The 144,179-nt window shown below is 52.0% G+C and overlaps 2 protein-coding genes across 11 annotated transcripts; one reads left to right on the top strand and one right to left on the bottom strand.

Annotated features, from left to right (window-relative positions):
- Positions 1–3,008: 3,008 nt before the first annotated feature.
- On the top strand, positions 3,009–14,385 carry C7H11orf58 (chromosome 7 C11orf58 homolog). The gene is made up of 5 exons (XM_072119161.1): positions 3,009–3,152; positions 6,391–6,474; positions 12,342–12,402; positions 12,771–12,880; positions 13,565–14,385. The coding sequence occupies exons 1-5, from the start codon at positions 3,084–3,086 to the stop codon at positions 14,105–14,107; spliced, it is 867 nt and encodes a 288-aa protein (XP_071975262.1). The 5' UTR covers positions 3,009–3,083; the 3' UTR covers positions 14,108–14,385.
- A 2,818-nt stretch (positions 14,386–17,203) lies between these two features.
- Positions 17,204–116,913, bottom strand: PLEKHA7 (pleckstrin homology domain containing A7). 10 transcript variants are annotated; one of them, XM_072119170.1, is made up of 28 exons: positions 97,413–98,017; positions 66,716–66,799; positions 61,893–62,004; positions 57,552–57,656; positions 57,402–57,474; positions 57,229–57,329; positions 56,520–56,686; positions 55,835–56,025; positions 54,505–55,774; positions 53,610–54,093; positions 53,437–53,523; positions 43,453–43,506; positions 43,184–43,264; positions 42,585–42,653; positions 41,329–41,409; positions 40,451–40,600; positions 40,218–40,319; positions 40,025–40,133; positions 39,722–39,942; positions 39,443–39,649; positions 39,251–39,365; positions 39,048–39,139; positions 38,764–38,964; positions 31,980–32,141; positions 31,312–31,445; positions 24,185–24,327; positions 19,683–19,768; positions 17,204–19,239 (listed from the first exon to the last, which is right to left on the bottom strand). In XM_072119170.1, the coding sequence occupies exons 1-27, from the start codon at positions 97,478–97,480 to the stop codon at positions 19,686–19,688; spliced, it is 4,746 nt and encodes a 1,581-aa protein (XP_071975271.1). In that variant the 5' UTR covers positions 97,481–98,017; the 3' UTR covers positions 17,204–19,239; positions 19,683–19,685. The 10 variants fall into 10 exon arrangements, with proteins under 10 accessions (XP_071975271.1, XP_071975267.1, XP_071975270.1 ...); XM_072119166.1 differs by lacking the exon at positions 97,413–98,017 and adding an exon at positions 116,830–116,913 and having other exon boundaries at positions 54,505–56,025; XM_072119169.1 differs by lacking the exon at positions 97,413–98,017 and adding an exon at positions 116,876–116,893 and having other exon boundaries at positions 54,505–56,025.
- Positions 116,914–144,179: the final 27,266 nt, after the last annotated feature.

The raw sequence follows: 144,179 nt of genomic DNA on the forward strand, positions 1-144,179 counted from the left end.
GGACTACATATAGATATAGGAGTGTCTACAGGACCAAATATAGATATAGGGGTGTCTACAGGACCACATATAGATATAGGGGTGTCTACAGGACCAAAGATATAGGGGTGTCTACAGGGCCACATATAGATAAAGGGGTGTCTACAGGACCAAATATAGATATAGGGGTGTCTACAGGACCACATATAGATATAGGGGTGTCTACAGGACCACATATAGATATAGGGGTGTCTACAGGACCACATATAGATAAAGGGGTGTCTACAGGACCACATATAGATATAGGGCTGTCTACAGGGCCATATATATATATATATATATAGGGGTGTCTACAGGACCACATATAGACATAGGGGTGTCTACAGGACCACATATAGATATAGGAGTGTCTACAGGACCACATATAGATATAGGGGTGTCTACAGGACTACATATAGATATAGGGGTGTCTACAGGACCAAATATAGATATAGGGGTGTCTACAGGACCACATATAGATATAGGGGTGTCTACAGGACCAAAGATATAGGGGTGTCTACAGGGCCACATATAGATAAAGGGGTGTCTACAGGACCAAATATAGATATAGGGGTGTCTACAGGACCACATATAGATATAGGGGTGTCTACAGGACCACATATAGATATAGGGCTGTCTACAGGACCACATATAGATAAAGGGGTGTCTACAGGACCACATATAGATATAGGGCTGTCTACAGGGCCACATATATATATATATATATAGGGGTGTCTACAGGACCACATATAGACATAGGGGTGTCTACAGGACCACATATAGATATAGGAGTGTCTACAGGACCACATATAGATATAGGGGTGTCTACAGGACCACATATAGATATAGGGGTGTCTACAGGACCACATATAGATATAGGAGTGTATACAGGGCCACCTATAGACATAGGGGTGTCTACAGGACCACATATAGATATAGGAGTGTATACAGGACCACATATAGATATAGGGGTGTCTACAGGACCACATATAGATATAGGAGTGTATACAGGGCCACATATAGACATAGGGGTGTCTACAGGACCACATATAGATATAGGAGTGTATACAGGACCACATATAGATATAGGGGTGTCTACAGGACCACATATAGATATAGGAGTGTATACAGGGCCACATATAGATATAGGGGTGTCTACAGGACCACATATAGATATAGGGGTGTCTACAGGACCACATATAGATATAGGGGTGTCTACATGGCCACATATAGATAAGGTGGTGTCTATAGGAGGAGATATAGATACTGGGGTGTTTATAGGAGGAGATATAGATATGGGGTGTCTATAGGAGGAGATATAGATATGGGAGTGTCTATAGGAGTAGATAGATATGGGGCGCTGATAGGAGGAAATATAGATACAGGGGCGTCTAAAGGAGGAGACATAGATATTGGGGCGTCTATAGGAGGAGATATAGATATGGGGGCGTCTATAGGAGGAGATATAGATATGGGGGTGTCTATAGGAGGAGCTATAGATAAGGTGGTGTCTATAGGAGGAGATATAGATATGGGGGCGTCTATAGGAGGAGAAATAGATATGGGGGTGTCTATAGGAGGAGAGATAGATATGGGGGTGTCTATAGGAGATATAGATATGGGGGCGTCTATAGGAGGAGATATAGATATGGGGGTGTCTATAGGAGGAGATATAGATATGGGGGCGTCTATAGGAGAAGATATAGATATGGGGGCGTCTATAGAAGGAGAAATAGATATGGGGGTGTCTATAGGAGAAGATATAGATATGGGGGCGTCTATAGGAGGAGAAATAGATATGGGGGTGTCTATAGGAGGAGATATAGATATGGGGCGCTGATAGGAGGAAATATAGATACAGAGGCGTCTATAGGAGGAGATATAGATATGGGGGCGTCTATAGGAGGAGAAATAGATATGGGGGCGTCTATAGGAGGAGATATAGATATGGGGGTGTCTATAGGAGGAGAAATAGATATGGGGGCGTCTATAGGAAGAGATATAGATATGGGGGCGTCTATAGGAGGAGATATAGATATGGGGGCGTCTATAGGAGGAGATATAGATATGGGGGCGTCTGTAGGAGGAGAAATAGATATGGGGGTGTCTATAGGAGGAGAAATAGATATGGGGGTGTCTATAGGAGGAGATATAGATATGGGGGTGTCTATAGGAGGAGATATAGATATGGGGGCGTCTATAGGAGGAGAAATAGATATGGGGGCGTCTATAGGAAGAGATATAGATATGGGGGCGTCTATAGGAGGAGATATAGATATGGGGGCGTCTATAGGAGGAGATATAGATATGGGGGCGTCTGTAGGAGGAGAAATAGATATGGGGGTGTCTATAGGAGGAGAAATAGATATGGGGGTGTCTATAGGAGGAGATATAGATAAGGTGGTGTCTATAGGAGGAGATATAGATAAGGTGGTGTCTATAGGAGGAGATATAGATATGGGGGCGTCTATAGGAGAAGATATAGATATGGGGGCGTCTGTAGGAGGAGAAATAGATATGGGGGTGTCTATAGGAGGAGAAATAGATATGGGGGTGTCTATAGGAGGAGAAATAGATATGGGGGCGTCTATAGGAGGAGAAATAGATATGGGGGTGTCTATAAGAGGAGATATAGATATGGGGGTGTCTATAGGAGGAGATATAGATATGGGGGCGTCTATAGGAGAAGATATAGATATGGGGGTGTCTATAGGAGGAGATATAGATATGGGGGCGTCTATAGGAGAAGATATAGATATGGGGGCGTCTATAGGAGAAGATATAGATATGGGGGTGTCTATAGGAGAAGATATAGATATGGGGGCGTCTATAGGAGAAGATATAGATATGGGGGTGTCTATAGGAGGAGATATAGATATGGGAGTGCCTGCAGAGGGATATACGGGGAGTGAGCTATAGTGAGGTATCCACGCACTGATCATGCGCGCAGAACAGAATGATGGGAAATGTAGTTCCGGCGGGGGACAGGAAACACGTGACCGCCACTGGCCGCCTTCCTGTCCCGGCATTCCTTGCGTTGGTGGCGGAACCGAAGGACGCGCGAGATGAGCCGCTACACGGAGGACGAGGAGAGGCGGGGACACAAGAGAGGAGCCCGGAACCGGGAGGAGGAGGTGACCCGGAGCGCCCGAGAGGGGGAGGAGCGGCCGCTCATGCCCCGCCCCCACTATTGTCACAACCCCCCGTCCCCCTCTGTCTGTCTGTCTGTCTCTGCTGTTGCCGGGTCATGTCCCCTCTGTCTGTCTCTTCTGTTGTCGGGTCATGTCCCCTCTGTCTGCCTGTCTCTCCTGTTGTCGGGTCATGTCCCCTCTGTCTGTCTCTCCTGTTGTCGGGTCATGTCCCCTCTGTCTGTCTGTCTGTCTCTCCTGTTGTCGGGTCAGGTTCCCTCTGTCTGTCTGTCTCTCCTGTTGTCGGGTCATGTCCCCTCTGTCTGTCTGTCTCTCCTGTTGTCGGGTCAGGTTCCCTCTGTCTGTCTGTCTGTCTCTCCTGTTGTCGGGTCATGTCCCCTCTGCCTGTCTCTGCTGTTGCCGGGTCATGTCCCCTCTGTCTGTCTCTTCTGTTGTCGGGTCATGTCCCCTCTGTCTGCCTGTCTCTCCTGTTGTCGGGTCATGTCCCCTCTGTCTGCCTGTCTCTCCTGTTGTCGGGTCATGTCCCCTCTGTCTGTCTCTCCTGTTGTCGGGTCATGTCCCCTCTGTCTGTCTGTCTCTCCTGTTGTCGGGTCAGGTTCCCTCTGTCTGTCTGTCTGTCTCTCCTGTTGTCGGGTCAGGTCCCCTCTGTCTGTCTGTCTCTCCTGTTGTCGGGTCATGTCCCCTCTGTCTGTCTGTCTGTCTCTCCTGTTGTCGGGTCATGTCCCCTCTGTCTGTCTGTCTGTCTCTCCTGTTGTCGGGTCATGTCCCCTCTGCCTGTCTCTCCTGTTGTCGGGTCATGTCCCCTCTGTCTGTCTCTCCTGTTGTCGGGTCATGTCCCCTCTGTCTGCCTGTCTCTCCTGTTGTCGGGTCATGTCCCCTCTGTCTGTCTCTCCTGTTGTCGGGTCATGTCCCCTCTGTCTGTCTGTCTCTCCTGTTGTCGGGTCAGGTTCCCTCTGTCTGTCTGTCTGTCTCTCCTGTTGTCGGGTCAGGTCCCCTCTGTCTGTCTGTCTCTCCTGTTGTCGGGTCATGTCCCCTCTGTCTGTCTGTCTGTCTCTCCTGTTGTCGGGTCATGTCCCCTCTGTCTGTCTGTCTGTCTCTCCTGTTGTCGGGTCATGTCCCCTCTGCCTGTCTCTCCTGTTGTCGGGTCATGTCCCCTCTGTCTGTCTCTCCTGTTGTCGGGTCATGTCCCCTCTGTCTGTCTGTCTGTCTCTCCTGTTGTCGGGTCATGTCCCCTCTGTCTGTCTGTCTCTCCTGTTGTCGGGTCATGTCCCCTCTGTCCGTCTGTCTGTCTCTCCTGTTGTCGGGTCATGTCCCCTCTGTCCGTCTGTCTGTCTCTCCTGTTGTCGGGTCATGTCCCCTCTGTCCGTCTGTCTGTCTCTCCTGTTGTCGGGTCATGTCCCCTCTGTCCGTCTGTCTGTCTCTCCTGTTGTCGGGTCATGTCCCCTCTGTCCGTCTGTCTGTCTCTCCTGTTGTCGGGTCATGTCCCCTCTGTCCGTCTGTCTGTCTCTCCTGTTGTCGGGTCATGTCCCCTCTGTCCGTCTGTCTGTCTCTCCTGTTGTCGGGTCATGTCCCCTCTGTCCGTCTGTCTGTCTCTCCTGTTGTCGGGTCATGTCCCCTCTGTCCGTCTGTCTGTCTCTCCTGTTGTCGGGTCATGTCCCCTCTGTCCGTCTGTCTGTCTCTCCTGTTGTCGGGTCATGTCCCCTCTGTCTGTCTGTCTCTCCTGTTGTCGGGTCATGTCCCCTCTGTCTGTCTGTCTGTCTCTCCTGTTGTCGGGTCATGTCCCCTCTGTCTGTCTGTCTCTCCTGTTGTCGGGTCATGTCTCCTCTGTCTGTCTGTCTGTCTGTCTGTCCTGTTGTCGGGTCATGTCCCCCTCTGTCTGTCTCTCCTGTTGTCGGGTCATGTCCCCTCTGTCTGTCTCTCCTGTTGTCGGGTCATGTCCCCTCTGTCTGTCTGTCTGTCTCTCCTGTTGTCGGGTCATGTCCCCTCTGTCTGTCTGTCTGTCTCTCCTGTTGTCGGGTCATGTCCCCTCTGTCTGTCTGTCTGTCTCTCCTGTTGTCGGGTCATGTCCCCTCTGTCTGTCTGTCTCTCCTGTTGTCGGGTCAGGTTCCCTCTGTCTGTCTGTCTCTCCTGTTGTCGGGTCAGGTCCCCTCTGTCTGTCTGTCTCTCCTGTTGTCGGGTCAGGTCCCCTCTGTCTGTCTGTCTCTCCTGTTGTCGGGTCAGGTCCCCTCTGTCTGTCTGTCTCTCCTGTTGTCGGGTCATGTCCCCTCTGTCTGTCTGTCTGTCTCTCCTGTTGTCGGGTCATGTCTCCTCTGTCTGTCTGTCTGTCTGTCTGTCCTGTTGTCGGGTCATGTCCCCCTCTGTCTGTCTCTCCTGTTGTCGGGTCATGTCCCCTCTGTCTGTCTCTCCTGTTGTCGGGTCATGTCCCCTCTGTCTGTCTGTCTGTCTCTCCTGTTGTCGGGTCATGTCCCCTCTGTCTGTCTGTCTGTCTCTCCTGTTGTCGGGTCATGTCCCCTCTGTCTGTCTGTCTGTCTCTCCTGTTGTCGGGTCATGTCCCCTCTGTCTGTCTGTCTCTCCTGTTGTCGGGTCAGGTTCCCTCTGTCTGTCTGTCTCTCCTGTTGTCGGGTCAGGTCCCCTCTGTCTGTCTGTCTCTCCTGTTGTCGGGTCAGGTCCCCTCTGTCTGTCTGTCTCTCCTGTTGTCGGGTCAGGTCCCCTCTGTCTGTCTCTCCTGTTGTCGGGTCAGGTCCCCTCTGTCTGTCTCTCCTGTTGTCGGGTCAGGTCCCCTCTGTCTGTCTCTCCTGTTGTCGGGTCAGGTCCCCTCTGTCTGTCTGTCTCTCCTGTTGTCGGGTCAGGTCCCCTCTGTCTGTCTGTCTCTCCTGTTGTCGGGTCAGGTCCCCTCTGTCTGTCTGTCTCTCCTGTTGTCGGGTCAGGTCCCCTCTGTCTGTCTGTCTCTCCTGTTGTCGGGTCAGGTCCCCTCTGTCTGTCTGTCTCTCCTGTTGTCGGGTCAGGTCCCCTCTGTCTGTCTGTCTCTCCTGTTGTCGGGTCAGGTCCCCTCTGTCTGTCTGTCTCTCCTGTTGTCGGGTCAGGTTCCCTCTGTCTGTCTGTCTGTCTGTCTGTCTCTCCTGTTGTCGGGTCAGGTTCCCTCTGTCTGTCTGTCTGTCTGTCTCTCCTGTTGTCGGGTCATGTCTCCTCTGTCTGCGCTCAGTGATGTTCTCTTGTCTTCCAGGTCGGGGGCAGCACTTGGGATCGGGCGGATCTGGGAAATGATGAGCGGAAGCAGAAATTCCTGAGGCTCATGGGGGCCGGAAAGGTGCGAGAAAGGGGAAAGCCGAGGCCCAGGGCCCAATCATTGTGGGAGATCAGCTCTTATAATGACAGTGCAAGGCAGAGAGTCACAGCATGAGGGTCACATAGAGGAGGAGGCAGAGAGTCTGCAGCATCCCCCCTCCTCCCTCTCACAGCATGAGGGTCACATAGAGGAGGAGGCAGAGAGTCTGCAGCATCCCCCCTCCTCCCTCTCACAGCATGAGGGTCACATAGAGGAGGAGGCAGAGAGTCTGCAGCATCCCCCCTCCTCCCTCTCACAGCATGAGGGTCACATAGAGGAGGAGGCAGAGAGTCTGCAGCATGAGGGTCACATAGAGGGGGAGGCAGAGAGTCTGCAGCATCCCCCCTCCTCCCTCTCACAGCATGAGGGTCACATAGAGGAGGAGGCAGAGAGTCTGCAGCATGAGGGTCACATAGAGGGGGAGGCAGAGAGTCTGCAGCATCCCCCCTCCTCCCTCTCACAGCATGAGGGTCACATAGAGGAGGAGGCAGAGAGTCTGCAGCATCCCCCTCCTCCCTCTCACAGCATGAGGGTCATATAGAGGAGGAGGCAGAGAGTCTGCAGCATCCCCCTCCTCCCTCCCACAGCATGAGGGTCACATAGAGGAGGAGGCAGAGAGTCTGCAGCGTCCACCTCCTCCCTCTCACAGCATGAGGGTCACATAGAGGAGGAGGCAGAGAGTCACAGCATGAGGATCACATAGAGGGGGAGGCAGAGAGTCTGCAGCATGAGGGTTACATAGAGGGGGAGGCAGAGAGTCTGCAGCGTCCCCCTCCTCCCTCTCACAGCATGAGGGTCACATAGAGGAGGAGGCAGAGAGTCTGCAGCATCCCCCTCCTCCCTCTCACAGCATGAGGGTCACATAGAGGAGGCAGAGAGTCTGCAGCATCCCCCTCCTCCCTTTCACAGCATGAGGGTCACATAGAGGAGGCAGAGAGTCTGCAGCATCCCCCTCCTCCCTCTCACAGCATGAGGGTCACATAGAGGAGGCAGAGAGTCTGCAGCATCCCCCCTCCTCCCTCTCACAGCATGAGGGTCACATAGAGGAGGAGGCAGAGAGTCTGCAGCATCCCCCTCCTCCCTTTTTACAGCATGAGGGTCACATAGAGGAGGAGGCAGAGAGTCTACAGCATCCCCCTCCTCCCTCTCACAGCTTGAGGGTCATATAGAGCGGGAGGCAGAGAGTCTGCAGCATCCCCATCCTCCCTCTCACAGCATGAGGGTCACATAGAGGAGGAGGCAGAGAGTCTGCAGCAACCCCCTCCTCCCTCTCACAGCATGAGGGTCACATAGAGGAGGAGGCAGAGAGTCTACAGCATCCCCCTCCTCCCTCTCACAGCATGAGGGTCATATAGAGAAGGAGGTAGAGAGTCTGCAGCATGAGGGTCACATAGAGGAAGAGGCAGAGAGTCTGCAGCATCCCCCTCCTCCCTCTCACAGCATGAGGGTCACATAGAGGGGGAGGCAGAGAGTCTGCAGCATGAGGGTCACATAGAGGAGGAGGCAGAGAGTCTGCAGCATCCCCCTCATCCCTCTCACAGCATGAGGGTCACATAGAGGGGGAGGCAGAGAGTCTGCAGCATCCCCCTCCTCCCTCTCACAGCATGAGGGTCACATAGAGGAGGAGGCAGAGAGTCTGCAGCATCCCCCTCCTCCCTCTCACAGCATGAGGGTCACATAGAGGGGGAGGCAGAGAGTCTGCAGCATCCCCCTCCTCCCTCTCACAACATGAGTGTCATATAGAGGAGGAGGCAGAGAGTCTCTAGCATCCCCCTCCTCCCTCTCACAGCATGAGGGTCACATAGAGGGGGAGGCAGAGAGTCTGCAGCATCCCCCTCCTCCCTCTCACAGCATGAGGGTCACATAGAGGAGGAGGCAGAGAGTCTGCAGCATCCCCCTCCTCCCTCTCACAGCATGAGGGTCACATAGAGGGGGAGGCAGAGAGTCTGCAGCATCCCCCTCCTCCCTCTCACAGCATGAGGGTCACATAGAGGGGGAGGCAGAGAGTCTGCAGCATCCCCCTCCTCCCTCTCACAACATGAGTGTCATATAGAGGGGGAGGCAGAGAGTCTGCAGCATCCCCCTCATCCCTCTCACAGCATGAGGGTCACATAGAGGGGGAGGCAGAGAGTCTGCAGCATCCCCCTCCTCCCTCTCACAGCATGAGGGTCACATAGAGGAGGAGGCAGAGAGTCTGCAGCATCCCCCTCCTCCCTCTCACAGCATGAGGGTCACATAGAGGGGGAGGCAGAGAGTCTGCAGCATCCCCCTCCTCCCTCTCACAGCATGAGGGTCACATAGAGGGGGAGGCAGAGAGTCTGCAGCATCCCCCTCCTCCCTCTTACAGCATGAGGGTTATATAGAGGAGGAGGCAGAGAGTCTCTAGCATCCCCCTCCTCCCTCTCACAGCATGAGGGTCACATAGAGGAGGAGGCAGAGAGTCTGCAGCATCCCCCTCCTCCCTCTCACAGCATGAGGGTCACATAGAGGGGGAGGCAGAGAGTCTGCAGCATCCCCCTCCTCCCTCTCACAGCATGAGGGTCACATAGAGGAGGAGGCAGAGAGTCTGCAGCATCCCCCCTCCTCCCTCTCACAGCATGAGGGTCACATAGAGGAGGAGGCAGAGAGTCTGCAGCATCCCCCTCCTCCCTCTCACAGCATGAGGGTCACATAGAGGGGGAGGCAGAGAGTCTGCAGCATCCCCCTCCTCCCTCTCACAGCATGAGGGTCACATAGAGGGGGAGGCAGAGAGTCTGCAGCATCCCCCTCCTCCCTCTCACAGCATGAGGGTCACATAGAGGAGGAGGCAGAGAGTCTGCAGCATCCCCCTCCTTCCTCTCACAGCATGAGGGTCACATAGAGGGGGAGGCAGAGAGTCTGCAGCATCTCCCTCCTCCCTCTCACAGCATGAGGGTCACATAGAGGGGGAGGCAGAGAGTCTGCAGCATCCCCCTCCTCCCTCTCACAGCATGAGGGTCACATAGAGGAGGAGGCAGAGAGTCTGCAGCATCCCCCTCCTCCCTCTCACAGCAAGAGGGTCACATAGAGGGGGAGGCAGAGAGTCTGCAGCATCCCCCTCCTCCCTCTCACAGCATGAGGGTCACATAGAGGAGGAGGCAGAGAGTCTACAGCATCCCCCTCCTCCCTCTCACAGCATGAGGGTCATATAGAGAAGGAGGTAGAGAGTCTGCAGCATGAGGGTCACATAGAGGAAGAGGCAGAGAGTCTGCAGCATCCCCCTCCTCCCTCTCACAGCATGAGGGTCACATAGAGGGGGAGGCAGAGAGTCTGCAGCATGAGGGTCACATAGAGGAGGAGGCAGAGAGTCTGCAGCATCCCCCTCATCCCTCTCACAGCATGAGGGTCACATAGAGGGGGAGGCAGAGCGTCTGCAGCATCCCCCTCCTCCCTCTCACAGCATGAGGGTCACATAGAGGAGGAGGCAGAGAGTCTGCAGCATCCCCCTCCTCCCTCTCACAGCATGAGGGTCACATAGAGGGGGAGGCAGAGAGTCTGCAGCATCCCCCTCCTCCCTCTCACAACATGAGTGTCATATAGAGGAGGAGGCAGAGAGTCTCTAGCATCCCCCTCCTCCCTCTCACAGCATGAGGGTCACATAGAGGGGGAGGCAGAGAGTCTGCAGCATCCCCCTCCTCCCTCTCACAGCATGAGGGTCACATAGAGGAGGAGGCAGAGAGTCTGCAGCATCCCCCTCCTCCCTCTCACAGCATGAGGGTCACATAGAGGGGGAGGCAGAGAGTCTGCAGCATCCCCCTCCTCCCTCTCACAGCATGAGGGTCACATAGAGGGGGAGGCAGAGAGTCTGCAGCATCCCCCTCCTCCCTCTCACAACATGAGTGTCATATAGAGGGGGAGGCAGAGAGTCTGCAGCATCCCCCTCATCCCTCTCACAGCATGAGGGTCACATAGAGGGGGAGGCAGAGAGTCTGCAGCATCCCCCTCCTCCCTCTCACAGCATGAGGGTCACATAGAGGAGGAGGCAGAGAGTCTGCAGCATCCCCCTCCTCCCTCTCACAGCATGAGGGTCACATAGAGGGGGAGGCAGAGAGTCTGCAGCATCCCCCTCCTCCCTCTCACAGCATGAGGGTCACATAGAGGGGGAGGCAGAGAGTCTGCAGCATCCCCCTCCTCCCTCTTACAGCATGAGGGTCACATAGAGGGGGAGGCAGAGAGTCTGCAGCATCCCCCTCCTCCCTCTTACAGCATGAGGGTCACATAGAGGAGGAGGCAGAGAGTCTGCAGCATCCCCCTCCTCCCTCTCACAGCATGAGGGTCACATAGAGGAGGAGGCAGAGAGTCTCTAGCATCCCCCTCCTCCCTCTCACAGCATGAGGGTCACATAGAGGAGGAGGCAGAGAGTCTGCAGCATCCCCCCTCCTCCCTCTCACAGCATGAGGGTCACATAGAGGAGGAGGCAGAGAGTCTGCAGCATCCCCCTCCTCCCTCTCACAGCATGAGGGTCACATAGAGGGGGAGGCAGAGAGTCTGCAGCATCCCCCTCCTCCCTCTCACAGCATGAGGGTCACATAGAGGGGGAGGCAGAGAGTCTGCAGCATCCCCCTCCTCCCTCTCACAGCATGAGGGTCACATAGAGGAGGAGGCAGAGAGTCTGCAGCATCCCCCTCCTTCCTCTCACAGCATGAGGGTCACATAGAGGGGGAGGCAGAGAGTCTGCAGCATCTCCCTCCTCCCTCTCACAGCATGAGGGTCACATAGAGGGGGAGGCAGAGAGTCTGCAGCATCCCCCTCCTCCCTCTCACAGCATGAGGGTCACATAGAGGAGGAGGCAGAGAGTCTGCAGCATCCCCCTCCTCCCTCTCACAGCATGAGGGTCACATAGAGGGGGAGGCAGAGAGTCTGCAGCATCCCCCTCCTCCCTCTCACAACATGAGGGTCATATAGAGGAGGAGGCAGAGAGTCTGCAGCATCCCCCTCCTCCCTCTTACAGCATGAGGGTCATATAGAGGAGGAGGCAGAGAGTCTCTAGCATCCCCCTCCTCCCTCTCACAGCATGAGGGTCACATAGAGGAGGAGGCAGAGAGTCTGCAGCATCCCCCTCCTCCCTCTCACAGCATGAGGGTCACATAGAGGGGGAAGCAGAGAGTCTGCAGCATCCCCCTCCTCCCTCTCACAGCATGAGGGTCACATAGAGGGGGAGGCAGAGAGTCTGCAGCATCCCCCTCCTCCCTCTCACAGCATGAGGGTCACATAGAGGGGGAGGCAGAGAGTCTGCAGCATCCCCCTCCTCCCTCTCACAGCATGAGGGTCACATAGAGGAGGAGGCAGAGAGTCTGCAGCACCCCCCTCCTCCCTCTCACAGCATGAGGGTCACATAGAGGGGGAGGCAGAGAGTGTGCTGCATCCCCCTCCTCCCTCTCACAGCATGAGGGTCACATAGAGGGGGAGGCAGAGAGTCTGCAGCATGAGGGTCACATAGAGGAGGAGGCAGAGAGTCTGCAGCATCCCCCTCCTCCCTCTCACAACATGAGGGTCATAAAGAGGAGGAGGCAGAGAGTCTGCAGCATCCCCCTCCTCCCTCTCACAGCATGAGGGTCACATAAAGGGGGAGGCAGAGAGTCTGCAGCATCCCCCTCCTCCCTCTCACAACATGAGGGTCACATAGAGGAGGAGGCAGAGAGTCTGCAGCATCCCCCTCCTCCCTCTCACAACATGAGGGTCACATAGAGGAGGAGGCAGAGAGTCTGCAGCATCCCCCTCCTCCCTCTCACAACATGAGGGTCATATAGAGGAGGAGGCAGAGAGTCTGCAGTATCTGAATGGGGGAATGAAGATATTGTCACATTACCTTTGACTCTTTGGATTTTTAGAAAGAACACACAGGGCGCCTCGTCATCGGAGACCACAAATCTACATCTCACTTCCGGTCAGGTAAGGATGTCTGATCGCCTGTGTGACACCCCAAATATTGTCCTCCCCTCTCTATAGTAGAGGTCTTTATGCCTCCTGCACCTCCCCCATGTCCTATATATTTCAGTCTATGGGGACCGATGCCTGCCCGCAAATAGTGCCGCCGGATATCGGTCCCCCACATGTTTGTGTGCACAGGGTCTTCTCCTGGTTCTTACCTGCCGCCCATCCGTGACGTCACCACAGCATCCCCCGGGACTCCGCAGACGGTGCTCGGAAATCTGACAAAAGCACCAATGGAATTGTCATGTAACGGCATCCTCCCCTGCCCACCAGGACCCCCGGCTGTCAGTCTCTGCCCCTCATCATTTCCATCTTCTGCTCCACAGGAGAAGAGGATCGCAAAATGAACGATGACTTGGAGCATCAGTATCAGCAGAGCATGGACAGCAGCACGTCTGGGAGGAACCGGCGCCACTGCGGCCTCGGATTCAGTGAGGTATGTGTTGGGGCGGCTCATCTCAACGCCCGTCCTCGGGAGGGTAAAGTGCTGGGTGTTTCCTCGCTGCGGGTGGACGATGGACCCGGAGGTGCCGACCCAATGTGTATGAATTATACTGGAGACATCCGGGTGTCACAACCCGTAATGTGACGGATGAAGTGCACCCATAAAGCAACGTTGATACCAGGTTCTAAACACCCATAAAGGGGCAGTGATGGCGAGGGCCGTGCACCCATAAAGGGGCAGTGATGGCGAGGGCCGTGCACCCATAAAGGGGCAGTGATGGCGAGGGCCGTGCACCCATAAAGGGGCAGTGATGGCGAGGGCCGTGCACCCATAAAGGGGCAGTGATGGCGAGGGCCGTGCACCCATAAAGGGGCAGTGATGGCGAGGGCCGTGCACCCATAAAGGGGCAGTGATGGCGAGGGCCGTGCACCCATAAAGGGGCAGTGATGGCGAGGGCCGTGCACCCATAAAGGGGCAGTGATGGCGAGGGCCGTGCACCCATAAAGGGGCAGTGATGGCGAGGGCCGTGCACCCATAAAGGGGCAGTGATGGCGAGGGCCGTGCACCCATAAAGGGGCAGTGATGGCGAGGGCCGTGCACCCATAAAGGGGCAGTGATGGCGAGGGCCGTGCACCCATAAAGGTTTCTCTCTTTTTTTTTTTTCTCTCTTTGTAGCCCACAATCGCTGAAGAGAAGCCGCCTCCTCTGGAAAGGGCTGAGAGCGAGTCAGACTCCAGTGACGGCTCCAGTGACTCCGAGATCCATCCCACAGCAGATAGCGGCAATCATAGCGCCTCCGACGGAAGGGAGGGCAGCGACCCCCGCGCCTCCGACAGAAGGGCGGGCAGCGACCCCCGCGCCTCCGACAGAAGGGCGGGCAGCGACCCCCGCGCCTCCGACAGAAGGGCGGGCAGCGACCCCCGCGCCTCCGACAGAAGGGCGGGCAGCGACCACCGCTCCTCCGACAGAAGGGCGGGCAGCGACCCCCGCTCCTCCGACAGAAGGGCGGGCAGCGACCCCCGCTCCTCCGACAGAAGGGCGGGCAGCGACCCCCGCTCCTCCGACAGAAGGGCGGGCAGCGACCCCCGCTCCTCCGACAAGAGGGCGAGCAGCGACCCCCGCGCCTCCGACAAGAGGGAGAGCAGCGACCCCCGCGCCTCCGACAAGAGAGCCAAGGCCAACTACAAGATGCAGTTTGTCAAGTCCAGCGGATCCTAACCCCCCGGTTTTGGGGGGCCGGTATGAGACATTAGAGGGCATCTCCCGGGACTGAGCCCCCAATGTGCTGTACACTGGATGAGCTACTCAGGACTTATCACCCACATCCCCCCACACTCCTGGATGATGTCGGAGTACACTGTGCAGCGCCACGGCAGTGAAGGGGTTACAGTGGGTGATCGGGGGATGGGCACCTATGCAGATTTCTTTTTTTATACATATTCTATAAAAAAAGGAGTTTTTTTTTTGCTTTTGTGGTGGAATAAACCTGGAAAGAAGCTGCGGTAATTGTCATTGAGCTGTGGGGTTAAATATCCTCTGCCCAGGTTAGGGGATTCCTGGAAAGTTGGGTGCTTGCCCTCTGCAGGTGGTAGTCATGTCATGTATTCCTGTGTTCTGTGTCCTGTAATGGGGAGTGTTTCAGCTTCCACCTCCTCTGTGCAGGGAAGATTGGGTCGGCAGTGATGATGGAGGATGATGCTTCTGCGTGTAGGGGCCGGGAGCGTCACGTGGTCGGGAGAGCCGTACGGTCGCGGATCGCCCTCCGCATATTTCTGGTCAGTACCGGACACTGCAGCAAGTGGATCCATCTATAATACACATCCATGACCAAATCCTTAGCTGGGCACCGGTCTTCCTGAGTGATGTGGGGGTGTCTCTGGGTTCTGGTCCCCCCCTGAGTGATGGGGGTGTCGCTGTGTGTATGGAGCCCCTCCCCCGTCGTCTCGCCTCTCGCACGCGCTTTATCTTACATCTTGTTTTCTACCTGGAGCCGCGGTTATCACACAGAATCCTCAACAGGCGACGATTAAAAATGCCCTTTACCACATTCCGGGCTTTGAACTGAAGAAATAAGTGAAGAAGTTTCCGTGGAAAGTTCATCGCAGTCGATTTAGTTCAGCGATGCGAATAATAGAGAGAAAATGCAAACGGGTCGGAGCCAATCAATATGCCGGTTCAAACAGAATGGCGGCCGCTGTGATGTGCGTTCATTTTCAGGCTCCTTTGTACTCAGACACTATGAAGGCGCCGCTTTCTTCTCGTATGCAAGTAAGAGAAATCATTACCGCCGCTTCAAGGCTGAGCGCCCCCTCCCGTCACCCCGTCCACAGCGCCGCGCCCCTCCCGTCACCCCGTCCGCAGCCCCCCCTCCCGTCACCCCGTCCGCAGCCCCCCCTCCCGTCACCCCGTCCGCAGCCCCCCCTCCCGTCACCCCGTCCGCAGTCCCCCACCTGTCACCTCATCCACTACTAACCAGGGTGGCCGTCACCCCGTCCACAGCCCCCCACTTGTCCGCAGCGCCCCCCACCCGTCGCCCTGTCTCCACCTGTCATCTTATCCACAACTATCCTGGGTGGCTGCACCCGCCCACAGCACCCCCACTCGTCCCCTGGTACCCAGTGGGGCAGTCACTGCGTCCATAGTGCCCCTCCTGTCACCCCGTCTACAGCGCCCCCCACCTGTCACTTCATCCACTACTACCCAGGGTGGGACGTCACCCCATCCCGTAACCTCATCCACTATTACCCAAGGTGGGGCCGTCACCCCATCCACAGCGTCCCCACCCATCACCTTGTCCACTACTACCCTGGGTGGCTGCCACCCCGTCCACAGCGCCCCCACCCACCTGCTGCTGTTAGTCCTTACCTCGGGCTTTGGTCATGTAATGGGGGTCTTGGTGGTGCTGAGGAGGGGGTTGTCTTTCTAATAATGGATTATCTGCTGCGTCGTGCTACAACCATGTCCCATCAAGCCTTGGTCTCCATGATCCTCGTGTCTTACAGTTCCTGACACCTCTACAGTGATTGGAGGGATTCCCTGCATCCCCAGGGCCAGAAAACCATGTGATGCCCAGGTAGGAATAGGACCTTATCCCATGTGGAGATACATGGAGCAGGCACCGCACGCAGGACCTTGCCTCAGCTCATGGCTAAAGAACCGGAGGCCTTTATGAGAACGTGGATTCTAGTCCTGACCCAGCGCCGGCCCATAGCCGGTGCTGCCCGGAGGGTGCGGCCGCAGAGAGACACGGGGCACAGTCTGTTTTTTCTTCCCTTATTCTGGGTTTCGATGGGTCATGTGACCTGGCATCACATTTCGTAAGCTGCTGGAAAAGGGGGCGGAGCATCAGTTTGGCAGCAAATTGAAGATTTGATGATCAGGGGGTCAGTGCCACGGGCCATGCAGCAGCTTTGTGTCCTCCTAGACATCGGGTGCTGTGACTATATGTTACATTCTCCCCATGAGGAGACGAGATCGGACTAATTGCTGCTAACGTTGCGTTTACAAGGTGGATGCCACATGTGAGCGCAGCCCCAGAAGATTAGAGACTTAGGAGCCGCCCCCTCGTTAGTGATGAGGAGGTCACCATCACCTTCTACGGGTCGTCTCGTCATTCTGCCATCACCAGAGGAGGAATATCCCAGCCCGGAGGGAGGGGAGAAGACGGGCTCTGACATACGGATTTCACCTTTGGGTCACCTCCTGGTCCAATTCCTGGGGAAGATCAGAGGCTCCACAGCAAGAAAATCCACCAAAACCAGAGGAATCCGAATTACAATTCACTGGATGGAAAACTGGGATGTACTGGACAAAACGCAGACCAAAGTGAAACTATTTGGTGACTTGGACTTAGGTGAGCGGGAGCCCCCAGTGTCGGGTCTTGTGGGCCGCATTCTGTGTGACCTCGAGTGCAGGAGCCTCCCGGAAGAGGCAGGTCCCAATCCAGGACTCGAGGGGCAGGACGGGTTCATCCGCTGTAGTCTCCTCTCCCCGAGGAGGGGCCAGGAAAATACCACAATGACTCGACAGTTGGATCTTCTGTAGATTTCCATGACGGCACCGAGTTCCCCTCTCCCAACCCAAAAACAAACCCCTCCCCCCTAAACTTTCAGACCTTGAGGGGTTTTGTGCTTGAGGGATCCTCTGTGATTCCTGTTCCTGTCATTGTCCAATCGCCTCGCTCCCAGAGGCTAGGAATCCCGTCCTGGGGACCCCATAGGGACAAGACACGACGAGGGGCCGGGACCATGCAGTGAGAGACAGGATGAGATTATCGGGGTTCTGGGGTGACCCCCGCACTTGGACACTCAGAAATATCGTCATTAAACAAATTTATTTATTTTTTTACAAAGTCAAAAATAAAGAATCTAATTTGGCAAAACTCTTATAAAGGTGATCGCGGGGGGTTAGTCAAAAATAGACACTTCTAGATAAAGATTCTGGGATAAATCGCTCTCAGATACAGAAAATAAAATCTATAATCATTAAAATCAAAAATTTAAAATCCAACCCAAAAATAAAAAAAAAAAAAAGCCAAACATAAAAACCACAGCAAATGAGCGGCGGCGTCCCCTGCTGGAGGTGTAGACACATAACATCCTGCTCAGGGTCATGTGACTATGATGACGGGGGTCCTGGAAATAACCATCATACAGTCTATAAAGAGCTGCAGATGCTGTGATGACATCCTAGGTGTGAACACGACCTCCATGTGCTGCTCCACAAGCCTGAGGGCTAAGCTGTCAGCAGGAGCTGTCCTCATGCACCACTACCCGTTTACTGTCAGGCATCCTAACACCTTCCCGCTCAGTTTTATGTTTCCATGTGTTTGTCTGGTTTGAGTGTTTTTCGTTGTTCCCTCATCACCCAGTGCGGTGGTCAGGGAGGCGGAGAGCTCAGCACTGAAGTCCAGCTCTCTATTCCTCAGAATGCTCCTTTCCCTGTAATGGACAGTTTGATTCCCGGGGATATCATATCCGGCTCTCTATGATGTCAATCACAGTAGAGGGAGGAGTTCTGAGGTGAAGAGAGCTGGACTTGTGCTGACCTCTCCAGCTCTGTGACTTTATACAACCATTGTATATTGCCCTTCAAAGTTCTGGATGATGCCACCGCCCTGGGCCATAAAAGAAACCCCATCTGGATGGTGGGTGTGGTTTATTAGGGAACTTTCTGCTGGCAGGTTCCCTTTAAAGAGCGGGTTATGGATTATATGGATAGTGATGTCATCACAGTGCGGTCCTAGTGTTAGTGATGTCATCACAGTGCGGTCCTAGTGTTAGTGATGTCATCACAGTGCGGTCCTAGTGTTAGTGATGTCATCACAGTGCGGTCCTAGTGTTAGTAATGTCATCACAGTGCGGTCCTAGTGTTAGTGATGTCATCACAGTGCGGTCCTAGTGTTAGTGATGTCATCACAGTGCGGTCCTAGTGTTAGTGATGTCATCACAGTGCGGTCCTAGTGTTAGTGATGTCATCACAGTGCGGTCCTAGTGTTAGTGATGTCATCACAGTGCGGTCCTAGTGTTAGTAATGTCATCACAGTGCGGTCCTAGTGTTAGTGATGTCATCACAGTGCGGTCCTAGTGTTAGTGATGTCATCACAGTGCGGTCCTAGTGTTAGTGATGTCATCACAGTGCGGTCCTAGTGTTAGTGATGTCATCACAGAGCCGTCCTAGTGTTAGTGATGTCATCAGGGAACATTCCTAGTGTTAGTGATGTCAAGTGCGGTCCTAGTGTTAGTGATGTCATCAGGGTCCATTCCTAGTGTTAGTGATGTCATCAGGGAACATTCCTAGTGTTAGTGATGTCATCAGGGAACATTCCTAGTGTTAGTGATGTCATCAGGGTCCATTCCTTGTGTGAGTGATGTCATCACAGGGCCGTCCTAGTGTTAGTGATGTCATCACAGTGCGGTCCTAGTGTTAGTGATGTCATCACAGTGCGGTCCTAGTGTTAGTGATGTCATCACGGATGAGGTGGCGGAGCTTCGCATCCCTTCATCACACGGACGCCCCGGGGGCTCATTATTCTTCATGAATTTCCCACCTCGCTGCTTAACTTTGATCTAAAGTCATTAAAAATTTCCTTCAAAATCTTAGATTTATAAAACCGCAGTTATTGACTATAACCAGGGACATGACGCGTGTTTAGTGCGGTGGATCCTGCGCCGCTCCTGCGCCCTCTGTGTGTTAAGGCACTTTCTTGTCCAGGAGTCTGGAGGGCGGAGTCTTGGGGTTCTGTCCAATCTCTGCGGATCTTCTACAATCGGATGGTCGGGGAGGCATCGCAGGGGATAAATATATGTACAGGCAGACGAGGCGCCGTCACTGATCATACACCGCGTGAGCTGCAGAGAGAGAGAAAAGTCAGCAACCAGGTCCATCACTGCAGAACCAGAACCTCATGCACTAGCTGGTACCTCACCGCAGGAGGACATGGGTGTGCAGAATACAGACTGCGGCACATTCACCATTGTGCCCTATCCTGCTCCTGAACACCCCGCACTGGCCACACCCCCTGCGCCCATGTGACGCGGAGCTGGTGTAATGGGAAATAGCTGTGCATGCTGGGAAGTGCGTCTATTGCAGGGCTTCGGCACCAGATTTGGGGGTACAGGCCGGATAAATGTGCCCCTATAGAAGTAACAGCTGGTGATCGAGGCTGCGGCTGCTACTTAGCGATAACATGCATCCCAATGGAAAGGCAAATGCGATTGGGCCAAGCCCCGCCCACATCATTTCCATAATGACAGCGGATACTCTGCATGCTCCATGCTACACATCACCTTACGTGTCAGACAATGGTGGAGGACGTCACATTTCTGAGATGTGGAGCGGGAGATCGGGGGGAGCGGCACTGCCGGACCAGGAGCCCAACTGCAACGACACCAGGGGGCGCATCAACATCATCACCCACCAGTCACAGGACAGGAGCCGAGCTTCCAGGGCCCCCCCTGTCCTGGGACTAACGGAGGTGTGACCTGGGCCAAAGGCATCTTCATTACATATGTAAATCAAATTTGGAGGCTCCTCCTCCGATCAGACATCGGGCACAAGGGTCTGCGCCGGTTTTGTGTCCTGAGGCCGCCTCATTCAAACCAGGAGTGACGGAGGAGGAGGAGCGGCTCCGGTTTGGATTCAGTTTTGTAACGGAATCTCAGTGCACCGGGGGTGGCCCAGTATCTTGTTTTGTGTAAATGTGAAATACCGGGAGCTGAACGGTCGCAGGTCACCCCGGTGCACTGTGATTCTGAATCAAAAAGCCAAGGTGTGGCATCAACCTCAGGGCACGTTCACACAATGCGTTGCGTTTTTTGATGCGTTTTTGCCGCATTCCAAAGGCTTTATCTTTGATCCCCTGCTGAGGTCACATTGTGTTTGAGCAGATGCAGTGGAAGGTAACCTCAGTGGAGGTGGATGCAGTGGAGGTTACCCTGTGATCAAGGCTGAAGCCTTTGGAATGCGGCAAAAACGCATCAAAAAACCTGACGCAACGCATCGTGTGAACGCGCCCTCAAAAGTAAATTTGATAAAAATGGATAATTTGTCTGGACGGAGCCAGTATTTAAAAAAATAAATGCAAAACGGAAGCTAAGACTGTGGCAGTGTGCAGCTGCTCCTGAGCTCCTGGAGACCCATCAATCACCCAGGGAGGGAGCCGCTTCCCGGGCCGGGCCAGGCCGGCGGGGGCGGGGCCGGTTGCAGGGGTAGCCAGCTACCGGCCAGCACTATGTAGGACTCAGGGGGGACACGTTCCACCAGGAGTCGCAGCAATGCGGCTCCTACTCCCCCTGAGAAGCGGGGACCCCAGAAGCTGGATGTCCGTCTCGGTGCGGGTGAGAGCGGTCCTTCCGGGGCTGGACGTATAATGCAGGGTGCTCACGGAGATCAAATCCTGTCATTTCTACTTGTCTTATTTTCCTAAAAAGTACTGTAATAGAAACAATGAACTCAAGATGGCGCCGAGATCTTAGACCGCACCTCAAAGTTTTGAAGCTAAGGAATGGGGACCTGACGTTAATGTGCGACAGCAGGGAAGTTCTCCAATCAAGAGACTTCATAAGCCGGGAATGCCCCTCCCCTTCTGCTTTTTTGCCTATTTTTCTATATAGTTTTGTGAAGCCAATTAAAGCAGCGCTGATTTTTGCCCTGGGTCACAGCATCAGCAATTTGTCTGAGTCAGGGTGCGTTCACACGTTGCAGTTAAAACTGCATCACAATCAGCTTTGAGGTGGTTTTAGGGTGCAGTCACACGTTGCAGTTAAAACTGCATCGCAATTAGTAATGAGGTGGTTTTAGGTGCAGTTTTGTCAATTTCACAGGTGAAAGACATGAGCTGAATGGGTGAATTTGATTTTTAAGGAGAAAGCTGATCCACAAATGTCATTCACCTGTTGATTTGATGTCTTTCACTTGTTAAAATAAGTAATACCACCTAAAACCAACCCAAAACTAATTGCGATGCAGTTTTAACTGCAACGTGTGACTGCACCCTTAGGGGCAGTTTTGTCAATTGAACAGGTGAAAGACATGAACTGAATGGGTGAATTTGATTTTTAAGGAGAAAGCTGATCCACAAATGTCATTCACCTGTTGATTTGATGTCTTTCACTTGTTAAAATAAGTAATACCACCTAAAACCAACCCAAAACTAATTGCGATGCAGTTTTAACTGCAACGTGTGACTGCACCCTTAGGGGCAGTTTTGTCAATTGAACAGGTGAAAGACATGAACTGAATGGGTGAATTTGATTTTGAAGGGGGAAACTGCTCCACAAATGTCATTCACCCATTTAGTTCATGTCTTTCACATGTTCAATTGACAAAACTGCCCCTAAAACCGCCACAAAGCTGATTGCCATGCAGTTTTAACTGCAATGTGTGAACGCACCATCATTCTTCGCATGCTTATTGATTAGAAACACAGCCAACACACACTAAAAGAGGAAACCCTAATCCTACCCCAACAAAAGTATGTAGGATAATTATAACGTTTTATCGTAAAAACAATAACATTCATTTGATGAAATGGGAAAACCCCGAGGCTGAACAAAAGGAAGACCTTTATATGTGAGAGCGGTGGGGTACGTTTAAGGGAAAACTTTTAAATGATGAGAGATTTTCAGAAATGGCTGATACCAGAGAGCAAAGGCTGAAGGGGTTGCAGCCTGTGAGCCAGGTGGAGGAGGAGGATGATGATAACGAGCAGCAGTTCCCACCTGGCGGCCTGCAGGAAGATCAGCAGGCCTCGTGCAGTGGGCCCCCTGCAGGACAGCCAGCAGTAACACCTCGCTCGGGGGAGGACAGTGACACCGGCAGCCAGGGAGGGGCGCTCATGGCAGAGATCCGGCTGCTCGAGTCCCCAGTGCGCATGGAGAACTTTTCTTTTGGTGATGAACTCCCAGAGGAAGCCACTGGGGGGAGCAGCCGGAGGAAGAGTAAGAAGACCAGGCCAAAGCAGCAAGAAGAGGTGAGATTCATCTTTACCCCCCTCCCTGTACACCCCCCCGGGCAAAGCGCAGGGTCAGCTCACTGTGCAAGCCCTGCTACCCAAACCCCCCCGAGTTCTGCAGTGGACCCGGTGCAAAGGTGCAGGGAGATTACAGGTGTGACATCTGATGTGGCGATGGGCTCCGTCTCTGTTTGTGGTAACAGTGGGGGAGCAGGGGAGGCATCGGCCGCAAGGCCGGACAGTCAGGGGATGGCACACGTGGCGTTTTTAACATGTTTTTGGCCCGTTTTTAAGCAGACCATCAAAAATCGCATGCGTTTTTTGAAAATGCATCTGTTTTTGACTGGTTTGACCGATTATCTTAATTCAAACTGGTCAATAATATATGCCTTTTTTGAAGGACTTCTTAAAAACGGGCCAAGAACGCGTTCAAAACGCCCCGTGTACCACCACCCTAAGGGCGACTCGGCTCAGGCATTACCACCAAAATCCAGTGGGAGGGGGGGATAGCCCGGCACTGGTGGCAGCTTCCGGTGCCTCGGCACCTCTTCATGCTGTCGCCGCTGATCACCCAGTTGAGGGGCAGAGGCAGTATAAAGGGTGAGATTAACCCCTTCCCAACATGTGATGTAATAGTACGTCACATGTCGGGTCCCGGTACATGGAGAGGACTCGCGGGACCGATCGGCGGCGCACGTGTGGCGTCATTGAGGAGCGGCGATCCGTCGCCATCGTAGCGTCGGGTCTCACGAAGACCCGAAGCTACTTCGGGTGAACCCATTCATTACAATGTGCTGTCAGCACATTGTAATGTATGAGTAGTAAAATCCCCATGTACTGGTATTCTGCAGTATGGCAGTATATGGTAGGATCGATCAGACAACCTAGGGTTAAAGTACCTAGGGAGTCCGAAAAATAGTAAAAAAAAAAAAAAAAAAAGTTAAAATAAAATAAAAAAACCTAAAAATTCAAATCACCCCTTTCCCTAGAATTGATATAAATAAACAGTAAAAATCAGAAACACATTAGGTATTGCCGCGTCCGAAAATGCCCGATCTATCAAAATATGATAACGGTTTTTCACCTCGTTTAACCCCGTAACGGAAAATGGCATTTTTTGCCATTTAAAAAAAATTCTATAAAAAGTGATCAAAAGGTCGTACAGTCCTAAAAATAACATTGTAAACGTCATCGAAATCCGCAAAAAATGGCCCCACCCTCAGCTCAGTACACCAAAGTATGAATAAGTTATTAGCGCCAGAAGTTGGCAAAATCCCCCCAAAAAATTTTGTACAGGAGATTTTAATTTTTGTAAATGTATGAAAACATTATAAAACCTATACAAATTTGGTATCCCCTTAATCGTACCGACCCATAGAATAAAGCAGACCTGTCATTTGGGGCGCTCAGTGAAATCCGTAAGATCCAAGCCCACAAGAATACGGCACAAATGCGTTTTTTTACCAATTTCACTACATTTGGAATTTTTTTCCCGCTTCCCAGTACACGCCATGGAATATTAAATACCATTTCCATGAAGTGTAATTTGTTACGCAGAAGTCGTGCCACAGCTCTGTACATGGGAAAATAAAAAAGATTTTTGAATGTGGGGAGTGAAAAATTAAAACGCAAAATCGAAAAAGGGCCACGGCAGGAAGGGGTTAAAAGGGTTGTTTTTGGTCAGACAAACCCCCCAGTCTCCTTTGGGGTCCCTCAGTCACTCATCTGCCCTCCTGGTGTTGGGCTACACTGCAGATTTCTGGGTATATAGCGATGTAGGGCTTGTAGGCTGGGCTTTATGTGGTTTGGATCTGCAGGTATGTACAATGAGCGTCACTTACCTGCTACCTGCTTGCTGCGCTGGGAGGCCTCGGACGCCAGGGCGTATGACATGGTGATCACCTTCTCCTGCTGACGCATCTGGATGTTGAGGTCGGATGGATCCAGGTCCTCCGGGGGTCCCGCAGGCTGCAGGTTATGGACACTGTGGAGTACATTGTATATATCACACGTTGTGCAGGGGCTGAGTATATACAGGCAGTCCCCGGGTTACGTACAAGATAGGGTCTGTAGGTTTGTTCTTTTTTTTTTAATCAAACTTGTTTTTATTGATTTTTTGAGTTTTAACACAAACAAACAAATCCTTTGCATTACAATCAGTCGTTTAGACTTCAGAAGGTTGCATATGTATAATTGGCCAAGCATGGCCTACATTGTTACTCAAGTCCAAGATACAGTATATCCAAGGAATTTCTTCCAAATGCGGAACAATATACTAACAAAATGCAGCAACAAACCCCCCCCCACCCCCCCAGAGTCAGCTCCCAAGAGTAGGGCATATGCGCCCAAGAATGTTACTTCTCCTAATCTTGCCATAACATCCAGTTATCTAACTAGTCTACGTGGCTAGAGAAAGCTGGTATTGCATACTCGACCTTATTTGTAATAACCGTTGCGAAGGCAGACCTGACGTATCCATCCACTTCCCCCAAATTTTTTCGAATTTAGCAATAGAATTTCTTTTCAAGTAAGAACCATATTCCAAGGCGAGCACGTTATTAACTCTACTTATGTACTCCCTCACTGATGGAGGCCGTGGCCTAATCCAGTGTGCCGCTATCAATTTTCTTACTTGATATAGAGACCTCTGAATCCCCACGGTTTGAAGTGCTAATAAGTTGTCTATATCAAGGATTCCAAACAAACAGGAGAGAGGCGTAGCAGGTATAGTGACCGAGAACACCCTGCCCAATATATCCAACACTTCTTTCCAAAAGTTACCTAACTCTCCACATTCCCACATCATATGCAGGATACCCGCTTCCTCACACCCACACCTAGGGCAATTTGAGTCTCCACGGATCCCTATTTGATGTAGCAACTGTGGTGATCTATATGCCCTATGTAGCATGAAGAGATGGGACATTCTATGAGCCTCACTTGGAGATAAGGTGGGCACAATCTCTAGGCAATCTGACCATTGCTCATCTGATATTGGACCTATGTCTCTTTCCCACTTAATACGGCATTTAAGTTGCGTGTCACCCAAAGATTTGTTCAACAGAACCACATTATAAAAAGAGATCAGTCCTTTGGTTGTGTTGGTCATCAATGCTCTATTAAGGGCTCCACAAGGACCTATTATTATTGGACTTGTACGGTTTTGAGTGTCATATGCGTGTCTCAACTGAAGGTATTGGTAAAACCATGCCTGTGGTAATTGATGAGTGTTACTCAATTCCTCAAATGTTTTACATATACCGTTAGAGCATAGATCCTCTATAGTAATGACACCTTTGTTTTCCCACGGTGAAAAACCTTCCAAGCGGAAAATTTCGGGTAGAGCAGGGTTTCTCCATATAGGACTAAAGGGGGTATATTTGGGGACTCCCAAAATAGCTTTCACCTTGGTCCATATCTTTTCCATTAATACCAAAGTAGGTTTCTTACTTAACTGACCACCCCCAAAACTAGCTTCTAGAGCGTGTGCTGGAGTGGGGAACCCAGTCCATGACATAATCAATCTGCCAGCTGAGTAAACTCCCTCCTTCCTTCCCCAGCCCGCAAAATGCTGAATTTGCGAGGCCAAAAAGTATAACCATGGACTAGGAATAGCCAGACCACCATCTGTTTTACTCCTCTGAAGCGTATCTAAACTGATCCTCGCCTGCTGTCCCTTCCAGATCAGTTTGCGAAACAGCCCTTGAATTTTGTGGAAATATGACTGCGCTATCCAGACCGGAGAGTTGTGTAAGATATACAAAAGCTGCGGCATAAGGACCATTTTAACTAAATTACCTCTGCCTATCGGGGAGAGAGGTAGTTTACACCACATCTGGATCTTACTCATAATACGAGAAAGTAGCGGTTCTAGGTTGTCCTTTATATAGTCCTTTGGTTGTTTAGTGACCATCACCCCTAAGTACTTAATCTTAGATTCCACCTGAAGAGAACCCACGGTACTGGGGTCCCCAGGGATAGGATCAAGAGGGAGTAGGACTGATTTGTTCCAGTTAATACTGAACCCTGAGTATGACCCAAAAGTCTTAATTATATCCATTGCTCCTGTGAGTGACTTATCTGTATCCCCGAGGTATATCAGCATGTCATCAGCATAAAGGGAAACACGTTCCTCCCGGTCTCCCCCTGCAAATCCCTGCACTTCTATGGTGCTTCTAAGTATGGCCGCTAAAGGTTCTATTGCGAGCGCAAACAAAAACGGAGAGAGCGGACAGCCCTGTCGCGTCCCTCTCTCCAGTTCAAAGACATCAGAAACCAGCCCGTTAACTTTAATTCTTGCTTTTGGACCATTGTATAGCAGCTGAACCTTTCTAATAAAATTAGGGCCGAAGCCCATTCTACTAAGAACGGCCCATAAAAAATCCCACTCGACGCTATCAAAGGCTTTGGCAGCGTCGAGTGAGAGAACCGCCCTGCCAGTCCTGCCATGTCCCTCTGCCTGAATATTAAGATATAATCTTCTTATATTGACCGCCGTGGACCTATCCGGCATAAATCCCGATTGGTCCGTGTGCACCAGGGAAGTGATTACATTATGAAGACGATTGGCCAGGGCTTTGGCTAATAATTTAATATCAACAGGGAGCAAGGATATCGGACGGTATGAGTCCGGGTTCCTCGGGTCCTTTCCTGGCTTTGGCACCAACACCACTATTGCCTCCCGCATTGATGGTGGGAGGGTACCTTGCTCTGCTGATTCTCCAAACACTTGCAATAACTTAGGCAACAGTAGCTCCTGATGTTTTTTAAAGAACTCCCCTGGTAACCCGTCTAATCCTGGGGCCTTGTCATTAGGAAGGGACGTTAGTGCCTCTTCTAGCTCTTCTAGGGATAGGGGGGCTTCCAAACTCTCAACTTGTTCTCGTGAGAGACGCGGCAGGTCTATAGCTTCCAAATATTCCTTTATATCCTGTGCACTACGACTTAACCTGGTTTTGTAAAAGTCTTCGTATAATGTATGAAAGACCCCCAGTATTTCTTTATCACTAGTCACTATAGAGGTATCCGGAGCCTGTATCTCTCTTACCTGTGTAGTGCCCTTCTGAGCAGAAATTATAGTTGCAAGTAAGTGACCCACCGCTTCTCCCTGAACGAAATATTTTTGTTTAAGAAAGAATCTTTTGTCCTCCGCTACTCTCAATGTATGTTCTTTCAAAAGAGTCTGAGCCTCCTTCCAATTAGTCTCTGTCTCTGGCACTGGGTTCTGCAAATATTCCTGTTCAGTGGAAAGGACCCTCTGCTGTAAATGTACCGTCAGTTCCCGCGATCTAGCCTTATGTCTGTTAATATGTTGTCTATAAATTCCCCTAATGTACATCTTCATAGCATCCCACACCAATCCATCCGTGCTTGACTCCTCATTGTCCTGGAAAAACGCCTCTATTTCCCTACGAAACAAGTCTCCCTTATCCACTAATTGTATCCAGAAGGGATTTATTGGCCAGCTACCTACCTGACGCGGTACTTCTGAGGGGATAACTAAGGTGACCAGAACTGGGGAGTGGTCTGATACGCTTCGGGGCAGATATTCCACTCCCTTAATATATCTATGCATGGGTGGTGATATTATAGCCAAGTCTATCCTAGAGAGAGTATTATGTGAACTGGAATAGCATGAATATTGCCTAGTATTAGGATGTGTGACCCGCCAATAATCATACCAACCAACCTCATCCAATAGTCTAGCCAGCACAGTAGCGCTTTCAGGACCTGCTCGCGGGGCCCCCCCAAATCTATCACAAGCCGCTGATAGGACCATGTTATAATCCCCCACCATAAGGACCGGGACCTGCGGTAAGCCATTAACAAATGTAAGTATCTTTTTAATGACCTCACATGTAAACGGTGGAGGAATATATAATGCTACCAGTATTTGAGGTATTTTGTGAATAGAACAATGTAGGCACACAAATCTCCCATCCGTGTCTATCAAAGAGGAGAAGCATTCAAATGGAATTGAATGGGGCACCAAAATACTAACCCCTCTAGCGTGTGTCGAGTATGTAGAATGATATGAATGTGATAACCATCTTTTTTGCAAGTAATGCGTGTTGTCTTTGGTCAGATGCGTTTCACATAGACATATTATAGCTGGCTTATGCTGCTGAATTGTAGAGAAGACTGCCATTCGTTTAGTAGCATCTCCTAAGCCTCTAGTGTTCCACAAAATCACATTATACTGCTTAGCCATGTGTGCATGATTCATCATATATCTCAAATTCGTCTACCGTAAGTACCCCCAGGAGCTGACTCTTCCCTCCCCCCAAACCAAAAATCCCCCCACATAAACTCACATTAACAACATTCCCCCAAGTATGGGAGATAGGGGCAATACATTTACTTTCCCGTACCTTTAGAAGGCACCAAACCAACAATTGTAACTTATGCATATAAGTCATTTACCGTAATATGCAGATCTAGAATACCCAAACTGAGCTCCTGTCCACAATAAATGTTGACATTAGCATACTAGCAAGCATTTATGCAACAATATGAACTTTAAAGTATGAACTTTACACCCTTTTAGAAAGAAAACGGAAATAAAAGACTTCTTCCCCTATAAGAAGGAGAAAGGTACAATATATAATCAGAAGGTACTGCTCACGGCTCCTCCCGGTCTGCACTTCGAAGCCTTCCTTCATTAGTGTCCAGCCACTTTGCAGCTTCTGTTGCCAGATCGAAGAAATGGGTCGTATCAAATGCCACCACCCTCAATCTTGCTGGGTAAAGCATGGAGTATGGGACCTGTAGGGCTCTCAACCGACGTTTTACCTCCACAAATTTCACCCTTCTTTTTTGGACTTCAGCAGAAAAGTCCGGATAAATAGATATTTTCTGCCCATTGATGGTTAAATCCGGATGGTCCCTTGCTGCTCTCAAGATAGAATCACGATCCTTATAATGCAAGACCCTCAGAATGAAGGATCTTGGTGCTGCTCCTGGCGGCAAGGGTCGAGATGGAACCCTATGGGCTCTTTCTATTGCGAACAGCGGGGACAGGACCTCCTTCCCCATTTTTTCGTTCAACCACGATTCTATGAATGCCACCGGATCTTTGCCTTCAGCTTTCTCAGGAATACCGACAATCCTCAGATTATTCCTGCGTAACCGATTTTCAAGATCGTCCGATTTTGATATAAGCAGGGACACATTGTGTGACAAGCGCTTTAATTCTTTGTGAACTGGGGGCAGTTGGTCTTCAATATCACTGACTCTGTCCTCCACCGCATGGACTCTCTCATTTGCTCTCCGGAGATCTTGCCGGATTAAGTTAACATCCTCTTTCAGGCCTCCAATGTGATTATTCATAGCCAACAGTGCTGAGCCACAGTGTGCAACTGCCAAAAATACATCTTTAATAGTAGGCTCCTCCGGGACTTGCAAAGAGGCTTCTAGATCTGCCGCAGGACCAGGTTGCAGTGGCCCCTTAGGACCCCTTTTTGATCGTTGAGGCAGCGGGGTTTCCACTTCCTCCTCCATGTCTCCATCAGAAAGTGCTGGTTCAGACTCCACTGACGAGGTTGCCTTTGCAGCTTTTGGGGCAGATTTTCCTGTGTCCCCCCGTGCAAAGCGCTCCAGACGTGCGGCTACGTCCTGAAACCTCACAGCTGAGGTGTCCTTAGGATGTTTTGCTGGGGTATTAGGGCCGCAATCCTTCCCCTCCTTTTTACGTGCGCCAGAACGCGACATGGCAGGCAGAAATAGGATTATCGCAATGGAGTGAGGGCAGGACAGGCCAAAGAAATACTAGTAGGGAACTCCTTGTCCTATTTACTGAGAGTTCAGGGGTCTGGGCAAGGCAGTAAAAGTAATGTGAATTATATACAGCAGATACCTGGCAGTAATGACGGAGACTTAGCTCTGCGAGTTGCGGCCTTGTGCTCGATGCAGCCTGCTCTTCCCCAGGAATGGTGCTGAGCCGTCTGTCACTGTATCCAACTTCTTGTTCTCTGCAAAGTGCTCCGAGGGCTTCAGAGACCCAGGCAGCATTCACTGCTCACCCTCTCTCTCCTCCGCGGGTTGGCACTGTCTCTGCGCGCCTCTGGGTCTCCCTGTCAGAAGCACGTGGCAGGAGAATATGGCCGCCTCCGTCTACTATCTGGCAGCGCTCGCACTCTGGCAGCGCTAATACGCAGGACCAGGCAGTATGTGTAGCCGTCCCTCTCTCTTCCCCCGGCGCCTTCTCTCCTCGCTGCCTCTCCTCACCCCTCGGTCTCCGCTGCAGCAAGATGGCGGCCGGAGCACCCGACTGTGCTCTGCACAGGATAAGCCGCTTTCCGCCGCGCGCTGTATTCTCCGGTAAGGTCACCGGCTGGATAGGGCTGACCGGAGCGTTCTCCCGTTCTTTCCTCGGGTAAGTGGGCTGCTAGTCACCAATGTGCAGGATGGTACAACAGGATAATGTGCAGGAGCTCAACTCCGTGTGTCTTACTCCATCGCTGGTCAGGCCACACCCCGTAGGTTTGTTCTTAAGTTGAATTTGTATGTAAGTCGGAACTGTATATTTTATAATTGTAGCCCCAGCCAAAATTTTTTTGGTCTCTGTGACAATTGGATTTTAAAATTTGTTGGATTGTCATAAGAACCAGGATTAACACTAAATCTTCATTACAGACGCCTGTGATAACTGTTATATCTGATTATTGTAGCCTCAGGCTAAAGTACAATAAATTACCAACATCCAGAGGTCCGTCTGTAACTAGGGGTCGTCTGTAAGTCGAGTGTTCTTAAGTAGGGGACCGCCTGTACTGAGCTAGTGATGGATTTGTACAGTGCAGCAATAGACCAAAGAGATTGTGGAGAAGAATCTGTACAGAGAATCATCGCAGATCTTGTCTCCACTTTGCTCCTGCACTTTATTGTCCATCAGCTCACAAGTACCTACCTACCTACCTACCCCTCAGCCTGGAAGAATCATGACCTGATACAAGTAAATGGTGGTGCTGACCTGGATCGGGCCAGGATGTTCTTGATCTTCTGCACCCTGCGGTATCGGGCCTCCAGCTCCTCTCTGCTGAGCGGTTCCTCTGGGTCGTGCTCTATGTATCGCTCGGGAATCTCCACCTTGTCCGGCATGGATAACTGCAAGGGGCAGAGTGTGAGAGACGTCCATCACACAGAGGGTGAAGACACACATGGCGTTTTTGGGCCGTTTTTACTAAGTGCGTTTTCAGATCGTTAAAAACGCATCCGTTTTTTAAAAACGCGTGCGTTTTTTGAAAACGCGCGCGTTTTTGTCCGTTTTACATTGCGCAATTTTGGAAAAATGGACAAAAACGGATGCGTTTTTAACGATCTGAAAACGCACTTAGTAAAAACGGCCCAAAAACGCCATGTGTGTCTTCACCCAGAGGCTCAGATTTATGGTGAGGGACAGGAGTGTGCAGGGGGCGGCAGGTTACTCCATTATCCGGCGCCGCCTGCGCTGATCCACCTGCGTCTTTACTGAACAGCCTGAGACACAATTCTGTGGAGTCGCAGAGGTAAATGTGGCGCAGACTCGGACTAAGCAGTAACAGCCGCTCTAGGGAACTGGTGCAGCCACAATAGATGTGGGCCCCTCATCCATCACACATGTGCAGTACTGCACCACACCCAGCAGAGGGCGCCCCTCACCTCTCTGCTGATATCCAGGTCGTAGTCCTGCGGCTCCAGGTCCAGCTCGGTCACATGTACGGCCTTAGCGTGCACCCAGTCGTGATCCTCCTTTTCCCGCTCCTCCACGTCTCTCGCCGCCTTCTCCAGCAGCTGGAAATCAAACTCCTGCTCTCGTCTCCACTGGTAACAGACACAAGGGCATTAAACATCTCGCTGCAGCGACACGAGCCCCCGAGACCCCCACAAGTCACGCACGTGCCGCTCGGCCCCCCCCCCCCCCCGAGACCCCCACAAGTCACGCACCCGGAGCTCCCCCCCCCCCGAGACCCCCACAAGTCACGCACCTGTCGCTCCCCCCCGAGACCCCCACAAGTCATGCACCCGGAGCTCCCCCCCGAGACCCCCACAAGTCACGCACCCGGAGCTCCCCCCCCCCGAGACCCCCACAAGTCACGCACCTGGCGCTCCCCCCCGAGACCCCCACAAGTCATGCACCCGGAGCTCCCCCCCCCCGAGACCCCCACAAGTCACGCACGTGCCGCTCCCCCCCCCCCCCCGAGACCCCCACAAGTCACGCACCTGGCGCTTGCCCCCGAGACCCCCACAAGTCATGCACCTGGCGCTCGCCCCCGAGACCCCAACAAGTCACGCACCCGGAGCTCCCCCCCCCCCCCCGAGACCCCCACAAGTCACGCACCTGGCGCTCCACCCCCGAGACCCCCGAGACCCCCACAAGTCACGCACCTGGCGCTCGCCCCCGAGACCCCCACAAGTCACGCACCTCATGGTCTCTCATCACCGGCAGAAGCCCCTCCCACACTGCACTCAATGCTGGCACAAACCACTCCCACACTGCACTCAATGCTGGCACAAACCACTCCCACACTGCACTTAAAGGGCACCTGTGCAGCTGTACAGGTACGGAGGTGCTTATTACTTCCAAAACATCTCCACTTGTGACCACGGGTGACGCAGCTCCGCTCCATGTATTCCTGTACAGCTGAGCAGCAACAGAGATCCCTACAGAACATATGGTGGGAGCGATTAGGCACGGCTATCACCCGGTATCTGTACTCGCTGCAGTCACACATCATACAGGCTGGTGAGGGGCAGGCACGGCTGTCACCCGGTATCTGTCCCTGCTGCAGTCACACATCATACAGGCTGGTGGGGGGCAGGCACGGCTGTCACCCGGTATCTGTCCCCGCTGCAGTCACACATCATACAGGCTGGTGAGGGGCAGGCACGGCTGTCACCCGGTATCTGTCCCCGCTGCAGTCACACATCATACAGGCTGGTGGGGGGCAGGCACGGCTGTCACCCGGTATCTGTCCCTGCTGCAGTCACACATCATACAGGCTGGTGGGGGGCAGGCACGGCTGTCACCCGGTATCTGTCCCTGCTGCAGTCACACATCATACAGGCTGGTGAGGGGCAGGCACGGCTGTCACCCGGTATCTGTCCCTGCTGCAGTCACACATCATACAGGCTGGTGGGGGCAGGCACGGCTATCACCCGGTATCTGTACTCGCTGCAGTCACACATCATACAGGCTGGTGAGGGGCAGGCACGGCTGTCACCCGGTATCTGTCCCTGCTGCAGTCACACATCATACAGGCTGGTGAGGGGCAGGCACGGCTGTCACCCGGTATCTGTCCCTGCTGCAGTCACACATCATACAGGCTGGTGAGGGGCAGGCACGGCTGTCACCCGGTATCTGTCCCCGCTGCAGTCACACATCATACAGGCTGGTGGGGGGCAGGCACGGCTGTCACCCGGTATCTGTCCTCGCTGCAGTCACACATCATACAGGCTGGTGAGGGGCAGGCACGGCTGTCACCCGGTATCTGTCCCCGCTGCAGTCACACATCATACAGGCTGGTGAGGGGCAGGCACGGCTATCACCCGGTATCTGTCCTCGCTGCAGTCACACATCATACAGGCTGGTGGGGGGCAGGCACGGCTGTCACCCGGTATCTGTCCCCGCTGCAGTCACACATCATACAGGCTGGTGAGGGGCAGGCAGGGCTGTCACCCGGTATCTGTCCCCGCTGCAGTCACACATCATACAGCCTGGTGAGGGGCAGGCACGGCTGTCACCCGGTATCTGTCCTCGCTGCAGTCACACATCATACAGGCTGGTGAGGGGCAGGCACGGCTGTCACCCGGTATCTGTCCCCGCTGCAGTCACACATCATACAGGCTGGTGAGGGGCAGGCACGGCTGTCACCCGGTATCTGTCCCCGCTGCAGTCACACATCATACAGGCTGGTGAGGGGCAGGCACGGCTGTCACCCGGTATCTGTCCTCGCTGCAGTCACACATCATACAGGCTGGTGGGGGGCAGGCACGGCTGTCACCCGGTATCTGTCCCCGCTGCAGTCACACATCATACAGCCTGGTGAGGGGCAGGCACGGCTGTCACCCGGTATCTGTCCCCGCTGCAGTCACACATCATACAGGCTGGTGGGGGCAGGCACGGCTGTCACCCGGTATCTGTCCTCGCTGCAGTCACACATCATACAGGCTGGTGGGGGGCAGGCACGGCTGTCACCCGGTATCTGTCCCCGCTGCAGTCACACATCATACAGGCTGGTGGGGGCAGGCACGGCTGTCACCCGGTATCTGTCCCCGCTGCAGTCACACATCATACAGGCTGGTGAGGGGCAGGCACGGCTGTCACCCGGTATCTGTCCCCGCTGCAGTCACACATCATACAGGCTGGTGAGGGGCAGGCAGGGCTGTCACCCGGTATCTGTCCCCGCTGCAGTCACACATCATACAGGCTGGTGAGGGGCAGGCACGGCTGTCACCCGGTATCTGTCCCCGCTGCAGTCACACATCATACAGGCTGGTGGGGGCAGGCACGGCTGTCACCCGGTATCTGTCCTCGCTGCAGTCACACATCATACAGGCTGGTGGGGGGCAGGCACGGCTGTCACCCGGTATCTGTCCCCGCTGCAGTCACACATCATACAGGCTGGTGGGGGGCAGGCACGGCTGTTGTGATTGTTCCCTTCTAGCCTCCATCATTGATCATCGGCGCCCCCCGGCTGTGGTCACCTCGGCCGCCGCCATACTCCTTCTACCAGGCCACACATGAGACTGTAACACGTCCATGAAGTCTCCAGTTTATTGTGTTTGTGGTACAATGATACATTAGAAAGCACCGAGCTCAGAACATCGTCCTCAGAGGATCCGAGAAAGTCCAAGACAAGTAGCAAATCACAGGAGAATAAAAAAACATTACAGTATCTGAAGAGCTGCCCCCGATACAGAGAGGAGGATGGGAGTTATTGCTTCAGGGTGAGGATGATATGAAGGAAGATGAACTGCAGAGAGCAAAACATGTGCAGCGCAGGAGGAGGGACAACCTGACTCCAACCTGACTCCAGATAAGGTCTCATTCAGATGGCCGTTGTGTGGACGTATACGACCGCGAGTTATCAGCCCGATATACGTTCCCAAAGACGCCTATAGCATTGTGAGCACAACGTCACCACAAGAAAGAGAGAGCCTGCTCTATCCTCAGCCGCAACAACGGCCATGCTGCTCCTATGAAGAGGAGAGGGAAACATATCAACTACAGGAGTCATACAGCATATCCATCACTAGAGAGCAGTGGTGCCATCACTGAGAATACAGCCTATCCATCACTAGAGAGCAGCGGCGCCATCACTGAGAATACAGCCTATCCATCACTAGAGAGCAGCGGTGCCATCACTGAGAATACAGCCTATCCATCACTAGAGAGCAGCGGTGCCATCACTGAGAATACAGCCTATCCATCACTAGAGAGCAGCGGCGCCATCACTGAGAATACAGCCTATCCATCACTAGAGAGCAGCGGTGCCATCACTGAGAATACAGCCTATCCATCACTAGAGAGCAGCGGCGCCATCACTGAGAATACAGCCTATCACTAGAGAGCAGCGGTGCCATCACTGAGAATACAGCCTATCCATCACTAGAGAGCAGCGGTGCCATCACTGAGAATACAGCCTATCCATCACTAGAGAGCAGCGGTGCCATCACTGAGAATACAGCCTATCCATCACTAGAGAGCAGCGGTGCCATCACTGAGAATACAGCCTATCCATCACTAGAGAGCAGCGGTGTCATCACTGAGAATACAGCCTATCCATCACTAGAGAGCAGCGGTGCCATCACTGAGAATACAGCCTATCCATCACTAGAGAGCAGCGGTGCCATCACTGAGAATACAGCCTATCCATCACTAGAGAGCAGCGGTGCCATCACTGAGAATACAGCCTATCCATCACTAGAGAACAGCGGTGCCATCACTGAGAATACAGCCTATCCATCACTAGAGAGCAGCGGTGTCATCACTGAGAATACAGCCTATCCATCACTAGAGAGCAGCGGTGCCATCACTGAGAATACAGCCTATCCATCACTAGAGAGCAGCGGCGCCATCACTGAGAATACAGCCTATCCCTCACTAGAGAGCAGCGGTGCCATCACTGAGAATACAGCCTATCCATCACTAGAGAGCAGCGGTGCCATCACTGAGAATACAGCCTATCCACCACTAGAGAGCAGCGGCGCCATCACTGAGAGTACATCCTATCTATCACTAGAGAGCAGCGGCGCCATCACTGAGAATACAGCCTATCCATCACTAGAGAGCAGCGGTGCCATCACTGAGAATACAGCCTATCCATCACTAGAGAGCAGCGGTGCCATCACTGAGAATACAGCCTATCCATCACTAGAGAGCAGCGGTGTCATCACTGAGAATACAGCCTATCCATCACTAGAGAGCAGCGGTGTCATCACTGAGAATACAGCCTATCCATCACTAGAGAGCAGCGGTGCCATCACTGAGAATACAGCCTATCCATCACTAGAGAGCAGCGGCGACATCACTGAGAATACAGCCTATCCATCACTAGAGAGCAGCGGCGTCATCACTGAGAATACAGCCTATCCATCACTAGAGAGCAGCGGCGCCATCACTGAGAATACAGCCTATCCATCACTAGAGAGCAGCGGTGCCATCACTGAGAATACAGCCTATCCATCACTAGAGAGCAGCGGTGTCATCACTGAGAATACAGCCTATCCCTCACTAGAGAGCAGCGGTGCCATCACTGAGAATACAGCCTATCCATCACTAGAGAGCAGCGGTGCCATCACTGAGAATACAGCCTATCCATCACTAGAGAGCAGCGGCGCCATCACTGAGAATACAGCCTATCCATCACTAGAGATCAGCGGCGCCATCACTGAGAATACAGCCTATCCATCACTAGAGAGCAGCGGTGTCATCACTGAGAATACAGCCTATCCATCACTAGAGAGCAGCGGCGCCATCACTGAGAATACAGCCTATCCATCACTAGAGAGCAGCGGCGCCATCACTGAGAATACAGCCTATCCATCACTAGAGAGCAGCGGCGCCATCACTGAGAATACAGCCTATCCATCACTAGAGAGCAGCGGCGCCATCACTATGAATACAGCCTATCCATCACTAGAGAGCAGCGGTGCCATCACTGAGAATACAGCCTATCCATCACTAGAGAGCAGCGGTGCCATCACTATGAATACAGCCTATCCATCACTAGAGAGCAGCGGTGTCATCACTGAGAATACAGCCTATCCATCAATAGAGAGCAGCGGTGCCATCACTGAGAATACAGCCTATCCGTCACTAGAGAGCAGCGGTACATCACTGAGAATACAGCCTATCCATCACTAGAGAGCAGCGGTGCCATCACTGAGAATACAGCCTATCCATCACTAGAGAGCAGCGGTGCCATCACTGAGAATACAGCCTATCCATCACTAGAGAGCAGCGGTGTCATCACTGAGAATACAGCCTATCCATCACTAGAGAGCAGCGGCGCCATCACTGAGAATACAGCCTATCCATCACTAGAGAGCAGCGGTACCAACACTGAGAATACAGCCTATCCATCACTAGAGAGCAGCGGCGCCATCACTGAGAATACAGCCTATCCATCACTAGAGAGCAGCGGCGCCATCACTATGAATACAGCCTATCCCTCACTAGAGAGCAGCGGTGTCGTCACTGAGAGTACAGCCTATCCATCACTAGAGAGCAGCGGTGCCATCACTGAGAATACAGCCTATCCATCACTAGAGAGCAGCGGTGCCATCACTATGAATACAGCCTATCCATCACTAGAGAGCAGCGGTGCCATCACTAGAGAGCAGCGGTGCCATCACTAGAGAGCAGCGGCGCCATCACTAGACAGTGTAATGTTGCAGCAGTGAATGTACATGAGAAGCAGCTGATGTGCGGCCATGTCATTAGTGCACAGCTGGGGAGTAGCGCCACAGCCTGGTAGAGATGAGTATGGCGGGTAGCGGGTGCTGCACACAAATACATTCAGTTAAGGTAATAGAGAGGCGTTGGATGATGAATGACACTGGAGCAGGGTGTGGGATGAGTTAGAGGGAGCGATGGTCAGCGGGTCCCGCACAGGCGCCTGGGACCCCTATGTGACTGCAGCTGCCCCTCTCCCCCGGGGGCGACCTGTTTACTCCGGTTGTGCTGAAGCGAGAGCCGCTATCAGATATAAGATAAGTCTAGAACGTGCAGAGTGGCCTCAGGATCTTGTGCTTGTTAATCTAGAAGCTGAGATGAGGCGACAGTGGAAATATTTCACATCTCTTAGAAAATAGAAAATCTCTGGAAATGTAGAAAGTGTGTGAGCCTCCATGAATCCCTGCAGCTAATAGCGATGAGACCTAAGCTCATGCGGGTAAAGTGCCGTCTATCTCTACAGACTACATTGCATTGCTAACATACTGAGCTGAGGTCTGCAGACAGGGGCCTGGAGGCGGCTCTGCCTGGGGCCCCTTGCTTGTCTCCTTGGCTGAGCGTTCTCTTGCGTTCGCGGACCAAGGCTTTCTGATGCCGCTTCATGCGTTGCAGCTGCTCTTCGGCGCTCATTTTACCTCTTTGGTTGTCGCCGGTGTAGAGGCGCTCAAAGGCACTTTTTGGTCTGTCCTGTACACAAGTAGAAAACAGCTGAAGAGGGTAGAAGGGCAGAGCGGGGTGTCAGGGGAGGCCCACATGGGCACCGCCGTTACCTTAGCAGCATCCGCAGCGGGGCCCCTTCTTAATGTGACATAAGATGCGACAGACGATGACTGAGGCAGCCGGGAGGTCGATCCTGATAAACCTGCAGGAAACAAATGAGCAGTGGAAGTATCTTATATACACAGCGTGCCGGACATCTACTGCTGGGGGCTCCAGTCCCTGTACCCAGGAGCTCACCGGGGACCCCCCTTACCTCTGGTGGGCAATGTTTGGCAGCCAGAATCCGAGCCCAGGAAGGCAGAGGTCGAGGGGTTAATATCCCCCAGATTAGCGAGTTCTGGATCGCTGACGTATGTTCGCAGCTCCACCTGTCAGGGAATAGACTGATATATTATAAGACGCCCCCGTGTGGCCGTTATATGTAGCTGCCGGTATTAGATCTTACCCTGTAGTCTCCATTCACACCCTGGCCCAGCTCTCGGTCTCGCTTCCTCTCATCTGACTGTCTCTTCAGGCCACGCACTGATGTGTGTCGGATGACGGAGGATTCTCTGGGTGGTGGAGGCAGCGCAGGAGGAGGTGGGATATTCGGGGCAGGATCTTCAGGACTGTACATGTCGGGCAGCGGTGGACGTGGGGGAGCGCTCTCCTCCTAGTGACAGGATGGAGTAATGTGATAGATATCCTGCACTTACCCCTCTGCGCCTCGTACTTCACTACTCACAGTCTTGGGTGGGGTTGCTGCGCTGGTCGGTGACTGCAGCAGCTGCGGCTGTGAGTGGGATCTGCCCTGGATGTACGGCTGCGGGTACAGTCCAACCTCCAGGGTTGGCTTGACAAGAGCTGGTGGACTCTGGGGCGACGCTGATTTACTGCGAACGGATGTGAACGCTGTCGTTACGGAAGGCACAAATGTGGAAGTGACCAAAGGCACAGTTTTCCTTTCTGAAAGAAACACGATTGGTTAATCTTCCTGTGACAGTCCCATCGCCCCCCCCATCATATCTCTCCCCCATTGGAGGGTCACCTGGGTTCTTCAAGGATTCCACCAGCATCTTGAAGTTGAGTTTGTTGGAGCTGAGCCCAGCTGTTACGTCTTCGATTCTCCACAGATCCTTCTGCAGCTGGGTTCTGTTCTGTACCAGGAAATGACAAGTAATGGGTCAGATGGATCAGCGGTGGTCACACATCATCAGACGCCTCCCGGGAGAAGCCCGTACCTGAGAAGACGGTGAGCGAGTCATCTGCTCCTGCAGCACTTGTCGCAGCTGACTGACGTCACTCTCCAGCCTCAAATACTCGTTCCAGGAGTTCTCCATATCCTGCAACACACAAAACAACATACAAGGTTATAACGCCCAGCCCTAGATGTCTATCCCTGAGGGGTTGTCACAGCTCCGCCCCTATTGCTGGTCTATATCAGTAGGGGGAGCTCTGGTTATAGTAAACGCACTGTGGAGACTTTGGACATCTCGGCTCGGATCTGCACTAAATCTTCCTGTAGGAGCCGCTGCTGGTAGGAGATCTTCTCCGTGTGCTGAGGTTGATCTTTGTACTGATCCATCTGTCGGTGTAAAACCTCCAGGACCGTTTCAAGTTTGTCCTGTGGAAAAAGAATGAGATACGTGAGCGGCCGCACCATCACCTCCTCCGTCTCATTTCCACTTACAGATCAGGACCAGAACATCCTGATCAAGGAGCGACATGGAACAAATCCAGAGAACTATGTAGAACTTATTACAGGCCGTCCCCCGGGTTATGTACAGGATAGGGTCCATAGGTTTGTTCTTAAGTTGAATTTGTATGTAAGTCGAAACTGTAGATTTTATAATTGTAGATCCAGACAATTTTTTTTTTCCCCAGTGATAATTGGAGTTTCAAAATTTTTTGCTGTAATGGGATCAAGGATTATCCATAAAGCTTCATTACAGACAATTTTTAGCTGATTATTGCAATCCGGGACTATAGTAAAGCATCCAGAGAGTTTCACCAAAGGTCACAGTGGGCAGAGGCGTCCGTCTGTAACTAGGGGTCGTCTGTAAGTTGGGTCCCTTAAGTAGGGGACCGCCTGTATACGGTTAAAACAGAGGCTCTGCCCAGGTCACAGGTCAAGACAGAGGCCCCGCCCAGGTCACAGGTCAAGACAGAGGCCCCGCCCAGGTCACAGGTCAAGACAGAGGCCCCGCCCAGGTCACAGGTCAAGACAGAGGCCAGTTTGGAAACCAGTCGTATATTTTTTTAAAATGACAAGTTTCACCAACTAATGAAGAAAAAAAATCAATGATGAACTGATGATGTGTCTGTCTATAGTCTCCCGGAGCAGTCTCTGACCTTATTGTCCTTCAGAGCCCGGATCTTGTCCTCCAAATCCTGCAGAATTCGATCCTGTTCACACAAAACACTGAGCTTCACCTTTACAAGAGAAGAGGAATTAGATAAAAACTGAAATAAGGAATAAAAGGAAATTTACAAGTCACGAGACAGACAGGGGAGACAGCCACGAGACAGACAGGGGAGACAGACAGGAGACAGACAGGGGAGACAGCCACGAGACAGACAGGGGAGACAGCCACGAGACAGACAGGGGAGACAGCCACGAGACAGACAGGGGAGACAGCCACGAGACAGACAGGGGAGACAGCCACGAGACAGACAGGGGAGACAGCCACGAGACAGACAGGGGAGACAGCCACGAGACAGACAGGGGAGACAGCCACGAGACAGACAGGGGAGACAGCCACGAGACAGACAGGGGAGACAGCCACGAGACAGACAGGGGAGACAGCCACGAGACAGACAGCCACGAGACAGACAGCCAGGAGACAGACAGCCAGGAGACAGACAGGGGAGACAGCCACGAGACAGACAGGGGAGACAGCCACGAGACAGACAGGGGAGACAGCCACGAGACAGACAGGGGAGACAGCCACGAGACAGACAGGGGAGACAGACACGAGACATGAGGTGGTATAGATGATACAGGGGGTCCTATGTGCACACATGCTGAGCCCTCTATGCATTGGGCAGTATAGCGCCTGTGCTGGGAGGTTACACTCAGATGACACAGACCCTGGACTGACTACAATCAATAAGGGAAAATATGCAAATCAGTTTTCCAGGATGGGATAAGGAACACCACGCCTCTTCTAGCTACCGTGTAAGGTTTTCCTTATCCCATCCTGGAAAACTTTTTTGCATATTTTCGCATAATCCCCTAGTGGAGCATCAATGGCTATAAGTCTCCCCCTCTCTGCAAGATGCCTTCATTGGCAAAGTCTCAAAGTTTTTAAGCAGAGCATTTTTTGAAAACGCATCCGTTTTTGTCCGGTTTTACCAATTGTCTTAATTAAAACGGGTCAAAAACGGATTAGTTTTCAAAAGACGCATGTGTTTTTTAAAGAACTGCTTAAAAACGCCCCAAAAACGGGTTCAAAATGCCACGTGTGCCGCCGACCTTAGGAGAACGCTCCATAAGACAAAGCCGAGCCCTGAACCTCTCACCACCGGAAGCTTCCACATCTCTCCAGTACGGGGGCAGTGAAGCTGTAACAAGCGGCTCACCGCCTTTGGCTGCAGGAGACACTTACATCAACGTCACTTTCAGCGATTCTGACGGGCTTTGTGGAACGATCCTTGAAGGATTCTCGTCCGGTCACCTGACAATCACAAACACAAGGTGTAAGGAGACACAGAAGATAGATGAGGACCCGATACAAAGCAGCTACTGGCGCATGCAGCAAACGGCGTGTAATGAAGTCAGTCCAGCGCTCACTCCTCATGTGACCTGATAGGAGATGGCTCCTCCTCCAACACCAGGGGGAGGGGCATTAACAATAGTATTTGGAGTTGGCCCTTGTGTAGATAATAGAATATAATGGTGACGCCCGCCATCCTGGTCACTACACTGCGGCTGGGGGCAGACTGCATGTGGTTAGGCCACAATTCTGGCCCTTTAAGGATGTGTTCAGGCGTAGGGTTTCCCATGGTGGTGGGTAACAAGGAATAACACCAGGAAATGCACAAGACTGTATGGGCTACTACTGGACACAGAGCTGACACTCTACACACAACCAGAGGGCGCACTACAGGCATCAGCAGGCAAAATAAATCACAACGACAAATAAGACCCGTGGAGAAGCTGCAACGTAACAAAGCCATGACATGTGACAGCGAGGAGGACGCTTACATTGATGCTCGTCCGATACCCCGGGGTGGAGTTCCTTAAAACACTGTGAACCAAGTTGATCAGAGGTTCATTATACTTTATCTGCGCCAAATCAGAAGAGACCTGGTGTGAAACCCACAGACACTTCAGGAGCCAGGAGCCTGCAGAAGGTCGCAACGCAGGGCCCAACATCCGGAACCACAAAACCCAGAATCCCAGGCTCCAGGATGGACGGAGCGTCTTCTCCTCCATTACCACCCCCCCACACGGACAGCCAGGACCAGCCTCACCTTAAGGTCCAGGTACTCCAGCTCCTTCTTCAGCTGAATGTAAGTGTCATCGGCCTCCAGAGAGAAGAGACAAGAAGTCACAACAGAGAATGTCACCTGTATACCAACTACTGCTATGTGCAATACTCTGCAGGCCTGTATACCAACTACTGCTAGGTGTAATACTCTGCAGGCCTGTATACCAACTACTGCTATGTGCAATAGTCTGCAGGCCTGTATACCAACTACTGCTATGTGCAATACTCTGCAGGCCTGTATACCAACTACTGCTAGGTGTAATACTCTGCAGGCCTGTATACCAACTACTGCTATGTGCAATAGTCTGCAGGCCTGTATACCAACTACTGCTATGTGCAATACTCTGCAGGCCTGTATACCAACTACTGCTATGTGCAATACTCTGCAGGCCTGTATACCATCTACTGCTATGTGCAATACTCTGCAGGCCTGTATACCAACTACTGCTATGTGCAATACTCTGCAGGCCTGTATACCAACTACTGCTATGTGCAATACTCTGCAGGCCTGTATACCAACTACTGCTATGTGCAATACTCTGCAGACCTGTATACCAACTACTGCTATGTGCAATAGTCTGCAGACCTGTATACCAACTACTGCTATGTGTAATACTCTGCAGACCTGTATACCAACTACTGCTATGTGCAATACTCTGCAGACCTGTATACCAACTACTGCTATGTGTAATACTCTGCAGACCTGTATACCAACTACTGCTATGTGCAATACTCTGCAGGCCTGTATACCAACTACTGCTATGTGCAATACTCTGCAGGCCTGTATACCAACTACTGCTATGTGCAATAGTCTGCAGGCCTGTATACCAACTACTGCTATGTGCAATACTCTGCAGGCCTGTATACCAACTACTGCTATGTGCAATACTCTGCAGGCCTGTATACCAACTACTGCTATGTGCAATACTCTGCAGGCCTGTATACCAACTACTGCTATGTGCAATACTCTGCAGACCTGTATACCAACTACTGCTATGTGCAATAGTCTGCAGACCTGTATACCAACTACTGCTATGTGTAATACTCTGCAGACCTGTATACCAACTACTGCTATGTGCAATACTCTGCAGACCTGTATACCAACTACTGCTATGTGTAATACTCTGCAGACCTGTATACCAACTACTGCTATGTGCAATACTCTGCAGGCCTGTATACCAACTACTGCTATGTGCAATACTCTGCAGGCCTGTATACCAACTACTGCTATGTGCAATAGTCTGCAGGCCTGTATACCAACTACTGCTATGTGCAATACTCTGCAGGCCTGTATACCAACTACTGCTATGTGCAATACTCTGCAGGCCTGTATACCAACTACTGCTATGTGCAATACTCTGCAGGCCTGTATACCAACTACTGCTAGGTGTAATACTCTGCAGGCCTGTATACCAACTACTGCTATGTGCAATAGTCTGCAGGCCTGTATACCAACTACTGCTATGTGCAATAGTCTGCAGGCCTGTATACCAACTACTGCTATGTGCAATACTCTGCAGGCCTGTATACCAACTACTGCTATGTGCAATACTCTGCAGGCCTGTATACCAACTACTGCTATGTGCAATACTCTGCAGGCCTGTATACCAACTACTGCTATGTGCAATACTCTGCAGGCCTGTATACCAACTACTGCTATGTGCAATACTCTGCAGGCCTGTATACCAACTACTGCTAGGTGTAATACTCTGCAGGCCTGTATACCAACTACTGCTATGTGCAATACTCTGCAGGCCTGTATACCAACTACTGCTAGGTGTAATCATCTGCAGACCAGTATCTGTATGTATGGTGTAATACTCTGCAGACCTGTATCTGTATGTAAGGTGTAATACTCTGCAGACCTGTATCTGTATGTGCGGTGTAATACTCTGCAGACCTGTATCTGTATGTGCGGTGTAATACTCTGCAGACCTGTATCTGTATGTGCGGTGTAATACTCTGCAGACCTGTATCTGTATGTGCGCTGTAATACTCTGCAGACCTGTATCTGTATATATGGTGTAATACTCTGCAGACCTGTATCTGTATGTGCGGTGTAATACTCTGCAGGCCTGTATCTGTATGTGCGGTGTAATACTCTGCAGGCCTGTATCTGTATGTGCGGTGTAATACTCTGCAGGCCTGTATCTGTATGTGCGGTGTAATACTCTGCAGACCTGTATCTGTTTGTGCGGTGTAATACTTTGCAGACCTGTATCTGTATGTGCGGTGTAATACTCTGCAGACCTGTATCTGTATGTGCGGTGTAATACTCTGCAGGCCTGTATCTGTATGTGCGGTGTAATACTCTGCAGACCTGTATCTGTTTGTGCGGTGTAATACTTTGCAGACCTGTATCTGTATGTGCGGTGTAATACTCTGCAGACCTGTATCTGTATGTGCGGTGTAATACTCTGCAGGCCTGTATCTGTATGTGCGGTGTAATACTCTGCAGACCTGTATCTGTATGTGCGGTGTAATACTCTGCAGACCTCTATCTGTATGTGCGGTGTAATACTCTGCAGACCTGTATCTGTATGTGCGGTGTAATACTCTGCAGGCCTGTATCTGTATGTGCGGTGTAATACTCTGCAGACCTCTACATATAATCACAGTGCACACACATGATATTACACAGCGATGGGCCCATGCATGGTTGCTCTTTATGCTGGGGATGCGACAGGCTGCGGTGATGATGGATATGATGCGTCGGAGCTGCAGCGCCTCCGTTTCCCTGCATTACACATTTTACTAATTGAATTTTTCTGCCAGGAAGGGAATGTAGAGATGTGAGGCCTCGCTGGTTCATGTGAGGACACGACCAGTGACCGCATGTCTCTTATCAGAGCCGCTCAGTGATGGGGGCAAAGGTGAGAGAAGACCCTGACCCCTCACATCCAGAGAGACGCTGAGACAAGACACTGCATCCTCTGGAGGCGCTGCTATAGATGATGGAGGCGACATGCTGGGGGTAGCAGGACACTACATCCTCTGGAGGCGCCATGCTGGGGGTAGCAGGACACTACATCCTCTGGAGGCACCATGCTGGGGGTAGCAGGACACTACATCCTCTGGAGGCGCCATGCTGGGGGCAGCAGGACACTACATCCTCTGGAGGCGCCATGCTGGGGATATAGCAGGACACTACATCCTCTGGAGGCGCCATGCTGGGGGCAGCAGTACACTACATCCTCTGGAGGCGCCATGCTGGGGATATAGCAGGACACTACATCCTCTGGAGGCGCCATGCTGGGGGTAGCAGGACACTACATCCTCTGGAGGCACCATGCTGGGGATATAGCAGGACACTACATCCTCTGGAGGCGCCATGCTGGGGATATAGCAGGACACTACATCCTCTGGAGGCACCATGCTGGGGGCAGCAGTACACTACATCCTCTGGAGGCACCATGCTGGGGGCAGCAGTACACTACATCCTCTGGAGGCGCCATGCTGGGGGTAGCAGGATACTACATCCTCTGGAGGCGCCATGCTGGGGGTAGCAGGACACTACATCCTCTGGAGGCGCCATGCTGGGGGCAGCAGGACACTACATCCTCTGGAGGCGCCATGCTGGGGGCAGCAGGACACTACATCCTCTGGAGGCGCCATGCTGGGGATATACCAGGACACTACATCCTCTGGAGGCGCCATGCTGGGGGTAGCAGGACACTACATCCTCTGGAGGCGCCATGCTGGGGGTAGCAGGACACTATATCCTCTGGAGGCACCATGCTGGGGGCAGCAGGACACTACATCCTCTGGAGGCGCCATGCTGGGGGTAGCAGGACACTATATCCTCTGGAGGCACCATGCTGGGGGCAGCAGTACACTACATCCTCTGGAGGCGCCATGCTGGGGATATAGCAGGACACTACATCCTCTGGAGGCGCCATGCTGGGGATATAGCAGGACACTACATCCTCTGGAGGCACCATGCTGGGGGCAGCAGTACACTACATCCTCTGGAGGCACCATGCTGGGGGCAGCAGGACACTATATGCTCTGGAGGCGCCATGCTGGGGGTAGCAGGACACTACATCCTCTGGAGGCACCATGCTGGGGGCAGCAGTACACTACATCCTCTGGAGGCACCATGCTGGGGGCAGCAGGACACTATATGCTCTGGAGGCACCATGCTGGGGGCAGCAGGACACTATATGCTCTGGAGGCGCCATGCTGGGGGCAGCAGGACACTATATCCTCTGGAGGCACCATGCTGGGGGCAGCAGTACACTACATCCTCTGGAGGCACCATGCTGGGGGCAGCAGTACACTACATCCTCTGGAGGCGCCATGCTGGGGGTAGCAGGATACTACATCCTCTGGAGGCGCCATGCTGGGGGTAGCAGGACACTACATCCTCTGGAGGCGCCATGCTGGGGGCAGCAGGACACTACATCCTCTGGAGGCGCCATGCTGGGGGCAGCAGGACACTACATCCTCTGGAGGCGCCATGCTGGGGATATACCAGGACACTACATCCTCTGGAGGCGCCATGCTGGGGGTAGCAGGACACTACATCCTCTGGAGGCGCCATGCTGGGGGTAGCAGGACACTATATCCTCTGGAGGCACCATGCTGGGGGCAGCAGGACACTACATCCTCTGGAGGCGCCATGCTGGGGGTAGCAGGACACTATATCCTCTGGAGGCACCATGCTGGGGGCAGCAGTACACTACATCCTCTGGAGGCGCCATGCTGGGGATATAGCAGGACACTACATCCTCTGGAGGCGCCATGCTGGGGATATAGCAGGACACTACATCCTCTGGAGGCACCATGCTGGGGGCAGCAGTACACTACATCCTCTGGAGGCACCATGCTGGGGGCAGCAGTACACTACATCCTCTGGAGGCGCCATGCTGGGGGTAGCAGGATACTACATCCTCTGGAGGCGCCATGCTGGGGGTAGCAGGACACTACATCCTCTGGAGGCGCCATGCTGGGGGCAGCAGGACACTACATCCTCTGGAGGCGCCATGCTGGGGGCAGCAGGACACTACATCCTCTGGAGGCGCCATGCTGGGGATATACCAGGACACTACATCCTCTGGAGGCGCCATGCTGGGGGCAGCAGGACACTACATCCTCTGGAGGCGCCATGCTGGGGGTAGCAGGACACTATATCCTCTGGAGGCGCCATGCTGGGGGTAGCAGGACACTATATCCTCTGGAGGTGCCATGCTGGGGATATAGCAGGATACTATATCCTCTGGAGGCGCCATGCTGGGGGTAGCAGGACACTATATCCTCTGGAGGCGCCATGCTGGGGGTAGCAGGACACTATATCCTCTGGAGGTGCCATGCTGGGGATATAGCAGGATACTATATCCTCTGGAGGCGCCATGCTGGGGGTAGCAGGACACTACATCCTCTGGAGGCGCCATGCTGGGGATATAGCAGGACACTACATCCTTTGGAGGCGCCATGCTGGGGGTAGCAGGACACTATATCCTCTGGAGGCGCCATGCTGGGGGTAGCAGGACACTACATCCTCTGGAGGCGCCATGCTGGGGATATAGCAGGACACTACATCCTCTGGAGGCGCCATGCTGGGGGCAGCAGGACACTACATCCTCTGGAGGCGCCATGCTGGGGATATAGCAGGACACTACATCCTCTGGAGGCGCCATGCTGGGGGTAGCAGGACACTATATCCTCTGGAGGCACCATGCTGGGGGCAGCAGGACACTACATCCTCTGGAGGCGCCATGCTGGGGGTAGCAGGACACTATATCCTCTGGAGGCACCATGCTGGGGATATAGCAGGACACTACATCCTCTGGAGGCGCCATGCTGGGGGTAGCAGGACACTATATCCTCTGGAGGTGCCATGCTGGGGATATAGCAGGATACTATATCCTCTGGAGGCGCCATGCTGGGGGTAGCAGGACACTACATCCTCTGGAGGCGCCATGCTGGGGATATAGCAGGACACTACATCCTCTGGAGGCGCCATGCTGGGGGTAGCAGGACACTATATCCTCTGGAGGCGCCATGCTGGGGGTAGCAGGACACTACATCCTCTGGAGGCGCCATGCTGGGGGTAGCAGGACACTATATCCTCTGGAGGCGCCATGCTGGGGGTAGCAGGACACTACATCCTCTGGAGGCGCCATGCTGGGGATATAGCAGGACACTACATCCTCTGGAGGCGTCATGCTGGGGGCAGCAGGACACTATATCCTCTGGAGGCGCCATGCTGGGGGTAGCAGGACACTACATCCTCTGGAGGCGCCATGCTGGGGATATAGCAGGACACTACATCCTCTGGAGGCGCCATGCTGGGGGCAGCAGGACACTACATCCTCTGGAGGCGCCATGCTGGGGATATAGCAGGACACTACATCCTCTGGAGGCGCCATGCTGGGGGCAGCAGGACACTACATCCTCTGGAGGCACCATGCTGGGGGAAGCAGGACACTACATCCTCTGGAGGCACCATGCTGGGGGAAGCAGGACACTGTATCCTCTGGAGGCGCCATGCTGGGGGAAGCAGGACACTATATTCTCTGGGGGCGCCATGCTGGGGGCAGCAGGACACTATATCCTCTGGAGGCGCCATGCTGGGGGAAGCAGGACACTATATCCTCTGGAGGCACCATCCTGGGGGAAGCAGGACACTATATCCTCTGGAGGCGCCATGCTGGGGGAAGCAGGACACTACATCCTCTGGAGGCGCCATGCTGGGGGTAGCAGGACACTATATCCTCTGGAGGTGCCATGCTGGGGATATAGCAGGATACTATATCCTCTGGAGGCGCCATGCTGGGGGTAGCAGGACACTACATCCTCTGGAGGCGCCATGCTGGGGATATACCAGGACACTACATCCTCTGGAGGCGCCATGCTGGGGGTAGCAGGACACTATATCCTCTGGAGGCGCCATGCTGGGGGTAGCAGGACACTACATCCTCTGGAGGCGCCATGCTGGGGATATAGCAGGACACTACATCCTCTGGAGGCGCCATGCTGGGGGCAGCAGGACACTACATCCTCTGGAGGCGCCATGCTGGGGATATAGCAGGACACTACATCCTCTGGAGGCGCCATGCTGGGGGCAGCAGGACACTACATCCTCTGGAGGCACCATGCTGGGGGAAGCAGGACACTACATCCTCTGGAGGCACCATGCTGGGGGAAGCAGGACACTGTATCCTCTGGAGGCGCCATGCTGGGGGAAGCAGGACACTATATTCTCTGGGGGCGCCATGCTGGGGGCAGCAGGACACTATATCCTCTGGAGGCGCCATGCTGGGGGAAGCAGGACACTATATCCTCTGGAGGCACCATGCTGGGGGAAGCAGGACACTATATCCTCTGGAGGCGCCATGCTGGGGGAAGCAGGACACTATATCCTCTGGAGGCACCATGCTGGGGGTAGCAGGACACTACATCCTCTGGAGGCGCCATGCTGGGGGTAGCAGGACACTATATCCTCTGGAGGCGCCATGCTGGGGGAAGCAGGACACTATATCCTCTGGAGGCACCATGCTGGGGGTAGCAGGACACTACATCCTCTGGAGGCGCCATGCTGGGGGTAGCATGACACTATATCCTCTGGAGGCGCCATGCTGGGGGCAGCAGGACACTGCATCCTCTGGAGGCGCCATGCTGGGGGTAGCAGAACACTATATCCTCTGGAGGCGCCATGCTGGGGGTAGCAGAACACTATATCCTCTGGAGGCGCCATGCTGGGGGTAGCAGAACACTATATCCTCTGGAGGCGCCATGCTGGGGGAAGCAGGACACTATATCCTCTGGAGGCACCATGCTGGGGGCAGCAGGACACTATATCCTCTGGAGGCGCCATGCTGGGGGCAGCAGGACACTACATCCTCTGGAGGCGCCATGCTGGGGGCAGCAGGACACTACATCCTCTGGCAGCAGAACACTATATCCTCTGGAGGCGCCATGCTGGGGCTAGCAGAACACTATATCCTCTGGAGGCGCCATGCTGGGGGTAGCAGAACACTATATCCTCTGGAGGCGCCATGCTGGGGGTAGCAGGATACTACATCCTCTGGAGGCGCCATGCTGGGGGCAGAAGGACACTATATCCTCTGGGGGCGCCATGCTGGGGGCAGAAGGACACTATATCCTCTGGAGGCGCCATGCTGGGGGCAGCAGGACACTACATCCTCTGGAGGTGCCATGCTGGGGGCAGCAGGACACTACATCCTCTGGAGGTGCCATGCTGGGGGTAGCAGGACACTACATCCTCTGGGGGCGTCATGCTGGGGGGAGCAGGACGCCACATCCTCTGGAGGCGCCATGCTGGGGGTAGCAGAACACTATATCCTCTGGAGGCGCCATGCTCGGGGTAGCAGGACACTATATCCTCCGAGGCGCCATGCTGGGGGTAGCAGGACACTACATCCTCTGGAGGCGTCATGCTGGGGATATAGCAGGACACTACATCCTCTGGAGGCGCCATGCTGGGGGCAGCAGGACACTACATCCTCTGGAGGCGCCATGCTGGGGATATAGCAGGACACTACATCCTCTGGAGGCGCCATGCTGGGGGTAGCAGGACACTATATCCTCTGGAGGCGTCATGCTGGGGATATAGCAGGACACTATATCCTCTGGAGGCGCCATGCTGGGGGTAGCAGGACACTACATCCTCTGGAGGCGTCATGCTGGGGATATAGCAGGACACTACATCCTCTGGAGGCGTCATGCTGGGGATATAGCAGGACACTATATCCTCTGGAGGCGCCATGCTGGGGTTAGCAGGACACTACATCCTCTGGAGGCACCATGCTGGGGGTAGCAGGACACTACATCCTCTGGAGGCACCATGCTGGGGGCAGCAGTACACTACATCCTCTGGAGGCGCCATGCTGGGGGCAGCAGGACACTACATCCTCTGGAGGCACCATGCTGGGGATATAGCAGGACACTATATCCTCCGAGGCGCCATGCTGGGGGTAGCAGGACACTACATCCTCTGGAGGCGCCATGCTGGGGGCAGCAGTACACTACATCCTCTGGAGGCGCCATGCTGGGGGCAGCAGGACACTATATCCTCTGGAGGCACCATGCTGGGGGCAGCAGTACACTACATCCTCTGGAGGCGCCATGCTGGGGGTAGCAGGATACTACATCCTCTGGAGGCGTCATGCTGGGGGCAGCAGGACACTATATCCTCTGGAGGCGCCATGCTGGGGGCAGCAGTACACTACATCCTCTGGAGGCGCCATGCTGGGGGCAGCAGGACACTGCATCCTCTGGAGGCGCCATGCTGGGGGCAGCAGGACACTACATCCTCTGGAGGCACCATGCTGGGGGCAGCAGGACACTACATCCTCTGGAGGCGTCATGCTGGGGGAAGCAGGACACTACATCCTCTGGAGGCGCCATGCTGGGGGCAGCAGGACACTATATCCTCTGGAGGCGCCATGCTGGGGATATAGCAGGACACTACATCCTCTGGAGGCGCCATGCTGGGGGCAGCAGGACACTGCATCCTCTGGAGGCGCCATGGTGGGGGTAGCAGGACACTACATCCTCTGGGGGCGCCATGCTGGGGGTAGCAGGACACTACATCCTCTGGAGGCGCCATGCTGGGGGCAGCAGGACACTATATCCTCTGGGGGCGCCATGCTGGGGGTAGCAGGACACTACATCCTCTGGAGGCACCATGCTGGGGGTAGCAGGACACTACATCCTCTGGGGGCGCCATGCTGGGGGTAGCAGGACTGGGGGACATATCACCTTACGCCATTGAGTAATTTCGGATTTGCCCATGGTCCCCGGCTGGCACACTAAGGGGGCACTGAGGCTGGATACACTGGGGGACCACAGGTCTCATTAGGACAATAGGCCGAAACCTTCCATAAAGGAGAGAGTTAACTCTTCGGGTACTGGAGGGATATCAGCATGTACTTTTTTTTTTTACACTTTTAGCTAAGAAACTACAAAATGGCAAAATAAGATGATGAGGAAAACTTCTTACCGACTGCCCATGTAAACTGGGGGCACTTACAGTGTGCGTCATGTATCCCATGGACGGCATGGACCGGCGATCCATGTGGGCCGAGGACTGAAAGGGAAAGACGACAAGTGAGAGACGTCTCCACCACAAGCCCAGCTGGACCGCACCTCATAGAGCCATCACTAGGTACTTACCTTCACAGCATGGACCCGTGACTTCTGAGGTGACCCCATGTAAGGGATGTCAGCGGAGCCCTCCTCGGGCCGCACCGTCAGCCTCTCTGATGGAGTGTGGGGTCTCCGGGGAGGGAAAACCTTTGAAGGGGCTGCTGGAGGGATGTCCGATGGTGAGGGAGGGACAGAGACAGAGCGCGGGACGTCTAGCAGGCTCTTGGCCCGGGCCCGATCTTCCAAGGTGCCCATGTAGATTTGTCCGGTCGGGCTGCCATGCTTGAACTGCTGCCGCTGCTGCCACTCGTACAGCTGCCACACGGTGCCCTCCTTGGTTGCTTTGCGCTCCTGGTTGGACATCTTCAGGTGACTGACCCGGTCCTGGGCGTATTTATAGTCACTGGGCAAGTTGCGACCAGGGGGAGGAGAAGCGCTGGAGGGGTGTCTGCTGGTCTTTGGTAAAGTCTGATATCTATCTGTAAGGATAAGGGGGTGCTCCGATCCAACACTAAAAAGAGGAGAACAACTATCAACGTCTCATCATATCTGTGAGGTCATCAGAAGGGGGCGGGGCTGTGACTACCTCTCACACAGGATATACAGGCAGGATATATCTAGTACAACGCCCTGGGTCTGGGTGATATTTGGTTGTGAGCTGCAGTCTGCTCCATGTATCTACTACCTGTCAGTGGGTGATAATGGGCGCAGTCACCTTCTCACTATTTGTAGATCACTTCTGTCTAATACGGGAATCAACCTGTACTATCGCAGTGTGACCTGCAGGTGGCAGCATTGTCATGAAAAATGACGATAACTATTTTACAAGACTTCTAGCAGTCAGGTGTCACAGCCCCCCAGGATCATCACATTGGGGTACACATATATATATATTATTACAATCGCCCCCTCATTTTCTTACCTTTTCCCTTCTCCCTTCTGAACCTTTACCCACTGCTCCACCGGGCCCATCATGCTCTTCCGTTGCACTTGTTTTTCAGGGTGTGCACTTGCGAGTGGGCGTCTGTTGTAGGTGTCGATCCCATTTTGCTCGAGGGGTCCGGTGCTCACTCTGAAGGAGGGTGGGAGGGTTCCGTTCCTTTCGATGATTTGGGGCTGAGAGATCTGTGTTCCTTGGGGTCTGTAGGACTTGGAAAAGTCTGTGAATGCGGAGGGCCGGCCATTGGACAGGAGAGAGGGGGTGAACTTTCCTCCGTTAGAATTGAGTGTGTTTTTGTGGGTGACGTAGCTCTCCTGATATCTTTCCTGGTAGCGCTCTCTCTCTAGCAGATCCTGCCCCATGCTGCGCTGGCGCTCGTTGCTTCCCACTTCTCGATATCGCTCCTTGTCCCCAGCAGTCACATCCCTGTAGCGCTCCTTGTCCCCAGCAGTCACATCCCTGTAGCGCTCCTTGTCCCCAGCAGTCACATCCCTGTAGCGCTCCTTGTCCCCAGCAGTCACATCCCTGTAGCGCTCCTTGTCCCCAGCAGTCACATCCCTGTAGCGCTCCTTGTCCCCAGCAGTCACATCCCTGTAGCGCTCCTTGTCCCCAGCAGTCACATCCCTGTAGCGCTCCTTGTCCCCAGCAGTCACATCCCTGTAGCGCTCCTTGTCCCCAGCAGTCACATCCCTGTAGCGCTCCTTGTCCCCAGCAGTCACATCCCTGTAGCGCTCCTTGTCCCCAGCAGTCACATCCCTGTAGCGCTCCTTGTCCCCAGCAGTCACATCCCTGTAGCGCTCCTTGTCCCCAGCAGTCACATCCCTGTAGCGCTCCTTGTCCCCAGCAGTCACATCCCTGTAGCGCTCCTTGTCCCCAGCAGTCACATCCCTGTAGCGCTCCTTGTCCCCAGCAGTCACATCCCTGTAGCGCTCCTTGTCCCCAGCAGTCACATCCCTGTAGCGCTCCTTGTCCCCAGCAGTCACATCCCTGTAGCGCTCCTTGTCCCCAGCAGTCACATCCCTGTAGCGCTCCTTGTCCCCAGCAGTCACATCCCTGTAGCGCTCCTTGTCCCCAGCAGTCACATCCCTGTAGCGCTCCTTGTCCCCAGCAGTCACATCCCTGTAGCGCTCCTTGTCCCCAGCAGTCACATCCCTGTAGCGCTCCTTGTCCCCAGCAGTCACATCCCTGTAGCGCTCCTTGTCCGCAGCAGTCACATCCCTGTAGCGCTCCTTGTCCCCAGCAGTCACATCCCTGTAGCGCTCCTTGTCCGCAGCAGTCACATCCCTGTAGCGCTCCTTATCTGCAGGGTCCTTGTAGCGCTCCTTATCTGCAGGGTCCTTGTAGCGCTCCTTATCTGCAGGGTCCTTGTAGCGCCCCCTGTCCCCCATGTCCTCCTCTGCAGAGTTTCGCCGCGGCTCGTCCAGTTTCTGGTACCCGCTCCTTGTCTGGATTCCTTGGATGTGGTTGTTGACTGGGGCTGGGAGCCACTCCATGTCCATCTCCCTGTAAGACACAGCAAGTAATGGAGAAGAGAGGAGACATGAGAGGCAGCGCTGGCCGAGGAGAAGGTTATGAGCGGCCGGTGACACCTCGCGAGCGCCGTTACTGCTGAGCTCAGGGCTTCAGCGCCCGGACAGACACAATCTATGATAACCGTCCCTGCGGGTGCAGAGGCGGCTGGATAGAGAGCGAGCGTCATTAACACTTGGCAGGATCCTCACACAGTCAATAACACGAGCCGCACAATGTCAATGGGACAATTAACCAGAGAAAATGAGGAAATCCAGGAGAAAGTCTCCAGACCGGTCAGCATGTAATAAGCAGCGCAGTGCGAGGACTGACACCGCAGTGTGAGATGTCAGCAATCAGTACAGCGCTGCATAGATCAGTGCACAAAGCAGGGGTGACAGCTCCTTATAGACCCCAGCACTCGCCCTCCTGTCTGTGAACACAACTGCTGTAAAGACTCAGGGTGTGTGGAAAGCTGGGTGACTTACCTCCTGCTGTCAGGGGGGTTCTGCACCAGAGCAGCTTGGTTCATCACACGGATCCAGCCGTTCATGTCCTCCTGGGTGTCAGCGCTGAAGTAGTAGGTCCTCATACTGGGGTGATCCTGGAAGGAGTCGGTCCGCTTGATGTACGCCCGCAGCCCAGTGTGAACAGCCTGCAACATAGAGATGCCAGCGGTCACCACAGCCCATAACTCTCATCATCACAACAATGTGAGGAGTGATGAATGAGCGGACGCTAACACAAAGTGACAGGCATTGAGCGGCTCCACTGGGATCAGCACTTCTGTGGGATCACTCCATGTATCGGCCGCGCCCCCACATTACACATGAGCCCCGCGCTGGGCACCACAGGTGTTATCACAGGATTTCCGGGGTGTGCCCCCCGCCCTGCAATGACTGGCGGAGGACCCCTAATATCCCGTTATGGCTGCACTGCCCCCGCCATGGAGTCATTCATGTGGAACAGATCTTCCGGCATAAGGAATGCGGGAGTTAATTAGTGATGAATGAAGTCATAACGAGCCTCGTGTGAATAACGAGCCTGGGACTGGACACTGGCCAGATCCGGGGACGTCACCGTATATGTCATAGATTACAATAGATCCACCCTACAATATGTAGAAAGCTGATTGGCTGCTACGGCCAGTGCCGTGGGGGCGGGGCTCTTTCTCCCGGGGCACTGTACAGACCTCACCTTAAAGGAGAACTTGCGGGTGATGCGATCCTCGGCTCCGGTGGGGGAGATGACGTAGCTGAGTAGGGGAATGCTGCCCAGGACGGCTTCTTCCCTGCTGTCTATATAGGAGGAGAGTATAGATTATATATGATGACTCTGCAGGTAGCGCCACCTCCTGGAGACCTCCTCACCTTTATAGTAGAAGAGACAATGATCAGAGAGCAGGAACCAGCGCCGCTTCCAAAGCTTCATCCCTGAACTGTCCTGTAGGGGGCACAATGACACTAAGCATATGGGTGAGAGCAGCCCCCACACACACGGCCCCCCAATGCTGCACCCACCTGTTTGCTGAGCCACCCCCGCGCCAGCACCGGCACGCTCGGGTTCCTCTTTATAGAGTGATCCCTCTTGCCGAAGCTGTAAACTTTCCCCACAGATTTAGACGTCTAAAAAGGGATCAGCAAGAATATGAAACACGCTAAATAATAACTACAAGAGGGGCACACACACATAATCACCAGGGGCTACTGGGGGGATAGCACCCAAAAACACAGCAAAGCATGGCCAAGTGAGCTCAGAGACAGGAGGAGGAGAGAACTGCCCGTACAGCTCAGAGACAGGAGGAGGAGAGAATGCCTGTACAGCTCAGAGACAGGAGGAGGAGAGAACTGCCTGTACAGCTCAGAGACAGGAAGAGGAGAGAACTGCCTGTACAGCTCAGAGACAGGAGGAGGAGAGAACTGCCTGTAGAGCTCAGAGACAGGAGGAAAGGGCTGCCTGTAGTGCTCATAGACAGGAGGAGGAGAGAACTGCCCGTACAGCTCAGAGACAGGAGGAGGAGAGAACTGCCCGTACAGCTCAGAGACAGGAGGAGGAGAGAACTGCCTGTAGAGCTCAGAGACAGGAGGAAAGGACTGCCTGTAGTGCTCATAGACAGGAGGAGGAGAGAACTGCCCGTAGAGCTCAGAGACAGGAGGAAAGGACTGCCTGTAGTGCTCATAGACAGGAGGAGGAGAGAACTGCCTGTAGTGCTCATAGACAGGAGGAGGAGAGAACTGCCTGTAGAGCTCAGAGACAGGAGGAGGAGAGAACTGCCCGTACAGCTCAGAGACAGGAGGAGGAGAGAACTGCCTGTAGAGCTCAGAGACAGGATGAGGAAAGAACTGCCCATAGAGCTCAGAGACAGGATGAGGAGAGAACTGCCTGTAGAGCTCAGAGACAGGATGAGGAAAGAACTGCCCGTAGAGCTCAGAGACAGGATGAGGAGAGAACTGCCTGTAGAGCTCAGATACCTGAGGTGAGGACAACTGTTTGCAGAGCTTAGAGGCCTGAGGGGAAGAGACCTGCCTGTAGAGTATATACAGCCTCTAATATTTCATATATCTGTATGTACTGTATATATTACCTCACAGATCCCTACACACTACATATAATACCTCATATATCTCTGTATACTGTATACATTACCTCACAGATCCCTACACACTACATATAATACCTCATATATCTCTGTATACTGTATACATTACCTCACAGATCCCTACACACAACATATAATACCTCATATATCTCTGTATACTGTATACATTACCTCACAGATCCCTACACACAACATATAATACCTCATATATCTCTGTATACTGTATACATTACCTCATAGATCCCTATACACAACATACAATACTTCATATATCTCTGTATACTGCATACATTACCTCATAGATCCCTATACACAACATACAATACCTCATATATCTCTGTATACTACACATATTACCTCATAGATCCCTATACACAACATACAATACTTCATATATCTCTGTATACTACACTTATTACCTCATATATCTCTATATACTGCACATATTACCTCATATATCTCTATATAAAGCCTCTAATACCTCATATATCTCTATATACTGCACATATTATCTCATAGATCTCTATATACAGCCTCTAATACCTCATATATCTCTATATACTACACATATTACCTCATATAGCTCTATATACTACACATATTACCTCATATATATCTATATACTGCACATATTATCTCATATATCTCTATATAAAGCCTCTAATACCTCATATATCTCTATATACTGCACATATTATCTCATAGATCTCTATATAAAGCCTCTAATACCTCATATATCTCTATATACTACACATATTACCTCATATATCTCTATATACTGCACATATTACCTCATTGATCTCTATATGCAGGCTCTAATACCTCATATATCTCTATATACTGCACATATTACCTTACAGATCTCTATATAAAGCCTCTAATACCTCATATATCTCTATATACTGCACATATTACCTCATTGATCTCTATATACAGCCTCTAATACCTCATATATCTCTATATACTGCACATATTACCTCATAGATCTCTAAATAAAGCCTCTAATACCTTATATATCTCTATATACTACACATATTACCTCATATATCTCTATATACTGCACATATTATCTCATAGATCTCTATATAAAGCCTCTAATACCTCATATATCTCTATATACTACACATATTACCTCATATATCTCTATATACTGCACATATTACCTCATTGATCTCTATATGCAGGCTCTAATACCTCATATATCTCTATATACTGCACATATTACCTTACAGATCTCTATATAAAGCCTCTAATACCTCATATATCTCTATATACTGCACATATTACCTCATTGATCTCTATATACAGCCTCTAATACCTCATATATCTCTATATACTGCACATATTACCTCATAGATCTCTAAATAAAGCCTCTAATACCTTATATATCTCTATATACTACACATATTACCTCATATATCTCTATATACTGCACATATTATCTCATAGATCTCTATATAAAGCCTCTAATACCTCATATATCTCTATATACTACACATATTACCTCATATATCTCTATATACTGCACATATTACCTCATTGATCTCTATATGCAGGCTCTAATACCTCATATATCTCTATATACTGCACATATTACCTTACAGATCTCTATATAAAGCCTCTAATACCTCATATATCTCTATATACTGCACATATTACCTCATTGATCTCTATATACAGCCTCTAATACCTCATATATCTCTATATACTGCACATATTACCTCATAGATCTCTAAATAAAGCCTCTAATACCTCATAGATCTCTATATAAAGCCTCTAATACCTCATATATCTCTATATACTGCATACAATACCTCATAGATCTCTATATACTGCACATATTACCTAATAGATCTCTATATACAGGCTCTAATACCTTATATATCTCTATATACTGCACATATTGCCTTATAGATCTCTATATACAGCCTCTAATACCTCATATATCTCTATATACTGCACATATTACCTCATAGATGTCTATATACAGCCTCTAATACCTCATATATCTCTATATACTGCACATATTACCTCATAGATCTCTATATAATACCTCATATATCTCTGTATACTGTACATATTACCTCATAGATCTCTATATAAAGCCTCTAATACCTCATATATCTCTATATACTGCACATATTACCTCATAGACCCCTACACACAACATACAATACCTCATATCTCTGTATACTGCATACATTACCTCAAAGATCTCTATATACAAGAGCTAATACCTCATATATCTCTGTATAATGTATACATTACCTCAAAGACCTCCATATACAGCCTGTTCTACCTATGTTACCTCATATCTCTATATACAGCCTCTTATACCTCATATATCTGTATACTGCATACAATACCTCATAGATCTCTATATACTGTATATATTACCTCATGAATCCTTATATACAGCTTCTAATACATCATATATCTACGTATACTGTACATATTAGATCTCGGTATACAAATCCCTATATACAACATCTAATACTTCTAATATTTGTCTGTATACCGTATTTATTAACTCATAGTTAACTCAAATATTTCATCTGATAATTCCTATATCTCATTATACTGTACATATTACCTCATAGATCCATATACGGTCTCTTATACTGCATACATCTCTGTATACTATACATATTACCTCATATATACCTGTATAGTGTGTTTATTACCTCACAGATCCCTCTATACCTTATATATATATACTTGTATACTGTATTTATTACCACATAGATCCCTATATACCACATGCAATACTATCTATATCTCATCATACTATATATATTACTTTATATATCCCCATATACAGCCTCCAATACCTCACACAGTGCAGTTAATACCTCTGTATATAGTCAGTATTACCTCATGTGTACAGTATACATGTCCTCACAGACCCTTGTATAAGGCCTCCCGTATCATTATATACAGTCTGGCGGATGCTATATAGCATGTCTTGCCCTCTGTGTATATGGAGGTGTCTCTGTTCCCTGCTCGTCATTTGCATTGCAAATCCCCTGCGGATGGCTAGAAGTTGACATTGGTGCGATGTTCTGCGCCGGGCAGGACGGGGGATGGGGACAGGCACAATGGCTGCAGCAGCGGCGGGTGTACACAATGCTGGTGTAGGATGTAAGAGAGGAGCTGCCGCCGGGGAGGATGATGGGGGTCCGGGATATCCTCCCTGTGTCATGGTGACTTCTGCCCCAGCACAAACTTCTCCCTCTCACAGACACGCCAGGGAGGGACTTACCTTAGGGGGGGGCCTGGAGTCTGCAGTGGACGTGGTCACAGCCGTGGACCCCTCACTCACCATGCTGTAGGGTCTGTGGCTCATCTGCTGAGGAGACATGATGGAGCTGTCCCTGGGGAAGACAAATGATTTGGTGAGAGGACGATGCAGCAGCAGCAGCGCAGGATCCCTCATCACAGCAGCAGCAGCGCAGTCACCTGTCATCTGCAGCGGGAGCAGGACCAGCGCTGCCCGGAGTATGACTGCAGCGGGGGCACAGCTGGAGGAGTGCAGGGAGGGCACAGCTGGAGGACTGCGGGGAGGGCACAGCTGGAGGACTGCAGGGGGGCACAGCTGGAGGACTGCAGGGAGGGCACAGCTGGAGGACTGCAGGGGGGCACAGCTGGAGGACTGCAGGGAGGGCACAGCTGGAGGACTGCAGGGAGGGCACAGCTGGAGGACTGCAGGGAGGGCACAGCTGGAGGACTGCGGGGAGGGCACAGCTGGAGGACTGCGGGGAGGGCACAGCTGGAGGACTGCGGGGGGACACAGCTGGAGGACTGCAGGGGGACACAGCTGGAGGAGTGCAGGGAGGGCACAGCTGGAGGACTGCGGGGAGGGCACAGCTGGAGGACTGCAGGGGGGCACAGCTGGAGGAGTGCAGGAGGGCACAGCTGGAGGAGTGCAGGGAGGGCACAACTGGAGGACTGCAGGGGGGGGCACAGCTGGAGGAGTGCAGGGAGGGCACAGCTGGAGGACTGCAGGGAGGGCACAGCTGGAGGACTGCAGGGAGGGCACAGCTGGAGGACTGCAGGGAGGGCACAGCTGGAGGAGTGCAGGAGGGCACAGCTGGAGGAGTGCAGGGAGGGCACAACTGGAGGACTGCAGGGGGGGCACAGCTGGAGGAGTGCAGGGAGGGCACAGCTGGAGGAGTGCAGGGAGGGCACAGCTGGAGGACTGCAGGGAGGGCACAGCTGGAGGAGTGCAGGGAGGGCACAGCTGGAGGAGTGCAGGGAGGGCACAGCTGGAGGAGTGCAGGGAGGGCACAGCTGGAGGACTGCAGGGAGGGCACAGCTGGAGGAGTGCAGGGAGGGCACAACTGGAGGACTGCAGGGGGGGCACAGCTGGAGGAGTGCAGGGAGGGCACAGCTGGAGGACTGCAGGGAGGGCACAGCTGGAGGAGTGCAGGGAGGGCACAGCTGGAGGACTGCAGGGGGGGCACAGCTGGAGGAGTGCAGGGAGGGCACAGCTGGAGGACTGCAGGGAGGGCACAGCTGGAGGACTGCAGGGAGGGCACAGCTGGAGGAGTGCAGGAGGGCACAGCTGGAGGAGTGAAGGGAGGGCACAGCTGGAGGAGTGCAGGGAGGGCACAGCTGGAGGACTGCAGGGGGGCACAGCTGGAGGAGTGCAGGGAGGGCACAGCTGGAGGACTGCAGGGAGGGCACAGCTGGAGGAGTGCAGGGAGGGCACAGCTGGAGGACTGCAGGGGGGCACAGCTGGAGGAGTGCAGGGAGGGCACAGCTGGAGGACTGCAGGGAGGGCACAGCTGGAGGAGTGCAGGGAGGGCACAGCTGGAGGAGTGCAGGGAGGGCACAGCTGGAGGACTGCGGGGAGGGCACAGCTGGAGGAGTGCAGGTAGGGCACAGCTGGAGGACTGCAGGGGGGCACAGCTGGAGGACTGCGGGGAGGGCACAGCTGGAGGACTGCGGGGAGGGCACAGCTGGAGGACTGCGGGGAGGGCACAGCTGGAGGACTGCAGGGGGGCACAGCTGGAGGAGTGCAGGGAGGGCACAGCTGGAGGACTGCAGGGGGGCACAGCTGGAGGACTTCGGGGAGGGCACAGCTGGAGGACTGCGGGGAGGGCACAACTGGAGGACTGCGGGGAGGGCACAGCTGGAGGAGTGCAGGGAGGGCACAGCTGGAGGACTGCAGGGGGGCACAGCTGGAGGACTTCGGGGAGGGCACAGCTGGAGGACTGCGGGGAGGGCACAGCTGGAGGACTGCGGGGAGGGCACAGCTGGAGGACTGCGGGGAGGGCACAGCTGGAGGACTGCGGGGGGACACAGCTGGAGGACTGCAGGGGGACACAGCTGGAGGACTGCAGGGGGGCACAGCTGGAGGACTGCAGGGGGGGCACAGCTGGAGGACTGCAGGGGGGGGCACAGCTGGAGGAGTGCAGGGAGGGCACAGCTGGAGGAGTGCAGGGAGGGCACAGCTGGAGGACTGCAGGGGGCACAGCTGGAGGACTGCGGGGAGGGCACAGCTGGAGGACTGCGGGGAGGGCACAGCTGGAGGACTGCAGGGGGGGCACAGCTGGAGGACTGCAGGGGGGGCACAGCTGGAGGAGTGCAGGGAGGGCACAGCTGGAGGAGTGCAGGGAGGGCACAGCTGGAGGACTGCAGGGGGGCACAGCTGGAGGACTGCGGGGAGGGCACAGCTGGAGGACTGCGGGGAGGGCACAGCTGGAGGACTGCGGGAAGGGCACAGCTGGAGGAGTGCAGGGGGACACAGCTGGAGGACTGCAGGGGGACACAGCTGGAGGACTGCAGGGGGGCACAGCTGGAGGACTGCAGGGGGGGCACAGCTGGAGGACTGCAGGGGGGCACAGCTGGAGGAGTGCAGGAAGGGCACAGCTGGAGGACTGCAGGGAGGGCACAGCTGGAGGACTGCAGGGGGGCACAGCTGGAGGACTGCGGGGAGGGCACAGCTGGAGGACTGCAGGGGGGGCACAGCTGGAGGACTGCAGGGAGGGCAAAGCTGGAGGACTGCAGGGGGGCACAGCTGGAGGAGTGCAGGGAGGGCACAGCTGGAGGACTGCAGGGGGGCAAAGCTGGAGGACTGCAGGGGGGCACAGCTGGAGGAGTGCAGGGAGGGCACAGTTGGAGGAGTGCAGGGAGGGCACAGCTGGAGGAGTGCAGGGAGGGCACAGCTGGAGGAGTGCAGGGAGGGCACAGCAGGAGGACTGCAGGGAGGGCACAGCTGGAGCAGTGCAGGGAGGGCACAGCTGGAGGAGTGCAGGGAGGGCACAGCTGGAGCAGTGCAGGGAGGGCACAGCTGGAGGAGTGCAGGGGGGCACAGCTGGAGAAGTGCAGGGAGGGCACAGCTGGAGGACTGCAGGGGGGCACAGCTGGAGGACTGCGGGGAGGGCACAGCTGGAGGACTGCAGGGGGGGCACAGCTGGAGGACTGCAGGGAGGGCACAGCTGGAGGACTGCAGGGAGGGCACAGCTGGAGGAGTGCAGGGAGGGCACAGCTGGAGGACTGCAGGGGGGCAAAGCTGGAGGACTGCAGGGGGGCACAGCTGGAGGAGTGCAGGGAGGGCACAGCTGGAGGAGTGCAGGGAGGGCACAGCTGGAGGAGTGCAGGGAGGGCACAGCTGGAGGAGTGCAGGGAGGGCACAGCAGGAGGACTGCAGGGAGGGCACAGCTGGAGCAGTGCAGGGAGGGCACAGCTGGAGGAGTGCAGGGAGGGCACAGCTGGAGGAGTGCAGGGAGGGCACAGCTGGAGGACTGCAGGGGGGGCACAGCTGGAGGAGTGCAGGGAAGGCACAGTTGGAGGACTGCAGTGGGGCCGGGCGACCCGGGTGCTGGGGCACTTTTTCTTTTGTTAACGGCTCTATAAACAGATTTGAGGTCCGTGGCCTGAACCCCTAATTCTGCTTTTTGAAGCTTTGGCTCAGCAGCTGTCATCAGAACTGTTGTAGATCCAGACATCATCCCTGTGATGGTTATGGGGGGCACAGATATTGGGGTCCCCTCCGGTGGGTACACAGCAGACATCATCCCTGTGATGGTTATGGGGGGCACAGATATTGGGGTCCCCTCCGGTGGGTACACAGCAGACATCATCCCTGTGATGGTTATAGGGGGCACAGATATTGGGGTCCCCTAAGTGGGTACACAGCCCCCTTGTAGTTCTGTCAGTGTACGGTGGATGTGATGAGGCGTCTAATTGCTGCGCACATTACTATAGTAACCTGCCGCCCACCTCACCCCCCGCCTGTGCCAGCGCCACTCGCCTGCTGAAAGACGAGAAAGTATAACCTCGCCAGCATCAGGAGCCGAGGGGGCGTGCCGACGTCAGGAGCCGAGGGGGCGTGCCGACGTCAGGAGCCGAGGGGGCGTGCCGGCGTCAGGAGCTGAGGGGGCGTGCCGACGTCAGGAGCCAAAGGGGGCATGCCGACGTCAGGAGCCAAAGGGGGCATGCCGACGTCAGGAGCCAAAGGGGGCGTGCCGACGTCAGGAGCCAAAGGGGGCGTGCCGGCGTCAGGAGCCAAAGGGGGCGTGCCGACGTCAGGAGCCGAGGGGGCGTGCCAACGTCAGGAGCCAAAGGGGGCGTGCCGACGTCAGGAGCCGATGAGGCGTGCCGGCGTCAGGAGCCGAGGGGGCATGCCGGCATCAGGAGCCAAAGGGGGCGTGCCAGCGTCAGGAGCCAAAGGGGGCGTGCCGGCGTCAGGAGCCAAAGGGGGCGTGCCGTCGTCAGGAGCCAAAGGGGGCGTGCCGGCGTCAGGAGCCAAAGGGGGCGTGCCGGCGTCAGGAGCCAAAGGGGGCGTGCCGGCGTCAAGAGCCAAAGGGGGCGTGCCGTCGTCAGGAGCCGAGGGGGCGTGCCGACGTCAGGAGCCAAAGGGGGCGTGCCGTCGTCAGGAGCCGAGGGGGCGTGCTGACGTCAGGAGCCAAAGGGGGCGTGCCGTCGTCAGGAGCCGAGGGGGCGTGCTGACGTCAGGAGCCAAAGGGGGCGTGCCGTCGTCAGGAGCCAAAGGGGGCGTGCCGGCGTCAAGAGTCGAGGGGGATTGCCAGCGTCAGAGGGCCAGAGCCTCACATAACATTGTCCGGAGAAGGTACCTACCTGTCTCGGAGGTCAAACTCAGCATTCTCTGGAGAAATCTCGCCCGTCACCGGGTGTCTGAATGTGGTCGTCTGCTGGTTGTGGCTGCAGAGAAGAAACCAAGACGTCAGATCCAATACTGTAATATCCAGTATATAGTAATAATACAGAGGGACAGTCACACATAATATACTCGCTATAGTGCTAATAGTATAATATACAGAGAGGGGTCATGGTCCCTACAACACCTCGGCATGCTCCTGATGAGGATCAGTATTGTGTGTGTGGCCTCCACGTGCCTGTATGACCTCCCTACAACACCTGGGCATGCTCCTGATGAGGATCAGTATTGTGTGTGTGGCCTCCACGTGGCTGTATGACCTCCCTACAACACCTCGGCATGCTCCTGATGAGGATCAGTATTGTGTGTGTGGCCTCCACGTGCCTGTATGACCTCCCTACAACACCTGGGCATGCTCCTGATGAGGCTCAGTATTGTGTGTGGCCTCCATGTGCCTGTATGACCTCCCTACAACACCTCGGCATGCTCCTGGTGAGGCTCAGTATTATGTGTGACCTCCACGTGTCTGTATGACCTCCCTACAACACCTGAGCATGCTCCTGATGAGGCTCAGTAGTGTGTGTGGCCTCCACGTGCCTGTATGACCTCCCTACAACACCTGAGCATGCTCCTGATGAGGTCAGTATTGTGTGTGGCCTCCACGTGCCTGTATGACCTCCATACAACACCTCGGCATGCTCCTGATGAGGCTCAGTATTGTGTGTGACCTCCATGTGCCTGTATGACCTCCATACAACACCTTGGCATGCTCCTGATGAGGCTCAGTATTGTGTGTGGTCTCCATGTGCCTGTATGACCTCCCTACAACTCCTCGGCATGCTCCTGATGAGGCTCAGTATTGTGTGTGACCTCCACGTGCCTGTATGACCATCCTACAACACCTCGGCATGCTGCTGATGAGGCTCAGTAGTGTGTGTGACCTCCACGTGCCTGTATGACCTCCCTACAACACCTCCGCATGCTCCTGATGAGGTCAGTAGTGTGTGTGACCTCCACGTGCCTGTATCACCTCCCTACAACACCTCGGCATGCTCCTGATGAGATCAGTATTGTGTGTGGCCTCCATGTGCCTGTATGACCTCCCTACAACACCTGGGCATGCTCCTGGTGGGGCTCAGTATTGTGTGTGGCCTCCATGTGCCTGTATGACCTCCCTACAACACCTCGGCATGCTCCTGATGAGGCTCAGTAAGGTGTGTGCCCTCCACGTGCCTGTATGACCGCCCTACAACACCTCGGCATGCTCCTGATGAGGCTCAGTATTATGTGTGACCTCCACGTACCTGTGTGACCTCCCTACAATACCTCGGCTTGCTCCTGATGAGGCTCAATAGTGTGTGTGACCTCCACGTGCCTGTATGACCTCTCTACAACACCTCGGCTTGCTCCTGATGAGGCTCAGTATTGTGTGTGGCCTCCACGTGCCTGTATGACCTCCATACAACACCTCGACATGCTCCTGATGAGACTCAGTATTGTGTGTGTGGCCTCCACGTGCCTGTATGACCTCCCTACAGCACCACGGCTTGCTCCTGATGAGGCTCAGTATTGTGTGTGGCCTCCACGTGCCTGTACGATCTCTCTACAACACCTCGGCATGCTCCTGATGAGACTCAGTATTGTGTGTGTGGCCTCCACGTGCCTGTATGACCTCTCTACAACACCTCGGCATGCACCTGATGAGGCTCAGTATTGTGTGTGTGGCCTCCATGTGCCTGTATGACCTCCCTACAACTCCTCGGCATGCTCCTGATGAGGATCAGTAATGTGTGTGGCCTCCACGTGCCTGTATCACCTCCCTACAATACCTCGGCATGCTCCTGATGAGATCAGTATTGTGTGTGGCCTCCACGTGCCTGTATGACTTCCCTAAAACTCCTCGGCATGCTCCTGATGAGGCTCAGTATTGTGTGTGGCCTCCACGTGCCTGTGTGACCTCCCTACAACTCCTTGGCATGCTCCTGATGAGGCTCAGTATTGTGTGTGACCTCCACGTGCCTGTATGACCTCCCTACAACTCCCCGTCATGCTCCTGATGAGGCTCAGTATTGTGTGTGTCCTCCACGTACCTATATGTCCTCCCTACAACTCCTCGGCATGCTCCTGATGAGGATCAGTAATGTGTGTGGCCTCCACGTGCCTGTATCACCTCCCTACAACACCTCGGCATGCTCCTGATGAGATCAGTATTGTGTGTGGCCTCCACGTGCCTGTATGACCTCCCTACAACACCTCCGCATGCTCCTGATGAGGCTCAGTATTGTGTGTGGCCTCCACGTGCTTGTATGACCTCCATACAACACCTCGGCATGCTCCTGATGAGGCTCAGTATTGTGTGTGGCCTCCACGTGCCTGTGTGACCTCTCTACAACTCCTTGGCATTCTCCTGATGAGGCTCAGTATTGTGTGTGGCCTCCACGTGCCTGTGTGACCTCCCTACAACTCCTTGGCATGCTCCTGATGAGGCTCAGTATTGTGTGTGGCCTCCACGTGCCTGTGTGACCTCCCTACAACTCCTTGGCATGCTCCTGATGAGGCTCAGTATTGTGTGTGGCCTCCACGTGCCTGTGTGACCTTCCTACAACTCCTTGGCATGCTCCTGATGAGGCTCAGTATTGTGTGTGACCTCCACGTGCCTGTATGACCTCCCTCCAACTCCCCGTCATGCTCCTGATGAGGCTCAGTATTGTGTGTGACCTCCACGTGCTTGTATGTCCTCCCTACAACTCCTCGGCATGTTTCTGATGAGGCTGAGTATTGTGAGTGACCTCCATGTGCCTGTATGTCCTCCCTACAACAGCTCGGCATGCTCCTGATGAGATCAGTAATGTGTGTGGCCTCCATCTGCCTGTATGTCCTCCCTACAACACCTGGGCATGCTCCTGATGAGGCTCAGTATTGTGTGTGGCCTCCACGTGCCTGTATGACTTCCCTACAACTCCTCAGCATGCTCCTGATGATACTCAGTATTGTGTGTGGCCTCCACGTGCCTGTATGTCCTCCCTACAACACCTGGGCATGCTCCTGCTTAGGATAAGTATTGTGTGTGTGGTCTCCATGTGCCTGTATGACCTCCCTACAACACCTCGGCATGCTCCTGATGAGATCAGTAGTGTGTGTGGCCTCCACGTGCCTGTATGACCTCCATACAACACCTGGGAATGCTCCTGATGAGGCTCAGTATTGTGTGTGACCTCCACGTGCCTGTATGACCTCCATACAACACCTGGGCATGCTCCTGATGAGGCTCAGTATTGTGTGTGACCTCCACGTGCCTGTATGACCTCCATACAACACCTGGGCATGCTCCTGATGAGGCTCAGTATTGTGTGTGGCCTCCACGTGCCTGTATGTCCTCCCTACAACTCCTCGGCATGTTCCTGATGAGGCTCAGTATTGTGTGTGGCCTCCTCGTGCCTGTATGACCTCTCTACAACTCCCCGTCATGCTCCTGATGAGGCTCAGTATTGTGTGTGGCCTCCAAGTGCCTGTATATCCTCCCTACAACTCCTCGGCATGTTCCTGATGAGGCTCAGTATTGTGTGTGGCCTCCACGTGCCTGTATGACCTCTCTACAACTCCCCGTCATGCTCCTGATGAGGCTCAGTATTGTGTGTGACCTCCACGTGCCTGTATGTCCTCCCTACAACTCCCCGTCATGCTCCTGATGAGGCTCAGTATTGTGTGTGACCTCCATGTGCCTGTATGTCCTCCCTACAACACCTCGGCATGCTCCTGATGAGATCAGTATTGTGTGTGACCTCCACGTGCCTGTATGACCTCTCTACAACTCCCCGTCATGCTCCTGATGAGGCTCAGTATTGTTTGAGGCCTCCATGTGCCTGTATGTCCTCCCTACAACACCTCGGCATGCTCCTGATGAGATCAGTATTGTGTGTGGCCTCCACGTGCCTGTATGTCCTCCCTACAACACCTAGGCATGCTCCTGATTAGGCTCAGTATTGTGTGTGTGGTCTCCACGTGCCTGTATGACCTCCCTACAACTCCTCGGCATGCTCCTGATGAGATCAGATCAGTAGTGTGTGTGGCCTCCACGTGCCTGTATGACCTCCATACAACACCTGGGCATGCTCCTGATGAGGCTCAGTATTGTGTGTGGCCTCCATGTGCCTGTATGACCTCCATACAACACCTGGGCATGCTCCTGATGAGGCTCAGTATTGTGTGTGGCCTCCACGTGCCTGTATGTCCTCCCTACAACTCCTCGGCATGCTCCTGATGAGGCTCAGTATTGTGTGTGGCCTCCACGTGCCTGTATGACCTCTCTACAATTCCTTGGCATGCTCCTGATCAGGCTCACTATTGTGTGTGGCCTCCACGTGCCTGTATGACCTCCCTACAACACCTCGGCATGCTCCTGATGAGATCAGTATTGTGTGTGGTCTCCATGTGCCTGTGTGACCTCCCTACAACACCTGGGAATGCTCCTGATGAGATCAGTATTGTGTGTGGCCTCCATGTGTCTGTATGTCCTCCCTACAACTCCTCGGCATGCTCCTGATGAGGCTCAGTATTGTGTGTGGCCTCCACGTGCCTGTATGACCTCCCTACAACACCTCAGCATGCCCCTGATGAGATCATTATTGTGTGTGGTCTCCATGTGCCTTTATGACCTCCCTACAACACCTGGGAATGCTCCTGATGAGATCATTATTGTGTGTCGCCTCCATGTGTCTGTATGTCCTCCCTACAACTCCTCTGCATGTTCCTGATGAGGCCCAGTATTGTGTGTGGCCTCCACGTGCCTGTATGACCTCTCTACAACTCCTCGGCATGCTCCTGATCAGGCTCACTATTGTGTGTGGCCTCCACGTGCCTGTATGACCTCCCTACAACACCTCAGCATTCTCCTGATGAGGCTCAGTATTGTGTGTGGCCTCCACGTGCCTGCGTGACCTCCCTACAACACCTGGGAATGCTCCTGATGAGATCAGTATTGTGTGGCCTCCACATGCCTGTATGACCTCCCTTCAACACCTCAGCATGCTCCTGATGAGATCAGTATTGTGTGTGGCCTCCACGTGCCTGCGTGACCTCCCTACAACACCTGGGAATGCTCCTGATGAGATCAGTATTGTGTGGCCTCCACATGCCTGTATGACCTCCCTACAACACCTCGGCATGCTCCTGATGAGGTCAGTATTGTGTGTGGCCTCCATGTCCTTGTATGACCTCCCTACAACACCTCGGCATTCTCCTGATGAGATCAGTAGTGTGTGTGGCCTCCACGTGCCTGTGTGACCTCCCTACAACACCAGGGAATGCTCCTGATGAGATCAGTATTGTGTGTGGCCTCCACGTGCCTGTATGACCTCCCAACAACACCTCGTTATGCTCCTGATGAGGCTCAGTATTGTGTGTGGCCTCCACGTGCCTGTATGACCTCCCTACAACTCCTCGGCATGCTCCTGATGAGGCTCAGTATTGTGTGTGGCCTCCACGTACCTGTATGACCTCCCTACAACACCTGTGCATGCTCCTGATGAGGTCAGTATTGTGTGTGGCCTCCACGTGCCTGTACGATCTCCCTACAACACCTCGACATGCTCCTGATGAGGCTCAGTATTGTGTGTGACCTCCATGTGCCTGTATGACCTCCCTACAACACCTCAGCATGCTCCTGATGAGGCTCAGTATTGTGTGTGGCCTCCACTGCCTGTATTACCTCTCTACAACACCTCGGCATGCTCCTGATGAGGTCAGTATTGTGTGTGGCCTCCATGTGCCTGTATGACCTCCCTACAACACCTCGGCATGCTCCTGATAAGGCTCAGTATTGTGTGTGGCCTCCATGTGCCTGTATAACCTCCCTACAACACCTGTGCATGCTCCTGATGAGGTCAGTATTGTGTGTGGCCTCCACGTGCCTGTATGACCTCTCTACAATGCCTCGGCATGCTGCTGTTTGGTTGCGGATGGTCTCCAAAGCGATCTCCTCCCAGAGCTGGACTAAAGCATCTGCCAACTCCTGGACAGTCTGCGGTACAGTGTGATGTTGCTGGATGGAGCGAGACATGATGTTCCTTATATGATATATTGGATTCAGGTCTGGGGAACGAGGGGGCAGTCCATAGCGTCATCCTGCAGGAGCTGCTACCACACTCCAGCCTAGCATTGCCCGGCATTAGGAGGACCCCAGGGCCATCAGCACCAGCATATGGTCTCACAGAGGTCTGAGGATCTCATCTTGGTACCTAATAGCAGTCTCTGGGGAGCACATGGAGGGCTGTGCGGCCCCAGACCATTACTGACCCACTGCCAGACGGGTCATGCTGAAGGATGTTGCCGGCAGCTCTCCATGGCGTCTCCACGACTCCGCGACTGTCACGAGTCTTATAACGCTCCAGCACTGATATAACCTGCAGATATTACATCACATGTGACTGATCTCCTCTTATAACGCTCCAGTACTGATATAACCTGCAGATATTACATCACATGTGACTGATCTCCTCCTCCTATGACGGGTGCACTCTTTATATTCGGTTATTACGTGTCACTATTTTGGGCGATGTTCCCGGGATATCGGCTCCGGGAGGTAATGATCCGTGCAGCGGCAGATGGCTGCGCATAATTAGGAATATTCTGTGCTTGGAGTGTAAGACGGAGGAATATCTTGGAATATCTGCAGAGGAGAAGGTCATCACCAGTCGCTAACCATTCCCCCTTGTCTGGGGCAGTCACTAACCACTCCCCCTTGTCTGAGGCAGTCACTTACAACTCCCCCTTGTCTGGCGAGAGGGACAGAGGAGCCTACGGAGGAGGAGGAGAGAGGGACAGAGGAGCCTACGGAGGAGGAGGAGAAAGGGACAGGGAAGCCTGGGGAGGAGGAGAGGGGGGCAGGGAAGCCTGCGGAGGAGGAGGAGAGGGGGACAGGGAAGCCTGGGGAGGAGGAGAGGGGGGCAGGGAAGCCTGCGGAGGAGGAGGAGAGGGGGACAGGGAAGCCTGCGGAGGAGGAGGAGGAGAGGGGGACAGGGAAGCCTGCGGAGGAGGAGAGGGGGACAGGGAAGCCTGGGGAGGAGGAGAGGGTGGCAGGGAAGCCTGCGGAGGAGGAGAGAGAGACAAGGAAGCCTGCGGAGGAGGAGAGGGGGACAGGGAAGCCTGCTGAGGAGGAGAGAGGGACAGGGAAGCCTGCAGAGGAGGAGAGGGGGACAGGGAAGCCTGCGGAGGAGAGGGGGACAGGGAAGCCTGCGGAGGAGGAGAGAGGGACAGGGAAACCTGCGGAGGAGGAGGAGAGAGGGACAGGGAAGCCTGCATAGGAGGAGAGAGGAACAGGGAAGCCTGCAGAGGAGGAGAGGGGGACAGGGAAGCCTGCGGAGGAGGAGAGGGGGACAGGGAAGCCTGCGGAGGAGGAGAGAGGGACAGGGAAGCCTGCGGAGGAGGAGAGGGGGACAGGGAAGCCTGCGGAGGAGGAGAGGGGGACAGGGAAGCCTGCAGAGGAGGAGGAGAGAGGGACAGGGAAGCCTGCAGAGGAGGAGAGGGGAACAGGGAAGCCTGCGGAGGAGAGGGGGACAGGGAAGCCTGCGGAGTAGAGAGGGACAAGGAAGCCTGCGGAGGAGAGAGGGACAAGGAAGCCTGCGGAGGAGGAGAGAGGGACAAGGAAGCCTGCGGAGGAGGAGGAGAGAGGGACAGGGAAGCCTGCAGAGGAGGAGAGGGGGACAGGGAAGCCTGCAGAGGAGGAGAGGGGGACATGGAAGCCTGCGGAGGAGGAGAGGGGGGCAGGGAAGCCTCGAGAAGAGGAGGAGAGAGGGACAGGGAAGCCTGCAGAGGAGGAGAGGGGGACAGGGAAGCCTGCGGAGGAGGAGAGGGGGACAGGGAAGCCTGCGGAGGAGGAGAGAGGGACAGGGAAGCCTGCGGAGGAGGAGGAGAGAGGGACAGGGAAGCCTGCATAGGAGGAGAGAGGAACAAGGAAGCCTGCGGAGGAGGAGGAGAGAGGGACAGGGAAGCCTGCAGAGGAGGAGAGGGGGACAGGGAAGCCTGCAGAGGAGGAGAGGGGGACAGGGAAGCCTGCAGAGGAGGAGAGGGGGGCAGGGAAGCCTCGAGAGGAGGAGGAGAGAGGGACCGGGAAGCCTGCAGAGGAGCAGAGGGAGACAGGGAAGCCTGGGGAGGAGGAGAGAGGGGCATGGGAGCCTGCAGAGGAGGAGAGGGGGACAGGGGAGCCTGCGGAGTAGAGAGGGACAAGGAAGCCTGCGGAGGAGGAGAGAGGGACAAGGAAGCCTGCGGAGGAGGAGAGAGGGACAAGGAAGCCTGCGGAGGAGGAGGAGAGAGGGACAGGGAAGCCTGCGGAGGAGGAGAGGGGGACAGGGAAGCCTGCAGAGGAGGAGAGGGGGACAGGGAAGCCTGCGGAGGAGGAGAGGGGGGCAGGGAAGCCTCGAGAAGAGGAGGAGAGAGGGACCGGGAAGCCTGCAGAGGAGCAGAGGGAGACAGGGAAGCCTGGGGAGGAGGAGGAGAGAGGGACAGGGAAGCCTGCGGAGGAGGAGAGAGAGACAAGGAAGCCTGCGGAGGAGGAGAGGGGGACAGGGAAGCCTGCTGAGGAGGAGAGAGGGACAGGGAAGCCTGCAGAGGAGGAGAGGGGGACAGGGAAGCCTGCGGAGGAGGAGAGGGGGACAGGGAAGCCTGCGGAGGAGGAGGAGAGAGGGACAAGGAAGCCTGCGGAGGAGGAGGAGAGAAGGACAGGGAAGCCTGCATAGGAGGAGAGAGGAACAAGGAAGCCTGCGGAGGAGGAGGAGAGAGGGACAGGGAAGCCTGCAGAGGAGGAGAGGGGGACAGGGAAGCCTGCAGAGGAGGATAGGGAGACAGGGAAGCCTGCGGAGGAGGAGAGGGGGGCAGGGAAGCCTCGAGAGGAGGAGGAGAGAGGGACCAGGAAGCCTGCAGAGGAGCAGAGGGAGACAGGGAAGCCTGGGGAGGAGGAGAGAGGGGCATGGGAGCCTGCAGAGGAGGAGAGAGGGACAGGGAAGCCTGCGGAGGAGGAGAGAGGGACAGGGAAGCCTGCGGAGGAGGAGAGAGGGACAGGGAAGCCTGCGGAGGAGGAGAGGGGGACAGGGAAGCCTGCGGAGGAGGAGATGGGGACAGGGAAGCCTGCAGAGGAGGAGGAGAGAGGGACAGGGAAGCCTGCAGAGGAGGAGAGGGGAACAGGGAAGCCTGCGGAGGAGGAGAGGGGGACAGGGAAGCCTGCGGAGTAGAGAGGGACAAGGAAGCCTGCGGAGGAGAGAGGGACAAGGAAGCCTGCGGAGGAGGAGGAGAGAGGGACAGGGAAGCCTGCGGAGGAGGAGGAGAGAGGGACAAGGAAGCCTGCGGAGGAGGAGGAGAGAGGGACAAGGAAGCCTGCGGAGGAGGAGGAGAGAGGGACAGGGAAGCCTGCAGAGGAGGAGAGGGGGACAGGGAAGCCTGCAGAGGAGGAGAGGGGGACAGGGAAGCCTGCGGAGGAGGAGAGGGGGGCAGGGAAGCCTCGAGAGGAAGAGGAGAGAGGGACCGGGAAGCCTGCAGAGGAGCAGAGGGAGACAGGGAAGCCTGGGGAGGAGGAGGAGTGGGGCACATGGGAGCCTGCGGAGGAGGAGAGGGGGGCAGGGAAGCCTCGAGAGGAGGAGGAGAGAGGGACCGGGAAGCCTGCAGAGGAGCAGAGGGGGACAGGGGAGCCTGTGGAGGAGGAGTGGGGCACATGAGAGCCTGCGGAGGAGGAGAGGGGGGACAGGGGAGCCTGTGGAGGAGGAGAGAGGGGCATGGGAGCCTGCAGAGGAGGAGAGGGGGACAGGGGAGCCTGCGGAGGAGGAGTGGGGCACATGGGAGCCTGCGGAGGAGGAGAGGGGGGACGGGGAGCCTGTGGAGGAGGAGAGAGGGGCATGGGAGCCTGCGGAGGAGGAGAGGGGGGACAGGGGAGCCTGCGGAGGAGGAGAGGGGGACAGGGAAGCCTGCGGAGGAGGAGAGGGGGACAGGGAAGCCTGCTGAGGAGAGAGGGACAAGGAAACCTGCGGAGGAGGAGAGGGGGGCAGGGAAGCCTGCAGAGGAGGAGGAGAGGGGGACAGGGGAGCCTGCAGAGGAGGAGGAGAGAGGGACAGGGCAGCCTGCAGAGGAGGAGGAGAGAGGGACAGGGAAGCCTGCAGAGGAGGAGAGGGGGACAGGGAAGCCTGCGGAGGAGGAGAGAGGGACAAGGAAGCCTGCGGAGGAGGAGAGAGGGACAAGGAAGCCTGCAGAGGAGGAGAGAGGGACAAGGAAGCCTGCGGAGGAGGAGGAGAGAGGAACAGGGAAGCCTGCGGAGGAGGAGAGGGGGACAGGGAAGCCTGCGGAGGAGGAGAGGGGGACAGGGAAGCCTGCGGAGGAGGAGAGGGGGACAGGGAAGCCTCGAGAGGAGGAGAGGGGGGCAGGGAAGCCTCGAGAAGAGGAGGAGAGAGGGACCGGGCAGCCTGCAGAGGAGGAGAGGGGGACATGGAAGCATAGAGAGGAGGAGAAAAGGGACATGGAAGCCTGGGGAGGAGGAGAGAGGGGCATGGGAGCCTGCAGAGGAGGAGAGGGGGACAGGGGAGCCTGCGGTGGAGGAGGAGGAGGAGTGTGGCACATGGGAGCCTGCGGAGGAGGAGAGGGGGGACAGGGGAGCCTGCGGAGGAGGAGAGGGGGGCATGGGAACCTGCGGAGGAGGAGAGAGGGGCACAGGGGAGTCTGCGGAAGAGGAAAAGAGGGGCACAGGAGAGCCTGCGGAGGAGAGAGGGACAGGGAAGCCTGCGGGGGAAAGAGGGACAGGGAAGCCTGCGGGGGAAAGAGGGACAGGGAAGCCTGCGGGGGAAGGAGGGACAGGGAAGCCTGCGGAGGAGGAGAGGGGATCAGGGGAGTCTGCAATGGAGAGGGCGACAGGAAAGCCTGGGGAGGAGGAGAGAGGACAGGGAAGCCTGCGGAGGAGGAGAGGGAGACAGGGGAGTCAGTGGAGGAGGAGGAGAGGGGGACTGGGGAGCTTGCGGAGGAGGAGTAGAAGAGGGGCATAGGGGAGCCTGCGGAGGAGAGGGGGACAGGGGAGACTGCAGAGGAGGAGGAGAGCGGGACAGGTGAGCCTGGAGAGGAGGAGGAGAGGGGGACAGGGGAGCCTGCAGAGGAGGAGGAGAGGGGGACAGGGAAGCCTATGGAGGAGGAGAGGTGGGCAGGGAAGCCTGCGGAGGAGGAGGAGAGGGGGACTGGGGAGCCTGCGGAGGAGGAGTAGAAGAGGGGCATAGGGGAGCCTACGAAGGAGAGGGGGACAGGGGAGCCTGCGGAGGAGGAGGAGAGGGGGACAGGGGAGCCAGCAGAGGAGGAGGAGAGGGGGACAGGGGAGCCTGCGGAGGAGGAGGAGAGGGGGACAGGGGAGCCTGCAGAGGAGGAGGAGGAGAGGGGACAGGGGAGCCTGTGGAGGAGGAGAGTGGAACTATGGAGTCTGCGGAGGAGGAGAGGTGGACAGGGGAGCCTGTGGAGGAGAAGGGGCAGGGGAGTCTGTGGAGGAGATGAAGGGGATAGGGGACCCGGGACTGGGAGGAGAAGAAGGGTGCAGGAGGGACAAATAATCAACTTACAGCAATAAAAGTTGTTAGAGAGATACATTATTTTACTGCAGAAATATGGCTGCAGCTCTGGCTGTGACCGGAGTATTAGAAAAAATCTAAAAATAGTGGCTGCAGCTTTGGCTGTGAGCAGTGTAGAGCACGTGACTATGTATCTTGCTTCCCTCTGTTAGTCCTCTCTGGGTAACACACATAGGCGACAGGTAAACCTGCGGGAAGAGGCACATATACAAATTCTCAAACATGGGACAATTCCCCAGGAGCAGGGGGGTCCAGAGTCGAAAACTTACATAAACGATCCTAGGAGCTGACTGCTATCAGAGACTTCTCTGGTGAGACAAGGACAACACAGAAATTATGTACACCCCCTCCAAGGCAGGACACAAGTCAGCGGCCGTCCTACCTGCAGATATGAAACTGGTTTGTCTGGATACTGCACCAAGTGTTTTACACAGCGCTGGGGACATAGCACAAAGCGAGAGGAAGGCGCAAAAGACTCCAACACAGACCAAAATCAACCAGGCACAGTAATAAAGTGTGAGAACAGAGAATCAGATCTGACCATGGATCATTACCAGCTGGGAACAGTAACAAAGCGGAAGGAGGGCGAAACAGATCTGACTATGGACCAATAATAACTGGGAACAGTAACAAAGCGGGAGGAGGGCGAAACAGATCTGACTATGGACCAATAATAACTGGGAACAGTAACAAAGCGGAAGGAGGGTAAAACAGATCCGACAATGGACCAATAATAACTGGGAACAGTAACAAAGCGGAAGGAGGGTAAAACAGATCTGACTATGGACCAATAATAACTGGGAACAGTAACAAAGTGGGATGAGGGCAAAACAGATCTGACTATGGACCAATAATAACTGGGAACAGTAACAAAGCGGGATGAGGGCGAAACGGATCTGACTATGGACCAATAATAACTGGGAACAGTAACAAAGTGGGATGAGGGCAAAACAGATCTGACTATGGACCAATAATAACTGGGAACAGTAACAAAGCGGGATGAGGGCGAAACAGATCTGACTATGGACCAATAATAACTGGGAACAGTAACAAAGCGGGATGAGGGCGAATTGGATCTGACTATGGACCAATAATAACTGGAAACAGTAACAAAGCGGGAGAAGGGCGAAACAGATCTGACTACGGACCAATAATAACTGGGAACAGTAACAAAGCGGGAGGAGGGCGAAATGAATCTGACTATGGACCAATAATAGCTGGAAACAGTAACAAAGCGGGAGGAGGGCGAAATGAATCTGACTATGGACCAATAATAACTGGGAACAGTAACAAAGCGGGATGAGGGCGAAACGGATCTGACTATGGACCAATAATAACTGGGAACAGTAACAAAGCGGGAGGAGGGCGAAACGGATCTGACTATGGACCAATAATAACTGGAAACAGTAACAAAGCGGGAGAAGGGGGAAACAGATCTGACTATGGACCAATAATAACTGGAAACAGTAACAAAGCGGGAGAAGGGGGAAACAGATCTGACTATGGACCAATAATAACTGGGAACAGTAACAAAGCGGGAGGAGGGCGAAATGAATCTGACTATGGACCAATAATAACTGGGAACAGTAACAAAGCGGGAGGAGGGCGAAATGAATCTGACTATGGACCAATAATAACTGGGAACAGTAACAAAGCGGGAGGAGGGCGAAACGGATCTGACTATGGACCAATAATAACTGGAAACAGTAACAAAGCGGGAGAAGGGGGAAACAGATCTGACTATGGACCAAAAACAACTGGGAACAGTAACAAAGCGGGAGGAGGGCGAAACGGATCTGACTATGGACCAATAATAACTGGGAACAGTAACAAAGCGGGAGAAGGGGGAAACAGATCTGACTATGGACCAATAATAACTGGGAACAGTAACAAAGCGGGAGGAAGGCGAAACAAATCTGACTATGGACCAATAATAACTGGGAACAGTAACAAAGCGGGAGGAAGGCGAAACAGATCTGACTATGGACCAAAAACAACTGGGAACAGTAACAAAGCGGGAGGAGGGCGAAACGGATCTGACTATGGACCAATAATAACTGGGAACAGTAACAAAGCGGGAGAAGGGGGAAACAGATCTGACTATGGACCAATAATAACTGGGAACAGTAACAAAGCGGGAGGAAGGCGAAACAAATCTGACTATGGACCAATAATAACTGGGAACAGTAACAAAGCGGGAGGAAGGCGAAACAGATCTGACTATGGACCAATAATAACTGGGAACACTAACAAAGTGAAAAGAGGGCAAAACAGATCTGACTATGGATCATTACCTATTGAAATAAGTAACAAAGTGGGATGAGGGTAAATCAGATTTGATTATGGGCCAGCAACTGGGAACAGTAAAAAACCGGGAGGAGGGCGAAACGGATCTGACTATGGACCAATAATAACTGGGAACAGTAACAAAGCGGGAGGAGGGCGAAACAGATCTGACTATGGACCAATAATAACTGGTAACAGTAACAAAGCGGGAGGAGGGCGAAACAGATCTGACTATGGACCAATAATAACTGGGAACAGTAACAAAGCGGAAGGAGGGTAAAACAGATCCGACAATGGACCAATAATAACTGGGAACAGTAACAAAGCGGAAGGAGGGTAAAACAGATCTGACTATGGACCAATAATAACTGGGAACAGTAACAAAGTGGGATGAGGGCAAAACAGATCTGACTATGGACCAATAATAACTGGGAACAGTAACAAAGCGGGATGAGGGCGAAACGGATCTGACTATGGACCAATAATAACTGGGAACAGTAACAAAGTGGGATGAGGGCAAAACAGATCTGACTATGGACCAATAATAACTGGGAACAGTAACAAAGCGGGATGAGGGCGAAACAGATCTGACTATGGACCAATAATAACTGGGAACAGTAACAAAGCGGGATGAGGGCGAATTGGATCTGACTATGGACCAATAATAACTGGAAACAGTAACAAAGCGGGAGAAGGGCGAAACAGATCTGACTACGGACCAATAATAACTGGGAACAGTAACAAAGCGGGAGGAGGGCGAAATGAATCTGACTATGGACCAATAATAGCTGGAAACAGTAACAAAGCGGGAGGAGGGCGAAATGAATCTGACTATGGACCAATAATAACTGGGAACAGTAACAAAGCGGGATGAGGGCGAAACGGATCTGACTATGGACCAATAATAACTGGGAACAGTAACAAAGCGGGAGGAGGGCGAAACGGATCTGACTATGGACCAATAATAACTGGAAACAGTAACAAAGCGGGAGAAGGGGGAAACAGATCTGACTATGGACCAATAATAACTGGAAACAGTAACAAAGCGGGAGAAGGGGGAAACAGATCTGACTATGGACCAATAATAACTGGGAACAGTAACAAAGCGGGAGGAGGGCGAAATGAATCTGACTATGGACCAATAATAACTGGGAACAGTAACAAAGCGGGAGGAGGGCGAAATGAATCTGACTATGGACCAATAATAACTGGGAACAGTAACAAAGCGGGAGGAGGGCGAAACGGATCTGACTATGGACCAATAATAACTGGAAACAGTAACAAAGCGGGAGAAGGGGGAAACAGATCTGACTATGGACCAAAAACAACTGGGAACAGTAACAAAGCGGGAGGAGGGCGAAACGGATCTGACTATGGACCAATAATAACTGGGAACAGTAACAAAGCGGGAGGAAGGCGAAACAAATCTGACTATGGACCAATAATAACTGGGAACAGTAACAAAGCGGGAGGAGGGCGAAATGAATCTGACTATGGACCAATAATAACTGGGAACAGTAACAAAGCGGGAGAAGGGGGAAACAGATCTGACTATGGACCAATAATAACTGGGAACAGTAACAAAGCGGGAGGAAGGCGAAACAAATCTGACTATGGACCAATAATAACTGGGAACAGTAACAAAGCGGGAGGAAGGCGAAACAGATCTGACTATGGACCAAAAACAACTGGGAACAGTAACAAAGCGGGAGGAGGGCGAAACGGATCTGACTATGGACCAATAATAACTGGGAACAGTAACAAAGCGGGAGAAGGGGGAAACAGATCTGACTATGGACCAATAATAACTGGGAACAGTAACAAAGCGGGAGGAAGGCGAAACAAATCTGACTATGGACCAATAATAACTGGGAACAGTAACAAAGCGGGAGGAAGGCGAAACAGATCTGACTATGGACCAATAATAACTGGGAACACTAACAAAGTGAAAAGAGGGCAAAACAGATCTGACTATGGATCATTACCTATTGAAATAAGTAACAAAGTGGGATGAGGGTAAATCAGATTTGATTATGGGCCAGCAACTGGGAACAGTAAAAAACCGGGAGGAGGGCGAAACGGATCTGACTATGGACCAATAATAACTGGGAACAGTAACAAAGCGGGAGGAGGGCGAAACAGATCTGACTATGGACCAATAATAACTGGTAACAGTAACAAAGCGGGAGCAGGGCGAAACGGATCTGACTATGGACCAATAATAACTGGGAACAGTAACAAAGCGGGAGGAGGGCGAAACAGATCTGACTATGGACCAATAATAACTGGTAACAGTAACAAAGCGGGAGGAGGGCGAAACGGATCTGACTATGGACCAATAATAACTGGGAACAGTAACAAAGCGGGAGGAAAGCGAAACAAATCTGACTATGGACCAATAATAACTGGGAACAGTAACAAAGCGGGAGGAGGGCGAAACGGATCTGACTATGGACCAATAATAACTGGAAACAGTAACAAAGCGGGATGAGGGCGAAACAGATCTGACTATGGACCAATAATAACTGGGAACAGTAACAAAGCGTGAGGAAGGCGAAACGGATCTGACTATGGACCAATAATAACTGGGAACAGTAACAAAGTGGGAGGAGGGTGGAACAGATCTGACTATGGACCAATAATAACTGGGAACAGTAACAAAGCGGCCAAACGAATTGGGGAGGGAAATCTCCCAGGTTGAATTGATAGTACCAATTGCTGGTGCAGTCAGCCCTGTAATGGGGTCCGGGGGCGTCCGGGAATATGAGGTCTGGCAGGCACTCAGAGTGTGGAGTCTTGTTCTGCCTCTGTATTTTGTACTGGGGGTGGGCGGAATCATCCCGCTCTGTCTGTGGTCTTTGCTATTGGACTCAGCCCGTGGTTGCCTGGGTCTACCTGGTGAGTTATCTCTGAAGGCTGTGGAGAGTCTGGGCTACCTCGATCAGAGGATGGGGGTCCTCTTGGGCTCCATTCATGGCGGGTGCTTGTTCTGCCCCCCTATGGCCCTGCACCGCGGTCTGAATCAGGAGGTCCAGGTGCAAACCAGCGCTGCAACTGCTGTTCATTGTCAGTCAAGGACTGGATCGGAAAATGCAGATATAGTTGTGACTAGTGGGGAGACCAACTTCCCCCCCCTTTGCCTGTATCCATATACGGTTAATGGAAGTATGAAATCTGGAGGAGTGAATAAAAATATGGGCCTGAGATTAGGGAATCTCAACCCCGGGGTTTATAGTTATGGGGAGGAAAGGAAAAATGTGTATATGCAATCTATAGAGAACAGTAGAATTAGGTTTACGCGTTACGTGCTCTTAGAGATTAGGAAATCTATACCTAGGAGGAATATGAAGTGTAAAGATATACCAAAAGAAATTAGGAGACCGTTTCGGGGAACGAGGGCAGGCTTTAAGTGTAAACAGAAAAAGAGGGGGATGAGACCGTTTGTCCCGTCGGTGTTAACTGGAAATGTAAGATCTCTAAGTAACAAAATGGACGAGTTACATTCTATGGTCATGAATTATAATGAAATGTCGAAGTGCTGTATTATGTGTTTCACTGAGTCATGGTTGCACGATATGATCCCGGATAGCCTAATTAGTGTACCAGGTTTCTCCCAGATCAGGGGAGATAGGGATTGTAGAAATAGTGGGAAGAAAAAAGGTGGAGGTATTATTATTTATGTAAATCAGGGATGGTGTCTAGCCGAACATATTACAGTGAGAACTAAACATTGCTGTGGAGATGTGGAGATCTTAGCACTGGTGATGAGGCCCTTCTATCTGCCGAGGGAGTTCTCGGCTGTAATCTTGGTTGGTATATATATTCCACCATCAGCCAATTACGATGCGGCACTTACAGTAATTCAGGATGTGGTTGGTGAACTACAAGGTAGATACAGTGATACTTTATTGATCATAACTGGAGATTTCAACCACGTTAGGAAAGCGGGTGTATGGTCAAAGTTAACACAGTATGTGACTAGGCCGACTAGAGGAGAACATATACTTGATCTATTCTATGCTAACATTACTGATGCTTACAAATCTGTGACACTGTCACCCTTGGGAAATTCTGACCATAACTTGATCTTTCTTAAACCACGATATCGCCCGGTCCTAAAAAGACTCCCTTCTAAGGAGATGGTGGTACGTAAATGGTCGGGGTCAGTGGAAGAGGAATTGCAATGTTGTTTTGCAACTACGAACTGGGAGTTGCTATGTGGTGAAGCTCAGGGTGATGTAAATCTAAGCGTTACCCTGGTCACTGACTATATCAAGTTTTGCGTAGACAGTATAGTGCCAGTAAAAAGGGTCAAAATATTTGCAAATAACAAACCATGGATGACCGGAGAACTTAAGAAATTGTTGGGGTTGAAGAGGCGGGCATTCCTGGCTGGGGATGAGGACTCCTATAGAAGCTTATTGAAGGATGTTAAACAGAAAATCCGAGAGTGTAAAGCTGCATATAAAAAGAGATTAGAAAATAAGCTGTCTGAGCAGAAAACAAAGGAGGTCTGGAAGGGTCTAAAACTAATCACCGGTATACCAACGCGAACTGAGGGGGCAGAAGGGGATAAAGAGAAGGCCAATGAATTGAATAATTTCTTTAATCGGTTTGATGATATGAGTGAATCCATAGTGCTGGGAAGTAATGTAAGGGATGGTGTAAATTTAAATACGGTGGGGGAACACTACGAGGAAGGAAAACAGGAGATGATGCCACCGATTAAAGTTGAGGATGTGGTACTAGAATTAGGACGGATAAAATCTAGTAAAGCTGGAGGCCCAGACATGCTGGATAATAGGGTCTTGAAAACATGCTGTAGAGAGCTAGGTGAGGTTTTTACACATTTATTTAATATGAGCTTACAATGTGGAATAGTGCCAACCTTATGGAAAACTTCGGTCATAGTTCCTGTGAATAAAGTTCCTCGACCGAAAACATTAAACGATCACAGACCAATAGCGTTGACCCCGGTGGTCATGAAAATCTTAGAAAGACTGGTTATGCGGCATTTATCCAGTGTAGTGAAGGAATTCGTAGACCCACTACAATTCGCATATCGGCGTGGGCTGGGAGTTGATGATGCATTAATTAATCTGTTACATAGAGTATGTGCCCATCTAGAATCCCCCAAAACAGAGGTACGTTTGACTTTTTTTGACTTTAGCAGTGCATTTAATACGATCATTCCAGCATTGCTAGAATCGAAGCTGCAGCTTATGCAGATAGAACCGACCATGATTAAATGGCTGATGAGTTATCTGCGCTGCAGACCACAGAGGGTCAGGTTGGGTGACACATGGTCTGATGAGGTGGTGTGCAGTACGGGGGCCCCCCAGGGTACTGTGTTAGCTCCCTTCTTGTTTATTCTATACACCTCTGATTTTAGGAAAAATGATCTGGCCTGTTTTCTACAGAAATACTCGGATGATTCGGTAATGGTGGGCTGTATCACAGAGGGGGATGATAGTGAATATCGAGAGTCAGTGAATACTTTTACTGAATGGTGCAGCTCAAATGGTCTCGTATTAAATGTAAATAAGACGAAAGAATTGGTTATAGATTTTTCAAGGAAAAGGGGCGTTATGCCCAAACCGCTCATTATAGCAGGGACAGAAGTGGAGCAGGTTGGTAGCTATAAATATCTGGGCGTAATCATTGATAATAAATTAAGTTGGCATGAGCATATTGATAAGGTCTCTAGACGTGCTAATAGTAATCTATTCTTTTTACGTAGACTGAGAGCATTTGACATCCAGAGGACTATGTTGGTCAGTTTCTATAATACGATTATGGTGAGCGCATTTGCATTTGCCCTAGTGGCTTGGGGCAACTGCATTTCTAGTAGGGACTGTCAAAAGATGAATAAAATAATTAAGAAAGCCTCCTCGATAGTGGGTTTACAATTTGATCGATGGGAAAAACTCGTACAGTGCGGGATATTAAGGAAATTGGAAAAAATTAGAAATAATAGAGACCATCCAATGCATGGCGTGCTGCAGGCACAGGTCAGTGGTTTTAGCTCCCGTTTTATTCTCTTGCGCTGCAGGTCGGAGAGATTTAAAAAGTCGTTTATACCGGCCGCTCTCGAGCTATCAAATACCGCAATTAGGGGTAACATAGGAATGCTTTAGAAATTAAAGATTATTGGAAATATGGGTTCCATTTTATTACTTTTATAATCTATTTAACTAATTATTTACCTTGTCTATTGGTGTTTTTACTCTGTCTTATTGTATATGTGTTCTTTTTATGTGAGTTTTTTTTTATATATGTGCTGTCTTGTCAATTTTATGTATTGCTGAGGTGACACTTTAAATGCCCTTCTGGGATAATAAAGTAAAGTAAAGTAAGAAGGGGGAAACAGATCTGACTATGGACCAAAAACAACTGGGAACAGTAACAAAGCGGGAGGAGGGCGAAACGGATGTGAGCACAGAGCAGCTGCTCCTAATACTGTTCTATATCCCCATACATTGCCCAAATACTTCCATCCAGTGACTATATACATCTCACAGATTACATACCATAGCCCCCCCCCCCCCCCCCCCATATTATACAGTGTCTGGTGTAATGCAGCAAGTGGCGGTCGGTGGGGTGGGGGCGCTCTTCCTACTGCAGCCATGGGATATAGATCTTCATATGGTGAGCAGTAAATCACGGCCGCACATTATCACCAGACGCATTAATAATACATCAACCGCTCCGCAGCGCCGCATGTACGGTAATGAAACACCCTCCAGGGAGACGCCCAGCACAGGGCGAGAGAAGGAACCCCTCCATGGAGACGGCCAGCACAGGGCGAGAGAAGGATCCCCTCCATGGAGACGCCCAGCACAGGGCGGTAGAGGGATCCCCTCCAGGGAGACGCCCAGCACAGGGCGAGAGAAGGATCCCCTCCATGGACACGGCCAGCACAGGGCGGTAGAGGGATCCCCTCCAGGGAGACTCCCAGCACAGGGCGATAGAGGGATCCCCCAAAGGGAGACGCCCAGCACAGGGCGAGAGAAGGATCCCCCACAGAGAGACGCCCAGCACAGGGCGATAGAGGGATCCCCACCAGGGAGACGCCCAGCACAGGGCGATAGAGGGATCCCCTCCAGGGAAACACCCAGCACAGGGCGATAGAGGGATCCCCTCCAGGGAGACACCGAGCACAGGGCGATAGAGGGACCCCCTCCAGGGAGACACCCAGCACAAGGCGATAGAGGGATCCCCCAACAGGGAGACACCCAGCACAGGGCGATAGAGGGATCCCCTCCAGGGAGACACCCAGCACAGGGCGATAGAGGGATCTCCTCCAGGGAGACACCCAGCACAGGGCGATAGAGGGATCCCCTCCAGGGAGACACCCAGCACAGGGCGATAGAGGGATCCCCTCCAGGGAAACACCCAGCACAGGGCGATAGAGGGATCCCCTCCAGGGAGACACCGAGCACAGGGCGATAGAGGGACCCCCTCCAGGGAGACACCCAGCACAAGGCGATAGAGGGATCCCCCAACAGGGAGACACCCAGCACAGGGCGATAGAGGGATCCCCTCCAGGGAGACGCCCAGCACAGGGCGATATAGGGATCCCCCACAGGGAGACACCCATCAGCGGGCAATAAAGGGATCCCCTCCAGGGAGACACCCATCAGCGGGCGATAAAGGGACCCCCTCCAGGGAGACACCCATCAGCAGGCGATAAAGGGACCCCCCCCAGGGAGACACCCATCAGCGGGCGATAAAGGGACCCCCTCCAGGGAGACACCCATCAGCGGGCGATAAAGGGATCCCCTCCAGGGAGACACCCAGCACAGGGTGATAGAGGGATCCCCTCCAGGGAGACGCCCAGCAGCGGGCGATAAAGGGATCCCCTCCAAGGAGACATCAAGCAAAGGGCGATAGAGGGATCCCCTCCAGGGAGATATCCAGCACAGGGCAATAGCGGGACCCCCTACAGGGAGATATCCAGTAGCGAGCGATAGAGGGTTCCCCTGCAGGAAGACATCTAGCAGCGGGTGATAGATGGACCCCACAGGGAGACACCCAGCACAGGGTGATAGAGGGATCCCCGGCAGGGAGACATCCAGCAGCGGGCGATATACAGGTGAGGAGGACATGGTGGTTGTCAGGTGTGTACAGGTGAGGAGGACATGGTGGTTGTCAGGTGTGTACAGTTGTGGAGGACATGGTGGTTGTCAGGTGTGTACAGGTGTGGAGGACATGGTGGTTGTCAGGTGTGTACAGGTGTGGAGGACATGGTGGTTGTCAGGTGTGTACAGGTGAGGAGGACATGGTGGTTGTCAGGTGTGTACAGGTGTGGAGGACATGGTGGTTGTCAGGTGTGTACAGGTGTGGAGGACATGGTGGTTGTCAGGTGTGTACAGGTGTGGAGGACATGGTGGTTGTCAGGTGTGTACAGGTGTGGAGGACATGGTGGTTGTCAGGTGTGTACAGGTGTGGAGGACATGGTGGTTGTCAGGTGTGTACAGGTGTGAAGGACATGGTGGTTGTCAGGTGTGTACAGGTGTGGAGGACATGGTGGTTGTCAGGTGTGTACAGGTGTGGAGGACATGGTGGTTGTCAGGTGTGTACAGGCGAGGAGGACATGGTGGTTGTCAGGTGTGTACAGGTGTGGAGGACATGGTGGTTGTCAGGTGTGTACAGGTGTGGAGGACATGGTGGTTGTCAGGTGTGTACAGGTGTGGAGGACATGGTGGTTGTCAGGTGTGTACAGGTGTGGAGGACATGGTGGTTGTCAGGTGTGTACAGGTGTGGAGGACATGGTGGTTGTCAGGTGTGTACAGGTGTGGAGGACATGGTGGTTGTCAGGTGTGTACAGGTGTGGAGGACATGGTGGTGGTCAGGTGTGTACAGGTGTGAAGGACATGGTGGTTGTCAGGTGTGTACAGGTGTGGAGGACATGGTGGTTGTCAGGTGTGTACAGGTGAGGAGGACATGGTGGTTGTCAGGTGTGTACAGGTGTGGAGGACATGGTGGTTGTCAGGTGTGTACAGGTGTGAAGGACATGGTGGTTGTCAGGTGTGTACAGGTGTGGAGGACATGGTGGTTGTCAGGTGTGTACAGGTGTGGAGGACATGGTGGTTGTCAGGTGTGTACAGGTGTGGAGGACATGGTGGTTGTCAGGTGTATACAGGTGAGGAGGACATGGTGGTTGTCAGGTGTATACAGGTGAGGAGGACATGGTGGTTGTCAGGTGTGTACAGGTGTGAAGGACATGGTGGTTGTCAGGTGTGTACAGGTGTGGAGGACATGGTGGTTGTCAGGTGTATACAAGTGTGGAGGACATGGTGGCTGTCAGGTGTGCAGGACATGGTGGATGTCAGGTGTGTACAGGTGTGGAGGACATGGTGGTTGTCAGGTGTGTACAGGTGTGGAGGACATGGTGGTTGTCAGGTGTGTACAGGTGTGGAGGACATGGTGGTTGTCAGGTGTGTACAGGTGTGGAGGACATGGTGGTTGTCAGGTGTATACAGGTGAGGAGGACATGGTGGTTGTCAGGTGTATACAGGTGAGGAGGACATGGTGGTTGTCAGGTGTGTACAGGTGTGAAGGACATGGTGGTTGTCAGGTGTGTACAGGTGTGGAGGACATGGTGGTTGTCAGGTGTATACAAGTGTGGAGGACATGGTGGCTGTCAGGTGTGCAGGACATGGTGGATGTCAGGTGTGTACAGGTGTGGAGGACATGGTGGTTGTCAGGTGTGTACAGGTGTGGAGGACATGGTGGATGTCAGGTGTGTACAGGTGAGGAGGACATGGTGGTTGTCAGGTGTGTACAGGTGTGGAGGACATGGTGGTTGTCAGGTGTGTACAGGTGTGGAGGACATGGTGGTTGTCAGGTGTGTACAGGTGTGGAGGACATGGTGGATGTCAGGTGTGTACAGGTGTGGAGGACATGGTGGTTGTCAGGTGTATACAGGTGTGGAGAACATGGACAGGTGTATACAGGTGTGGAGGACATGGACAGGGTATACAGGTGTGGAGGACATGGACAGGGTATACAGGTGTGGAGGACATGGAAAGGGTATACAGGTGTGGAGGACATGGTGGTTGTCAGGTGTGTACAGTTGTGGAGGACATGGTGGTTGTCAGGTGTGTACAGGTGTGAAGGACATGGTGGTTGTCAGGTGTGTACAGGTGTGGAGGACATGGTGGATGTCTGGTGTGTACAGGTGTGGAGGACATGGTGGTTGTCAGGTGTGTACAGGTGTGGAGGACATGGTGGATGTCAGGTGTATACAGGTGTGGAGGACATGGACAGGTGTATACAGGTGTGGAGGACATGGACAGGTGTATACAGGTGTGGAGGACATGGAAGGTGTATACAGGTGTGGAGGACATGGAAGGTGTATACAGGTGTGAAGGACACAGACAGGTGTATACAGGTGTGAAGGACATGGAAGGTGTATACAGGTGTGAAGGACATGAACAGGTGTATACAGGTGTGGAGGACATGGACAGGTGTATACAGGTGTGCAGGACATGGACAGGTGTATACAGGTGTGCAGGACATGGAAGGTGTATACAGGTGTGAAGGACACAGACAGGTGTATACAGGTGTGGAGGACATGGACAGGTGTATACAGTTTTGGAGGACATGGACAGGTGTATACAGGTGTGGAGGACATGGAAGGTGTCTACAGGTATGGAGGACACAGACAGGTGTATACAGGTGTGGAGGACATGGACAGGTGCCTGTGGTGTACATCTCCTCTGTCGTTGAGGTTGTGATGACATCAGTGAGTTGCAGAGACATAACATGTCAGTGTGTGGGGAATGTGAGTCCGGGCGGGCGCTGCCACCTCCGCTGATCAGTAACCAGTGAGTAATGTGGCTGGAATGCGCCCGCTGTCCTTACATTCCAGGCGTGTCACACACCCGATACCAGAGTCACCGCCTGCGGGCGCAGCTCCCAGCCCTGCACTAACCCCAATGTCATACACTCACCCAGTGCCAAACCAGGGGGCACCGCAGGTACATCCCTCACACAATGAAACGTGAGCTCCAGACAGTGAGGAAAGGGTTAAGATGAGCACAGGTACACAACAATAGAATGACAGAGGGAGGAGCATTCACCTGGTGTACGGCTATAGAGCGGGGCACACACCTGGTGTACCGCTATAGAGCGGGGGCACACACCTGGTGTACAGCTATAGAGCGGGGGCACACACCTGGTGTACGGCTATAGAGCGGGGGCACACACCTGGTGTACGGCTATAGAGCGGGGGCACACACCTGGTGTACGGCTATAGAGCGGGGGCACACACCTGGTGTACGGCTATAGAGCGGGGGCACACACCTGGTGTACGGCTATAGAGCGGGGGCACACACCTGGTGTATGGCTATAGAGCGGGGGCACACACCTGGTGTATGGCTATAGAACGGGGGCACACACCTGGTGTACGGCTATAGAGCGGGGGCACACACCTGGTGTACGGCTATAGAGCGGGGGCACACACCTGGTGTACGGCTATAGAGCGGGGGCACACACCTGGTGTACGGCTATAGAGCAGGGGCACACACCTGGTGTACGGCTATAGAGCGGGGGCACACACCTGGTGTACGGCTATAGAGCGGGGGCACACACCTGGTGTACGGCTATAGAGCGGGGGCACACACCTGGTGTACGGCTATAGAGCGGGGGCACACACCTGGTGTACGGCTATAGAGCGGGGGCACACACCTGGTGTACGGCTATAGAGCGGGGGCACACACCTGGTGTACGGCTATAGAGCGGGGGCACACACCTGGTGTACGGCTATAGAGCGGGGGCACACACCTGGTGTATGGCTATAGAGCGGGGGCACACACCTGGTGTATGGCTATAGAACGGGGGCACACACCTGGTGTACGGCTATAGAGCGGGGGCACACACCTGGTGTACGGCTATAGAGCGGGGGCACACACCTGGTGTACGGCTATAGAGCGGGGGCACACACCTGGTGTACGGCTATAGAGCGGGGGCACACACCTGGTGTATGGCTATAGAACGGGGGCACACACCTGGTGTACGGCTATAGAGCAGTGCACACACCTGGTGTACGGCTATAGAGCAGGGGCACACACCTGGTGTACGGCTATAGAGCGGGGGCACACACCTGGTGTACGGCTATAGAGCGGGGGCACACACCTGGTGTATAGCTATAGAGCGGGGGCACACACCTGGTGTACGGCTATAGAGCGGGGGCACACACCTGGTGTACGGCTATAGAGCGGGGGCACACACCTGGTGTACGGCTATAGAGCGGGGGCACACACCTGGTGTACGGCTATAGAACGGGGGCACACACCTGGTGTACGGCTAAAGAGCGGGGGCACACACCTGGTGTACGGCTACAGAGCGGGGCACACACCTGGTGTACGGCTATAGAACGGGGGCACACACCTGGTGTACGGCTATAGAGCGGGGGCACACACCTGGTGTACGGCTATAGAGCGGGGGCACACACCTGGTGTACGGCTATAGAGCGGGGGCACACACCTGGTGTACGGCTAAAGAGCGGGGGCACACACCTGGTGTACGGCTATAGAGCGGGGGCACACACCTGGTGTACGGCTATAGAGTGGGGTCACACACCTGGTGTACGGCTATAGAGCGGGGGCACACACCTGGTGTACCGCTATAGAGCGGGGGCACACACCTGGTGTACGGCTATAGAGCAGTGCACACACCTGGTGTATGGCTATAGAATGGGGGCACACACCTGGTGTATGGCTATAGAGCAGGGGCACACACCTGGTGTATGGCTATAGAGCAGGAGCACACACCTGGTGTACGGCTATAGAGCGGGGGCACACACCTGGTGTACGGCTATAGAGCGGGGGCACACACCTGGTGTATGGCTATAGAGCAGGGGCACACACCTGGTGTATGGCTATAAAGCGGGGCACACACCTGGTGTACGGCTATAGAGCAGGGGCACACACCTGGTGTATGGCTATAAAGCGGGGCACACACCTGGTGTACGGCTATAGAGCGGGGGCACACACCTGTATGACACCTGGTACATAGTATACAGAGGGGCACACACCTGTATGACACCTGGTACATAGTATACGGAGGGGCACACACCTGTATGACACCTGGTACATAGTATACAGAGGGGCACACACCTTTATGACACCTGGTACATAGTATACATAGGGGCACACACCTGTATGACACCTGGTACATAGTATACAGAGGGGCACACACCTGTATGACACCTGGTACATAGTATACGGAGGGGCACACACCTGTATGACACATGGTACATAGTATACAGAGGGGCACACACCTGTATGACACCTGATACATAGTATATGGAGGGGCACACACCTGTATGACACCTGGTACATAGTATACAGAGGGCACACACCGGTATGACACCTGGTAAATAGCATACAGAGGGGCAAACACCTGTATGACACCTTGTACATAGTATACAGAGGGGCACACACCTGTATGACACCTGGTACATAGTATACAGAGGGGCACACACCTGTACGACACCTGGTACATAGTATACAGAGGGGCACACAAATGTATGACACCCGGTACATAGTATAGAGAGGGGCAGACACCTGTATGACTCCTGGTACATGGTATACAGAGGGCACACACCTGTATGACACCTGGTACATAGTATATGGAGGGGCACACACCTGTATGACACATGGTACATAGTATACAGAGGGGCACACACCTGTATGACACCTGGTACATAGTATACAGAGGGGCACATACATGTATGACTCCTGGTACATAGTATACGGAGGGGCACACACCTGTATGACACATGGTACATAGTATACAGAGGGGAACACACCTGTATGACACCTGGTACATAGTATACGGAGGGGCACACACCTGTATGACACCTGGTACATAGTATATGGAGGGGCACACACCTTTATGACAGCAGGTACATAGTATACAGAGGGCACACACCTGTATGACACCTGGTACATAGCATACAGAGGGCACACACCTGTATGACACCTGGTACATAGTATACAGAGGGGCAAACACCTGTATGACACCTTGTACATAGTATACAGAGGGGCACACACCTGTATGACACCTGGTACATAGTATACAGAGGGGCACACACCTGTACGACACCTGGTACATAGTATAGAGAGGGGCACACAAATGTATGACACCCGGTACATAGTATAGAGAGGGGCAGACACCTGTATGACTCCTGGTACATAGTATACAGAGGGCACACACCTGTATGACACCTGGTACATAGTATACAGAGGGCACACACCTCTATGACACCTGGTACATAGTATACAGAGGGGAACACACCTGTATGATAGCTGGTACATAGTATACAGAGGGGCACACACCTGTATGACACCTGGTAAATAGTATACAGAGTGCACACACCTGTATGACACCTGGTACATAGTATATAGAGGGGCACACACCTGTATGACACCTGGTACATAGTATGTAGAGGGGCACACACCTGTATGACTCCTGGTACATAGTATACAGAGGGCACACACCTGTATGACACCTGGTACATAGCATACAGAGGGCACACACCTGTATGACACCTGGTACATAGTATACAGAGGGCACACACCTGTATGACACCTGGTACATAGTATACAGAGGGGCACACACCTGTACGACACCTGGTACATAGTATACAGAGGGCACACACCTGTATGACACCTGGTACATAGTATATAGTGGGGCACACACCTGTATGACACCTGGTACATAGTATACAGAGGGGCACACACCTGTATGACACCTGGTACATAGTATATAGTGGGGCACACACCTGTACGACACCTGGTACATAGTATACAGAGGGCACACACCTGTATGACACCTGGTACATAGTATATGGAGGGGCACACACCTGTATGACACCTGGTACATAGTATATGGAGGGGCACACACCTGTATGACACCTGGTACATAGTATACAGAGGGCACACACCTGTATGAAACCTGGTACATAGTGTACAGAGGGCACACACCTGTATGACACCTGGTACATAGTATAGAGAGGGGCACACACCTGTATGACACCTGGTACATAGTATACATAGGGGCACACACCTGTATGACACCTGGTACATAGTATATGGAGGGGCACACACCTGTATGAAACCTGGTACATAGTGTACAGAGGGCACACACCTGTATGACACCTGGTACATAGTATAGAGAGGGGCACACACCTTTATGACACCTGGTACATAGTATACAGAGGGCACACACCTGTATGACACCTGGTACATAGTATAGAGAGGGGCACACACCTTTATGACACCTGGTACATAGTATACATAGGGGCACACACCTGTATGACACCTGGTACATAGTATATGGAGGGGCACATACATGTATGACTCCTGGTATGTAGTATACAGAGGGGCACACACCTGTATGACACCTGGTACATAGTATACATAGGGGCACACACCTGTATGACACCTGGTACATAGTATATAGTGGGGCACACACCTGTATGACAGATGTTACATAGTATATAGTGGGGCACACACCTGTATGACACCTGGTACATAGTATATAGTGGGGCACACACCTGTATGACAGATGTTACATAGTATACAGAGGGGCACACACCTGTATGACACCTGGTACATAGTATAGAGAGGGGCACACACCTTTATGACACCTGGTACATAGTATACATAGGGGCACACACCTGTATGACACCTGGTACATAGTATATGGAGGGGCACATACATGTATGACTCCTGGTATGTAGTATACAGAGGGGCACACACCTGTATGACACCTGGTACATAGTATACATAGGGGCACACACCTGTATGACACCTGGTACATAGTATATAGTGGGGCACACACCTGTATGACAGATGTTACATAGTATATAGTGGGGCACACACCTGTATGACACCTGGTACATAGTATATAGTGGGGCACACACCTGTATGACAGATGTTACATAGTATACAGAGGGCACACACCTGTATGACACCTGGTACATAGTATATAGTGGGGCACACACCTGTATGACACCTGGTACATAGTATATAGTGGGGCACACACCTGTATGACACCTGGTACATAGTATACAGAGGGCACACACCTGTATGACACCTGGTACATAGTATATAGTGGGGCACACACCTGTATGACACCTGGTACATAGTATATAGTGGGGCACACACCTGTATGACAGATGTTACATAGTATACAGAGGGGCACACACCTGTATGACACCTGGTACATAGTATATAGTGGGGCACACACCTGTATGACACCTGGTACATAGTATACAGAGGGCACACACCTGTATGACACCTGGTACATAGTATATAGTGGGGCACACACCTGTATGACACCTGGTACATAGTATACAGAGGGCACACACCTGTATGACACCTGGTACATAGTATATAGTGGGGCACACACCTGTATGACAGATGTTACATAGTATATAGTGGGGCACACACCTGTATGACACCTGGTACATAGTATACAGAGGGCACACACCTGTATGACACCTTGTACATAGTATATAGTGGGGCACACACCTGTATGACAGATGTTACATAGTATACAGAGGGCACACACCTGTATGACAGATGTTACATAGTATACAGAGGGGCACACACCTGTATGACACCTGGTACATAGTATACAGAGGGCACACACCTGTATGACACCTGGTACATAGTATATAGTGGGGCACACACCTGTATGACAGATGTTACATAGTATACAGAGGGCACACACCTGTATGACAGATGTTACATAGTATACAGAGGGCACACACCTGTATGACAGCTGGTACACGGGGCGATCTCCATAGGGCAGTGTGCTGGAATACACAGGCTTCCACATTGTCTCTGCTCTCTAGATGCGCGCTGGAGTCCTGATTACATCCATGATGCCAGAGAGACTGCTGCCGCTCTGTCTAATCCAATCCCTCCGGCTGCAGACAGCGCTTCATGGGGTCACATCCAGCAGCCAACACCCAGGTGACAGGACGACATTCCCGGGGTCCAGAGACACGCAGCACCAGAGGTTGCAGGAGAGCGCTGCACACAATGCTCACTGTCTACGAGACACGCAGAGACGGTGCGAGAGCTCCCCCTCCCTCCCCGCCAGCTGCACAACTTATCACCAATGCTGCAGCCAGGAAGATGCAGAACATCGCTCCTCCTGGTGATCTATGACCTAGAGGGTCTCGTCCAGAGACATCCTGCGCTCACAGAGACAGCACACAGTCACGCTGCTGTCACTTTCTGCCACTCACAACGTGTGATGTCTTGTACACGGAGACAACACAGCAGAGACAATGGAGAGGACAAAGACGGCAGGTCCCGGCTCGTATCAGGAAGGGAAGGAGTGTGCGGGGGCAGGGGTCTCACAATTATCCCCACAAATGCTGCTAGGCAAACCTGGAGTGAGCGAAAAGCGAACGCACTGACAACTGCAAGAGAGAAGCGAGCGCACCAACAGCAAGAGAAAAGCGAGCGCACCGACAACTGCAAGAGAAAGCGAGTGCACTGACAACTGCAAGAGAGAAGCGAGCGCACCAACAGCAAGAGAAAAGCGAGCGCACCGACAACTGCAAGAGAGAAGCGAGCGCACCAACAGCAAGAGAAAAGCGAGCGCACCAACAGCAAGAGAAAAGCGAGCGCACCGACAACTGCAAGAGAAAGCGAGCACACCGACAACAGCAAGAGAGAAGCGAGCGCACCAACAGCAAGAGAGAAGCGAGTGCACCGACAACTGCAAGAGAAAGCGAGTGCACTGACAACTGCAAGAGAAAAGCGAGCGCACCAACAGCAAGAGAAAAGCGAGCGCACTGACAATTGCAAGAGAGAGAAAAGCGAGCGCACCGACAACTGCAAGAGAAAAGCGAGCGCACCGACAACTGCAAGAGAAAAGCGAGCGCACCGACAACTGCAAGAGAGAAGCGAGCGCACCAACAGCAAGAGAAAAGCGAGCGCACCGACAACTGCAAGAGAAAGCGAGCGCACTGACAACCGCAAGAGAGAAGCGAGCCCAGTGACAACTGCAAGAGAGAAGCGAGCGCACCGACAACTGCAAGAGAAAAGCGAGCGCACCAACAGCTGCAAGAGAGAAGCAAGCGCACTGACAACTGCAAGAGAAAGCAAGCGCACCGACAACTGCAAGAGAGAAGCGAGGGCGCTGACAACTGCAAGAGACAAGCAAGCCCAGTGACAACTGCAAGAGAGAAGCGAGCGCACCGACAACTGCAAGAGAAAAGCGAGCGCACCAACAGCTGCAAGAGAGAAGCAAGCGCACTGACAACTGCAAGAGAAAGCAAGCGCACCGACAACTGCAAGAGAGAAGCGAGGGCGCTGACAACTGCAAGAGACAAGCAAGCACACTGACAACTGCAAGAGAGAAGCGAGCGCACTGACAACTGCAAGAGAGAAGCGAGCGCACCGACAACTGCAAGAGAGAAGCGAGCGCACCGACAACAGCAAGAGAGAAGCGAGCGCACCGACAACTGCAAGAGAGAAGCGAGCGCACCGACAACTGCAAGAGAGAAGTGAGCGCACCGACAACTGCAAGAGAGAAGCGAGCGCACCGACAACTGCAAGAGAGAAGCAAGCCCAGTGACAACTGCAAGAGAGACGCGAGCGCACTGACAACTGCAAGAGAGAAGCGAGCACACTGACAACAACAAGAGAGAAGCGAGCGCACCGACAACTGCAAGAGAGAAGCAAGCCCAGTGACAACTGCAAGAGAGACGCAAGCGCACTGAAAACTGCAAGAGAGAAGCGAGCGCACCAACAGCAGTAAGAGAGACGCGATAAATCAGAGTGTAAGCTCTTTGGGTCAGTAAAGAGGGCGGAGCTCATACAGATGAAGGCATTGTCATGGGCGGGATCTGTACTCCTCCCGATGACTCAGTAACAATGTCACACTAATCCCCCCATTATAAGTACAATGGGCGCTGCCCAGTAATTTCATGGCCTGCAGGAACACCATGTGAACAGCACAGGAGCCACACCACACCACAGGCTGGGGGGTTCCAGGGCTCTGCAACACAGGCTGGGGGGCTCCAGGGCACAGCACCACAGGCTGGGGGGCTCCAGGGCACAGCACCACAGGCTGGGGGGCTCCAGGGCACAGCACCACAGGCTGGTGGGCTCCAGGGCACAGAACCACAGGCTGGGGGTCTCCAGGGCACAGCACCACAGGCTGGGGGATCCATGGCTCCGGACCACAGGCTGGGGGGCTCCAGGGCACAGCACCACAGGCTGGGGGGATCCATGGCTCCGGACCACAGGCTGGGGGGTTCCAGGGCTCTGCCACACAGGCTGGGGGATCCATGGCTCCGGACCACAGGCTGGGGGGCTCTAGGGCACAGCACCACAGGCTGGGGGGTTCCAGGGCTCTGCAACACAGGCTGGTGGGCTCCAGGGCACAGCACCACAGGCTGGGGGATCCATGGCTCCGGACCACACGCTGGAGGGCTCTAGGGCACAGCACCACAGGCTGGGGGATCCATGGCTCCGGACCACAGGCTGGGGGGCTCTAGGGCACAGCACCACAGGCTGGGGGGTTCCAGGGCTCTGCAACACAGGCTGGGGGGCTCCAGGGCACAGCACCACAGGCTGGGGGTTCCAGGGCTCTGCAACACAGGCTGGTGGGCTCCAGGGCACAGCACCTTAGGCTGGGGGATCCATGGCTCCGGACCACAGGCTGGGGGGCTCCAGGGCACAGCACCACAGGCTGGGGGATTCATGGCTCCGGACCACAGGCTGGGGGGCTCCAGGGCACAGCACCACAGGCTGGGGGATCCATGGCTCCGGACCACAGGCTGGGGGGCTCCAGGGCACAGCACCACAGGCTGGGGGATCCATGGCTCCGGACCACAGGCTGGGGGGCTCCAGGGCACAGCACCACAGGCTGGGGGATCCATGGCTCCGGACCACAGGCTGGGGGGCTCCAGGGCACAGCACCACAGGCTGGGGGATCCATGGCTCCGGACCACAGGCTGGGGGGCTCCAGGGCACAGCACCACAGGCTGGGGGATCCATGGCTCCGGACCACAGGCTGGGGGGTTCCAGGGCACAGCACCACAGGCTGGGGGATCCATGGCTCCGGACCACAGGCTGGGGGATCCATGGCTCCAGACCACAGGCTGGGGGGCTCCAGGGCACAGCACCACAGGCTGGGGGATCCATGGCTCCGGACCACAGGCTGGGGGGTTCCAGGGCACAGCACCACAGGCTGGGGGATCCATGGCTCCGGACCACAGGCTGGGGAGCTCCAGGGCTCCACACCACAGGCTGGGGGATCCATGGCTCCGGACCACAGGCTGGGGGGCTCCAGGGCACAGCACCACAGGCTGGGGGATCCATGGCTCCGGACCACAGGCTGGGGGGCTCCAGGGCACAGCACCACAGGCTGGGGGATCCATGGCTCCGGACCACAGGCTGGGGGGCTCCAGGGCACAGCACCACAGGCAGGGGGATCCATGGCTCCGGACCACAGGCTGGTGGGTTCCAGGGCGCCACACCACAGGCTGGGGGGCTCCAGGGCTCCTGACCACAGGCTGGGGGATCCATGGCTCCGGACCACAGGCTGGGGGATCCATGGCTTCGGACCACTGGCTGGGGGGCTTCAGGGCTCCGGACCACAGACTGGGGGGCTCCGGGGCTCCACACCACAGGCTGGGGGGCTCCAGGGCTCCTGACCACAGGCTGGGGGATCCATGGCTCCGGACCACAGGCTGGGGGCTTCAGGGCTCCGGACCACAGACTGGGGGGCTCCGGGGCTCCACACCACAGGCTGGGGGAGCTGAGAGTGTTTGGGATAATAGATATGTATGTTGTTGTCACCCAACTTTCCCAGGAACAGGAGAGGCCACATGTAAGTGTGGACTCCCCGCAGAAACTGGAAGAACCAGTGAGACGTGAGATGTCAGCCCCGGGGTGAGTGATGTCTCTGCACACCTCGACGGGGTATTATGGGGGTCATTACCCTACAACATAAGGATAATGATGGCACATTGATCATTAGATACATGAGATACAGCTCACAGGCCAACACCGTGACCGGAAGAAGGAAGAGCGCTGCGTACATGACGATACAACCTGTGCGAATGTACCCAAATAGTGAACCCCACAGAGATAGAGCCTTAGCAGCACCTACCCCCATCCAGCGAGGGCTACTGGGTGTTCTGGCCAGGACTTGGCTTTCGGAGCGTGTACACATTCAGTTTTCAGGTGCAGATTTTAATGTCTAAACCAGGAATAGAGCGAAAAGAAGAGGAGCAGCAGCAGCAGCGTCTCCATTATACACCGTAACCAGACACACATTGGGGCACATTTACTTACAAAGTCAGACAGTTCACAGAAAGTGCATTGTCCGTGTATAATGCGCTGTGCGGGGAGTCACTAAGATCATGCGTCCGATATCCTGCATGTGTCGCTTCCCCGCTCAGGTCCCAGGAGTTCCCCTTCTTCTTCCTGGTGCATGTAAGTGCATTGTCCGTGTATAATGTGCTGTGCGGGGAGTCACTAAGATCATGCGTCCGATATCCTGCATGTGTCGCTTCCTCGCTCAGGTCCCAGGAGTTCCCCTTCTTCTTCCTGGTGCATGTAAGTGTATTGTCCGTGTATAATGCGCTGTGCGGGGAGTCACTAAGATCCTGCACCCGATATCCTGCATGTGTCACTTCCCCGCTCAGGTCCCGGGAGTTCACCTTCTTCTTCCTGGTGCATGTATGTGCATTGTCCGTGTATAATGCGCTGTGCGGGGAGTCACTAAGATCCTGCACCCGATATCCTGCATGTGTCACTTCCCCGCTCAGGTCCCTGGAGTTCACCTTCTTCTTCCTGGTGCATGTAAGTGCATTGTCCATATATAATACGCTGTGCGGGCAGTCACTAAGATCCTGCACCCGATATCCTGCATGTGTCGCTTCCCCGCTCAGGTCCCCGGAGTTCACCTTCTTCTTCCTGGTGCATGTAAGTGCATTGTACGTATATAATGTGCTGTGCGGGGAGTCACTAAGATCCTGCACCCGATATCCTGCATGTGTCGCTTCCCCGCTCAGGTCCCTGGAGTTCACCTTCTTCTTCCTGGTGCATGTAAGTGCATTGTCCGTGTATAATGCGCTGTGCGGGGAGTCACTAAGATCCTGCGTCCGATATCCTGCATGTGTCGCTTCCCCGCTCAGGTCCCTGGAGTTCACCTTCTTCTTCCTGGTGCATGTAAGTGCATTGTCCGTGTATAATGCGCTGTGCGGGGAGTCACTAAGATCCTGCACCCGATATCCTGCATGTGTCACTTCCCCGCTCAGGTCCCAGGAGTTCACCTTCTTCTTCCTGGTGCATGTAAGTGCATTGTCCGTGTATATTGCACTGTGCGGGGAGTCACTAAGATCCTGCGCCCGATATCCTGCATGTGTCACTTCCCCGCTCAGGTCCCAGGAGTTCACCTTCTTCTTCCTGGTGCATGTAAGTGCATTGTCTGTGTATAATGGGCTGTGCGGGGAGTCACTAAGATCCTGCGCCCGATATCCTGCATGTGTCACTTCCCCGCTCAGGTCCCTGGAGTTCACCTTCTTCCTGGTGCATGTAAGTGCATTGTCCGTGTATAATGCGCTGTGCGGGGAGTCACTAAGATCCTGCGCCCGATATCCTGCATGTGTCACTTCCCCGCTCAGGTCCCAGGAGTTCACCTTCTTCTTCCTGGTGCATGTAAGTGCATTATCCGTGTATAATGCACTGTGCGGGGAGTCGCTAAGATCCTGCACCCGATATCCTGCATGTGTCACTTCCCCGCTCAGGTCCCAGGAGTTCACCTTCTTCTTCCTGGTGCATGTAAGTGCATTATCCGTGTATAATGCGCTGTGCAGGGAGTCACTAAGATCTTGCGCCTGATATCCTGCATGTGTCACTTCCCTGCTCAGGTCCCTGGAGTTCACCTTCTTCTTCCTGGTGCATGTAAGTGCATTGTCCGTGTGTATTGCGCTGTGCGGGGAGTCACTAAGATCCTGCACCCGATATCCTGCATGTGTCGCTTCCCGCTCAGGTCCCCGGAGTTCACCTTCTTCTTCCTGGTGCATGTGAGTGCATTGTCCGTGTATAATGCGCTGTGCGGGGAGTCACTAAGATCCTGCGCCCGATATCCTGCATGTGTCACTTCCCCGCTCAGGTCCCAGGAGTTCACCTTCTTCTTCCTGGTGCATGTAAGTGCATTATCCGTGTATAATGCGCTGTGCAGGGAGTCACTAAGATCTTGCGCCTGATATCCTGCATGTGTCACTTCCCCGCTCAGGTCCCTGGAGTTCACCTTCTTCTTCCTGGTGCATGTAAGTGCATTGTCCGTGTGTATTGCGCTGTGCGGGGAGTCACTAAGATCCTGCACCCGATATCCTGCATGTGTCGCTTCCCGCTCAGGTCCCCGGAGTTCACCTTCTTCTTCCTGGTGCATGTAAGTGCATTGTCCGTGTATAATGCACTGTGCGGGGAGTCACTAAGATCCTGCGCCCGATATCCTGCATGTGTCGCTTCCCCGCTCAGGTCCCTGGAGTTCACCTTCTTCTTCCTGGTGCATGTAAGTGCATTGTCCGTGTGTATTGCGCTGTGCGGGGAGTCACTAAGATCCTGCACCCGATATCCTGCATGTGTCGCTTCCCGCTCAGGTCCCCGGAGTTCACCTTCTTCTTCCTGGTGCATGTAAGTGCATTGTCCGTGCATAATGCGCTGTGCGGGGAGTCACTAAGATCCTGCGCCCGATATCCTGCATGTGTCGCTTCCCCGCTCAGGTCCCCGGAGTTCACCTTCTTCTTCCTGGTGCATGTAAGTGCATTGTCCGTGTATAATGTGCTGTGCAGGGAGTCACTAAGATCCTGCGCCCGATATCCTGCATGTGTCGCTTCCCCGCTCAGGTCCCAGGAGTTCACCTTCTTCTTCCTGGTGCATGTAAGTGCATTGTCCGTGTATAATGCGCTGTGCGGGGAGTCACTAAGATCGTGCCCCCGATATCCTGCATGTGTCACTTCCCCGCTCAGGTCCCTGGAGTTCACCTTCTTCTTCCTGGTGCATGTAAGTGCATTGTCCGTGTATAATGCGCTGTGCGGGGAGTCACTAAGATCCTGCGCCCGATATCCTGCATGTGTCACTTCCCCGCTCAGGTCCCAGGAGTTCACCTTCTTCTTCCTGGTGCATGTAAGTGCATTGTCCGTGTATAATGTGCTGTGCGGGGAGTCACTAAGATCCTGCCCCCGATATCCTGCATGTGTCACTTCCCCGCTCAGGTCCCTGGAGTTCACCTTCTTCTTCCTGGTGCATGTAAGTGCATTGTCCGTGTATAATGCGCTGTGCGGGGAGTCACTAAGATCCTGCACCTGATATCCTGCATGTGTCACTTCCCCGCTCAGGTCCCTGGAGTTCACCTTCTTCTTCCTGGTGCATGTAAGTGCATTGTCCGTGTATAATGCGCTGCGCGGAAAGTCACTAAGATCCTGCCCCCGATATCCTACATGTGTCGCTTCCCCGCTCAGGTCCCTGGAGTTCACCTTCTTCTTCCTGGTGCATGTAAGTGCATTGTCCGTGTATAATGCGCTGTGCGGGGAGTCACTAAGATCCTGCAGCCGATATCCAGCATGTGTCTCTTCCCCGCTCAGGTCCCCGGAGTTCACCTTCTTCTTCCTGGTGCCTGTAAGTGCATTGTCCGTGTATAATGCGCTGTGCAGGGAGTCACTAAGATCCTGCGCCCGATATCCTGCATGTGTCGCTTCCCCGCTCAGGTCCCTGGAGTTCACCTTCTTCTTCCTGGTGCATGTAAGTGCATTGTCCGTGTATAATGCCCTGTGCAGGGAGTCACTGATATCCTGCATGTGTCGCTTCCCCGCTCAGGTTCCTGGAGTTCACCTTCTTCTTCCTGGTGCATGTAAGTGCATTGTCCGTGTATAATGCGTTGTGCGGGGAGTCACTAAGATCCTGCACCCGATATCCTGCATGTGTCGCTTCCCCGCTCAGGTCCCCGGAGTTCACCTTCTTCTTCCTGGTGCATGTAAGTGCATTGTCCGTGTATAATGCGCTGTGCGGGGAGTCACTAAGATCCTGCACCCGATATCCTGCATGTGTCACTTCCCCGCTCAGGTCCCCGGAGTTCACCTTCTTCTTCCTGGTGCATGTAAGTGCATTGTCCGTGTATAATGCGCTGTGCAGGGAGTCACTAAGATCCTGTGCCTGATATCCTGCATGTGTCACTTCCCCGCTCAGGTCCCTGGAGTTCACCTTCTTCTTCCTGGTGCATGTAAGTGCATTGGATGCGACACAGTTTGCAAGTTAAATTGTGCACTCGCTCCGAATCAGTCGGATCATCTGACGATTTGTGTCGCATTAAAGCAGCGAAGCTGCAACACAATCCCAGCGTAGACACCTGTTATACCTGTCATAGCCTCGAAGAATGTGCAGCGCGCAACCAGTCACCCCAAAAGAGCAGAGAGGACGGGATAATGCGGATAGACGAGAGCAGAGAGGACGGGATAATGCGGAGAGACGAGAGGAGAAAGGACGGGATAATGCGGAGAGACGAGAGCAGAGAGGACGGGATAATGCGGAGAGACGAGAGGAGAAAGGACGGGATAATGCGGAGAGACGAGAGGAGAAAGGACGGGATAATGCGGAGAGACGAGAGCAGAGAGGACGGGATAATGCGGAGAGACGAGAGCAGAGAGGACGGGATAATGCGGAGAGACGAGAGCAGAGAGGACGGGATAATGCGGAGAGACGAGAGAAGAGAAAACGGGATAATGCGGAGAGACGAGAGCAGAGAGGAAGGGATAATGCGGAGAGACGAGAGCAGAGAGGAAGGGATAATGCGGAGAGACGAGAGCAGAGAGGACGGGATAATGCGGAGAGGCGAGAGCAGAGAGGACGGGATAATGCGGAGAGACGAGAGCAGAGAGGACGGGATAATGCGGAGAGACGAGAGCAGAGAGGACGGGATAATGCGGAGAGACGAGAGCAGAGAGGACGGGATAATGCGGAGAGACGAGAGCAGAGTGGACGGGATAATGGGGAGAGACGAGAGCAGAGAGGACGGGATAATGCGGAGAGACGAGAGCAGAGAGGACGGGATAATGCAGAGAGACGAGAGCAGAGAGGACGGGATAATGCAGAGAGAGGAGAGCAGAGAGGACGGGATAATGCAGAGAGAGGAGAGCAGAGAGGACGGGATAATGCAGAGAGAGGAGAGCAGAGAGGACGGGATAATGCAGAGAGAGGAGAGCAGAGAGGACGGGATAATGGGGAGAGATGAGAGCAGAGAGGACGGGATAATGGGGAGATGAGAGCAGAGAGGACGGGATAATGCGGAGAGACGAGAGCAGAGAGGACGGGATAATGCAGAGAGAGGAGTGCAGAGAGGACGGGATAATGCAGAGAGAGGAGAGCAGAGAGGACGGGATAATGGGGAGAGATGAGAGCAGAGAGGACGGGATAATGGGGAGATGAGAGCAGAGAGGACGGGATAATGCAGAGAGATGAGAGCAGAGAGGACGGGATAATGCAGAGAGGAGAGCAGAGAGGACGGGATAATGCAGAGAGATGAGAGCAGAGAGGACGGGATAATGCAGAGAGACGAGAGCAGAGAGGACGGAATAATGCAGAGAGAGGAGAGCAGAGAGGACGGGATAATGCAGAGAGAGGAGAGCAGAGAGGACGGGATAATGCAGAGAGAGGAGAGCAGAGAGGACAGGATAATGCAGAGATAAGAGCAGAGAGGACGGGATAATGCAGAGAGATGAGAGCAGAGAGGACGGGATAATGCAGAGAGACGAGAGCAGAGAGGACGGGATAATGCAGAGAGATGAGAGCAGAGAGGACGGGATAATGCGGAGAGATGAGAGCAGAGAGGACGGGATAATGCGGAGAGATGAGAGCAGAGAGGACGGGATAATGCGGAGAGATGAGAGCAGAGAGGACGGGATAATGCGGAGAGAGGAGAGCAGAGAGGACGGGATAATGCGGAGAGATGAGAGCAGAGAGGACGGGATAATGCGGAGAGATGAGAGCAGAGAGGACGGGATAATGCAGAGAGATGAGAGCAGAGAGGACGGGATAATGCAGAGAGATGAGAGCAGAGAGGACGGGATAATGCGGGGAGATGAGAGCAGAGAGGACGGGATAATGCGGGGAAATGAGAGCAGAGAGGGGATTGATATTGATATATGATACACAGAGTTCTTGTTTCCCTGATATGTAGCAGAGCAGACTGTGGAAAGACTGAACCCAAAGTGTGTAAAGAGTCAGTGACAGGAGGTGGAGGAAGTGCCTTGGTTTGGGGAATGATTTCTGCAGCAGGAGTTGGACCTCTCATACTGCTCCATGGCAGAGGGACTACAAGTATCAGAACCTTCTTCTACAATCCGTGGCTCCTTCCTCGTGTTCTTCACTCAATCATACATGACAATGTCCCCTGTCACACAGCAAAACGGATAAAGCAGGTCCTGAAACAATGAAATGGCCACAACCCAGAATCCTGATTTGAACCGAATAAAAAAAAACCTCTCGAAAATCCTTGGCGACAAATTTCTGGCCAATAAACCTACAACAGTCACAGAACCGTGGAAGAAACTGGAAGAAGAGTGGAGAAGATCCCTGCAGCCGTGTGAGAGACCAGTGATGTCCTGGGGCCGGGGGCTGAGGTCTTAGGACTAAGGTCTTAGGGCTAAGGTCCCGTGGCCGCGGGCTGAGTTCCTGGGACTAGAGGCCAGGGGGCTGAGGTCCTGGGGCCAGGGGGCTGAGGTCCTGGGGCCAGGGGGCTGAGGTCCTGGGGCAAGGGGGCTGAGTGATTGCTGTTCTCTAATTATCTACGACTACAGGGGCTCTATAGCATCCTGTGCTGCAGACGTGTAGCGTCGTCACATTACCAGCGGCTGTCAGTAGAGAGTAGAATAAGGCTGTGAAGATACCAGCCGCCAGGTGACTACGACTACTGGGGCTCTACAGCTTCCTGTGCTGCAGACGTGTAGTGTCGTCACATTACCAGCGGCTGTCAGTAGAGAGTAGGATAAGGCTGTGTAGATACCAGCCGCCAGGTGACTACGACTACTGGGGCTCTACAGCTTCCTGTGCTGCAGACGTGTAGTGTCGTCACATTACCAGCGGCTGTCAGTAGAGAGTAGAATAAGGCTGTGAAGATACCAGCCGCCAGGTGACTACGACTACTGGGGCTCTACAGCTTCCTGTGCTGCAGACGTGTAGTGTCGTCACATTACCAGCGGCTGTCAGTAGAGAGTAGGATAAGGCTGTGTAGATACCAGCCGCCAGGTGACTACGACTACTGGGGCTCTACAGCTTCCTGTGCTGCAGACGTGTAGTGTCGTCACATTACCAGCGGCTGTCAGTAGAGAGTAGGATAAGGCTCTGTAGATACCAGCCGCCAGGTGACTACGACTACTGGGGCTCTACAGCTTCCTGTGCTGCAGACGTGTAGTGTCGTCACATTACCAGCGGCTGTCAGTAGAGAGTAGGATAAGGCTCTGTAGATACCAGCTGCCAGGTGACTACGACTACTGGGGCTCTACAGCTTCCTGTGCTGTAGACGTGTAGTGTCGTCACATTACCAGCGGCTGTCAGTAGAGAGTAGGATAAGGCTCTGTAGATACCAGCCGCCAGGTGACTACGACTACTGGGGCTCTACAGCTTCCTGTGCTGCAGACGTGTAGTGTCGTCACATTACCAGCGGCTGTCAGTAGAGAGTAGGATAAGGCTCTGTAGATACCAGCCGCCAGGTGACTACGACTACTGGGGCTCAACAGCTTCGTGTGCTGTAGACGTGTAGTGTCGTCACATTACCAGCGGCTGTCAGTAGAGAGTAGGATAAGGCTCTGTAGATACCAGCCGCCAGGTGACTACGACTACTGGGGCTCTACAGCTTCCTGTGCTGCAGACGTGTAGCGTCGTCACATTACCAGTGGCTGTCAGTAGAGAGTAGGATAAGGCTCTGTAGATACCAGCGGCCAGGTGACTACGACTACTGGGGCTCTACAGCTTCCTGTGCTGCAGACGTGTAGTGTCGTCACATTACCAGCGGCTGTCAGTAGAGAGTAGGATAAGGCTCTGTAGATACCAGCGGCCAGGTGACTACGACTACTGGGGCTCTACAGCTTCCTGTGCTGCAGACGTGTAGTGTCGTCACATTACCAGCGGCTGTCAGTAAAGAGTAGGATAAGGGTGTGTAGATACTAGCCGCCAGGTGACTACGACTACTGGGGCTCTACAGCTTCCTGTGCTGCAGACGTGTAGTGTCGTCACATTACCAGCGGCTGTCAGTAAAGAGTAGGATAAGGGTGTGTAGATACTAGCCGCCAGGTGACTACGACTACTGGGGCGCTACAGCTTCCTGTGCTGCAGACGTGTAGTGTCGTCACATTACCAGCGGCTGTCAGTAGAGAGTAGGATAAGGCTGTGTAGATACCAGCCGCCAGGTGACTACGACTACTGGGGCTCTACAGCTTCCTGTGCTGCAGACGTGTAGCGTCGTCACATTACCAGCGGCTGTCAGTAGAGAGTAGGATAAGGCTCTGTAGATACCAGCCGCCAGGTGACTACGACTACTGGGGCTCTACAGCTTCCTGTACTGCAGACGTGTAGCGTTGTCACATTACGAGCGGCTGTCAGTACAGAGGAGGATAAGGCTGTGTAGATACTAGCCGCAAGGTGACTACGACTACTGGGGCTCTACAGCTTCCTGTGCTGCAGACGTGTAGTGTCGTCACATTACCAGCGGCTGTCAGTAGAGAGTAGAATAAGGCTGTGTAGATACCAGCCGCAAGGTGACTACGACTACTGGGGCTCTACAGCTTCCTGTACTGTAGACGTGTAGTGTCGTCACATTACCAGCGGCTGTCAGTACAGAGGAGGATAAGGCTGTGTAGATAATAGCCGCAAGGTGACTACGACTACTGGGGCTCTACAGCTTCCTGTGCTGCAGACGTGTAGTGTCGTCACATTACCAGCGGCTGTCAGTAGAGAGGAGGATAAGGCTGTGTAGATACCAGCGGCCAGGTGACTACGACTACTGGGGCTCTACAGCTTCCTGTGCTGCAGACGTGTAGCGTCGTCACATTACCAGCGGCTGTCAGTAGAGAGTAGGATAAGGGTGTGTAGATACCAGCCGCCAGGTGACTACGACTACTGGGGCTCTACAGCTTCCTGTGCTGCAGACGTGTAGCGTCGTCACATTACCAGCGGCTGTCAGTAGAGAGTAGGATAAGGCTGTGTAGATACCAGCCGCCAGGTGACTACGACTACTGGAGCTCTACAGCTTCCTGTGCTGCAGACGTGTAGTGTCGTCACATTACCAGCGGCTGTCAGTAGAGAGTAGGATAAGGCTGTGTAAATACCAGCCGCCAGGTGACTACGACTACTGGGGCTCTACAGCTTCCTGTGCTGCAGACGTGTAGCGTCGTCACATTACCAGCGGCTGTCAGTAGAGAGTAGGATAAGGCTCTGTAGATACCAGCCGCCAGGTGACTACGACTACTGGGGCTCTACAGCTTCCTGTGCTGCAGACGTGTAGCGTCGTCATATTACCAGCGGCTGTCAGTAAAGAGTAGGATAAGGCTGTGTAGATGCTAGTCACCAGGTGACTACGACTACTGGGGCTCTATAGCATCCTGTGCTGGAGACGTGTAGTGTCGTCACATTACCAGCGGCTATCAGTAGAGAGTAGGATAAGGCTCTGTAGATACCAGCCGCCAGGTGACTACGACTACTGGGGCTCTACAGCTTCCTGTGCTGTAGACGTGTAGCGTCGTCACATTACCAGCGGCTGTCAGTAGAGAGTAGGAGAAGGCTGTGTAGATACTAGCGGCCAGGTGACTACGACTACTGGGGCGCTACAGCGTCCTGTGCTGCAGACGTGTAGCGTCGTCACATTACCAGCGGCTGTCAGTAGAGAGTAGGATAAGGCTGTGTAGATACTAGCCGCCAGGTGACTACGACTACTGGGGCTCTATAGCTTCCTGTGCTGTAGACGTGTAGTGTCGTCACATTACCAGCGGCTGTCAGTAGAGAGTAGGATAAGGGTGTGTAGATACTAGCCGCCAGGTGACTACGACTACTGGGGCTCTACAGCTTCCTGTGCTGTAGACGTGTAGTGTCGTCACATTACCAGCGGCTGTCAGTACAGAGGAGGATAAGGCTGTGTAGATACTAGCGGCCAGGTGACTACGACTACTGGGGCTCTACAGCTTCCTGTGCTGTAGACGTGTAGCGTCGTCACATTACCAGCGGCTGTCAGTAGAGAGTAGGAGAAGGCTGTGTAGATACTAGCGGCCAGGTGACTACGACTACTGGGGCGCTACAGCGTCCTGTGCTGCAGACGTGTAGCGTCGTCACATTACCAGCGGCTGTCAGTAGAGAGTAGGAGAAGGCTGTGTAGATACTAGCGGCCAGGTGACTACGACTACTGGGGCTCTACAGCGTCCTGTGCTGCAGACGTGTAGCGTCGTCACATTACCAGCGGCTGTCAGTAGAGAGTAGGAGAAGGCTGTGTAGATACTAGCGGCCAGGTGACTACGACTACTGGGGCGCTACAGCGTCCTGTGCTGCAGACGTGTAGCGTCGTCACATTACCAGCGGCTGTCAGTAGAGAGTAGGATAAGGGTGTGTAGATACCAGCCGCCAGGTGACTACGACTACTGGGGCTCTACAGCTTCCTGTACTGTAGACGTGTAGTGTCGTCACATTACCAGCGGCTGTCAGTACAGAGGAGGATAAGGCTGTGTAGATAATAGCCGCAAGGTGACTACGACTACTGGGGCTCTACAGCTTCCTGTGCTGCAGACGTGTAGTGTCGTCACATTACCAGCGGCTGTCAGTAGAGAGGAGGATAAGGCTGTGTAGATACCAGCGGCCAGGTGACTACGACTACTGGGGCTCTACAGCTTCCTGTGCTGCAGACGTGTAGCGTCGTCACATTACCAGCGGCTGTCAGTAGAGAGTAGGATAAGGGTGTGTAGATACCAGCCGCCAGGTGACTACGACTACTGGGGCTCTACAGCTTCCTGTGCTGCAGACGTGTAGCGTCGTCACATTACCAGCGGCTGTCAGTAGTGAGTAGGATAAGGCTCTGTAGATACCAGCCGCCAGGTGACTACGACTACTGGGGCTCTACAGCTTCCTGTGCTGCAGACGTGTAGTGTCGTCACATTACCAGCGGCTGTCAGTAGAGAGGAGGATAAGGCTCTGTAGATACCAGCGGCCAGGTGACTACGACTACTGGGGCTCTACAGCTTCCTGTGCTGGAGACGTGTAGCGTCGTCACATTACCAGCGGCTGTCAGTAGAGAGTAGGATAAGGGTGTGTAGATACTAGCCGCCAGGTGACTACGACTACTGGGGCTCTATAGCATCCTGTGCTGCAGACGTGTAGCGTCGTCACATTACAAGCGGCTGTCAGTACAGAGGAGGATAAGGCTGTGTAGATACTAGCGGCCAGGTGACTACAACTACTGGAGGTCTACAGCTTCCTGTGCTGCAGACGTGTAGTGTCGTCACATTACCAGCGGCTGTCAGTAGAGAGTAGGATAAGGCTCTGTAGATACCAGCCGCCAGGTGACTACGACTACTGGGGCTCTACAGCTTCCTGTGCTGCAGACGTGTAGTGTCGTCACATTACCAGCAGCTGTCAGTAGAGAGTAGGATAAGGCTCTGTAGATACCAGCCGCCAGGTGACTACGACTACTGGGGCTCTACAGCTTCCTGTGCTGCAGACGTGTAGTGTCGTCACATTACCAGCGGCTGTCAGTAGAGAGTAGGATAAGGCTGTGTAGATACCAGCCGCCAGGTGACTACGACTACTGGGGCTCTACAGCTTCCTGTGCTGCAGACGTGTAGTGTCGTCACATTACCAGCGGCTGTCAGTACAGAGGAGGATAAGGCTCTGTAGATACCAGCGGCCAGGTGACTACGACTACTGGGGCTCTACAGCTTCCTGTGCTGCAGACGTGTAGTGTCGTCACATTACCAGCGGCTGTCAGTAGAGAGTAGGATAAGGCTCTGTAGATACCAGCCGCCAGGTGACTACGACTACTGGGGCTCTACAGCTTCCTGTGCTGCAGACGTGTAGCGTCGTCACATTACCAGCGGCTGTCAGTAGAGAGTAGGATAAGGCTCTGTAGATACCAGCCGCCAGGTGACTACGACTACTGGGGCTCTACAGCTTCCTGTGCTGCAGACGTGTAGTGTCGTCACATTACCAGCGGCTGTCAGTAGAGAGTAGGATAAGGCTCTGTAGATACCAGCCGCCAGGTGACTACGACTACTGGGGCTCTACAGCTTCCTGTGCTGCAGACGTGTAGCGTCGTCACATTACCAGCGGCTGTCAGTAGAGAGTAGGATAAGGCTGTGTAGATACTAGCCGCCAGGTGACTACGACTACTGGGGCTCTACAGCTTCCTGTGCTGCAGACGTGTAGCGTCGTCACATTACCAGCGGCTGTCAGTAGAGAGTAGGATAAGGCTGTGTAGATACTAGCCGCCAGGTGACTACGACTACTGGGGCTCTACAGCTTCCTGTGCTGCAGACGTGTAGTGTCGTCACATTAGGATAGTAGGATAAGGCTGCGGCAGAGGGTGAGGACGGGCCGGCCATATACAGGCTGCTCGCCGCTATCTCACACATTCCTGATAACATACTTTCCAGATTGTCACCGTCCCCTGAACACAGCAAGGTCACAGTAAGGACAAACACCACAGATAGCAGCAGCGTCCAGACCCCCAGACTAATGACCCCCCCAGGGCTCAACCCACAATGCACCCAGCAATGCCCGGGAAGTGCAGGAACCAGAGATACAAGCACATTATATACCACACACACGCGCCATATATACCACACACACGCGCCATATTTAATATACACCCCAAATACTACACACATGCTATATACTACACACATGCCATATATAATATACACCACATATACTACACACATGCCATATATAATATACACCCCATATACTACACACATGCCATATATACTACACACATGCCATATATACTACACACATGCCACATATACTACACACATGCCATATATAATATACACCCCATATACTACACACATGCCATATATAATATACACCCCATATACTACACACATGCCATATATAATATACACCCCATATACTACACACATGCCATATATACTACACACATGCCACATATACTACACACATGCCATATATAATATACACCACATATACTACACACATGCCATATATAATATACACCCCATATACTACACACACATGCCATATATACTACACACATGCCATATATACTACACACCCCATATACTACACACATGCCATATATAATATACACCCCATATATACTACACACCCCATATACTACACACATGCCATATATACTACACACATGCCATATATAATATACACCACATATACTACACACATGCCATATATACTACACACCCCATATACTACACCCATGCCATATATAATATACACCCCATATACTACACACATGCCATATATAATATACACCCCATATACTACACACATGCCATATATACTACACACCCCATATACTACACACATGCCATATATAATATACACCCCATATACTACACACATGCCATATATACTACACACCCCATATATACTACACACATGCCATATATAATATACACCCCATATATACTACACACATGCCATATATAATATACACCCCATATACTACACACATGCCATATATACTACACACCCCATATATACTACACACATGCCATATATACTACACACCCCATATATACTACACACACCCCATATATACTACACACACCCCATATATACTACACACACGCCATATATACTACACACATGCCATATATACTACACACATGCCATATATACTACACACATGCCATATATACTACACACATGCCACATATACTACACACATGCCATATATACTACACACATGCCATATATACTACACACATGCCATATATACTACACACCCCATATACTACACACATGCCATATATACTACACACATGCCATATATACTACACACATGCCATATATACTACACACCCCATATACTACACACATGCCATATATAATATACACCCCATATACTACACACATGCCATATATACTACACACCCCATATATACTACACACATGCCATATATAATATACACCCCATATATACTACACACATGCCATATATAATATACACCCCATATACTACACACATGCCATATATACTACACACCCCATATATACTACACACATGCCATATATACTACACACCCCATATATACTACACACACCCCATATATACTACACACACCCCATATATACTACACACACGCCATATATACTACACACATGCCATATATACTACACACATGCCATATATACTACACACATGCCATATATACTACACACATGCCACATATACTACACACATGCCACATATACTACACACATGCCATATATACTACACACCCCATATATACTACACACACCCCATATATACTACACACACCCCATATATACTACACACACGCCATATATACTACACACATGCCATATATACTACACACATGCCATATATACTACACACATGCCACATATACTACACACCCCATATATACTACACACATGCCATATATACTACACACCCCATATATACTACACACATGCCACATATACTACACACATGCCACATATACTACACACATGCCACATATACTACACACCCCATATATACTATACACATGCCATATATACTACACACCCCATATATACTACACACCCCATATATACTACACACCCCATATATACTACACACCACATATATACTACACACATGCCATATATAATATACACCACATATATACTACACACTTGCCATATATAATATACACCACATATACTACACACATGCCATATATACTACACACATGCCATATATACTACACACATGCTGTATATAACATACACCCCATACACTGCACATCCCATATATAATATACATCCGATAGACAATACTCCTCCCTATACATTACATACACTACACCTCGCTGGGGGCTCTGCAGGCTGCGGGGGGAGCACTGGACCAGTAGAGGGGGGCTGGGATTTGCACAGGGAGGGGATCACCTGACGTTCCGGCCCCTCTTCCCGCAGGATCCCCCTCCTCACCTGAGAGGCGCAGCATCATCCGCTACCCCAAGACGCTCCGGCTCACCTCCACATCCCGCACTCTCCATCCTACCAGGAGTACAGCGCGGCCCCCGCACACTGATATACCAGCCAAAAATATCCCAACCCTGCAGATAAGAGGAGCCAGCCCCACTAACAGAGCCAGACACACATACACTGCACCAAACCTTCAGCTGTGAGAAGGACAAGGGCACAAAAGGTTTTCTGCATACTGGTACCATTCACTGACAGCAAGCAGAGGCACTGAAGAGAAAAGCTAAGTCTAGTAGAAAAATGCAAGTGCATTATCAACCTGCTGTGTGCAGCTCCTCCAGTGTATCCTATGAGATGTGACATCACACTGCCTGTCTATACTATCTGTGTGCTGTGTGCAGAGTCTCCAGTGTATCCTATGAGATGTGACATCACACTGCCTGTCTATACTATCTGTGTGTGCTGTGTGCAGGGTCTCCAGTGTATCCTATGAGATGTGACATCACACTGCCTGTCTATACTATCTGTGTGCTGTGTGCAGAGTCTCCAGTGTATCCTATGAGATGTGACATCACACTGCCTGTCTATACTATCTGTGTGCTGTGTGCAGAGTCTCCAGTGTATCCTATGAGATGTGACATCACACTGCCTGTCTATACTATCTGTGTGCTGTGTGCAGAGTCTCCAGTGTATCCTATGAGATGTGACATCACACTGCCTGTCTATACTATCTGTGTGCTGTGTGCAGCTCCTCCAGTGTATCCTATGAGATGTGACATCACACTGCCTGTCTATACTATCTGTGTGCTGTGTGCAGGGTCTCCAGTGTATCCTATGAGATGTGACATCACACTGCCTGTCTATACTATCTGTGTGCTGTGTGCAGAGTCTCCAGTGTATCCTATGAGATGTGACATCACACTGCCTGTCTATACTATCTGTGTGTGCTGTGTGCAGGGTCTCCAGTGTATCCTATGAGATGTGACATCACACTGCCTGTCTATACTATCTGTGTGCTGTGTGCAGAGTCTCCAGTGTATCCTATGAGATGTGACATCACACTGCCTGTCTATACTATCTGTGTGTGCTGTGTGCAGAGTCTCCAGTGTATCCTATGAGATGTAACATCACACTGCCTGTCTATACTATCTGTGTGCTGTGTGCAGGGTCTCCAGTGTATCCTATGAGATGTGACATCACACTGCCTGTCTATACTATCTGTGTGCTGTGTGCAGAGTCTCCAGTGTATCCTATGAGATGTGACATCACACTGCCTGTATATACTATCTGTGTGTGCTGTGTGCAGAGTCTCCAGTGTATCCTATGAGATGTGACATCACACTGCCTGTCTATACTATCTGTGTGCTGTGTGCAGGGTCTCCAGTGTATCCTATGAGATGTGACATCACACTGCCTGTCTATACTATCTGTGTGCTGTGTGCAGAGTCTCCAGTGTATCCTATGAGATGTGACATCACACTGCCTGTCTATACTATCTGTGTGCTGTGTGCAGGGTCTCCAGTGTATCCTATGAGATGTGACATCACACTGCCTGTATATACTATCTGTGTGTGCTGTGTGCGGAGCCTCCAGTGTATCCTATGAGATGTGACATCACACTGCCTGTCTATACTATCTGTGTGCTGTGTGCAGGGTCTCCAGTGTATACTATGAGATGTAGCATCACACTGCCTGTCTATACTATCTGTGTGCTGTGTGCAGAGTCTCCAGTGTATCCTATGAGATGTAACATCACACTGCCTGTCTATACTATCTGTGTGCTGTGTGCAGAGTCTCCAGTGTATCCTATGAGATGTAACATCACACTGCCTGTCTATACTATCTGTGTGTGCTGTGTGCAGAGTCTCCAGTGTATCCTATGAGATGTGACATCACACTGCCTGTCTATACTATCTGTGTGCTGTGTGCAGAGCCTCCAGTGTATCCTATGAGATGTGACATCACACTGCCTGTCTATACTATCTGTGTGCTGTGTGCAGAGTCTCCAGTGTATCCTATGAGATGTGACATCACACTGCCTGTCTATACTATCTGTGTGCTGTGTGCAGGGTCTCCAGTGTATACTATGAGATGTAGCATCACACTGCCTGTCTATACTATCTGTGTGCTGTGTGCAGAGTCTCCAGTGTATCCTATGAGATGTAACATCACACTGCCTGTCTATACTATCTGTGTGTGCTGTGTGCAGAGTCTCCAGTGTATCCTATGAGATGTGACATCACACTGCCTGTCTATACTATCTGTGTGCTGTGTGCAGGGTCTCCAGTGTATCCTATGAGATGTGACATCACACTGCCTGTATATACTATCTGTGTGCTGTGTGCAGAGTCTCCAGTGTATCCTATGAGGTGTAACATCACACTGCCTGTCTATACTATCTGTGTGCTGTGTGCAGAGTCTCCAGTGTATCCTATGAGATGTGACATCACACTGCCTGTCTATACTATCTGTGTGCTGTGTGCAGAGTCTCCAGTGTATCCTATGAGATGTGACATCACACTGCCTGTATATACTATCTGTGTGCTGTGTGCAGGGTCTCCAGTGTATCCTATGAGGTGTAACATCACACTGCCTGTCTATACTATCTGTGTGCTGTGTGCAGAGTCTCCAGTGTATCCTATGAGATGTGACATCACACTGCCTGTCTATACTATCTGTGTGCTGTGTGCAGAGTCTCCAGTGTATCCTATGAGATGTGACATCACACTGCCTGTCTATACTATCTGTGTGCTGTGTGCAGAGTCTCCAGTGTATCCTATGAGATGTGACATCACACTGCCTGTATATACTATCTGTGTGCTGTGTGCAGAGTCTCCAGTGTATCCTATGAGATGTGACATCACACTGCCTGTCTATACTATCTGTGTGCTGTGTGCAGCTCCTCCAGTGTATCCTATGAGATGTAACATCACACTGCCTGTCTATACTATCTGTGTGCTGTGTGCAGAGTCTCCAGTGTATCCTATGAGATGTGACATCACACTGCCTGTCTATACTATCTGTGTGTGCTGTGTGCAGAGCCTCCAGTGTATCCTATGAGATGTAACATCACACTGCTTGTCTATACTATCTGTGTGCTGTGTGCAGGGTCTCCAGTGTATCCTATGAGATGTGACATCACACTGCCTGTCTATACTATCTGTGTGCTGTGTGCAGAGTCTCCAGTGTATCCTATGAGATGTGACATCACACTGCCTGTCTATACTATCTGTGTGTGCTGTGTGCAGAGTCTCCAGTGTATCCTATGAGATGTAACATCACACTGCCTGTCTATACTATCTGTGTGCTGTGTGCAGGGTCTCCAGTGTATCCTATGAGATGTGACATCATACTGCCTGTCTATACTATCTGTGTGCTGTGTGCAGAGTCTCCAGTGTATCCTATGAGATGTGACATCACACTGCCTGTCTATACTATCTGTGTGCTGTGTGCAGAGTCTCCAGTGTATCCTATGAGATGTGACATCACACTGCCTGTCTATACTATCTGTGTACTGTGTGCAGGGTCTCCAGTGTATCCTATGAGATGTGACATCACACTGCCTGTCTATACTATCTGTGTGCTGTGTGCAGAGTCTCCAGTGTATCCTATGAGATGTGACATCACACCGCCTGTCTATACTATCTGTGTGCTGTGTGCAGGGTCTCCAGTGTATCCTATGAGATGTGACATCACACTGCCTGTCTATACTATCTGTGTGCTGTGTGCAGAGTCTCCAGTGTATCCTATGAGATGTGACATCACACCGCCTGTCTATACTATCTGTGTGCTGTGTGCAGGGTCTCCAGTGTATCCTATGAGATGTGACATCACACTGCCTGTCTATACTATCTGTGTGCTGTGTGCAGAGTCTCCAGTGTATCCTATGAGATGTGACATCACACTGCCTGTCTATACTATCTGTGTGTGCTGTGTGCAGAGTCTCCAGTGTATCCTATGAGATGTGACATCACACTGCCTGTCTATACTATCTGTGTGCTGTGTGCAGAGTCTCCAGTGTATCCTATGAGATGTGACATCACACTGCCTGTCTATACTATCTGTGTGCTGTGTGCAGAGTCTCCAGTGTATCCTATGAGATGTGACATCACACTGCCTGTCTATACTATCTGTGTGTGCTGTGTGCAGAGTCTCCAGTGTATCCTATGAGATGTGACATCACACCGCCTGTCTATACTATCTGTGTGCTGTGTGCAGGGTCTCCAGTGTATCCTATGAGATGTGACATCACACTGCCTGTCTATACTATCTGTGTGCTGTGTGCAGAGTCTCCAGTGTATCCTATGAGATGTGACATCACACTGCCTGTCTATACTATCTGTGTGCTGTGTGCAGAGTCTCCAGTGTATCCTATGAGATGTGACATCACACTGCCTGTCTATACTATCTGTGTGCTGTGTGCAGAGTCTCCAGTGTATCCTATGAGATGTGACATCACACTGCCTGTCTATACTATCTGTGTGTGCTGTGTGCAGAGTCTCCAGTGTATCCTATGAGATGTGACATCACACCGCCTGTCTATACTATCTGTGTGCTGTGTGCAGGGTCTCCAGTGTATCCTATGAGATGTGACATCACACTGCCTGTCTATACTATCTGTGTGCTGTGTGCAGAGTCTCCAGTGCATCCTATGAGATGTGACATCACACTGCCTGTCTATACTATCTGTGTGTGCTGTGTGCAGAGTCTCCAGTGTATCCTATGAGATGTGACATCACACTGCCTGTCTATACTATCTGTGTGCTGTGTGCAGAGCCTCCAGTGTATCCTATGAGATGTGACATCACACTGCCTGTCTATACTATCTGTGTGCTGTGTGCAGAGTCTCCAGTGTATCCTATGAGATGTGACATCACACTGCCTGTCTATACTATCTGTGTGCTGTGTGCAGGGTCTCCAGTGTATCCTATGAGATGTGACATCACACTGCCTGTCTATACTATCTGTGTGCTGTGTGCAGAGTCTCCAGTGTATCCTATGAGATGTGACATCACACTGCCTGTCTATACTATCTGTGTGCTGTGTGCAGAGTCTCCAGTGTATCCTATGAGATGTGACATCACACTGCCTGTCTATACTATCTGTGTGCTGTGTGCAGCTCCTCCAGTGTATCCTATGAGATGTGACATCACACTGCCTGTCTATACTATCTGTGTGTGCTGTGTGCAGGGTCTCCAGTGTATCCTATGAGATGTGACACCACACTGCCTGTCTATACTATCTGTGTGCTGTGTGCAGAGTCTCCAGTGTATCCTATGAGATGTGACATCACACTGCCTGTCTATACTATCTGTGTGCTGTGTGCAGGGTCTCCAGTGTATCCTATGAGATGTAACATCACACTGCCTGTCTATACTATCTGTGTGTGCTGTGTGCAGAGTCTCCAGTGTATCCTATGAGATGTGACATCACACTGCCTGTCTATACTATCTGTGTGCTGTGTGCAGGGTCTCCAGTGTATCCTATGAGATGTGACATCACACTGCCTGTCTATACTATCTGTGTGTGCTGTGTGCAGGGTCTCCAGTGTATCCTATGAGATGTGACATCACACTGCCTGTCTATACTATCTGTGTGCTGTGTGCAGAGTCTCCAGTGTATCCTATGAGATGTAACATCACACTGCCTGTCTATACTATCTGTGTGCTGTGTGCAGAGTCTCCAGTGTATCCTATGAGATGTAACATCACACTGCACACAGCACACAGATAGTATAGACAGGCAGTGTGATGTTACATCTCATAGTATACACTGGAGACTCTGCACACAGCACACAGATAGTATAGACAGGCAGTGTGATGTCACATCTCATAGGATACACTGGAGACTCTGCACACAGCACACAGATAGTATAGACAGGCAGTGTGATGTCACATCTAATAGGATACACTGGAGACCCTGCACACAGCACACAGATAATATAGACAGGCAGTGTGATGTCACATCTCATAGGATACACTGGAGACCCTGCACACAGCACACAGATAGTATAGACAGGCAGTGTGATGTCACATCTCATAGGATACACTGGAGACCCTGCACACAGCACACAGATAGTATAGACAGGCAGAGTCTCCAGTGTATCCTATGAGATGTGACATCACACTGCCTGTCTATACTATCTGTGTGCTGTGTGCAGAGTCTCCAGTGTATCCTATGAGATGTGACATCACACTGCCTGTCTATACTATCTGTGTGCTGTGTGCAGAGTCTCCAGTGTATCCTATGAGATGTGACATCACACTGCCTGTCTATACTATCTGTGTACTGTGTGCAGGGTCTCCAGTGTATCCTATGAGATGTGACATCACACTGCCTGTCTATACTATCTGTGTGCTGTGTGCAGAGTCTCCAGTGTATCCTATGAGATGTGACATCACACCGCCTGTCTATACTATCTGTGTGCTGTGTGCAGGGTCTCCAGTGTATCCTATGAGATGTGACATCACAATGCCTGTCTATACTATCTGTGTGCAGGGTCTCCAGTGTATCCTATGAGATGTGACATCACACTGCCTGTCTATACTATCTGTGTGTGCTGTGTGCAGGGTCTCCAGTGTATCCTATGAGATGTGACATCACACTGCCTGTCTATACTATCTGTGTGCTGTGTGCAGGGTCTCCAGTGTATCCTATAAGATGTGACATCACACTGCCTGTCTATACTATCTGTGTGCTGTGTGCAGAGTCTCCAGTGTATCCTATGAGATGTGACATCACACTGCCTGTCTATACTATCTGTGTGCAGAGTCTCCAGTGTATCCTATGAGATGTGACATCACACTGCCTGTCTATACTATCTGTGTGCAGAGTCTCCAGTGTATCCTATGAGATGTAACATCACACTGCCTGTCTATACTATCTGTGTGTGCTGTGTGCAGGGTCTCCAGTGTATCCTATGAGATGTAACATCACACTGCCTGTCTATACTATCTGTGTGCTGTGTGCAGAGCCTCCAGTGTATCCTATGAGATGTGACATCACACTGCCTGTCTATACTATCTGTGTGTGCTGTGTGCAGAGCCTCCAGTGTATCCTATGAGATGTGACATCACACTGCCTGTCTATACTATCTGTGTGCTGTGTGCAGAGTCTCCAGTGTATCCTATGAGATGTGACATCACACTGCCTGTCTATACTATCTGTGTGCTGTGTGCAGGGTCTCCAGTGTATCCTATGAGATGTGACATCACACTGCCTGTCTATACTATCTGTGTGCTGTGTGCAGAGCCTCCAGTGTATCCTATGAGATTTGACATCACACTGCCTGTCTATACTATCTGTGTGCAGAGTCTCCAGTGTATCCTATGAGATGTGACATCACACTGCCTGTCTATACTATCTGTGTGTGCTGTGTGCAGGGTCTCCAGTGTATCCTATGAGATGTGACATCACACTGCCTGTCTATACTATCTGTGTGCTGTGTGCAGAGTCTCCAGTGTATCCTATGAGATGTGACATCACACTGCCTGTCTATACTATCTGTGTTCTGTGTGCAGAGTCTCCAGTGTATCCTATGAGATGTGACATCACACTGCCTGTCTATACTATCTGTGTATGCTGTGTGCAGAGTCTCCAGTGTATCCTATGAGATGTAACATCACACTGCCTGTCTATACTATCTGTGTGCTGTGTGCAGAGCCTCCAGTGTATCCTATGAAATGTGACATCACACTGCCTGTCTATACTATCTGTGTGTGCTGTGTGCAGAGTCTCCAGTGTATCCTATGAGATGTGACATCACACTGCCTGTCTATACTATCTGTGTGCAGAGTCTCCAGTGTATCCTATGAGATGTGACATCACACTGCCTGTCTATACTATCTGTGTGCTGTGTGCAGAGCCTCCAGTGTATCCTATGAGATGTGACATCACACTGCCTGTCTATACTATCTGTGTGTGCTGTGTGCAGGGTCTCCAGTGTATCCTATGAGATGTGACATCACACTGCCTGTCTATACTATCTGTGTGCAGGGTCTCCAGTGTATCCTATGAGATGTGACATCACACTGCCTGTCTATACTATCTGTGTGTGCTGTGTGCAGAGTCTCCAGTGTATCCTATGAGATGTAACATCACACTGCCTGTCTATACTATATGTGTGCTGTGTGCAGGGTCTCCAGTGTATCCTATGAGATGTGACATCACACTGCCTGTCTATACTATCTGTGTGTGCTGTGTGCAGGGTCTCCAGTATATCCTATGAGATGTAACATCACACTGCCTGTCTATACTATCTGTGTGCTGTGTGCAGGATCTCCAGTGTATCCTATGAGATGTGACATCACACTGCCTGTCTATACTACCTGTGTGCTGTGTGCAGAGTCTCCAGTGTATCCTATGAGATGTAACATCACACTGCCTGTCTATACTATCTGTGTGCTGTGTGCAGGATCTCCAGTGTATCCTATGAGATGTGACATCACACTGCCTGTATATACTATCTGTGTGCTGTGTGCAGAGTCTCCAGTGTATCCTATGAGATGTGACATCACACTGCCTGTCTATACTATCTGTGTGCTGTGTGCAGAGCCTCCAGTGTATCCTATGAGATGTGACATCACACTGCCTGTCTATACTGTCTGTGTGCAGAGTCTCCAGTGTATCCTATGAGATGTAACATCACACTGCCTGTCTATACTATCTGTGTGTGCTGTGTGCAGGGTCTCCAGTGTATCCTATGAGATGTAACATCACACTGCCTGTCTATACTATCTGTGTGCTGTGTGCAGGGTCTCCAGTGTATCCTATGAGATGTGACATCACACTGCCTGTCTATACTATCTGTGTGCTGTGTGCAGGGTCTCCAGTGTATCCTATGAGATGTGACATCACACTGCCTGTCTATACTATCTGTGTGCTGTGTGCAGAGCCTCCAGTGTATCCTATGAGATGTGACATCACACTGCCTGTCTATACTATCTGTGTGCTGTGTGCAGAGTCTCCAGTGTATCCTATGAGATGTAACATCACACTGCCTGTCTATACTATCTGTGTGTGCTGTGTGCAGGGTCTCCAGTGTATCCTATGAGATGTAACATCACACTGCCTGTCTATACTATCTGTGTGCTGTGTGCAGGGTCTCCAGTGTATCCTATGAGATGTGACATCACACTGCCTGTCTATACTATCTGTGTGCTGTGTGCAGGGTCTCCAGTGTATCCTATGAGATGTGACATCACACTGCCTGTCTATACTATCTGTGTGTGCTGTGTGCAGGGTCTCCAGTGTATCCTATGAGATGTGACATCACACTGCCTGTCTATACTATCTGTGTGTGCTGTGTGCAGCTCCTCCAGTGTATCCTATGAGATGTAACATCACACTGCCTGTCTATACTATCTGTGTGCTGTGTTCAGAGCCTCCAGTGTATCCTATGAGATGTGACATCACACTGCCTGTCTATACTATCTGTGTGCTGTGTGCAGGGTCTCCAGTGTATCCTATGAGATGTAACATCACACTGCCTGTCTATACTATCTGTGTGCTGTGTGCAGAGTCTCCAGTGTATCCTATGAGATGTGACATCACACTGCCTGTCTATACTATCTGTGTGCTGTGTGCAGGGTCTCCGGTGTATCCTATGAGATGTGACATCACACTGCCTGTCTATACTATCTGTTTGCTGTGTGCAGAGCCTCCAGTGTATCCTATGAGATGTAACATCACACTGCCTGTCTATACTATCTGTGTGCTGTGTGCAGAGCCTCCAGTGTATCCTATGAGATGTGACATCACACTGCCTGTCTATACTATCTGTGTGCTGTGTGCAGAGTCTCCAGTGTATCCTATGAGATGTAACATCACACTGCCTGTCTATACTATCTGTGTGCTGTGTGCAGGGTCTCCAGTGTATCCTATGAGATGTGACATCACACTGCCTGTCTATACTATCTGTGTGCTGTGTGCAGGGTCTCCGGTGTATCCTATGAGATGTGACATCACACTGCCTGTCTATACTATCTGTGTGCTGTGTGCAGAGCCTCCAGTGTATCCTATGAGATGTAACATCACACTGCCTGTCTATACTATCTGTGTGCTGTGTGCAGAGCCTCCAGTGTATCCTATGAGATGTGACATCACACTGCCTGTCTATACTATCTGTGTGCTGTGTGCAGAGCCTCCAGTGTATCCTATGAGATGTGACATCACACTGCCTGTCTATACTATCTGTGTGCTGTGTGCAGAGTCTCCAGTGTATCCTATGAGATGTGACATCACACTGCCTGTCTATACTATCTGTGTGCTGTGTGCAGAGCCTCCAGTGTATCCTATGAGATGTGACATCACACTGCTTGTCTATACTATCTGTGTGCTGTGTGCAGAGCCTCCAGTGTATCCTATGAGATGTAACATCACACTGCCTGTCTATACTATCTGTGTGTGCTGTGTGCAGAGCCTCCAGTGTATCCTATGAGATGTAACATCACACTGCTTGTCTATACTATCTGTGTGCTGTGTGCAGGGTCTCCAGTGTATCCTATGAGATGTGACATCACACTGCCTGTCTATACTATCTGTGTGCTGTGTGCAGTCTCCAGTGTATCCTATGAGATGTAACATCACACTGCCTGTCTATACTATCTGTGTGCTGTGTGCAGGGTCTCCAGTGTATCCTATGAGATGTGACATCACACTGCCTGTCTATACTATCTGTGTGCTGTGTGCAGGGTCTCCAGTGTATCCTATGAGATGTGACATCACACTGCCTGTCTATACTATATGTGTGCTGTGTGTAGAGTCTCCAGTGTATCCTATGAGATGTAACATCACACTGCCTGTCTATACTATCCGTGTGCTGTGTGCAGGGTCTCCAGTGTATCCTATGAGATGTGACATCACACTGCCTGTCTATACTATCTGTGTGCTGTGTGCAGAGTCTCCAGTGTATCCTATGGGATGTAGCATCACACTGCCTGTCTATACTATCTGTGTGCTGTGTGCAGAGTCTCCAGTGTATCCTATGAGATGTGACATCACACTGCCTGTCTATACTATCTGTGTGTGCTGTGTGCAGAGTCTCCAGTGTATCCTATGAGATGTGACATCACACTGCCTGTATATACTATCTGTGTGCTGTGTGCAGAGTCTCCAGTGTATCCTATGAGATGTGACATCACACTGCCTGTCTATACTATCTGTGTGCGCTGTGTGCAGGGTCTCCAGTGTATCCTATGAGATGTAACATCACACTGCCTGTCTATACTATCTGTGTGCGCTGTGTGCAGGGTCTCCAGTGTATCCTATGAGATGTGACATCACACTGCCTGTCTATACTATCTGTGTGCTGTGTGCAGAGTCTCCAGTGTATCCTATGAGAAGTAACATCACACTGCCTGTCTATACTATCTGTGTGCACTGTGTGCAGGGTCTTCAGTGTATCCTATGAGATGTGACATCACACTGCCTGTCTATACTATCTGTGTGCTGTGTGCAGAGTCTCCAGTGTATCCTATGAGATGTAACATCACACTGCCTGTCTATACTATCTGTGTGCGCTGTGTGCAGGGTCTCCAGTGTATCCTATGAGATGTGACATCACACTGCCTGTCTATACTATCTGTGTGCTGTGTGCAGAGTCTCCAGTGTATCCTATGAGATGTAACATCACACTGCCTGTCTATACTATCTGTGTGCACTGTGTGCAGGGTCTTCAGTGTATCCTATGAGATGTGACATCACACTGCCTGTCTATACTATCTGTGTGCTGTGTGCAGAGTCTCCAGTGTATCCTATGAGATGTAACATCACACTGCCTGTCTATACTATCTGTGTGCGCTGTGTGCAGGGTCTCCAGTGTATCCTATGAGATGTAACATCACACTGCCTGTCTATACTATCTGTGTGCTGTGTGCAGGGTCTCCAGTGTATCCTATGAGATGTAACATCACACTGCCTGTCTATACTATCTGTGTGCTGTGTGCAGAGTCTCCAGTGTATCATATGAGATGTGACATCACACTGCCTGTCTATACTATCTGTGTGTGCTGTGTGCAGGGTCTCCAGTGTATCCTATGAGATGTAACATCACACTGCCTGTCTATACTATCTGTGTGCTGTGTGCAGAGTCTCCAGTGTATCCTATGAGATGTGACATCACACTGCCTGTCTATACTATCTGTGTGCTGTGTGCAGAGTCTCCAGTGTATCCTATGAGATGTAACATCACACTGCCTGTCTATACTATCTGTGTGCTGTGTGCAGAGTCTCCAGTGTATCCTATGAGATGTGACATCACACTGCCTGTCTATACTATCTGTGTGCTTTGTGCAGGGTCTCCAGTGTATCCTATGAGATGTGACATCACACTGCCTGTCTATACTATCTGTGTGCTGTGTGCAGAGTCTCCAGTGTATCCTATGAGATGTAACATCACACTGCCTGTCTATACTATCTGTGTGCTGTGTGCAGAGTCTCCAGTGTATCCTATGAGATGTAACATCACACTGCCTGTCTATACTATCTGTGTGCTGTGTGCAGGGTCTCCAGTGTATCCTATGAGATGTGACATCACACTGCCTGTCTATACTATCTGTGTGCTGTGTGCAGGGTCTCCAGTGTATCCTATGAGATGTGACATCACACTGCCTGTCTATACTATCTGTGTGCTGTGTGCAGGGTCTCCAGTGTATCCTATGAGATGTGACATCACACTGCCTGTCTATACTATCTGTGTGCAGAGTCTCCAGTGTATCCTATGAGATGTAACATCACACTGCCTGTCTATACTATCTGTGTGCTGTGTGCAGAGTCTCCAGTGTATCCTATGAGATGTAACATCACACTGCCTGTATATACTATCTGTGTGCTGTGTGCAGAGTCTCCAGTGTATCCTATGAGATGTGACATCACACTGCCTGTCTATACTATCTGTGTGCTGTGTGCAGAGCCTCCAGTGTATCCTATGAGATGTAACATCACACTGCCTGTCTATACTATCTGTGTGCTGTGTGCAGAGTCTCCAGTGTATCCTATGAGATGTAACATCACACTGCCTGTCTATACTATCTGTGTGCTGTGTGCAGGGTCTCCAGTGTATCCTATGAGATGTGACATCACACTGCCTGTCTATACTATCTGTGTGCAGAGTCTCCAGTGTATCCTATGAGATGTGACATCACACTGCCTGTCTATACTATCTGTGTGCTGTGTGCAGAGCCTCCAGTGTATCCTATGAGATGTGACATCACACTGCCTGTCTATACTATCTGTGTGCTGTGTGCAGGGTCTCCAGTGTATCCTATGAGATGTGACATCACACTGCCTGTCTATACTATCTGTGTGCTGTGTGCAGAGTCTCCAGTGTATCCTATGAGATGTGACATCACACTGCCTGTCTATACTATCTGTGTGCTGTGTGCAGGGTCTCCAGTGTATCCTATGAGATGTGACATCACACTGCCTGTCTATACTATCTGTGTGCAGGGTCTCCAGTGTATCCTATGAGATGTAACATCACACTGCCTGTCTATACTATCTGTGTGCTGTGTGCAGGGTCTCCAGTGTATCCTATGAGATGTGACATCACACTGCCTGTCTATACTATCTGTGTGCAGGGTCTCCAGTGTATCCTATGAGATGTAACATCACACTGCCTGTCTATACTATCTGTGTGCTGTGTGCAGGGTCTCCAGTGTATCCTATGAGATGTGACATCACACTGCCTGTCTATACTATCTGTGTGCTGTGTGCAGAGTCTCCAGTGTATCCTATGAGATGTAACATCACACTGCCTGTCTATACTATCTGTGTGCTGTGTGCAGAGTCTCCAGTGTATCCTATGAGATGTGACATCACACTGCCTGTCTATACTATCTGTGTGTGCTGTGTGCAGGGTCTCCAGTGTATCCTATGAGATGTGACATCACACTGCCTGTCTATACTATCTGTGTGCTGTGTGCAGAGTCTCCAGTGTATCCTATGAGATGTGACATCACACTTCCTGTCTATACTATCTGTGTGCTGTGTGCAGAGTCTCCAGTGTATCCTATGAGATGTAACATCACACTGCCTGTCTATACTATCTGTGTGCTGTGTGCAGAGTCTCCAGTGTATCCTATGAGATGTGACATCACACTGCCTGTCTATACTATCTGTGTGCTGTGTGCAGGGTCTCCAGTGTATCCTATGAAATGTGACATCACACTGCCTGTCTATACTATCTGTGTGCAGGGTCTCCAGTGTATCCTATGAGATGTGACATCACACTGCCTGTCTATACTATATGTGTGCTGTGTGCAGAGTCTCCAGTGTATCCTATGAGATGTGACATCACACTGCCTGTATATACTATCTGTGTGCTGTGTGCAGAGTCTCCAGTGTATCCTATGAGATGTAACATCACACTGCCTGTATATACTATCTGTGTGTGCTGTGTGCAGGGTCTCCAGTGTATCCTATGAGATGTAACATCACACTGCCTGTCTATACTATCTGTGTGCTGTGTGCAGGGTCTCCAGTGTATCCTATGAGATGTGACATCACACTGCCTGTCTATACTATCTGTGTACTCTGTGCAGAGTCTCCAGTGTATCCTATGAGATGTGACATCACACTGCCTGTATATACTATCTGTGTGTGCTGTGTGCAGGGTCTCCAGTGTATCCTATGAGATGTAACATCACACTGCCTGTCTATACTATCTGTGTGCAGAGTCTCCAGTGTATCCTATGAGATGTGACATCACACTGCCTGTCTATACTATCTGTGTGCTGTGTGCAGAGTCTCCAGTGTATCCTATGAGATGTGACATCACACTGCCTGTCTATACTATCTGTGTGTGCTGTGTGCAGAGTCTCCAGTGTATCCTATGAGATGTAACATCACACTGCCTGTCTATACTATCTGTGTGTGCTGTGTGCAGGGTCTCCAGTGTATCCTATGAGATGTAACATCACACTGCCTGTCTATACTATCTGTGTGCTGTGTGCAGAGTCTCCAGTGTATCATATGAGATGTGACATCACACTGCCTGTCTATACTATCTGTGTACTCTGTGCAGAGTCTCCAGTGTATCCTATGAGATGTGACATCACACTGCCTGTATATACTATCTGTGTGTGCTGTGTGCAGGGTCTCCAGTGTATCCTATGAGATGTAACATCACACTGCCTGTCTATACTATCTGTGTGCAGAGTCTCCAGTGTATCCTATGAGATGTGACATCACATTGCCTGTCTATACTATCTGTGTGCAGAGTCTCCAGTGTATCCTATGAGATGTAACATCACACTGCCTGTCTATACTATCTGTGTGTGCTGTGTGCAGGGTCTCCAGTGTATCCTATGAGATGTAACATCACACTGCCTGTCTATACTATCTGTGTGCTGTGTGCAGGGTCTCCAGTGTATCCTATGAGATGTAACATCACACTGCCTGTCTATACTATCTGTGTGCTGTGTGCAGGGTCTCCAGTGTATCCTATGAGATGTAACATCACACTGCCTGTCTATACTATCTGTGTGCTGTGTGCAGGGTCTCCAGTGTATCCTATGAGATGTGACATCACACTGCCTGTCTATACTATCTGTGTGCTGTGTGCAGAGTCTCCAGTGTATCCTATGAGATGTGACATCACACTGCCTGTCTATACTATCTGTGTGCTGTGTGCAGAGTCTCCAGTGTATCCTATGAGATGTGACATCACACTGCCTGTCTATACTATCTGTGTGCTGTGTGCAGAGTCTCCAGTGTATCCTATGAGATGTGACATCACACTGCCTGTATATACTATCTGTGTGTGCTGTGTGCAGGGTCTCCAGTGTATCCTATGAGATGTAACATCACACTGCCTGTCTATACTATCTGTGTGCTGTGTGCAGGGTCTCCAGTGTATCCTATGAGATGTGACATCACACTGCCTGTCTATACTATCTGTGTGCTGTGTGCAGGGTCTCCAGTGTATCCTATGAGATGTGACATCACACTGCCTGTCTATACTATCTGTGTGCAGAGTCTCCAGTGTATCCTATGAGATGTGACATCACACTGCCTGTCTATACTATCTGTGTGCTGTGTGCAGGGTCTCCAGTGTATCCTATGAGATGTGACATCACACTGCCTGTCTATACTATCTGTGTGCTGTGTGCAGAGTCTCCAGTGTATCCTGAGCTGTAACATCACACTGCCTGTCTATACTATCTGTGTGGTGTGTGCAGAGTCTCCAGTGTATCCTATGAGATGTGACATCACACTGCCTGTCTATACTATCTGTGTGCTATGTGCAGGGTCTCCAGTGTATCCTATGAGATGTAACATCACACTGCCTGTCTATACTATCTGTGTGCTATGTGCAGGGTCTCCAGTGTATCCTATGAGATGTAACATCACACTGCCTGTATATACTATCTGTGTGCTGTGTGCAGGGTCTCCAGTGTATCCTATGGGATGTAACATCACACTGCCTGTATATACTATCTGTATGCTGTGTGCAGAGCCTCCAGTGTATCCTATGGGATGTGACATCACACTGCCTGTCTATACTATCTGTGTGCTGTGTGCAGAGTCTCCAGTGTATCCTATGAGATGTGACATCACACTGCCTGTCTATACTATCTGTGTGCTGTGTGCAGGGTCTCCAGTGTATCCTATGAGATGTGACATCACACTGCCTGTCTATACTATCTGTGTGCTGTGTGCAGAGTCTCCAGTGTATCCTATGAGATGTGACATCACACTGCCTGTCTATACTATCTGTGTGCTGTGTGCAGAGTCTCCAGTGTATCCTATGAGATGTGACATCACACTGCCTGTCTATACTATCTGTGTGTGCTGTGTGCAGGGTCTCCAGTGTATCCTATGAGATGTGACATCACACTGCCTGTCTATACTATCTGTGTGCTGTGTGCAGAGTCTCCAGTGTATCCTATGAGATGTGACATCACACTGCCTGTCTATACTATCTGTGTGCTGTGTGCAGGGTCTCCAGTATATCCTATGAGATGTGACATCACACTGCCTGTCTATACTATCTGTGTGTGCTGTGTGCAGAGTCTCCAGTGTATCCTATGAGATGTAACATCACACTGCCTGTCTATACTGTGTGCTGTGTGCAGAGTCTCCAGTGTATCCTATGAGATGTGACATCACACTGCCTGTCTATACTATCTGTGTGTGCTGTGTGCAGAGTCTCCAGTGTATCCTATGAGATGTAACATCACACTGCCTGTCTATACTATCTGTGTGCTGTGTGCAGGGTCTCCAGTGTATCCTATGAGATGTAACATCACACTGCCTGTCTATACTATCTGTGTGCTGTGTGCAGGGTCTCCAGTGTATCCTATGAGATGTGACATCACACTGCCTGTCTATACTATCTGTGTGTGCTGTGTGCAGAGTCTCCAGTGTATCCTATGAGATGTAACATCACACTGCCTGTCTATACTATCTGTGTGCAGAGTCTCCAGTGTATCCTATGAGATGTGACATCACACTGCCTGTCTATACTATCTGTGTGCTGTGTGCAGAGTCTCCAGTGTATCCTATGAGATGTGACGTGCAGGGTCTCCAGTGTATCCTATGAGATGTGACATCACACTGCCTGTCTATACTATCTGTGTGCTGTGTGCAGGGTCTCCAGTGTATCCTATGAGATGTGACATCACACTGCTGAGTGTATCCTATGAGATGTGACATCACACTGCCTGTCTATACTATCTGTGTGCTGTGTGCAGGGTCTCCAGTGTATCCTATGAGATGTGACATCACACTGCCTGTCTATACTATCTGTGTGCTGTGTGCAGGGTCTCCAGTGTATCCTATGAGATGTGACATCACACTGCCTGTCTATACTATCTGTGTGCTGTGTGCAGAGCCTCCAGTGTATCCTATGAGATGTAACATCACACTGCCTGTCTATACTATCTGTGTGCTGTGTGCAGGGTCTCCAGTGTTTCCTATGAGATGTGACATCACACTGCCTGTCTATACTATCTGTGTGCTGTGTGCAGGGTCTCCAGTGTATCCTATGAGATGTGACATCATACTGCCTGTCTATACTATCTGTGTGTGCTGTGTGCAGGGTCTCCAGTGTATCCTATGAGATGTGACATCACACTGCCTGTCTATACTATCTGTGTGCTGTGTGCAGAGCCTCCAGTGTATCCTATGAGATGTAACATCACACTGCCTGTCTATACTATCTGTGTGCTGTGTGCAGGGTCTCCAGTGTATCCTATGAGATGTAACATCACACCGCCTGTCTATACTATCTGTGTGCTGTGTGCAGAGTCTCCAGTGTATCCTATGAGATGTGACATCACACTGCCTGTCTATACTATCTGTGTGCTGTGTGCAGGGTCTCCAGTGTATCCTATGAGATGTGACATCACACTGCCTGTCTATACTATCTGTGTGTGCTGTGTGCAGGGTCTCCAGTGTATCCTATGAGATGTGACATCACACTGCCTGTCTATACTATCTGTGTGCAGAGTCTCCAGTGTATCCTATGAGATGTGACATCACACTGCCTGTCTATACTATCTGTGTGCTGTGTGCAGGTGCAGGGTCTCCAGTGTATCCTATGAGATGTGACATCACACTGCCTGTCTATACTATCTGTGTGCAGAGTCTCCAGTGTATCCTATGAGATGTAACATCACACTGCCTGTCTATACTATCTGTGTGCTGTGTGCAGAGTCTCCAGTGTATCCTATGAGATGTAACATCACACTGCCTGTCTATACTATCTGTGTGTGCTGTGTGCAGGGTCTCCAGTGTATCCTATGAGATGTGACATCACACTGCCTGTCTATACTATCTGTGTGCTGTGTGCAGAGTCTCCAGTGTATCCTATGAGATGTGACATCACACTGCCTGTCTATACTATCTGTGTGCTGTGTGCAGAGTCTCCAGTGTATCCTATGAGATGTAACATCACACTGCCTGTCTATACTATCTGTGTGTGCTGTGTGCAGAGTCTCCAGTGTATCCTATGAGATGTGACATCACACTGCCTGTCTATACTATCTGTGTGCTGTGTGCAGAGTCTCCAGTGTATCCTATGAGATGTGACATCACACTACCTGTCTATACTATCTGTGTGCTGTGTGCAGAGTCTCCAGTGTATCCTATGAGATGTGATATCACACTGCCTGTATATACTATCTGTGTGCTGTGTGCAGAGTCTCCAGTGTATCCTATGAGATGTGACATCACACTGCCTGTCTATACTATCTGTGTGTGCTGTGTGCAGAGTCTCCAGTGTATGCTATGAGATGTGACATCACACTGCCTGTCTATACTATCTGTGTGCTGTGTGCAGAGTCTCCAGTGTATCCTATGGGATGTGACATCACACTGCCTGTCTATACTATCTGTGTGCTGTGTGCAGAGTCTCCAGTGTATCCTATGAGATGTAACATCACACTGCCTGTCTATACTATCTGTGTGTGCTGTGTGCAGGGTCTCCAGTGTATCCTATGAGATGTAACATCACACTGCCTGTCTATACTATCTGTGTGCTGTGTGCAGAGTCTCCAGTGTATCCTATGAGATGTAACATCACACTGCCTGTCTATACTATCTGTGTGTGCTGTGTGCAGGGTCTCCAGTGTATCCTATGAGATGTAACATCACACTGCCTGTCTATACTATCTGTGTGTGCTGTGTGCAGGGTCTCCAGTGTATCCTATGAGATGTAACATCACACTGCCTGTCTATACTATCTGTGTGCTGTGTGCAGGGTCTCCAGTGTATCCTATGAGATGTACATCACACTGCCTGTCTATACTATCTGTGTGCTGTGTGCAGGGTCTCCAGTGTATCCTATGAGATGTGACATCACACTGCCTGTCTATACTATCTGTGTGTGCTGTGTGCAGGGTCTCCAGTGTATCCTATGAGATGTGACATCACACTGCCTGTCTATACTATCTGTGTGTGCTGTGTGCAGGGTCTCCAGTGTATCCTATGAGATGTGACATCACACTGCCTGTCTATACTATCTGTGTGCTGTGTGCAGAGTCTCCAGTGTATCCTATGAGATGTGACATCACACTGCCTGTCTATACTATCTGTGTGCTGTGTGCAGCTCCTCCAGTGTATCCTATGAGATGTGACATCACACTGCCTGTCTATACTATCTGTGTGCTGTGTGCAGCTCCTCCAGTGTATCCTATGAGATGTGACATCACACTGCCTGTCTATACTATCTGTGTGCTGTGTGCAGGGTCTCCAGTGTATCCTATGAGATGTGACATCACACTGCCTGTCTATACTATCTGTGTGCAGGGTCTCCAGTGTATCCTATGAGATGTGACATCACACTGCCTGTCTATACTATCTGTGTGCAGGGTCTCCAGTGTATCCTATGAGATGTGACATCACACTGCCTGTCTATACTATCTGTGTGCTGTGTGCAGAGTCTCCAGTGTATCCTATGAGATGTGACATCACACTGCTGTCTATACTATCTGTGTGCTGTGTGCAGAGCCTCCAGTGTATCCTATGAGATGTAACATCACACTGCCTGTCTATACTATCTGTGTGCTGTGTGCAGAGTCTCCAGTGTATCCTATGAGATGTAACATCACACTGCCTGTCTATACTATCTGTGTGTGCTGTGTGCAGAGTCTCCAGTGTATCCTATGAGATGTGACATCACACTGCCTGTCTATACTATCTGTGTGCTGTGTGCAGAGTCTCCAGTGTATCCTATGAGATGTAACATCACACTGCCTGTCTATACTATCTGTGTGCTGTGTGCAGAGTCTCCAGTGTATCCTATGAGATGTGACATCACACTGCCTGTCTATACTATCTGTGTGCTGTGTGCAGGGTCTCCAGTGTATCCTATGAGATGTAACATCACACTGCCTGTCTATACTATCTGTGTGCTGTGTGCAGGGTCTCCAGTGTATCCTATGAGATGTGACATCACACTGCCTGTCTATACTATCTGTGTGCTGTGTGCAGAGTCTCCAGTGTATCCTATGAGATGTAACATCACACTCCCTGTATATACTATCTGTGTGCTGTGTGCAGAGTCTCCAGTGTATCCTATGAGATGTAACATCACACTGCCTGTCTATACTATCTGTGTGCTGTGTGCAGGGTCTCCAGTGTATCCTATGAGATGTAACATCACACTGCCTGTCTATACTATCTGTGTGCTGTGTGCAGGGTCTCCAGTGTATCCTATGAGATGTAACATCACACTGCCTGTCTATACTATCTGTGTGCTGTGTGCAGGGTCTCCAGTGTATCCTATGAGATGTAACATCACACTGCCTGTCTATACTATCTGTGTGCTGTGTGCAGGGTCTCCAGTGTATGCTATGAGATGTAACATCACACTGCCTGTCTATACTATCTGTGTGCTGTGTGCAGAGTCTCCAGTGTATCCTATGAGATGTAACATCACACTGCCTGTCTATACTATCTGTGTGCTGTGTGCAGAGTCTCCAGTGTATCCTATGAGATGTGACATCACACTGCCTGTCTATACTATCTGTGTGCTGTGTGCAGAGTCTCCAGTGTATCCTATGAGATGTGACATCACACTGCCTGTATATACTATATGTGTGTGCTGTGTGCAGGGTCTCCAGTGTATCCTATGAGATGTGACATCACACTGCCTGTCTATACTATCTGTGTGCTGTGTGCAGAGTCTCCAGTGTATCCTATGAGTTGTGACATCACACCGCCTGTCTATACTATCTGTGTGCTGTGTGCAGAGTCTCCAGTGTATCCTATGAGATGTGACATCACACTGCCTGTCTATACTATCTGTGTGTGCTGTGTGCAGGGTCTCCAGTGTATCCTATGAGATGTGACATCACACTGCCTGTCTATACTATCTGTGTGCTGTGTGCAGGGTCTCCAGTGTATCCTATGAGATGTGACATCACACTGCCTGTCTATACTATCTGTGTGCTGTGTGCAGGGTCTCCAGTGTATCCTATGAGATGTGACATCACACTGCCTGTCTATACTATCTGTGTGCTGTGTGCAGAGCCTCCAGGGTATCCTATGAGATGTGACATCACACCGCCTGTCTATACTATCTGTGTGCTGTGTGCAGGGTCTCCAGTGTATCCTATGAGATGTGACATCACACCGCCTGTCTATACTATCTGTGTGCTGTGTGCAGAGTCTCCAGTGTATCCTATGAGATGTGACATCACACCGCCTGTCTATACTATCTGTGTGCTGTGTGCAGAGTCTCCAGTGTATCCTATGAGATGTGACATCACACTGCCTGTCTATACTATCTGTGTGCTGTGTGCAGAGTCTCCAGTGTATCCTATGAGATGTGACATCACACTGCCTGTCTATACTATCTGTGTGCTGTGTGCAGAGTCTCCAGTGTATCCTATGAGATGTGACATCACACTGCCTGTCTATACTATCTGTGTGTGCTGTGTGCAGAGTCTCCAGTGTATCCTATGAGATGTGACATCACACTGCCTGTCTATACTATCTGTGTGCTGTGTGCAGAGTCTCCAGTGTATCCTATGAGATGTGACATCACACTGCCTGTCTATACTATCTGTGTGCTGTGTGCAGAGTCTCCAGTGTATCCTATGAGATGTGACATCACACTGCCTGTCTATACTATCTGTGTATGCTGTGTGCAGGGTCTCCAGTGTATCCTATGAGATGTAACATCACACTGCCTGTCTATACTATCTGTGTGCTGTGTGCAGGGTCTCCAGTGTATCCTATGAGATGTGACATCACACTGCCTGTCTATACTATCTGTGTGCTGTGTGCAGGGTCTCCAGTGTATCCTATGAGATGTGACATCACACTGCCTGTCTATACTATCTGTGTGCTGTGTGCAGGGTCTCCAGTGTATCCTATGAGATGTGACATCACACTGCCTGTCTATACTATCTGTGTGCTGTGTGCAGAGCCTCCAGTGTATCCTATGAGATGTGACATCACACTGCCTGTCTATACTATCTGTGTGCTGTGTGCAGAGCCTCCAGTGTATCCTATGAGATGTGACATCACACTGCCTGTCTATACTATCTGTGTGCTGTGTGCAGGGTCTCCAGTGTATCCTATGAGATGTGACATCACACTGCCTGTCTATACTATCTGTGTGCTGTGTGCAGAGTCTCCAGTGTATCCTATGAGATGTGACATCACACTGCCTGTCTATACTATCTGTGTGCTGTGTGCAGAGTCTCCAGTGTATCCTATGAGATGTGACATCACACTGCCTGTCTATACTATCTGTGTGCTGTGTGCAGAGTCTCCAGTGTATCCTATGAGATGTGACATCACACTGCCTGTATATACTATCTGTGTGTGCTGTGTGCAGCTCCTCCAGTGTATCCTATGAGATGTAACATCACACTGCCTGTCTATACTATGTGTGTGCTGTGTGCAGGGTCTCCAGTGTATCCTATGAGATGTGACATCACACTGCCTGTCTATACTATCTGTGTGCTGTGTGCAGGGTCTCCAGTGTATCCTATGAGATGTGACATCACACTGCCTGTCTATACTATCTGTGTGTGCTGTGTGCAGGGTCTCCAGTGTATCCTATGAGATGTAACATCACACCGCCTGTCTATACTATCTGTGTGCTGTGTGCAGAGTCTCCAGTGTATCCTATGAGATGTGACATCACACTGCCTGTCTATACTATCTGTGTGCTGTGTGCAGAGTCTCCAGTGTATCCTATGAGATGTGACATCACACTGCCTGTCTATACTATCTGTGTGCTGTGTGCAGAGCCTCCAGTGTATCCTATGAGATGTAACATCACACTGCCTGTCTATACTATCTGTGTGCTGTGTGCAGGGTCTCCAGTGTATCCTATGAGATGTAACATCACACCGCCTGTCTATACTATCTGTGTGCTGTGTGCAGAGTCTCCAGTGTATCCTATGAGATGTGACATCACACTGCCTGTCTATACTATCTGTGTGCTGTGTGCAGAGCCTCCAGTGTATCCTATGAGATGTAACATCACACTGCCTGTCTATACTATCTGTGTGCTGTGTGCAGAGTCTCCAGTGTATCCTATGAGATGTGACATCACAATGCCTGTCTATACTATCTGTGTGCTGTGTGCAGGGTCTCCAGTGTATCCTATGAGATGTAACATCACACTGCCTGTCTATACTATCTGTGTGCTGTGTGCAGGGTCTCCAGTGTATCCTATGAGATGTAACATCACACCGCCTGTCTATACTATCTGTGTGCTGTGTGCAGAGTCTCCAGTGTATCCTATGAGATGTGACATCACACCCCCTGTCTATACTATCTGTGTGCTGTGTGCAGAGCCTCCAGTGTATCCTATGAGATGTGACATCACACTGCCTGTCTATACTATCTGTGTGTGCTGTGTGCAGGGTCTCCAGTGTATCCTATGAGATGTGACATCACACTGCCTGTCTATACTATCTGTGTGCTGTGTGCAGGGTCTCCAGTGTATCCTATGAGATGTGACATCACACTGCCTGTCTATACTATCTGTGTGCTGTGTGCAGAGTCTCCAGTGTATCCTATGAGATGTGACATCACACTGCCTGTCTATACTATCTGTGTGTGCTGTGTGCAGGGTCTCCAGTGTATCCTATGAGATGTGACATCACACTGCCTGTCTATACTATCTGTGTGTGCTGTGTGCAGAGCCTCCAGTGTATCCTATGAGATGTGACATCACCCTGCCTGTCTATACTATCTGTGTGTGCTGTGTGCAGGGTCTCCAGTGTATCCTATGAGATGTGACATCACACCGCCTGTCTATACTATCTGTGTGCTGTGTGCAGGGTCTCCAGTGTATCCTATGAGATGTGACATCACACCGCCTGTCTATACTATCTGTGTGCTGTGTGCAGAGTCTCCAGTGTATCCTATGAGATGTGACATCACACTGCCTGTCTATACTATCTGTGTGCTGTGTGCAGAGTCTCCAGTGTATCCTATGAGATGTGACATCACACTGCCTGTCTATACTATCTGTGTGCTGTGTGCAGAGTCTCCAGTGTATCCTATGAGATGTGACATCACACTGCCTGTCTATACTATCTGTGTGTGCTGTGTGCAGGGTCTCCAGTGTATCCTATGAGATGTGACATCACACTGCCTGTCTATACTATCTGTGTGTGCTGTGTGCAGGGTCTCCAGTGTATCCTATGAGATGTGACATCACACTGCCTGTCTATACTATCTGTGTGCTGTGTGCAGAGTCTCCAGTGTATCCTATGAGATGTAACATCACACTGCCTGTCTATACTATCTGTGTGCTGTGTGCAGAGTCTCCAGTGTATCCTATGAGATGTGACATCACACTGCCTGTCTATACTATCTGTGTGCAGAGTCTCCAGTGTATCCTATGAGATGTAACATCACACTGCCTGTCTATACTATCTGTGTGCTGTGTGCAGAGTCTCCAGTGTATCCTATGAGATGTGACATCACACTGCCTGTATATACTATCTGTGTGTGCTGTGTGCAGGGTCTCCAGTGTATCCTATGAGATGTGACATCACACTGCCTGTCTATACTATCTGTGTGCTGTGTGCAGGGTCTCCAGTGTATCCTATGAGATGTAACATCACACTGCCTGTCTATACTATCTGTGTGCTGTGTGCAGAGTCTCCAGTGTATCCTATGAGATGTGACATCACACTGCCTGTCTATACTATCTGTGTGCTGTGTGCAGGGTCTCCAGTGTATCCTATGAGATGTGACATCACACTGCCTGTCTATACTATCTGTGTGTGCTGTGTGCAGGGTCTCCAGTGTATCCTATGAGATGTGACATCACACTGCCTGTCTATACTATCTGTGTGCTGTGTGTAGAGTCTCCAGTGTATCCTATGAGATGTGACATCACACTGCCTGTATATACTATCTGTGTGCTGTGTGCAGAGTCTCCAGTGTATCCTATGAGATGTGTCATCACACTGCCTGTATATACTATCTGTGTGCTGTGTGCAGGGTCTCCAGTGTATCCTATGAGATGTGACATCACACTGCCTGTCTATACTATCTGTGTGTGCTGTGTGCAGAGCCTCCAGTGTATCCTATGAGATGTGACATCACACTGCCTGTCTATACTATCTGTGTGCTGTGTGCAGAGTCTCCAGTGTATCCTATGAGATGTGACATCACACTGCCTGTCTATACTATCTGTGTGCTGTGTGCAGAGTCTCCAGTGTATCCTATGAGATGTGACATCACACTGCCTGTCTATACTATCTGTGTGCTGTGTGCAGAGTCTCCAGTGTATCCTATGAGATGTGACATCACACTGCCTGTATATACTATCTGTGTGTGCTGTGTGCGGAGCCTCCAGTGTATCCTATGAGATGTGACATCACACTGCCTGTCTATACTATCTGTGTGTGCTGTGTGCGGAGCCTCCAGTGTATCCTATAAGATGTGACATCACACTGCCTGTCTATACTATCTGTGTGCTGTGTGCAGAGTCTCCAGTGTATCCTATGAGATGTGTCATCACACTGCCTGTCTATACTATCTGTGTGCTGTGTGCAGGGTCTCCAGTGTATCCTATGAGATGTGACATCACACTGCCTGTCTATACTATCTGTGTGCTGTGTGCAGGGTCTCCAGTGTATCCTATGAGATGTGACATCACACTGCCTGTCTATACTATCTGTGTGCTGTGTGCAGAGCCTCCAGTGTATCCTATGAGATGTGATATCACACTGCCTGTCTATACTATCTGTGTGCTGTGTGCAGAGCCTCCAGTGTATCCTATGAGATGTAACATCACACTGCCTGTCTATACTATCTGTGTGTGCTGTGTGCAGGGTCTCCAGTGTATCCTATGAGATGTGACATCACACTGCCTGTCTATACTATCTGTGTGCTGTGTGCAGGGTCTCCAGTGTATCCTATGAGATGTAACATCACACTGCCTGTCTATACTATCTGTGTGTGCTGTGTGCAGAGTCTCCAGTGTATCCTATGAGATGTGACATCACTCTGCCTGTCTATACTATCTGTGTGCTGTGTGCAGAGTCTCCAGTGTATCCTATGAGATGTGACATCACACTGCCTGTCTATACTATCTGTGTGCTGTGTGCAGGGTCTCCAGTGTATCCTATGAGAGGTAACATCACACTGCCTGTCTATACTATCTGTGTGCAGGGTCTCCAGTGTATCCTATAAGATGTGACATCACACTGCCTGTCTATACTATCTGTGTGTGCTGTGTGCAGGGTCTCCAGTGTATCCTATGAGATGTGACATCACACTGCCTGTCTATACTATCTGTGTGCTGTGTGCAGAGTCTCCAGTGTATCCTATGAGATGTGACATCACACTGCCTGTCTATACTATCTGTGTGCTGTGTGCAGGGTCTCCAGTGTATCCTATGAGATGTCACATCACACTGCCTGTCTATA

Source organism: Engystomops pustulosus, chromosome 7 (genome assembly GCF_040894005.1).
Source record: "Engystomops pustulosus chromosome 7, aEngPut4.maternal, whole genome shotgun sequence".
NCBI classification, from domain to species: Eukaryota; Metazoa; Chordata; class Amphibia; order Anura; family Leptodactylidae; genus Engystomops; species Engystomops pustulosus.

Excerpts from the sequence above, each read along its gene's own strand:
- C7H11orf58 (XM_072119161.1), top strand. The coding sequence starts at position 3,084 with ATGAGCCGCTACACGGAGGACGAGGAGAGGCGGGGACACAAGAGAGGA. Across the intron at positions 3,153-6,390 it reads CCCGGAACCGGGAGGAGGAG|GTCGGGGGCAGCACTTGGGA; the intron begins GTGACCCGGAGC and ends CTTGTCTTCCAG. Across the intron at positions 12,403-12,770 it reads TACATCTCACTTCCGGTCAG|GAGAAGAGGATCGCAAAATG; the intron begins GTAAGGATGTCT and ends TCTGCTCCACAG.
- PLEKHA7 (XM_072119166.1), bottom strand. The coding sequence starts at position 116,897 with ATGGAGAGTGCGGGATGTGGAGGTGAGCCGGAGCGTCTTGGGGTAGCG. Across the intron at positions 54,094-54,504 it reads CAGAAGGGAGAAGGGAAAAG|TGTTGGATCGGAGCACCCCC; the intron begins GTAAGAAAATGA and ends TCCTCTTTTTAG. Across the intron at positions 24,328-31,311 it reads AACATCCTGGCCCGATCCAG|TGTCCATAACCTGCAGCCTG; the intron begins GTCAGCACCACC and ends TGTACTCCACAG.